Source organism: Anguilla rostrata, chromosome 19, assembly GCF_018555375.3.
Source record: "Anguilla rostrata isolate EN2019 chromosome 19, ASM1855537v3, whole genome shotgun sequence".
In the NCBI taxonomy this organism is placed as follows: Eukaryota; Metazoa; Chordata; class Actinopteri; order Anguilliformes; family Anguillidae; genus Anguilla; species Anguilla rostrata.
Window position 1 is genome coordinate 8,909,621 of NC_057951.1, and position 140,097 is coordinate 9,049,717.

The 140,097-nt window shown below is 51.4% G+C and overlaps 1 protein-coding gene across 1 annotated transcript; it reads right to left on the bottom strand.

The window, feature by feature from the left end:
• Window positions 1-5,801: 5,801 nt before the first annotated feature.
• frmd4a (FERM domain containing 4A) lies at window positions 5,802-73,378 on the bottom strand. Its single transcript, XM_064319461.1, has 23 exons — window positions 72,516-73,378; window positions 52,075-52,140; window positions 44,440-44,534; window positions 43,360-43,452; window positions 40,078-40,162; window positions 37,831-37,887; window positions 36,400-36,422; window positions 33,601-33,684; window positions 31,511-31,576; window positions 30,955-31,012; window positions 30,014-30,100; window positions 22,263-22,339; window positions 20,264-20,405; window positions 19,279-19,432; window positions 15,711-15,844; window positions 15,338-15,460; window positions 13,365-13,596; window positions 12,187-12,243; window positions 11,619-11,856; window positions 11,049-11,213; window positions 9,602-10,494; window positions 8,033-8,129; window positions 5,802-5,943 (listed from the first exon to the last, which is right to left on the bottom strand). The coding sequence occupies exons 1-23, from the start codon at window positions 72,672-72,674 to the stop codon at window positions 5,838-5,840; spliced, it is 3,291 nt and encodes a 1,096-aa protein (XP_064175531.1). The 5' UTR covers window positions 72,675-73,378; the 3' UTR covers window positions 5,802-5,837.
• Window positions 73,379-140,097: the final 66,719 nt, after the last annotated feature.

Sequence of the window (140,097 nt, forward strand, 5' to 3'; positions counted from 1 at the left end):
AACATATGGAACTCTTTATCCAGAGATGTAGAGGTCATCACACATCCATGCTGAGGCCTTTCCCAGATGTCAACACCGTCTCAAACAGGAAACAGCGGAACGGCTGTAACTGCAGCACGGAAACCGTAACCTTGACACCAGGGGTCCGTTGCCGGGGTAACACCGATAAACCGATAAGACGCAGGCGGTGCGAAGTGCGCTGTTTTTGCGTTCCCTTCGGCGACGCCTTTCGACAAGGAAGCCGGCGGTTACGCGAGCGCTGCGACTTCCACAAACGGACGAAAGCCCGTAAATCTGCGCTGCCTCTCCCGAGCAAACGAGGGTTAAGTTGTAACCTGGGTTAAGTGACAGCGGGATCACTCCAGGGAAAGGGCCGGACTGGGCTTTGACGCTGAAGCCCGCGCTGGAGATCGACGGGTACGCTCGGGTCCCCGGACGGGCAGGAGACGACCTGTTTAAAAACGTCTCCAGTGTGAAGTCCAGCGCCATAAACACGCGCTCTGGAACTTCGGTACTGAAAATAAAACCAGCACCAACTTTCTCACGCCATGTTGATCTAACGGCTTCCAGCTGTCCTGAAGACCCGGGCAAGCATCGGCCTCTGGAGCGTTGCTATAGGAACGCTGTTATGGTAACTGGGTTTCATTAGAGACGGGGAGGGGGGGAAGGTGGGGGATGTTTGCATCTGGATGTGCCAAAGTTTGTGGCTTCGCAGAGAGTTATTTAATCCTGTGGGGGGTTACGGGTTCATTTGGAGAAATATGTGATCTTGGCCTCTTTCGATTGGCTGGACATGGAGGGAGGGCGGGGCACAGAAATTTTGGAAAGGGTAAGCTATGAAGGGTGCAATCATTCACCTTTGTGGAAAAATGTTTTAGTTGGGTGGACGGGGGACATAATATGATTTGGCACCTGATTGTGCTGCCTTGGTCCTGAAGCAGACAGAGACAAAAAATGTCCTTTGATCTGTTCGAATACAATTACCATAAACCTGTCTTCAGAATAAGGCAATGTTTCATTCCCAAACGATTAAACATAGGCAGCTTCCTCAATTCCAACCTTCACTTACTGTTTGCAGGCAAGCTGAGCGGACACAATGCATTTAAATCCCGAACAATCCTAACTGAAGACCGGGTTACACTGTAAACGGAATGAGGATTAAACTGCTAAACAGCCCTTGTGGAGACTGTGCTAATGGTTTGCCCAGCAGACCCCCCTATCCTGGGTGATTTCCATTACATGGCATTTGCACTTTATCCATTTACACACAGCTGGATGGCGAGTGAAGGCACGGGTTATAAATACCTTACTCAAACGGGTAAAACTGCTGCAGGGGCCAGACCTGTGGAGTAGTCTGCAGGGGAGGGGCGACTCTGAAGCCATGTGCGAATCCCGTGCAGGGGGGGGGGGGGGATTCCCTCCTCAACCGTGTCACCTTCTGAACTGTCCTCCCTTCTCTAACTGCTACCCTCTCTGCTTTCTGCCTGTCTGAACACAGCAAAAGAGTATCAGGAGGAGGAGGAGGGTGGCCAGTCTCGGTCCCAAACCCCCCTCTTTCAGTCACAGAGTTCTCAGTCTGCTGAGGGCAGTGACTGTGGGATCACTGTCAGCCCTAAACTTCACTATAAGCTTTTTGCTTATACTAACGGTCATTGACCTGTCGTTTTATTTCAAACACATCCAGGCATAACACAGTGCTACTTTCAAAGCCCTGTCGACCAACAGTGCAAGCCGTTTTTTGTTCCAACCTTAATTGCGACCTCTGCAAACTGTTCTAGACAATGCGAATTTGTGGATTTCTCTAATTTTATTTGTCAGCTGAAGGCTTATGTAACTTCTTAAAGTCCATGTTAATTAGCTATACGTGCCATGAATAATAAATGATCCACACAGATATTACAAGACATTAAATTAGCAGGATCAACCAATACTTTCATTTTCTGTAATACGCTGTATGACAAAGAATTCACGTAGGTTAACGTTTCTTAATTGACGGAATTCGACTGTCGGGCAACATCAGTGGGATCCTGATTTCTGATCGTCTGGTCACTGAGTTCAGTGAGAGAGCAAATGGCAACAAACCACACGTATAATACAATCATGAAATACACCGCAAAACGCCCAGTGTTAAATGGTATTAATTTAACTCTTAACAGACAACATTTGGTCCCTCATTCCAGACTGGGACCAAGTGATACCTGAATTAACACTGTTAGGGTTTAATTAACCGCGAATATTTTACTGTGTAAGCATTTACAACCAGTCAACCACTTCAACTGATCAACAGTTTGGATGTAACAAAAACTAGTAAACACAGAGAGGGGCTCCAAGGCAAAGATTTGGGAACCACTGGAGAAGCATCTTCTTTAGTAATGTCTTATGCCACAGGGGCACAAGAGAAACAAAAATTAAGCGGACGTGTTTTGCCGAAGTACAAGGTTTCAACAGACGTGACGAAGGAGGCGTGTGTGCCTGTAACATAGTACTTCATTAAGTGCTTACACAGGTATCACAGTACGCAGGACCCGCTGAAATCCTTCTACAACATTTTCCAGGTGAAACTGTGAATGAGACAAGTGGACAACAATCACAGACAAGTCACACTCCCCCATTTTGAGAACATTCAGCAATAATTTATTTTCATAATCTCAAGAACCACCAAGTTTTCTCATCTGGAAAAAATTCATTATCAGTTGCCAACAACACGGTTTTTGAAAAATGCAAAGTTACTATACAAATTCTTAATAGAAAAAAAGAATAAATTAACAGTGGAACTTTGTTTTTTTTCTCTCTCTTCTTACAATTCCACTTTTTTTCTACAACATACACCTTTTTTGTCCGGTTATGGTTGAACAGAACCCAATAAAATCATTTTACATGCTCTACTGTCAAGAGGAGGGAGAGTGACCACGATAGTTTTCGTTTGAAACTAACGTCCTTCATTTTGCACGAGTGGTGTTAAAACTATTGACGACAATAAGTAAAACTCTACACCTAGGTATCGTAGCAGTAACTGGTCATCGTGTAGCACCTGAAAGGGTTGTTACTATGTCAGAACTAAAATCTAATACTGATTTATCAAAAAATAACTCTGAACATCATCAAAACAATGGTCTTTTTTAATATATAAACACGCTGCCCTCCATTGCTGCAAATTGCCATTGATAAATGGTGTTAGTTCATTATTTTTTTGTCTATAAAAATGCTTAGTTTTTACACCTAATAAAGACAGCAATGGTGCTATGGTTGCCAGATAGAGGGTAGAACACACGTACTCACATTGGTTTGGAGATTACCACAGGGTCTGAGGCAGACTCAACAGATTTAAAATCTTACGCAAAGGCGAGTTCCGTTAAGGAGTTTTTACGACTGACCACAATTTTTTAAAAATCATTTTACATTCCGGGATCCACAATTGTACCTTTGTCAACATGCTCGGTGAGGAACCGGGAAGGTGGTTTGGGGGGGCGGGCTGGGGCAAACGTCATTCTCAGGAACATGGAGCCGTTCTAATTAACCTTCGTTATTATTACAGAAGACCGCATCCTCACAACGAAGATGTCAATGTTAAGTATCAACGTGGGGAAGCGCCATGCGCGTGTCGGGGCTTAACGTGATGAGGTGCTCACCGAACAGGACGGCTCTCGCCCACGGCGCGTCCCTCATGCCAATAACGCGAGAGGCTGGCGTCGCGCCTTGTGCGCCTCGACGGAGTAGGTCACGCTACAGCCGACAAACTGAGAGAGAGAGGTCTGCAGCGCGTTTGGGGCACCTGCTGGTGATGACGTAACCATGGCGAGCCGAACGGACAGGCCTGCGTCGCTGTCAATCAAACGACAGGTGTCTCATCGCGTGGGGTTCTGTAAGGGGGAAACGGGTCCGCGGGTGCGGTTTCCTTTGTCCTCACACGCGAGAACATCCAATTAGCAAAACAGAGCAACGTAATTATCCCACTCCCACACACACAGTAAAATGTGCTTTTAAACACCTGGTTATTAATGTGTGTGTGTGTGTGTGTGTGTGTGTGTACATTTCTCTAGCATGTATGGCTTTTCCTGCTGTCTCAGACCACAGACCTTTCTCTGTTAAGAGGACGCAGAAACAGAACATGGTCCCCTTCACCAAACGCATCCAGTTCAGGTCCCCTGATCACGCAGGAGCCTGGACGTACAGCAAAACCCAAAGCTTGTACAGTGACCTCTGAGGACGGACAGAGAATTTTAAAATACGAAAGAGGAGATCTGCACTGCCAAGTCTGGAGTTTCAGAATGGAAGTGGCTCTAAACTGCTGCCTTTGCTTCCGTAAATCACACTACTATACAGGGGGTGTTTAAAAAAAGACTCTGCGATATTCTGTAAGGCATAGTGTGATCAAAGATCTATAAGTCTTGTGCTCACAGTACGACCTCTTCCCCTTGCACACTTACAAAATGTAACTGCGTGTAACTGTATGAACGTGTGTGACTGTGAGAGTGTGTGCAGTAGTATCCGTGTGCACACGCGTGTGTGTGTGCGCGTTCAGCAGCTGGCGTGTTAAGTAGCTGTGTTCAGGGCCGTTACAGTACAGGCGTCAGAGCACCAGGCTGGACAGCGTCGCCGTGGGAACGCGGTTATATGCAGGGTGGCTGGTCACCAATCGAAAGCCTGAGGATAGAGCCCTACACTCGCAAGGCCAGTGAGATCAGGTCTGTAGAGCACCGCCTGCCCCCCCAAAATCAAAATTACCCATCACTAAACTGGCATCTGGACTTTTATTTTTTTGTTTGTTGTTTTTTTGCTAGATCCTAGGTGAGACTGGCAGAGAATATCTCCTGGTTACGGTCAAAGAAAAACAGAACAAAGAAAAGTCTCTCCGGTTTTTACGCAATTGGGACCATGTGACAGGACGATGCGGGGGCGGGGGCGCGCGCGCAGAGTTTGATTGACACGGACGATGGGCGTGGCCGGAGGGGTTACAGTAGCAGCCCAGGAGAGGGATGGCGAGCGGCCGCAGTCGTGCGAGCCCTAGCAACCCGGCGGTGTGGAGCTCTCGGTGGGCAGGGGGATACTGTGCTGTAGGATGCTGGAGAAGGAAACTTCTGGAATATTCCAAGTGTATCTGACACGACGGGATCTTTGGTAGCGGACTGGGTTAGGGGCGGAAAGGGGTCCATCCTCGTCTTCACAATGTCCAGGGGGCATATACGTCCTCCAAAAAAAAATACGTCCCGAGATTTCATTCTCTTTTTTTAAAATGGCGAGAGAAGTTCAGCATCGTTCAGCATTTCTTTTTTTTCATTACAAAACAAAATAAAGCAAAAACAGAACAAGGTAACAAACAATCAAACGAACGAACAAACGAAAAATATATATACTGTATGCGTTGGTCTCGACAAGAACCCTTAACGAACGGGTTGGGCTGGGTATGACGCAGATGATGCGATATGAGAGCGGGGGGGGCAGTCCAGTGCTCACCCTTCAGTGTAGTCCTATTGCATTGTGGGAAGGGAGGGGGCGAGAGTATTGGCGTTAACATTAGCGTTGGAGAGCTCAGACCGATGACAGAGAGCTGGAGGAGAGCTCTGGATTGGACGTCCGTTGGAGCCACTGGGGCGTGCCCGAGTGCCCGGCTCACCCTGCTGTTTGGCCCCTGGAGGGGCGAGGGTGTCCCACCCCGAGAGGGTCCGGCCGGTCACGGTTCCCTGTGGCCCCCCCTGCACTGCCAAAAGAAGTGGGGAGGAAAAGAGCTTCCAGCGCAGAGCTCCGCCCCAGAGGGAGAGCTCCGCCCCCTAGTCTGGAGGACCCGGAACACTCACTGGAGGAGGAAGAGGAGGGGGAGGAGTCAACAGCAAAGAGGGTCAGACCAGCGTCCCCGGCTTGGCCTTCTCTCGCCCATACCACTGCATGTCCGCTAGTTCCGAATACAGGGGGCTGTCGTCCAGGAAACAGCAGTCGCTGAAGGAGCTGCAGGGGGGGGGGGGGAGAGAGACAGGACGCACCGCTGATCATTCCGGAACTTCCCTACTCGCAAAATTCCGCCTCGGCTGCGCGGCTGCGCTGACTCAGAGTCCGCCGGGGGGACGCGGGGCGACGCCGAGGGGGAATTTTAATTTAGGTGAAAAGTAACGGCAAGACACAGAGCTGGGGTGCACATGGAACGTGTGTCACACCGTTTCCTGTGGGAGAGGAGGGGGGCTTGGCTTATGGGAATAGGGGTATAACACGGGTCCACGTCGGCTGTGTTACTATGGAAAATGTGATTTCCCATGAGCCCTCAGGGGATGCTTAATGCTCTGAGCGACTAGTTCCAACCAGGAACTACGTTTTCCCCACAATCAGCAACATTCAGCTGGGTGTTAAGCCCACTTCCATTAGGGAAACGATCCAAACACAAACGCAGGACGGCAACATTTAGCAACGTTTTTGGCAGTTAAATTTGAAATAAAAGGGAAAAAAGAAAGTAACTCATGAAGGGCTCATGCTTCTTTTGACGCAGCCGGCAGGGTGGGTCACAGACAGAGACACAGAGTGCATGCTGGGAGATGGAGGCAGAGGTGAGGAGCCCCGTACCGTACCTCTATTCGTCAGTACTCTGGCGAGCCGGAGATCGAGGGCGATCCTCGAAAGGAGAGCTTTCGGCCGTGTCCCTAAGAGCGGACCGCAGAGCCGGGCGCGGGACGAGGGTTAGTGAGCAGCAGGAAGAGAAGCAGACAGGTTAGGAGATCAGTCCCTTCAGCAGGGCGGCTGCTCGTTCAGTAAGTCTGATAAGTGCAGTGATGGAAATGAAAGGTGGAAGCATCAGAGAAGATGAGATGATGAGATGAGGGTAATGGAGCTCCAGAAGGACTGGGTCCTAATGCAAATCTGCACTTCCTGTGAACCACATTTAGCAGGAATGCTTCCTGCAACAGAAGCGGAACCCGGTGAAGGAACACATTGTGTGTTCTGGAGTCTCACTTCACTGTTCTAGAGTCCTGAAGGGACAACGAAGAGACGGGGAACCAGGAGCCGTTCACCCTCCAGAACGTTCTTTAACCACACGAGTGGGTGGGGCCTTTACATGCTCAATGAGGTTGGCCAGTCCGGTGCTCCGATTCCCTACCTCATACACAATGGCAGAATAAACGGACCCTCACCTCAAACCCAAAAGCCATTTCCATTCAGCTGTACCTGTTGTTCAGACTGAACTTCTATGATTTTATCTCCATATTTAATATAAACATTTGCAGTTTGGTAAATATGGTAGAGTCAGATAACCTTGCGATTGTGATTATGTCATGTTTCTAAATATGAACTATGACAGAGAAGCGCTGGAAATAAGATGCTGCTTTTCCCTGTTGTGTCAGTGCTGCATAATGGGTTGATGTCACAGCACAGCAAGACAGCACCGTGGCGAAAGTAAATACAGAGTACGGTAACATATACCACACTCAACAGTTCAGGGGGCTTAGCGCCCAGTACAATCAACACGGCTTCTGCCAAAGCCCCTGGAAACAGAAACATAACAGTGGGAGATGCCTGAGGCTCGTACGTCACCGATTGGCCGCGAGCGACTCCTAGTTTTTCCACAATCGGCTGTGCCCGGTTAATACGCACCGTGCCTGATTAGACTGCATTTAAACAGCGTCTCATCCACCACCTGTTCTTCTCAGGGGAGAGTGGGAGATCTCATTTCAACTCTGGGGAGACTAAGATTTTTTTTGGGGGGGGTACCACCTATGTACCACCCAATACAACATGATGATATTGGGGGGGGGGGGGGACCATTGTATGTTTTCTCAAAGTTGGGAAATAGTCCCTGGGATCTAGGCCCGTGCCTGAGCGTCACAGAGCTTCACAAACGCACTGATCCCACTCACAGCTCACAGACAAACGCTGAGACACTCCACCCTTTACCACGGAGATGAGGGAGGAGGAGGAGAGGAGAGATAGAGCGTGAAGCTGGAGACAGAGGAGGAGAAAGGGAAAAAGAAAACGTGAGATGGATATGGGGATAGGAGAGAGAGAGAGAGAGAGAGAGAGGAAAGCGGAGGAGGTGCAGTCTGACACTCACTCGCTCTGCCAGCTGAGTATGTGCTGAGGGCTGCCGGGCGGCGTGGCGGCTGCATCACTGGAGGGAGTCATACTCCTCTGACTGTGGGGCGAGGCAGCTGTGGACACACACACACACACACACACACAGACAGACAAAAAGACACACACACACAGGTCAGACAGGTGTCACGAGGGGCTGTGGAATTCCAGCTATGTCATCTGTTTGGTGAACATCGGGGGAGAGGGGCAGCGGCGGGGGGGGGAGGGGAAGAGGAAACCATGACTAATGGATTCCATTCCACACGGGGGGTTTATTTAAACACTGTTCAGTGATCAGAGCCTGGCCCAGTACCCCTCTTATCAGGACCTCAGGTCCTCACAAACCCCGCATACGTGCAGCGCAGCGTACACACTCTCCAGGAGTAATCCTGACAAGCAGTCGCTGATGTCCTGCTCCGCGTCTCGCATTAACACGCACTCTGGCCTTAACACTAACAAGCGTGGTATCCTCCTAATAGCTTTTCCCAAACGGTGGAGGGGAGCGACCGGTATACAGTGAAACTCAGACCGCCCTCTGTTTACTAACAAAAGGCACGAGGCATTATACTGAACACACCAGACAAGCTTCACGTGGACGGACGGGCACTGAACAGCCAGCCAACCGACAGCTCAACGGTGGTGACCATGGAAACCCCCAGCAAACGGTGTGAAGTACTGGATCATACTACAAACACGCAGCATTAAATAATAAAAACACCGCCAACAGAAATCTACCTTTAAGTTACAGCACCGCCCAATGCCCCTCTCTCTCTGCAGATGAAATATTTACAGCATCTGTCTCCGATGATCTCGCAGAGATTCCCTTACACACCAGACCTCGGGGGCACGCAGCTGCGGACCCCAGAATCTCACCGGCGGCCGCTATCTCGCGCGTGAGACGGGGGAACGGAGCCCCCGTGGGCGCGGCGGGGGGGGGGGTTTGTATGAGGATTAAAGACCGGAGATAAGCAGGGACTCCAGGGGGGGGTCGCTGCTGCTGCAGAGGAGGAGGTGATGTTATCTGCGCACAATAGACCCTCGGTGTGCCTCCCAGGGGCACTGGAGAGCAGTGTTTGTCATTCCCACCGACCAGTAAACACGAGGTTATTGTGTGTGGGGGGGGTGGAGGGGTGATGGGAGGGGTGATGTGTGTGTTTGGTTGGGGGTGGAGGGCAGGCTGGTGTGTTTGTCTGTAAGGAGGATTCTTTCTCCTTGGTAGTACTGAGAAAGGAATGCGCTCACTGTCTGGGCTATAAAACTGATTATGAAACAATGGCTCAATGTGTGTATGTGTGTTGTGTGTTGTGGGGGGGGGGGGTTGTCTTACATGACGGAGACAGCCTGTCCCACCCAGCATGGCCATATCTCACCCTGTCTGCCAGACCACCCTGACAGGGCAGACAGACAGACACCCCTCAGGAATGCGCTTCAGTGGGCTGGCTCACATTTCACTGCTGAGTCTACACAGACAGACCTGCGCTTGGACTCAACCAAAGCGCACCAAACAGGGGGGGAGGGGGGGCAAGAGAAACGACTCTGCGGGGCTCACCTGAGGAGCCCTTGGAGAGGGCGCTGGCTCTGCCCGAGCGTCCCACAGGGCTCTGGAGCGTCCCGTACTGGGACCCCCCGTCCGAGGCGTTGGAGCTGGTGTGGGACAGCCTGCCGTGCTCCTTCAGCGACCCCGAGGAGCGCTGGTACCAGCACCGCAGCTCGTCCGAGACCACCACCCTCCCGCCCCCGCCGCCCCCCTCGCGCCCCAGGGAGGGGGTCCGCACGATCTGGGAGCGGGACGGGGTGAGGCGCCCTCCGCCCTCGCCCCCCTCCTCCGGCCCCCCGCCCCAGCTCTCCTTGTACAGCCCCCCCGCCGTGTAGGAGCTGGAGGTCTTGAACTGGGCCTTGACGCTGTAGTGGCCCTCCTGGTCGCTCTCCAGGCTGCGCACCACCATGGGCGCGGCGCTGCCCTCCACGTACAGCGGGTACTCCCGGATGCGGTACTGCGAGGACGGCTGGCTCTGGCTCTGCAGGTAGACCCCGCCCGCCTGGTGCCCGTTGCGCGCCGCCAGGTTGGGCATGCTGCCCGAGCCGGACGAGCCCAGCTGGCCCGCCGAGCGGTGCCGCTGCCGCTGCCGCTGCCGGGCCTTGGAGGGCGAGTCCTCGGCCAGCGTGGAGTAGCCGTGGTTGCCGGGGGCGCCGGCGGCGGACGAGGAGGAGGAGGAGGGCGCGGCGGGGTAGTAGTGCTCGGAGCTGGAGTGGCTGGCGCAGGACGAGCAGTCGTCCAGCGGGTCGGACCCGTTGCTGCTGCGCGTGCCCGGCGTGCGCAGGTCCGGGCTGCCCGTCTCGGGCTCCGAGCCCAGCGGCTTGCCCTGCGACTCCAGGCTGGAGCTGCGGTTGCGGAAGTGCTGCGCCAGGCTGTGCAGCTGCGTGGGGCTGATGTCCACCGACCTGCAGGGGGCGGCAGAGAGACGCTCACATGGGTCAGTGGGGGGGGGCTGGAGACGGGACTGACGCAGCTAATAATGGCACAGCAGCGTCATATAAACAGAGCTATTTCTGTGCTAAAGCCAACACAGGAGACCAGCTAAACAAACTGGGCTGATTTCTGGAGCAGACTTTGGACAGATGACTCATCAGAGGCTGGTAAAAACTGAAGATGCTCGTGCAGATCCCTGGAGATCTTCAATGACACATGTTCCTAATCAAATCCACATGAAATAAGAACTATTATTATTATTATTATTATTATTGAAAACTGATGAAAACATGTTTTCGGTCTTCTGTGGGAACTTGAACCTAAACAGGCATTGAAAATCCCAAGTGTTATTTCAGATAAATATTTGACCCAGGACTGCAGTTTAACAAAGTACTGATGGAAATGTTGCAGACTCCCCCATTACAGTGAATCTAAAGGCCCAGACAGTGAAAAAAACAGTGTGTTCACATCTCCCCACCCCTCTGGAGTTGGCAGAATGGTAGGACCCCGCCGGCCCGGTGCTGACCTGGTGGAGTGGATGTAGTGGGGCACGCGGGTCCTCAGGTCGGGGGTGGAGGGCATGCTGGACTGGGAGCTCCAGGGGGGGAGGCCCCGGACCGGGCTGTTCTGCAGGGAGTTGGTGCCCCCGGCCTCCGTACAGCTGCCCGTGCTGGGGAAACGCCTGTGACTGCTGCAGGGAGACAGGACGCCCCCAAATCACACGCTGACCAGCCCTTAAAACCCTCTGAAGAGCAGGCCTTTTTTGGAATGTTTTTTTCAAAATTCTGAGTGCTCTTAATCTCAAGAACCACATAGTGTCTCAACCATTGCACTGCAAATCAACATCTGACCACAAGCGTGACATCTCAAAATAGAATAAAACTAAAGGATAAATATAATTTATTGCCAGGTCTTGGAAAGGTATGCGCTGTTAAGCACCGCTAGGTTGCTATGACATCTGCACACACCTCCCACTGCACAGGCACAGGTTACAGAAGAGGAGCACATCTCCATTCCTGGCACTGTAAGTCACAGACGCATTTATCTGGCGCGTATCCCGCGCGTGTCGCGCGGTAGCGCAGAAGGCGGGGCCTACCCGGCGTGGCCGTGGGAGGAGCGCTTCTTGACGCGCTCGTACGGCTCGTCCAGCGAGGACTCGCTCCACTGCTTGGGCTTGATGGGCGACTTGTCGTAGTCGCTGCGCTGGTAGTGCAGGTGGCGGAGCCCCTCCAGGGACTGCGGGGGCGGGGGCCGGCCGTGGGACGGGGGGCGGGGCGGCAGGCCCCGGTGCGGGGAGGCAGTGGGCGAAAAGGGGCCCGTCACCTGAGGGTCGTCTGCGGGGGGGGGGGGAGAGAGAGAGGCGGCCGGGTTTAAAAGGGCGGAGGAGGGAGTCTGTGACAGAGAGAGGATGGAGGTGCAGGTGCCACTGCTCGGGTGGAGACTGTGACGCTGTGAGAATCACACTCCGTACGCAAGAGGCACTCTGACCCAGATCCACACACACCCGCCAATCACAAACTCGCACATCTCAAACACCACAAACTAAACTGCATACAGAACATTATGCTCCACACAGATAATTACACACACACTCGCAGACATACACACACACACACGCACACACAAACACTTAGACACAGACACAAGATTATCAAGATGATTACCGTCATCGAGGACAAGGGCGTCGGACAGGGAGCTGTCTTCAGAACCGATGTTCGCCTCTGTGAAGCAAAAAACCAAAAGAACTCCTTATTTATCCAGTAAAACAAAACACACGTTTGGCGGCCAGGCACCAGGCTAAAGCGTTTGGTTCTCTCTGCTGTCCTGAGCCTGAAAGCCTGGCACACTGGCCACAGAGCCGCCCAGGGAGGAAGGGACTCAGACCTCAGGGTATTCCTCTCTCTCATCACACACTGAGCACCTGCTCAGGTTGGCGCCAAACTACCTTAGGGAAGTTTAAAAAAAAAATTAAAAAAAAGGTTTTCACTAGTCTGAGCAGCTCAGACGGGCCCCTTCCGAAACCGAAAGTAATGATAAAAAATGGGATGTGAAGACTAAAAGGAACAGATCCCCCCCCCCGGCCCTTCTCAGAAACCATTACGCCTCCCAACACGCCTGACGCTGAGGCCATTAACCTTCCCGCCCCGCCTGAGCGCGCCCACCTCTGTGCAGCGGTGCGGCCGGCCTTTTAATGCCCTTCATGTTCCATTTCCCTCGCCCCCCATTAACACACGCGGGCGGGCGGGCAGGGGGACTCAACTCCGTACGCAGGGCGCCAAATGAGATCATCGCCGCCGCCATCGTGAAAATAATAGAAAAATTGTATTCAAATGCCGCGCTGCTCTCTCTCGCTCGCCCGTAATGGATGGCTCGTGTAATGCCGTTTTATAATGGTTTTTTGACTTCCTGCAGATTGGGGTTTGAAAAAAAACAAAGGCAGGATACAGCCTTCTCATTATATCAGCGCCCTTCGCCTGCATTACATCGAGCACTCCGCCATTTAAAAAAATACAACCTGGGAGGAGATAAGCACTGTTTTAAATGGACTAAGATTGCCTGCGAAATGCAATTCAATTTTCACAGAAAAATGATTCACTATGATTCACGGTTATTCACAGTTATTGACTTTCTGAAGGATGAAATTGAGAAGTGAAAGCTGCATGGAGCCAGCCGTGTGCAAGCAGTCAGGCTGAAAACCAGAGTTCAGTGAACCCACTCTCCCGCTCAAAAATGCTCTTCAGCAAACACTCAGCGAGCCAACTTCAGATTGGCTCACACAGGTCACACGGCGCGCCTCGGCCAATCGGGGCAGGCTGCGCTGAGCATTCCCGCAGACTCTCACCCTCGATGATGAGGGAGGCGCGCTGCGTGGGCTTCTTGCCCGAGCGGACGCGGTGCTCGTTGATGGCGTTCTCGATGTCCTGCAGCTTCCTGAGGGCGTTCAGGTAGGAGGTCTTCCGCTGCTTCTTCAGCTTCTTGCTGCTGACGTGGGGGTCGCTGGCCAGCCGCCGCGCCGCCTCCGTGATCTGCGACTGGATGGCGAACTCCCGCTCCAGCCTCTCCAGCTCCTCCTCCTGCCGGGAGACGCGCGCTGCTTAGACTCCGCCCTCTTTTCTGGTGACATCACCCCACTACCCCCCACACACAGGCAGGACACCCGCGAGTCAGAGCATAAAGCATGCATGCAAACACACACACGCATGCATATACAAGCACGCAGATATGTACACACACAGACATGGACACGCTCGCAAACACACACATGCATGCATATACAAACACGCAGACATGTACACACACAGACATGGACACGCTCACAAGCACACACACACACACACACATATGCAGACCCAGACACAGACATGCTTGGACAAACACACACAGACACACAAACACATGCTAAAAAAAGTCATCCAACCATCTCTAAGTGACCAACAAACATCCACAAACAAAAACACATAAACACGCACCACCCAGTACTTTCCTCTTAAGGCAATATTTCCATCACACACACACACACACACACACAGACACACATGAACACACACACACACACACGCAGTGCTGATTTTGTCAGCAGACACAGCAAACTTTTAAACCCCACATTCATCTGGAAAAGGTACCGTGTCCAGAACAACAACATGTAATTTTTTCACTGCCATCGTCTCTAACCCTAGCCTCCGTCAGCAGGAATGTATCTTTAAGAAGCAGACGTGAGCAGACCGATCGGCGCGGGGAGCGAGGGACCTGCGGGGGCCGCGATCGCTTCTCACCAACCTCCGCCTCTCCCTCGGCCTTCTGGGGCCGGACGGCTACTCCGCCCGTGACCCCAAGTCTAGAGCGGGGCCTACGAAAACAGAGAGGGGGGTCCAAACGGTCCGAGGGGACTATCCCTTGTGGGGGGGGGGCAGAAATGAAAATAGCGGTACAGCGCTGCTCCCAGCGAACCGCGCGGGGTTGGCGAGCGTGTTCAGCGAGGTCAACGCACCGAAGGAACTACCTTTGGCGATCGGAATCCCGCGAAACGAACACGCTCCTGCCCTGCGTGCGTACGGTGGGTCGTGCACTCCCCCGCGCGGAGCAGGGCTCAGATAACCCCCTTCTGGGGCTAAATCGTGGCTGACGAAGGCCAGTTTCTCACAAGGGTTTTTTGTAAATAATGCCGTCGCTTGGCAGCGCCTCAACGCACACACACACTGCTCGACTACCGCCGCTTCCTCTGACTAACGCTCAGCTATTTACGGCCTGAACGCTAACGTGCGGACAGCCCGTGTTTGGCAAACGCGATGTTCCAGGATTATGCCGGGCGAGTCTGGGCCACTGCTGACTGTATACGCTGGTCCGGTTAACCCTGCAGTGCACTGCCCCCGTCAGCCTCCTCAAAAAGACTCTCCCAGGGCCGAACTGGGCAAACCAGGACGCCTGAAAAACGTCTGACGCTCGTCTCACGCCCGTGTGGACAGGGAGAGGTACAGAGCACACATCTCTCTCTCTCTCTCTCTCTCCTTTTCCTCTGGTTACGGTCCCTTCCTCAAAGGGACAAAGACGGACCAGCGTTCTATGCTGTGCTAAAGTGCACTGGGATTCATGCTTTCTGAATATTTTTCACGACCTCACAGGATCTCACCACCTGTCCTGTGCAATATATTAAGCATTGCTGTTCCCTTTGGGAAGGAGTAGCTCATCCAGTCACTGCCGAACCAAAATTCAAAAACTGTGTTCATAAACTCTGTGTGGACACGCAGCCACGGTGGTGTGTTTTTTGGGAAAGATGTCCGCGGCTGGCCGGCCTGTGGTCCGGTAACCGGGCCTCACCTCCCCCTTGGGCAGGATCTTCTGCTCGTCCAGTTTGAAGGCCGTGCCGATCTTCCGGCGGACCGTGGGCGGCTCCTCCCCCGGGTCCAGGGGGTACTCCTTGGGCAACTTCCCGGTCAGCTCCTGGCACAGGCAGAAAGGCATGCTGGTTAGGGGGCACTTAGCCTTCATCAACTAAACTGTTTCAGTAAAGATCTAAATGTGAAAAATAACAGCTGCCAGTGAGTAACGTATAAAGACATTGCTATTGTCATGCCGACTGTCTGCTTTTAAACACTCCTAGCACAATTACAGTACAATACAATACAGAGGTATTATAATACAAAAACACGTGCAGTGTGTTCCTCCACCCTACAGGGGGCGCTGGCCTTACCGCCTCTCTTATGCAGACATTCTTCAGCTCCTCCAGTCGCTGCCGCAGCGTCTCCTCCAGGGCTTCCTGTCTGGCCTTGAGGGCAACCAGCATGTCCTTCTTAGCAGTCTGAGAGCTGTCCGACTCCTGGGAGCCTGCGCACACACACACACACACACAGTCCTGTTATCGCTTCTGCTCAAACAATGCAGTGTCTATCATCCATAATGAAGTTCAGATACAACGGCAGCCGCTGACCTCAGGAGATGACTGGAGACAGACAAAGAGACAGACAGACAGACAGACAGACAGGCAGACACTGTGCAGCTCTTACAGCCCCCAAACACAAGGTGAAGACTCAACCCCTTCCCCCTGTTTGAAGTAAGAACAAATCTGTTCCAGCCTAACAATGGGCGACCTTTCTGCCAGGGCACACCCCTACCTACCCCCCTCCCCCCTCCCCCTGCTTGTTGTTTTGCCACAGGCTGTACCAAGGCTTTGTGACTCACACTGGCGAACAGGACAGGCCTTGATGAACACACAGCTAGCGTGTGATACGCCGTGGCCTTCGCTCGATTGGGGGGGGGGGGGGTTGGCGGTTGATGGGGAGAAGGTGCTTTCGGGGGGGTCTCCCCGTGGACCGGGTCGTACCGCAGAATGCCATGAGGGCAAGAGGTGGGCGGGGCTACACCTGCTGCCACCGGTCAGGATGTTTACGGGGAAGCGGGTGGCGGTTTCGATAAGGAGGGCCGGAGGGGGAATGGGGGGGGGGCACAGCGGGACAGGGGGCCCGGGCACACCCGGGGCTGCAGACCCCAAAAGCACTGCGGTACTTCTCAGGCTCTCTTTGTGGGTTAATTCTTTCTCTTAAAATGAGTCCTAACTGGATCAGACACCACTGCGCACCAGTATAAAGTGGTATCAGCACTAACGGTCGGCAGGATCAGCACAGGTCTCACGCCCGAGGAATGTGCCTCTCGTGATTTTTTTGTTCTGGCGGAACATCAACAGGACGCGGGAGTTTAAACGCGGGGGGGGGGGCAGACGCTGGGCGAGTGCTGTGACAAACGTGGGATATCCGCCAGGCCGCCACCGGGGGCACGGGTCAGCCCCGCTTCCTGCCGGGAGGGGGGGGGGGCGGGGTTAGCGCCCGGCGGAGGCCAATGGGGGCCGCTCGCTGATTACCTTAAACGTCCGTGAGGAAAATAACACTGTTTTTCGACGGGGCACCCTGGGGCCTTAATGGCTTTATTTTTCTGAAAGGAACCTGGGACGGTAGCGCACGGGACAGTCATGTTCGCTCACCACAGAGTTGCTGACCCTCCCGCCTAGTGACATCACACCGTGACATCATTCCACATCGTTTCTCAGTGTGCACTGAAAAGAGGGAGACAATCTCTTCTTGTGTCAGAATTAATTCACCATGGCCACGTGCAAAGTAGCCAGCTTGGAGGAAGGGGGGGGGGCAAGATCATGAGTTTTTCATCTGGAAAAAAAACCAGTTTAATCTGGAAAATTTGAAATGAAAATGTACCAAAAACTTAGCCTATCCAGGACTGCACATTGCTAACTGAAAAACCTTTAAAAGACCCCAGGAAGTCCGGACAGTAAGACACAGTTAGCCCATAACATGGCACACTTACACAAATAAAGGCCCGCTGATCCCTGAGGGAGCGAGCTGCCTCCACATAAGGACGGCTGAGGTAAACGGCAGTTAAGCAGAGACCACTCTGTCTCTCCTTATAAGGAGAGTCACACTCGCTTGTCTTGGTTTCCCCGGTAACGCCACGGGGAACCGGTCCCGTTGCTGACGGGAGGCCCCTCGAATCGGGGGTGACTTCACCTGCGCCCGATTGGCTACTTTCTCTAATGACCTTCCTGCCTAACGAGCTGGCCAGCGAATTGCCCCAGGGTGCCATTACAGCAATGCCCCATTACAGTAATGCCCCAATGCCCCATTACAGTAATGTCCCAATGCCCCATTACCACAATCACAGCCACACACCCAGAAGGGTCCCATCTGTGGGGGGCATTCATTTCAGCAAGTGCTTTTTTACCCGTTTGAATAAACAAAAGAGGCAGAAACAGAAAAACTATAATTCAGTTTAACACTTCTAACGGTGCTGGAGAATTCTTCTGCTGATTGGCTGCTGGGTTTAATGGTCTGTTAAGGGGGAGGGGGGGGGGGAGGGGGTTCTACTTCAGTGGCTTTTGAAAGAACAACAGCGGGGGGCTTCGTGCCGACGGAGGGCTAAGTCCGAGTGAACAATTTTTATTTTTTGGCCTGAAAGGAAACATTAAACATAACATTACACCTGATATACACCCGAGAAAAGTCTGGGGAGCGTATGGAAGGAAAATACACGCAGCATGAAGTTAAGGTTTGCGGCACATTTTCAAAAAGGGGGAAAAAAAACGAACAAAAAAAAACAATTAAGGCTGCCCCCAGGGAGACTAATGGGCTCAAAGATTTATGCGGCACTTTTTACTCCGGTCTCTCGTTCGGAAAAAAACTGAAAGGAAATTTCTGTGGTGGCCAACCGAGTAAAATCCAGAGTGTCAGGGGAAAAAAAACAAAAAAAAGATTAACAGATGGAAGGCAACTGGGCCAAAGAAAGGGTTCAGATTGAGCGCCGTCGCAGAAAGACGACACCGAGTCAGAAACCGAAAACATTAAAAAAAACTAGAATATTCCCCTGGAATACTGCATTCGCTGGAGGCCTCCAATCCACATGCACCTCTGCATGAAGACACACCCTTTTCTCTGTAAGTGGAGCCAATGAATAAGTGTAGATCCCTGCTAATTAAATACAATCCTCATGAGGAAACGTTAACCATGGCACTTTGGCGAACGACAGGAAAACCAAAAACAACCAAACCCTCCCAACCCAGCCCTGGGTGATCTGTGAGCTGAGCTATGTGACAGGCACATAAGCCGTTGCTACATGCAAACATCCTATGAGTCCGACATTGTCGTCTCACAACATTCATGAGCATTGTCCTGTCATAGCAGGGCCCCAGCGTGTGCGATGGCTTCTCACAGCACGTAGACACACAATGTGAGAAACAGAGCGTCCTAACCGAGGCTCTCACCTACAACACACACACACACCACCACACATCTCTCACACACACTCACCCCCATCACTCCACCACACAACACACATCCACTCACCACCACACACATACTCACACATTCAAACTACCACAGCACCACACACACATGCATCACACACAACACCAATGACACACACACACAACACAGACTCACACACACACCACCCACCACACACACACCACACACACACACACACACACTCAGAGAGAGAGCGCGGATAACTGAGGTGAACCCCATGTTAAGATGACAGCCAGGACAGTGAATCTGTTCTGACGGTCCAAATGGCAGGATACGGTCCAAAATGGCAGGACTGACTGATCCAAATCTGTTACTGGTCTGACAGTAACTGATCTGACAGTTTGGACTCCACAGTGTCCCGGTTCTGACAGTAACTGATCTGACAGTTTGGACTCCACAGTGTCCCGGTTCTGACAGTAACTACACATTGCCAGTGTCCCGTCTCGATGACACAGTCGCTCGCGTGATGGCCGTGGCTGCCGCATGCTGCCGCGCTGATGATCTTGCCCTTGCTGCCCATGTTGGCCAGTTTGGACGTCTTCAGAGTTCCGGTCTCCGTCAGGTCGATGGCGATCTCGCTCAGGCTCCTCGCTGCATGGATTTTCGACTGCAGAGAAAAAAAACTGTTAGGAAAGGAACGGTTCCCCCCAGTCCTCAAACAGACGCGCCTTCCGGCCGTACGCTATTCCCAGCCCCTCGAGACAAACACCTTCCTCGCAATTGTATTTTCCAGGAACGGCGCATTCCTCTGCTCTTCCACACGAAACTGAATACAAGTGCTTTTTTTTTTTCTTTCCACGAGGCTAACCCTTTAAAAAAAAAAAGGGCCTGAATGAGAGGCCTGTCTCGATTCAGCCAATAGCGAGTGTCTGAGCCTGAGACGGAGCTGCTGATTGGTTCAGTCCCACGGTTCTTCAATGCTAGAATTGGAGGCGGACGGGAGCGGTGCTGTGCTGAATTACACACCCACACAGAGCAGCTGATGTGAACGGACAGATGTGTACAGCACAACCGCGCACTCAGAGGTAGTCGTTACGTAATACACTGCACGCATTGTAGTACTACAGCCTTATTCACAGACTGGCAGGAAAAAGCTGAGCTGCGATAAGCCCTCCTCTAAATCTCACAACAGGAATGTGAGATTAAAAACCCCCTCCCACCTGCTCTTTATCCTATTAAAAACGAACAAAAAAATCCCCCTCAGCCTATCAGCTGCTGTGAGCGGCAGCTACACCTTTCCTTGGGTTGGCGCCAGCTCCCCTGTAGCACTGTGTGGTCTGCAGTGTGGAGAACAATGGCAGCTCACAGGCGATACATCAGTGGAGTCTTCAGCACTTCAGCACTCTTTGCCTGGGTTTCAGGGAGGCTAAATGGAGACTGCAGAATATTCCGGAACAAATGATCTCCTGGTGTCTCACCTCCACTTCCAGGCGCTCACCTTGCTTTGCTTTCTGTCCAGGTAGAACTGGTGCTGGCTGATGGCCATGGCCCAGATGGACTTGATCAGGGCGGGGCAGGCATACCAGGTGTGCACCGCGATGCCACTGTGGCCAAACGTCCTTCGGGTCACCGACGCCCTGCTGTTGGAGGGAAAACAAAACAACTTTAGATGCACTGATAACAGCAGCACTGACACTCTGCAAACACCTAACACTCTATATGCAGTTTTAACGATTACTGTCTTGATTTTTAAAATGGCTATGGATACTCCTAAATTGTACCACACAGCTCACGACTTTGTCATAAATGTCAAATTAAATAAATCATTGGGCTAATTAAACAACTAAAGGCAGAAGCTGGCATGGAATCTGGTAACCCAGTTCCTCAGGTTCACTAGGCTGATGCCACAACATCTGCAAATAACTAACACTTCATATGCAACGTATACAACACACGCTCACCACGATACTCAGTGTGCCAAAGCCTAGTGGTTACTCTGCTTAATACCAATACTTTGGGCAGACTACCACTAACGTTCACATTGTTTATGTATTCTATATGGAGTTTATAATCAGCGGACGGTAAGCTAGTCGTTTCTCTGTAATTTATCATGGAATATTGCGGGCAGACTTGGGCTGCGGTGCGAGCAGCGGAGAGGGGGGCTCCCGAAAGCCAGCGCCACACACGTTCCCTCGCCGCGGTGTTTAGTCTGAGACGCGTCTGTTTGAGCTGCAGAACAGGTCCCGGCCCAACAGGCCCAAATCCGCAGCGCTCAAACTTTAAAAGAGCCCGGGGGCTTTTGGGGAAAGTATAGATACGAGATAAACCCACACGCGAGGTTCAGCAAGCAGAACGCCAGAGAGAAAGTGACCACCGTTCCCCCCCCCCGGGGCTTCTATTAAACTGCCATGAACCCCTTTCGGCTCGGCTGCCAATCAGGGCTGGGTCTGTGTCAGGGCATGCTGGGAATCTGATCTCCCGTCTCACCTCGCCCACCCGCCCACCCGCCCACCCGCCCGCTCCGTGTTGCCGCACAGGACTGAACTGACACCGCTCTCCCAGCTGCAGAGGCACACAGCAGTATCACCCCACCCACTGCTGCGGCTTCTGGCAGGGAGATCAAGGAATTAAAATACACCCCACGTGAAGCCAATACAAACGTCAAGGAGAACGGACTCAGCCCAAAGTCCCCCGCCCTCTCCCCTCCTCCTCCCCCTCCTCCTCGTACTCCTGTATTTGTATAATCTCGGGATACAGAGGAGTCCTTTCCCCCGGAATTTCGGGAGAACTGCTTGGACGCTGGATCAGCCGTTACACAACAGTCTGCTGATGGGGCACTTTGGCAGAAAGTCTGCGGGGACGGTGAGAGACATGTGCTGCGTATAAACACACCGCTGTGCCGAGCCTCAGCACGGCGACGGCAGGAGCCCAACAGGGGGAAACGCGCGCGAGAGAGACGACAGGCGTCTGTCAGTCGGAGTATAGAACACGCAGCGTGAGACGCTGGCATTCGAGAGCACGGGAGGCGATTCGTTTCATAAAACAACACCTGGCGTACGCGTGCCTGTCAGAGTTCCTCTGCGGGACTCCTCTGTTTACGCGTACCTCTGCGCGCTTCTGCTTTCCACAAATCACACTGGACAGGGGAAAGCGCTGCCTCCAGGACCAGCTGGACGTACGATGACCGTTCAGCCGCCCATCCACATTACATAAGAACTCGTGACGTTGCTAATGACACAACCGCGAGAGTAAACCGAACCCAACTGCATCATAAGGGCCATTAAAGCATGAAAACACTGAAAAGTTACTAAGACAACAGGGAAACAACGGAAGTGTATACAGTATAAATGAGCATCATGCGCTTACATTACAGACAGTCTGTTACCGTGGCAGCAGTTCCTACAGATGAGGTCACTGGTTTTTTTTACCTGTATTGTAAAAGCACGGTAAAAAAAACCCCTTTCTCCACGGAGCGCTGGGGTGTGATATGGATTTACCTGCGAGGGTCATGAACTTCCACAGAAAACTTCTTCTCTCTGAAGTACAGGTTCTCCAGCTGCCTCCATTGGAACACCTAGAGGGCGGGAGAGGGACACAGGGGCTGTGATTCGCTCCGTCCCGCAGCCGAGCCTCGTTAAATCCACAGCAGAGCGGGGACCCCGGCCTTAATCACATCCAGAGACCCCCGCAATCGCAGACCTTACACGGGACGTCTGCGCGGGACCCTCCACACGCGTGCACACACACACACACACAGGCACGCACAGGCACGCGCACACACACGCACACACATGCGCACACACACACACACACACACACACACGCTTAAACGCACAGTGAGAGTCGGTTCCTTTCCCGTTAATTCAGGTTCTTCCCACTTCTTCCCGTTCTTCTTACTCCTTTCCTCTTTAAAATAAAAAAACAAACTTTGCTGAGAAAAAGTTTCTCCACCTCTCTCTCCCTCTCTCTCTCTCTCTCTCTCTCTCTCTCTCCGTCTGTCTCTGTAGGTTAAATCCCTTCAGGCTGCTGAGGAACAGGGCGTTCTGTAGCAGTGAGTGCTCACCAGCTCTGGGAGTGTGTGGCTGTAGTAAGTGGCTGTAGTTTCCTCTCTGTGGAGCAGGAGGGATTCTAACACACCCCCCCCAAAACCCTCCTCCCCCTCCCCCTCGGCCCCTCCCACCTCCCCGTGGGACTGTACTTCCTGCTCACAGAGTAAGGGGGGGGGGGGGTGCCCCCAGATTTGGCCAGCCCTCCCTTGCCCCGCCAAACTCCAGCTCTTTGTTTTGCTTACATTTTTCCCCCTCCCCGTCAGGCTTTTGTATTTTTGTTCTGCTGAGAAAAGAAAGCACAGCCTCCACCCCAGGGAGACGCGGTTCTGACACACACACGCACGCACACACACACACATACACACACACACACACACACACACACATACACACACACACACACACATACACATACACACACACACACACACACACACACACACACACACACACACACACACACAGAATGGAAGCAGCACGGTCGGCCTTAGAGGCCTTGGTCTGAAAGAGCCCTCTGCAGGCAATGAAATCTGGGCCCACTGCACTGCTGAAGAGAGGATCTCAGAACGGTCAAGTGGTGAGAGGAATGTCTCTCTCTCTCTCTCCCCCCTTCCTCTCTCTCTCTCTCTCACACACACACACTCTCAGGGGAAACCCTCTGTTTAAATCACTTCTTCTTATAGATGCCCGTGTAAACAGAAAGGTCACTCATCTCCGTACTGAAAAAGCATGAATTAAATATGAAAGTACGGCTGGCCACCTCCTCCTCCTCCCTGCTGCATAACCACGTGCAGCTCTGGCTGTGGGATAAGGGGGGGGGGGGGACATTAGAGAGACAAAGAATTTTAACAGCCTGGGAAACGATAAGAGCGGTAGAGAAAAGACAAGAGAATGTCAAACATCCCGCCGAATGAGATTTGCACAGCAAACAAACAGACTGCAAACACGATCGCGCACACACAGGCAGAACAGCAGCTCAAACCGCCGTGGGGGGGGGCTAGTGTGCGCCTGTGGATCACTGCAGATGGGGGGGGTCGGAAAACCACAGGAAGGATGTCAAAGCCCGTCCTTGCGGGCTGCAGGGCTTTCTGGGATTGTTGCGTTGTAATACTTCACAGCTGTATTTTTTTTGTACGTCACTGATTGGCTGAGGACTCCACACACCTTGGCTCCGAGGCCCAGACCAGCTACTGAAAGAGAGGAGGAACCCATAAATCTCGCAGACACTATGACCCCCCCCCTCCCCCAGGACTGGAGTTGGAGACCCCTGCCCTTCTCAGCCCCTCAGCGCCCGCCCCAGAGCCACACCGAACTCCCCCCCCCCCGCCCCCAGCGGTCCCAGCTCACCTGCAGATTTACGGGCGTGTCACTTTGAGCCAAATTGCCGCGGACACGCAATACATCTTCCCGCGGACCCCGGCGCTGCGGCCTGACGCTCGGCTACAGGGGTTTAATTGCTGTGAAAGAGCCTCTGCAGCGGTAGCGTAATGCACCGGGGGGGGCGGGGGCTGGATTCAGAGAGCCCCGGAGGCGATCTGGCGGCCGAGCACTGGAGGGCTCACATTTTTGCGTCCCCCTGTGTTCGTTTCGCACCTCGGGGAAGCGGAGCCTGCCAGATGTTCGCTGGCTGCGTAACTGTGTCTCACTCGCAGATTTAAAAAAAACAAGGTTCCCGGGGGGCTGGGGGGAAGGACTACGACGTGACACACCATCCTGGCTTCCGCGATTTCAGAGCAGAATCAGCCAACGGCATCACACCCACCCTCTGTTCCTTACGGTATAAACCTATTTTGGGGTTTGCTGTGACCCCGAACCCTGTTGTGTCACCCTAGTTACAGCAGGCAGCGAGCCGTGGCGTCTTAAACCACGCCCGCCTCAGTCACACAGGGCTCCAGAAAGGGGCGTGGCCATCCCACACAGCGAGGGGGGGGGGGGGGGGGGGGGCAGTAAACATGAGCCTGTGAGGACAACTGAATGCTTCGCATTCTCATGGGTTCCCACAGACAACAGGCCAGATCATAAATCACTGCTAAAACAAACGAGCTAAAAAAACCTTTTTTTTAAAAACACAGGAGATTTTTTGAGGGTGTGGCCCTCCCGTATACTCCCGCGTGATTTCTTTTTTAAACTGAAGCCCTTCAGATCCACTCCGAAGTTATCCAAGCGTTTGATCTTTCCCCGCTGCTCGATCCCACGTACGTTAGAGCTTTCCCCATCACCCCTGAAAACGTGCGCGTAATAAGAACACGGCGCGGCATTGCTTCTGCGACGCTGCGCTCTGCACTTTCAGCGCTGGACACAACTGCGGTATACACACACATTCAGGTGCGTTAAATGGTACATTCTGGCTCCTTTCGGTAGCAACGAATCCACAAATAAGACCTGAACTGAAGAAATGAACTGCAGGGCTCAGGCAAAGACGAGCGCACAGATAAGAGTACGAACGAAAACAAGCCCTGAGACTGAAAGAGGTCGTGAGTAGACAGGAGTACTGGGGATTGGGAGCGTAATGTATTTATCAGTGTCAGGCATTAAAAGGGCAGCCAGCAGTGTTGATAAGTCACTGTTTTTTTTTGCTCTGGAGTGATACGGGGGGGGGGGATTGGTCCTAATGCCTGCTCCTCCCTCCTCCTCCCTCAGAGTGACCCCCCCCTACACCCTAACCCCCCCACACCCTCTCCCCCTGTACCCCTGCCCCCTCCGTATACCAGCACGCGCTCGCTGGATGTGTTCCCTCGCGGGGCAGACATGCTAATGTTTCCAGCATGTTCCCCCACGCCCCCCCCAATCTCATTTTGGGTCCTAATCCTGCTCATGGCTCCCACTGGATTTCATGTATTTCCAGAGGGGGGGGGGGGGGTGGGGGGGGGGGGGGAGGGGGGTAAGGCTGCTGCAGCGGCGGCGGCTCTGAAGGACGTTCCTCGCGCCCGCCGGTCGCGTAAATTACCGCTAAACGGCGAGTGAGTCATCGTCCCCCCCGCTAACGTGACTCAGAGGCTTTTTTATTTTTTATTTTTTTATGACCCGCGGCTGGTTCCAGACCAAACGCCAGCTCGCCCGCTCGCCGCGCCACAGTCGCCGCGGTTACCACACGGGAGACCCCGCCGAGGCCTCTGGGTAATACGCGCACCTAAAGAAACACACACGCCCGTGTGCGCCCCGCCCTGCCCAATATCAAACGAAACCTGGCCCCTCGGCACCGCAACGCGCCCACTCACACTCCACTGCCGTCGGGGTAACACCCGCCGCGTGTAAAAATAGCTCAGGCCTACCCATAATAACCCTCCAAAACCCCGCCCCCAAATCTCACCACCGCTGGAACTGTTTCACAGACTTCAGGAACCTGCCATTTTATGTGGATAATTACTCCAGATAGATTTTGAGGAGAAAGCCCCCCCCCCCCCCGGTCGGAATGGGGGGCCTGTAATTGTGACCTTCCAGACAGGCTCGCACGCACGGATCGCCTGGCACGGGCGGGGCATATAACACAAGCCTGTCGCTCTGTGAACGCTACGCTAACACTCTCGGGGGCATATCGTTGGGCCATCTGTCGATGACAAGTGAGGACGTCCGTATTCAAACCGCTCGTCTTCGGACGGGACCGGTGCGGGACTTATGAGGTTTTGGGCTGGCCCTACCCCAGTGGAAATCTGCCATTCACTGCCATTTAAGCAAACGGTGGATCGGTTTTTGATTTTGACTGTCTGTGACGTGAGTAACGATGACCTTATTTCATTAAGCCAACGCAACGTAAAAAGGAGCTGAGGGATAAAAAATGTCTCTGGGATAAACGCTCAAGGTGAACTTCCTTTTGAAGGACCATCAACTGCAGGGCTGGCACTGATCCAATCAGGCTTTAGACAGTAATGATCATGGTGATGGAGTGCTCCCATGTTTTTACGATGTTTCTCTTTCTGTTGATGAACGCTGATCGTTTTAAACGACGATGTGAACGCAAAGGACACCATTAAGTGGTTGCGGGCAAAACAATAAAGTTTCAATTGGATTCAAATTCTTATTTCCTCTCAAACAGCCACTCTACCATTTTATTTTTTTAAATATATTTTTATTTTTAACCTTCATTTAACCAGGAGAACCCCATTGAAATCAATAACTCTTAGAAGGGGGACCTGACATAAAACAAAGTTACCCGACCGGGCAGCCAACAATCGAGTTACGAACTCCAAACAGGAAATGAGACGGTAGATGGTAGTGTAACAGAAATGAAAGAGGAGAGGTTGAAAGTGGGAGCACACTGGGTCCGCACTGCGAGCGCGTGCCTCATGATCTGGCAGGTACTACATCTTCAGAATGTTAGCCGGTGTGGGGGGGGAGGGGGGGGGGTTTACACGATTTCAAAAGGACAGATACTGTGGAAATAAACATGTGACATTTCCCAGGGTGCCTGGCTATTAACCTGGGCTCTGACTGAGCGCACTGGACAGCCAGATCAAAGAGGGGCCTGGCAGTTGTAAATTTGAATGTGGAACCTCAGTGAACTCCAGAAACAAGGAACAGCAGAACTGCAGCGTAGAGAAACTCCTGCTCACCACACTGTGGGGGGTCCACTGAAGAACACCCATAAAAAACTACAACTTCCATAGGTCTCCAATAAACTGCCTCACAGCCCTCTATTACAGGATGAGTGTTCAGCCCTGTAACCGTAGTGCTAACATAAAGGCCAGCCAACAAAGTTACAGCAAAATGTTGCTGTGAGCCATAAAAACCTGGTATAAATATTTAAACCTGACCGGACAAAAACCTGAACTGGAATTACGTTCAGTGACTGAACACTTAGGTGTTCTGCGATGGGCACAGTCTGGACCTCTCCAGCCGCCCCTCATTAAATAATCATCACCGACCACTTCCCCCCCCCCCGAGGAAGCCCAATGACGCGGCAGTTACCCAAAAACATAAAACCTCCAGACTGCTGAGAAAGGCTGTGGTGTCCCACCGCAACGGCGACGGTAAAAACAGCGGGGAGAAGGGCACGGCTCCAAACGCCCCCCTAACAACCTACCCGAAAAACTGTTTACATCTGCGATGGAGACCAGCATGCGAGCTTACATCCCCCCTCCCCCTATTTTTGGGGTATTTGCTTGTTTTTTTGGCAAGGAGAGAGGCAAAGCACACCCTACTTGCCGGATCTCCTTTCTGTCCTTCAGAGCTGTCGTAAATCCACCAGTCATCGGCTAAATGATGCCACATGTCATACTCTCCGCTTCGACGCGCAGCGCGGGGACAGATCGAGCACGACACTCGTTTCCTGTGGGATCCCGGGCGTTCCCATTGGCTGCTTACGACGCTGGCTGAAAGGGTCTGCGTTATCCCCCTTGGTAAAGACCCGGTAATTCATTTTTTCTGTCCCCCTGTAGGAGAGATGTGTGCCTGGTCTCAGATCTCTGGCGTACGCTAAACTCTGCATCCATTTCACAGCACATTAGGCGCCTCACCCCCTGACCTGAGAAACAGCCCCTAATCTGGGAGGCAGATCTAAGAGCTGTTCCAACAGCAGGCTATTAAGTGGCGCTTTGTAGTGGAGCACTTTCACCGAAACAACCCCCCCCCCCCCCTACTTTCTGTTACTGCTGTCTGCGTGCTTTCATTTCACTTTGAATGCTATTTATAGAACAGTCTGTAAGATATAAAAAAAATAAAAAAAAACACAATTGCACAACTTATTTCCAGAACGCAATATCTGTGTGGAGACTGGGGGCTGGGGGAGCTGGGGGAGCTGTGGTAACAGCGTGAAATTATTCTGAGACTGAAAGCTTCAAAAGCAAATCCTTCCCAGCAAGGGATAAAACCCACACACCTCAGCCTGGCTCGTCCTCCTGCAACAGCACCACGGCTCAGAACAGCACAGCGCAGCGACTGCAGCAGCAGTGGGAGCAGGAGCAGGAGTCGCGTGCGCAGGTTTAAACTTTTACGCGCGGGTGCTGCAGCGCTCATACTCCAGAGAGAACTAAGGGTGGCCAGTCAGGTGGCCAATCAGAGATAAAGGTAGCCAGAGAGGAGGGTAGCCAATCAGAGAGAATAATAGTCAATCAGAAAGACGGATAGCCAAACAGAGAGAAAGGTAGCCTATCAGAGGGAAGGCAGGAGACGCTCAAGACCTTTAACAGAACCGTTCAGACCCCCCCCCCAGCTTTCAGCGCTCCATAAACAAAGACCGAACCGCTTAAGCTGTGGCTTCTGGCCGCTTCCGGAAAAAGGCCGCAGCGCCGTGTTCATTTCAACATCGGCCGGGGTGTTGCGCAATCCCGAGGACCAATCAGAGGCTGTTAAAGCGTGGCCAGAACGACTCCATGAGGGAAACAAACGAGCGTGGAACGCTCAAACGCTTCCGCCCCCCCTCCCCCCCCATGTTTCTGCACAGAGCGCTAAATAACTGTCAAGCTCCATTTAGATAAATGAATAGAATGTCGCCGGTAAGGTCGATTATTTGAGGCAAATGCACGACTCTTGAAGGTGAGACAGGGGTTAAAAGGGCAGCAGTGGGGAGTGAAACACGAGCACGGCGACGGGGAGGCTAAACGAGACGCAGGCCTGGATTTCACGGCTGTTAACGTAATTCATTACCGCCCCCTGGCCCGGCGGCAGGCCCTGGGGTCAGAGGTCGGGGGTCGCGGCCTGCGGCAGGCGCTGGGGCCGGCGGGCGGGTGAAGGAGAATGTCTGAGCTGGGGTGAGGAGCGGTGTCATGGCAGCCCGCCGTGGGCGTTTCCTGTGTGAACACCCCGACCACAGACCCAGCACACTTCCAGTCAGGGCTATTCTTAGTTTCCATTGGCCTCCACCCCAATGAGGGGAAACAATGAAGAGTAAATGAGGCAAAGCCATTGGGTCGGGGAAACGAGGAGGCCACGCCCACTGAAGATGATGAGCGCTGAGTCAGTGCTGTGTTGTGCATCCTCTGTCTGCGCGAGTTCCCCGAACAGTCATGCCGACGCTAACAATGCTAACAATTACAGCAAAGATTTACAGACACACACCCACACGAACACCAAGACAGACAGACACACCGTAAAACAGACACAAACATTGAACAGGAATTGTGCGGAACATGACGATTCAACGATTTTAACCTGAATTCAAACTTGCAGACTGAGCCAGAGCATGGTACTGGTGAGGAATAACATCCGACATAACAGTACAGAAAAGATTTAGCTTTAAAAGGCCCGGAGATGAGCGCTCTTACCTTTCTGGGCTTCACTTTGTCTTGGTGGTCGTACTGAAAGATGCCTTTGTAGCTCAGCCCCAGCCACCACGGAATACCCTGCTTGTCCTGTTATGACAGGGAAAAGGGATACGCTCATCAGGGAAAGCACTAAAGGATTATGGGATACGTACTAATGTACTCTCAGCTGTGCTGGAGGCATGTAAATTGAGACCTGCTGTGTGTCTTTTTTTTTTAAAGGCCAAAGCTGGAGCCGGGTTCACAGGTTGCCAGCGTTGGGATCAATTCCACTTCTCGGTTCACCCAATTTCAGGAAATTAACAGAAAATTCAATTTATTAATTACAAAATGCCTGAAGGAGCGGTATGGGCATTTTTCTGAATTGACTGAACTGAAGGCTAGTCCTGACACCAAAAACCCTGCAGGCCACAGCTGTGCCCGTACAGGTAAACTGAACAAACAGACTAAACACAGAACTGTCTTGAACCCTGAAACGGAAACCGACACTATATCTGAGCTCTACAGTCAGCAGAATGCTCCGTAGTGCTGTAATTAACTGGCACCATCCACCCAGTCTGGTCACGGTCACATTTAAGGCACACGGGTCTTCTGGGAGAATTCCAGACCGCTGACCGTAATCACGTTTGCGTGATGTCATCTTGAGTGGGTAGTGCGCCCTGCGCTTGGCCTGTTTCCTGATTGGTCAACGGCAGGCGAAGGACAAGCGACCTTTATGTCAGCTCTAAACAACAGCTCACCTCTGACTGGTCCAGACAGCAGCACGTTACGTTAGCTACAGACTGTTTGTCTCAGATTAAATATTCAAGGAGTTTAAACATAGTACACTTAGTACATTGTCTTTTATCTCAGTAGGTTTTGGGGCAGTTTCCCGGTTCGGGGGCAGTGTCCCGGTTTGGGGCAGTTTCCCGGTTCGGGGCAGCGTGGGGGGGATGAAGACGTACCTTCACAGCGTAGTAATGGACTCCGTAGGTGGGGAGGGACTCCACAATGCTCATGTAGCTGTGAAAGAGAGGGAAACAGACACTCACGGCTCCCAGAATGCACTCTCGTCTGCGTGTGACACACCCCCCGGAGGTCTTTGGCTAACCCCCCCCCACGCTTCCATGTAAAACGGCCGGGCTCTTTAGGAAGCAGCCTTCCCGCACGTACGCGTATAATCACGCGCACACACAGACGCATAAGGCCGGTAAATGATGTGTTCCACATTCTGGAATGTTAGGCGGCTTATGGTGAGGGGAGAATGAGTGGCTGTGTGGGCGAGATGCGTGGGGAGGAAGCAGACACAGATCATGAGCGCTCGTACTCTCCAGAGAGAGAGACAGAGACAGACAGACTGAGAGAGAGACAAACAGAGACAGAGAGAGAGAGAGAGGAGTGAGACAGACAGTCTGATGAGAGAGAGAAAAAGAAGACATAATGAGAAAGATGGGAGTAGAGACAGTGAGAGAAGGAGAATGAGAGGTGGGGGGGGAGAGAGAGAGAGTACTGCAGACTCACTTGACGATAGCCTGGCCTCTGGACTGGCCGCTGAGCTTCTTGTAGTGCTCGATCACGCGGTCCTCACTGCAACACAAAACGCAAAAAACAAGCCCCGCTTTACTCCCGCAGACGGGACAGGCGGAGGCGTGAGCCACCGGACCCTCCTCATACCAGAACTCACACCAACAGACGCACAGGGAGAGCAGCACAGCGCTGGCCCGGGTCACCTGTACACCTGCAGTCCCCCCGTGCAAGCTGCACGCGCTCCCTCCTCCGGCTCGATGACTGACAGCCCGCTGAGCGGACAGAAGACCATCGCGTCTTTCAGAGGAGACTGGGGGGGCAGCTGCACCCTCCCAAACCAACGGAGGAGGTTACATCGACGAGCAGGAGCTTCCAATAGAACTGAGCATTCCGCATCAGGAGAATAAAGGGGCAGTAATCTGCACTGCGGCTGCAGACAAGGGGCAAATTTAAGACACCAAGGGGGGTTGGGGAGACTAGGGTGGGGCGGGGTGGACCCCGGGACCTGAGGAGGAGCAGGGAGGAGGTGCAAGGAGGAGGGTCGAGGTGCAGCAGGGTCACAGGTTCGTTCACTTTCCCTGTCGCTTGCGCTCGTGGAGATTAACGGCTGAGGCACAACCAATCGATGCCGGGCTGAGAACCACAGGCATGACCAATCAATGGCAGGTCAGGGGATCAAGCGTAGAGAGAATCCACTTCGAGCGCAGTCCTGAGTGAGCTCAGCAGATGGAGAGGAGCACTCCACAGAGGAGGAGTCAGAGGGGCGGGGAGGGGAGGGGGTCAGCTGGTGGGGGCAGTACAGTGTGTGGGTGTGTGTGTGTGTGTGCCTATGTGTACATATGTGTCTGTCTGTCCGTGTGTGTGTGCATACGTGTATGTATGTGTCTGTGTGTGTGTGTTTGTGTGCGTGTACGTGTGTGGGACAGCAGTGCTAGAGATAAATATACACACTGTCAAGCTAATTCCCATGAGGCAACAGAACAAGGGGAAGTAGCTGCATTGTTTGTCGACCGGCGAACTTGGCGGTGCTGAGCTCCACCAAAGGCAGCAGCAGCAGCGCTGACTGACAGAAAGTTTCACAAAAAAAAAACAAAAACAAACAAACGAGACTAAAGACGAAAGACAGCCGGAGCAGAGGCGCTGGAGGAGGGGAGCGTCTCGTGTTCTAAGCTCTCTCTGAGCGCCAGGGCTCCCGCAGCGCAGGAGGAGCGGAGACGAGCGGCGAGGCGGAGGAGGGGCGGCGGTCTCTCTCGCTTGGCCTCACGCTGCGGCGCGTTAAATGCTGAGGCTGCTGGGAAGGCAGAGGAGCCGGGGTGGGACGGCTCTCACGCTCGTGGCAGGGTTTGGGGGTTTGGGTGTATTTGAGGGGTGCAGGGTTTCCGATAGCGCCTGCAGCTGCTGGGTTTCTGGGACCGCTCTGTCTGGCAGCTGCGCGGGTTTTATAGTGCGTCAGCTCCGCCCTAAGCTCCGCCCTCGACCACGCCCACACACTCTGAGCCCCGCCTCCTCCCGCCGGTCCAGGTGCACACGCAGGTGCAGCGCTCGTGCAAACAGACTTGGGCCTGCTGTGCGCCCCAATTTTCACTTCATCATTCCAGGGCAGATTTAAAAATGTTTTCCAACCCATACTGCAGCTTTAAAACCATGAAACATTAATAGAGCCACTTTATTATTTATTTATCACAGAAGGCAACTCTTGGAGACACATTAATGGATGTTAGAAAAACAGGAAGGCTTGAATCCAGCCTCACCCCAACACAGAACATCCGTCTGCACCTGCAAAGCCCCGTTTGAAGTGATGATGTCACTGGCGCACAACCCCTCCCCTCCTTATTAATGAAGTGAACTGAGGAGTCTTTTGAAAGCCAGAACACTGCTGCGGTGACAAATACATTGCTTCCTCCTCTACACTTCTGAAGTCTCAGTCACAACACTGAAGACGAAGGCCTGCACTCTCGAAAAAAGTGTTAATATCAAACACACTTTCTGCGTGACTACTTTTGTGTTCCTTCCAACACATTTTCTGTCAAAGTTCCAACTTTTGTGTGACAGATATTTGTGTGTGGAGGAGGCCGGGGACGCACCAGTAGGCCAGAGACGGGTGCTCCTTCAGGGCCTGCATGGGCAGCGCCGGCAGCTTCTTCAGGTCGGCTCTCGTCGCCTCGTTGCTGATGACGAAATAATGGAAGGAGCAAAAGAAAGAAAGAAAGAAAGGGAGAAAGAAAAAACACAACCGTGAGAACGCCATGGCAAAGTTGAACAGGGCCCAACAGTTGCTTGGCAGGACAGTGCAGCTCTGCATCTGGTCCCCGATCGTAAAATCATGCGGCCAAAGTGTTTCACAGAGAGGGTTTTTTTCTCTTTTATAAAGACGCATTATTGAGTGTTTGGGTCTGTGTTCTTTTGATGGAACAATTCAGCCGCAAGGGGTTAGACCTCTGGACCGCGTTTGGTTCCAAAGGGTGAAATGTCCCCCCTCTCTAGTAAACAGTGGGTTTGGGTGAAGTTTGGGTGCTTTATGTTAGACCTGTGAGGCTGTTTCAGTGTTACTGATGATGACAGATCTGTGAGACTCGTTCAGTGTCAGTGATGATCACAGATCTGTGAGACTCATTCAGTGTCCGTGATGATTACAGATCTGAGACTCGTTCAGTGTCAGTGATGATCACAGATCTGTGAGACTCGTTCAGTGTCAGTGATGATCACACATCTGTGAGACTCGTTCAGTGTCCGTGATGATGATGTGGGAACACTGTTGCTCTTGCGTGTAGCTGCTCTCTCCTCTGTCTCTGGTGTGAAACGTGTGAAACAGCTGTGTTTGGGTGGAGCGTCGTCCCCCCCTGACTCAAGCCCCCACCACTGACCCCCTCACCCAGGCCTCTCAGAACCACCCCCCCCCCCCCCCAAAACCACCACACCCCCCCCCTCCTGGCTGCCGGCTTTACTGAGGGTGGGTCAGCGGAAACCAGAGGCTTATGGAACATTCCAGACTGGTGTGGGACCGTTACAGTAACCCCCATATTTATTTGTTCTGCTATTTTGGGGAGGAGGAAGACGACTCCTCTTTTCCCAGCAGCCTCGGCGCTAGGCTTTGACACAGTTTTTGAGACCACCCCCTAAGCCTCCCAAGTCAGCCGCTACATCAAAAGCGAACAAGTTCGGTTTCCACCCAGGTGCACTGAAGGTAAACAGCAACGCCCCAACCGAAAGCTCACTTCCTTTCAGGATCATAACATCACTAGTAAAACAACTATCCAAGGATAAGGGAATCACGGCATCTAGTTTGAGGAGAGTGTCTTGTTTTTGCCTTGCAGAACATTATTCTAGGCTACGCCTGCGTGCTGGCTGGTCTCGTGACTTCACGTGATGACACAGTACGTTTCACACGATGCTTGCATCTTGTGATTGCATAAGAGACAAAGATTCACTCAGTGAGAGCTGGTATAATTCTCTACCGGAAAGGTCAAAGCCACACAGTCATTTTAAAGAAACGTTTTTTCTCAGTTCAGACATTTTAAAAGAGCAGGAGTTCGTTTAGCAGACCTCCTTCCTGCAAGTATTCATGAGGCAGTCCATCCTAAGATGCATTTTGGGCTGCAATAGTCTGACCGCCGTTCAATACTCCTACTTGACTTCATCAGTTGTGGCTATGGTTTGCCCTTTACTGCACTTTAAATGGCGTTTTACAGCCGTGTGTGTCTCTGCACACGGCAGCAGGCTGATTTGAGTGGAAGCTGCAGACGGAGAGCCCTGCAGGATCCCTCTGGGGGGGCGGCAGGATTTGTGGACAACAGACGAGCAAAGCAGACACAGCTCGCCGGGCGGGCGAATCTAAACATGCACTAAACGGAAGGATAGCACGGTTTTTTTTTTTTTTGGGGTACGTCTTAAATCTGATCTGCCAGGGATTTATTTGTGTGTGTTTCAGACATTCGTCATAAAGCTGGAATGCTTCCAGTCGTGGATTATACAGCCAATCGCAGCGAATGGGGGGCGGAGCTGGAGAGAACCTGGCCAATCCAATCCACACAAAAAACGTGACGCAGACAAACGTAAAAGCAACGGCTCTCCGCCATCATGTAAAATAAATCAAGGGCTCAGAGATAAGGGGTGGGGGGGTTGGGGGGGGGAGGTCAAAAAAATATTAAAAACAGGCTGATAAGAGCTGGCTTTGTAGTGCTGTCTGGCCTCAGGACTTACAGCCGCTTACAGACCCTCTCCCCCCCCAGCACCATTGTTCCCCGGGACAATGCCCGCCCTGTTCCTCCCCGTCTTATTTTTGGGGGCCTTTCACGCCGGCTTTGGGTCCCCCACGGGACACAAGCCTGCCCCCCGCGCCTCTCTCTCAGGCCAGCGCACAGCCAGAGCACTGACCCTGCAACCACTGCCTGTGCCCGGCTGGAGACTCAGCAAAGGTGGAAAAAGAGGAGGAAGAGAGAAAGAGGGATAGAAAGGGGTTAAACAGACGAAAGAGGGACAGAAGAAAAGAGAGATAGAGGTGAACGCACAGATTTTTGGCAAAGAGGAGGGGGTCGCCAGCCCGCAGGGCAAAATTCCCAGATAATCACAGTTTGGAGGCTCAGTAATGTCTCTCACTCTCCCGCTCAGCGTGTGGCGAGGGTTCTGAGTAATTATTATTATTATTGTTATCATAATTACTATCATTATTCCTGATATTAATAAAAAGAACACACTGTAACTCGGCTCAGTGACTGGCATTAGGAGGAATTAATTAACGCAGTAATAATAGTCTCTGAGGACAGAGAACAGATGTGTGCGTTTCTCACGGAGCAGATAAACACTGCGTCGGTGAGACAGGTTAAGTTCCACCCGGAGAACAACGGCCTGATTAAGAGGATCAGAGAAAGCTCAGGTGTGCTTACCTGGTGAAGTCCCCTTTCGCCTCCTGCAGAGAGAGAGAGAGGAGAGAAAGCGGTCAGTCATGCGTGTGTGCGCTTGATGAGAGGGACGGGGGGGCGATTGGGGGGGGCTTCCTGCGGGCTGAAAGGCTGGGATTAATCAAGGTGAAATGAGGTGCGAGCAGCGTGAGACCCTGCAGCGGGGGCCTGGGAAACACGATCTCCCCCAGCTGGGGAGAACTCCCCCCCTCCCCCGCAGCTCTTTAACAGGGACACCTGATCCCCCCCGCACCTGGCTGCCCTGGCGTGCGCCCGCGCCCTGAAATCTGGGGTCTGATGAGCTCTGTCACAGTGCCCCCCCCGCCCCCCCAATCAGCTCCGCCCCCTCCCTCCTCTGCCGCGCTGGGGTGACCCCTAACGTAGAGAGCTCCCAAAAACACTAAATCACCGGCTTTATGAGAACGCTGGGCGGAGCTGGGGGCGGGGCTGGGGACAGGGGAGGCGGGGCTGGGGATCGGTCTGACAGTCTCACTTCAGTCTTTTAAGAGCCGTGGTGAAACTCACAGTACTGTTGCACTAGGATAGCACACAGCTCTGGGTCAGCAACGTTTTACAGGAACAAACGGTTTCACTTCCACAAAATGCTTAAAAAAAATTTAAAAAAAAAAAAGCCTTCACACTACTTTATTATTTGAGATGACACTAAGCACGAGCAGCAGAGCTGACCGAACGCAGCGGTTTATGAGGGACGCGGCTCCCAGCTCCGGGCCGCCCGGTAAAGACAGACGGAAAGGGCGGAGCGATGGAGTAAAGACGAGGCCGCGTTTCCTCGGCGGACAGATTTTGGGCTGCGGCTCGGCGTCGCCCCCCCTCCCTCAGAGACGAGAGCCGGGGCACCGTAATGGGACGTCCCAAACTCAGACCTGAGCGGCTTTAAATTACCCCGAGCCACGGGGGGGGGCAAAATCAAAGGCCGGCGTGGGCCAACTTCCCTTTTAAGCGAAATATGCAAGGATTTGTGAGATCATGGCAACCCCCCTGTAAGGCTCTGTAAAGCCCGTTTTACAGCCCATTACTCTAAAGCTCCTTTAACGTTATTGGTGAGATTTATGCCTGTTAGTGTTGAGCATTTTTGGTGGCTTAACCAAGCATCACCCATTGAAATATATGATGGGAAAATAATGAAACTTCTGAGCTGCGCATCGTGGGAAACCGGCAATTAAGCTCGCTAATCAGAAACAGACGCGGGAAAAGGAAAACTAAAAGTAAGACAAAAGCGTTACGCCATTTTCAGAAAGCAGCCAAATTGTGCGTTTTAACTAAATTCAAAGCCTTTGCATTACGAGGTTTTTACACCCTTACAAGTTTCCTGATTCTAAAGCGATGCTTTGTCTTTGGCGCCTGTGTGGAGCGCTGAGTGTTTCTGTTTATCCGTTCAGTTACCCGTGGGCTTACCTGCAGAATGTAGGAGGCCAGCTCAAAGACCACCTCGCTGTCCACCTCGATGAGCTCCTGAGGGGGAAGAAGAGGAAGGAGAAGAGTGAGCAAGTGCTGCAAAGACCAAAAAAATAAGTCCATCTCTACAGGTATTTTACGGTATATATGGGCTTAAAATCTTATTTCTATTACTTTTTGGCATGGAAGGTCAAAGTGAGCTGAAACAGGGTCAGGGGTTCAGCGTGCCGGGCGGGCAGGTACACCTGTATGTGGTTAGGGGAAATGTGCCATGAAATGACCACGTGTCAGTAACTAAGAGTGACACTTTAACACAGACGCGGGTAATAAAATCGGCCACAGCAGGTTAGTCCTCGGTGTTGTTGAGTTCCAGCCAATGAGAGCAGGAGGTGGGTGGAGCCCGGGAGCGGCTCGGGAGAGAGGATGAGCCGGCCGGTTCCCATGCCGACCAGACCAGCCGCTTCAATGGCTCCTCTTTTGTACTCTGCCAGCATGCGGCCTGGGACCCCGGAGACAAGGAGGACCCTGTCCTTTCAGCCCCCCGGTTTAATTAGGAGCCTTCAAGAGGAATCCAGGCAGGCCAGCTTAAGCTAGAGTTACCGCCCTTCCCTGAACTGAGGCAGCACTCCCCGGATATTTAGAGAAGGACCCAGAAACACGCTTAAGGACTGGGAACATCGCGCCGTTTGCCTGTTTGGCTAGGCAGATGTAAAGGAGAAAGGGGGTGTGACTGCTCAAGCGGCACTGACCGAGCGGTAGCAGGAAGGGCGGTGGCCTCGCGTGCGAGACAGAGAGGTTCCAGCGGCCCAGTGACCCACTTTAACCACAAATTCAAACAACACGTGAGGAACGCGAGACGCGCCACACAAGAGCACCGAACAGCTAGGCTACGAAGAGAACAAGCGCTTATGGCTGGGGCCACACAGCGAGCGTGTGTGTGTGTGTGTGTGTGTGTGAGAGTGTGAGAGTGTGAGTGTGTGTGTGTTAAGTGTGTGTTAAATGTGTGTGTACATGTGTGTAAGGCAGACAGTATGTGGGATAACATTAGTGTTGGGCTAACTGCAGCTCAGATATGAAGCAGCCAGAACAGACAGTGTTAACAGCTCCTCAAGCACCCAGTTCAGCCCCCTGAATTACAGGGCAGAATGACATCCTGCATTTTCACAGACACCCAACATTAACCGCCCCAGCCTCAGCCAGCAGAGTGTTCCCACTCCAGCGGCCTGTCCGTTCAAACGCGACCAATCAGCAGCCGGATCCTCTGACAGAGACGCACTCTCAGCTCGCACCCCGCACAGAAGTACCAAACTCCCCGTGGGGCCGGACGGCCCCTCCATCTCAAACGAGGGGGAGAAGCCGCAACCCCCTCTGAGGAACAGCGCTGATTTTAACAGACGCCCGCGTTTCTTTTTTACCGGATGCCACGCTCTCCAGGCTCATGCCAGGGAGGACAAATGGGAGGAGATGAGATAAACAGCACAATGCATCATCCCAGCCGAGCGTGCTCTTATCGCCGTGCGGTGCCACGGAACTTTCCGGCACTAAGTTTCCGACCATCTAACCGCATGAATATTAAACGGTGCGGCTCTCATCCCGCGAAAAGGGGTCTGAGAGGTTATCTGGCGTGAAGGCCTGCTTTTTTTATCTCCACGGGGTTTTATATGCAGATAGCCTTGGTTATCTCTGCGGTGTTATAAAGGACTGGGGAACAGGAGAAGAGAGATACTGAAATGGGAGTGAAGTTGATCCTTCAGTGCAGATAGCCGCTAACTAACATGCAAACCGCACTGAACTAATGCGGATAGATTACTTCCTCCCTCTCCACTCGCCACAGGGAGTCAATATGATTCAAGTGGCTTCAATATCTTCATCAAAGTCCTCTGCCTTCTTGCAAATGGCCTGAACTTAAAAGTAATCTAAGCTACTTCCCACAGTAGATCACAGATGTTTTAACATGTACTAACAGAGGAACACTCGGTGGTTTTGGGAACAAATAAGTTCTGACTGAATCACAAGTAACATTTCTGAAATCAGGCATTTCTATTGTCCCTCCACTCTTCACCACAGCATCTTTCGCCCCCTAGTGATGGACAATAGAACTGCAATATTCATAAAACAGTCGGTGAACTTCCACTATGGATTTCGAAAGATCTTTCAATGAAACCATTTGTATATTCTTAAAAAATAAACAGCGGTAAGTATTATTTTTAACGGTAAGAAAGCATTAAATAATGAGCATGTGCTTACCTTGTAGATGCAAGACTTTGCATTGAGGAAAAACAGCTCGATCGTGGCATTGTCCTTCAGGTAGGATATACTTTCAATGTAAAACCTGAAAGACAAAAGAATAAAGAAACACTTTAAAAATGAAGAAACGTAGCAAAAAGCATGTCACGCTTACAAAATGAAAAACAACTTTAAACTACCTGAGGAGAAATCCACAAGTGAAGGACTGCTTTAAAAATAGATCTCTGCAATCACTGTGATGTGGACTCGTGTGATGCCGAGAGGCACCACTAGGGGTCATCAGACGCAAGAGCATAACCTTGGGATGTGACGTGAGGTGATGTGATTTGGCCTACATTCCTCATTACTGTGCTCAACGCATGACGGGGTTTCCATTTAACTGGAGTGTATTTATTTGCACGGCCGAAGACGAGGAAGGCATTCCGCTCCCTAATTAAATCCTTGTCTCCATCCGGCCGGGAGGAGACACAGAGAGGAACTTCGGAGACGAGGGAGAACACAAAGAGAACACAGAAACTGCACTCTCTTACGAGAAGCAACAGGGACGGAGTCTTGCTAGCGGAGTGGATATTCATCGACGGCACACCAGCCAGCGCGTGCAAAAAACGGTGACCATTCTGATGAGTGGCAGGGCGGTAGGCCAGGGAGACACACTGATCCAGCTGACCACCCGCACCACCCACAGACAGAGAAAAGACAGCTGTGACATCACAGTACCGGTAGAACACAGCGAAGAGCAATGAAGTATCCACCAATCACCATCGCCGTTGTTCCAGTGCCCGTTATCAACCTGCTCAGTGATTGGTGGCGCTCCTCTCGGTTCTCGGTGTGCAAGGCAAATTCTACGACCGTTTGATCCCAAATTCATTATCCCTGGCCTTGAACCATAAAATGGGGAAAAACACACTCCGCAAAGTGACACAAATGTCTATTCCAGCGTGACATTTTCCAGACGCCGGGGCACAGAATAAGGGTTTTGTCAATGTGGGTTTCCCAGTCCCCTGCACAAATCAAGCGACCCACAATCATTAGGTCCTTCCGCCCGCAAGTCACACGGAACCCACGACACGCTCGAGGTTAGCCAGGCTCTTAACTGTTTTATTGAATGACTGCGATGAGGTTTTTGGGGGGGGGGGGGTTATAAATATCGGCAATCCATTCAAGTTGTAGTTCGAGTGACAGACCTAACAGCAGAAGGAAAGATTTTATATTCATCAGAGCAATTCGGGCATTCCCGCAATCGATACACAATCAAGGGGCGCACAAAAGATCACGCGCGCGTGTTAAGACCGGCGCATTCGCCAGCCCTGCTACTGAGGACCGCCAAAGCCCAAAATAAAGCCTGATTATCAATTCAGCACTGACATTTCACATAACTGTGGTTTGATCAGAGCTCTTTGTGGTTTGCGGGGGGAGCGGGGGGGAGGGGGGGCGCATATGTCCACATCACATAAAGAGGAGAATAAAAGCAAAGCTGTCGCAGGAGGTCAGACCGCACAACGGGAACGCCGTGGGCCACGTCTCGCCCAATCAGCATTCAGCACCCACCGGCGCTACAGCACAGCAGCCAGAGGGGACCCAGCTGGGCACAGCGAGGTCAGGGGCCGTCATGTTCCACACCGATACGGCTTTAAATATAGAGCCCTCAACACCACAGCACGCCTGCAGCCAGCAGGGTCACCAATCAGAGCCTGCGGTGCCTTATTCTCCACTCTGCTGCAGATAACAGTGTGTGTGTGTGCACGTGTTTGTGTGTGTGTGTGTGTGTGTGCGTGCACATGTTTGCATGTGTGTGTGTGTATCTGTGTGTGCGTGCACGTGTTTGTGTGTGCGTGTGCGCACACGTGTCTGTGTGTGTGTGTGTGTGTGTGCATGTGCACATGTTTGTGTGTGCGTGTGTGCATGCGCACGTGTTTGTGTGTGTGTGTGTGTGCGTGTTCATGTGTGTGCCTACGCATGTGTAAATGCATATGTGTATGCGTGTATGAAGGTGTGCCAAGTCTCAATACTACATGAACAATAATACAGGAGCAACACACACGTGTGTCTCTGCTGCTGCCCGACTCCCCTGCACCTGAGGCCGCGCTTCAGCCTCACGCAGGGTTTTTCCCCCGACCTGGCAACCCGGGGCACTCCGCAGTCCAAACCCATCCGTCTCTCTTTAAGCTCCGCGGGTCGGCCGCTGCCTCCCAGTCCCCACCGCAGCGCTGTCCACCATAACTACAGAGAGCCAATCTGAGCGCGCCCGAGCCCGACAGGCCCGCGCAAAAACCACCGGCGGCGTCGTCTCGACGTGCCTCGGCCGCCAAACGAGGGCAGCGGCCTCGCTTTTATGTCAGCGACGCGACCGCGCGTCAAAATGGACGCCAGTAAACACGGCGCTGGCGACAGGCCATTTTCGCTTCGGCGTTCGTGTCAGGGTAATATAGGCCCGGTCAACAATGACAAACTGCGAAGAGCTGATCCAGAGAGAGAGGGGGAGAGGCTGAAGCTCCTGGGGCTTCAACAGGTGCTGTATCTTATATAAGAGACGGCTCGTATGATTGGTCAGCTTTAAACGCACGCCCCAGTGGTCAGCCTCTCGTTCCTTCACATCCGCCGCGGCGCTGGAGCGTGAGGATTGGGGGGGGTGTTCAGTCGGCTCCGTAATCCACAGAGGGCCGAGGGCAAACAGCCGTAATCGGGCGCTAAAGGACGCTAACTCTGCCCCCCGCGGCGCCGGCGTCTCTGCGCGGGGCGATTACCGCCATCGGCGGCGGGGCGGATTAACGGGAGAAACGCCGCTGACTGAGCGCTGGGCCCACGGCCGCGATGGGAGGGGGGGGAGAGGGGCTGGGGGGGCAATTTTACAGCCTTCTCTCACTGACCCCTTAATTTGCTTCCATTAGAGCACCGCTCTCCTGCGGGACCAATTAATTATCAGAGCAGCGTCCCCCCCCCCCACCTCCACATCGCCGTAGTAACCGCTCCGTTATCAGCGCGCCTGCCGGTGCGGATCAGAGGCGCTCAGAGAATCACAAGCAGAGAAGAAGAGACGGGCTCTCGCTCACCGCCGCACGGCTCCGTCAGGAGCGCATGGAAGCTTTCAAATCACGCTTTTTGGAATGTTTTCTTAAAAATTCTAAAATGGTGTTCAAGAACTCCAATGCTTTCAATTAGTAGTGATTGTGACATCAGCAGTAGAATGCTCCGGTAAGAACATTCTGATCACATGTTTGTGACCTCACACCTTAAAGGGCTTAAGTGCAGCGCATGATGAACAAACACCATCCCAACACTGACCTGACGCAGAAGAACAGAACCACCGGCCCGGACTTCTTGGGGAACTCGTGCTCCAGGACCCTGCGGTCCAGCTGCAGCCAGCTGAAATGGCCCCTGGAAGAGGAACCCAAAACCAAGCAAAGTTACTCATACAGCACACATACCCAACTACAATCACCACCCATACAACACACATCACCAACTACAATCACCACCCATACAACACACATACCCAACTACAATCACCACCCATACAACACACATACCCAACTACGGTCACCGCCCACATTACGTAATATCATGTCAGCTCTATTGGAGAAAGCAGGCTGGATGTCACATGATCAGACTGTCACATAATCGCACTGCAGTGCGTTCCCCTGGTGAGCTAATGAACCCTGGGGTGCGTGACCCACGTTTGAGGCGGTGTTTGAGAAGCAGGCGCGGGCCGCTGCGCTCCTATCTGCATGGAGCCCTGGCAGCTCAGGCCAAGCCTCTTTATGCATCAGGTCCTCAGTGCACAGGACTGCCTCTCAAAGGCTTTCATACACACAACTCCCATCTGCCGGTTTGAAGTAGACTCCTGCTCTCTCCTGCTCATCCCCCTCTCTCTCTCTCTCTCTCCCCCCCCCCCTCTCTCTCTCCCTCCCCGTGGTCGCCGGGCGCACAGGAGAGCGGGCTGCCTGTGTGTATTTCTGTCTTTCAAGTGCCTCTTTCGAACTGTGGAGAAGCCGCCAGATACCGCCAGTTCCAGCTGCCTCCCGGACAACCGCAGCCCTCTGGCAGATGCCTCTGACATCCCAAGGCCCAGACCAGGGAGGAAAGGCGGTCTGAATTTCAAATTCATTTCATCTTCAACCGCTCAGTTTTCTAGTCTTTATAATTGAAAACCTCAATAGCATTTACAGGAGAAGAAAAAAAAAAACCCTGTGTTATTAACGGTTACCAGGCGACTCGGGTCCTGTTTTGGCCAATTCTGCGCATCATTTGCTGATATGAACGATGTGTATGAAGGCAATGAATGAATAACCAGGCTATTCGGGCATCTGATGAGACTACTAAACACAGCACAAGGCCCCCGAAGAATCTGACGGGCATACTCACGTTTCATCAGTGTAGGATATCCCAAAGTACTCCTTCTCTTTCAGATTGAAGTGGGAGGCAACCAGGTCCAGCAGGTCTTTAGCCATCAGTTTGGGCTGCAGGGAGAGAGGGAGAGGGAGAGAGAGAGAGGGATAGGGAGAGAGAGACAGAGAGGGTGGAGAGGGAGAGAGATGGACAGAGAGAGGGAGAGAGAGGGAGAGAGAGATGGTGGAAGAGAGGGACAGGAAGAGAGAGAGGGTAGAAGAGAGGGACAGGGAGAGAGAGAGGGTAGAAGGGAGGGATAGGGAATGAGAGAGGGTGGGAGAGAGAGAGAGGGACAGAGGGTGGGAGAGAGAGGGAGAGAGAGAAAGGGGGCGTTACTCTTTGCAGGGTGCCCACGTGCTCCCCACAGGGTGTAGTGTGTACTGCTGTGCAGTGCTGAGGGAGGTAAACAGTGTTAGCGTAGTGTAGCGGGGCTGGGGGGGGGGCTCCCCGGTGAGCACGTGTCTGTGCTCTAATGGCTATCGATTTCCTGCAGTGACTCAGCTCCCGGCCCCTCGCCACGGCAACGCTCCCGCCTCGTAACGGGACGTAACCTTGGAGAGTCGCCGCGGTCGCCTCCCCCCCACCTGCCCCCCCCCCGTCCCGCCCTGCGCTGGAGGCCAGGTCCCGTTCATCGCTCAGCGTCAGCGGAAAAGCCGCTGGGAAAAAAAAAACCCGGCTGCAGCCGACCGGAGCAGCACCAGCCTTCACACCCTCTCTTCTGTAGTGCTCCCAAAAAAACGACCAGGCAACCATCTGGTCAAACCGAATACGTCGCAGCAAATTTCACAGTAAGCATCCAAATATTTTCCACAACAACACAATAGAAAATCTACATTTATTTCCTTGCAAAACTGTACCATTCAAAGTAATTAATAGATCAAAATATCTACAAATCAGGAGATCACACTGTTATGGTGATTTGTGCTTATCTTTTGAGCAAAGTACTTAAGCGCCAAAAGTTACTTATAAACATACATACATTTTTTTTTATTTTAGTGACTACTGAACATGATTAGCCTATGTGTTAACACAAAAAAAAAAGAAGACTAGCTGCTCGAGGTGCAGCACCACGGGTGGATTTAATGCCGTACTCTGGACTGAAGATAAGAATCGGCTCTTCAAAATTTTCAAGGAGGAGAACAATGTCACGCATTCAGTGCAGTAAGTGCTGCTAACCGGGCTGTAATCAGGGGCATGAGCTGGATGCTGACGGATTTGCATCGCCCCCTTTTAACGTGCATTCCAGCAGGACAAGTGTGCGTCACACAGCTTTTAACAAGCCTGTCACATACCAGGGGGGTTTTCAACCCGTCCATAAATTAAAAAGGGTTCATAAAAAAAAAGGCTTTACATTTCGAAATATTTTCCCAAATACTATAAATAGTCACTGCATAAGAAGTCTGGCCAGGGACCCCCAACAGTACCTTCAATAACCCCCCTGTTGAAAACCCAGGTTATATACTACACTCCCCCTGCACACAACCCAAATCCCCCCCCGCTTCCCCCCTCGCCCCTCCCCTCCCCCCCGCCCCATGAAAGACACAGACGCCGAGCCGCTCTAATTACTGTTTTCGCTCCGGCCGAGGCCGCTTCCAATTAAGCGCGCGGGAAAGGCGACAACAGCGATCATTAGAGAGGCTCGGCACGCCCACCTCCTCCTGTAAATAGAGCAGGGGAGAGCAGGGGAGCGCAGGGGAGCGCAGGGAGAGCAGCGGAGAGCAGCGGAGAGCAGCGGAGAGCAGCGGAGAGCAGGGAGCAGGAGGGAGCAGAGCGGAGAGCGGAGGGAGAGCAGGGGAGAGCAGAGAGCAGGAGGGGAAGCAGGAAGCAGGGAGAGCAGGGAGCAGAGCACAGAGAGCAGGAGAGCAGGGAAGCAGGAGAGCAGGAGAGGGAGCACGAGCGTACACGCGGGGAAAGACACGCTCGCTCTCACTCAGTACGGGACTCTGCGCCCTTTCCCTGCTGTTCTGCATTTTGTGCTGAAACAAAGCTCAACAAGCTTTTTTCTTTTCTTTTTTTACAGCCCTCCACACAGCTTCTGCAAGAAGCTAACATTTATTTTGAGTAAATAGGAGCTTTGACTTGCATGTTTATCACAAGGGGGGGAAAAAAGAAGAAATAATTTTTCAGTGCTCTCAAGATACACAGAAATCGGCTAGCCCGCCACCAACGCACCGTGCACGCGTAAAACTCAATATCAACACGTATCGTCGCGTTATTTACGTTTTATGAGGTTTAAAGCGCAAACACAGTAAATTAGATGGTTCTAAAGCAGGGGGTGCCACAAACAAGGTGATCGCTGTTAACTGTCATTTCCCAAAAGTGCAGTGTGTGGGGTAAATTATTCACGCAGTGGCTCTCCTCCCCTCTTCCTGTCCCCAGGGCTGTCGGGATCCCTCCCCCACTCTCTAAATGTATTAATTTCGATAAACACGCCGTTTTAATATTTCATTCTCTCCCCATGCCACTGGGGAAACATTCCATGCTCTCCCGCCTGAGCAGCAGCCCGCCTGCCGACATGAGCGCTACAGAAACGCCCAGATAGCACGGGCAGCACGCGGCCACACCGGGCAGCCCGAGAGAAACACTCACATAACAGTGCCCAGGGGAGCTGGAAACAATGGATCAGCCAGAGATCGACCGAGAGAAAAATTAATATCACAGCGTGGTTGCCCCGGCGATTCCCAGTTAATCAAGAACGTGAAGCCCAAGTACAAGCGCACACACACACACACACACACACACCCACCCACGAGCGCACGCACACACACACACACACGAGCGCACACGAGCGCACACACACACACACACACACACCCACGAGCGCACACACACACGCATACTCTACAGACCCTGTAAAGCTGCAGCCTTGTTACTGGATTTGCAGAGGAAAGCTCTCATTGGCTGATTCATGAATGGGGACTCAAAACTGCAGAGCCGGCTGCTTCTCACAGTTTATTTTTCCTGGAGAGCCGAATAATCCACACGGAGGCCTCCGGAATTACCCACGCGGACTCCGCGGGGAGGGACGGACGAGCCCCACGGGGATCTGAGATCCCACTAATACATTAAAGGAACATGTTTACCCAAAACCCTTCTTTCCATGTATGCATATTTTCCCCCATCAGACCATCACATAACCAGTAACCGAACATGCAAGAAAAAATACACCATACAACATTGAGATACAGTTACTGTATCAGTTGAGTTCTTGGTGTTGAAAAGAGACACTACCCAACTCTACCCAACTCTGCAGCACAGAGATAGGGATTTGAATGGGTGTTCTCCTTTTAACGTCTCTGCAGTACTGCCTTTCACACAGCACAGCAGCATCAACCCTTTGAAGAGTAGGTTTTTCTGGAATGTTTTTTCAAACTTTCAAGTCAGTGTTCTAGAACTCCACTGCTTCCAATCGCCAGCAGTGATTGTGACATCAGCATTAGAATGTTCAGTTAAGAACATTCTTATCAAGTTTTGTGATCTCACACCTTGCAGGGTCAAAGCCCGGGTAATCCAATTAAAATTCTACTTTACTGGTGTAATGAAAATACTGCAATGCTACACATGACTGATGGCGTGCTCTATTATTGGGGATTGCTGCATGTTCTATGTTCTAGGGACTGCGACGTGCACTTGCATTTCTGCCAAAGCTGTCCTCTCAACTTCAGCGTTCACAGAGAGGAACGGCTGGTTAACTGCGCTGTTTTGGAGCAGCTGAAGTCTCCTGATAAGACAGAGTGGGAAAAGCACCCTGAATCGTTGGGAAGCGAGCCAGCCTGGTTCCAGCTGTTTGGCAGAGAAACGGGCCGTGGAATGCGTTTCGGGGATAGAGACACACTTGTTCCCTCCGCATTAATACATTAGCGAAGCGTTGCGTGCGGATGATGCACCTCGCCAGCTCCAGGCTAATGCACGCTTGACGTGTTTGTGCATGGCGTGCGAGGATGAACTTAAACAGGGGGGCACGACGGAGGTGTGGGTGGACGGGAGGTAATGCACTGCACCAAGGAGAGCGAAATCAAGTCTATTAATCTTCAGGGGCGAAGTGAACGCGAAATAAAAAAACTCTAACAGCACATCCCGGCTAATTACAGCTGTGTTCGGGGCTCGCTTTCCATTAGGAAGCGCAATGAAATGAGCATTAGCGCCAAAAAACAGGCGCCTTGCTCTGCGGGCGGGTTCATAAATCACACAGCGGCTACTCCGTAAAGCAGTTCAGTCCAACGTCGGCTCCACCGAGGTCTCGGGAAAACGTCCAGCCGGTCCACTGAGTGCAGTGTCCTGTAGGTCGGCCATTTTGCTCTAAGGTCTCGAATGAGCAGTGGAAAAAATAAACCTACCAAGCTACTTCAGAGCCAGGTTAATACTCCCTGATGTGTCTCTTAGCACTTGATTGCTAATCAGTTTGCCAATAACACGCTGCCTCTTCACACACAGACCAATCATCAGGTGCCCGGTGCACAGAGCGCGGTGATTAGGTGCAATGAATTTACCCTGACAGGGCAACGCTGGACCTGCATCCTGAAACAGGTGTGCGCCGAATCGCATCGCCCCTTAATTTGGCCCAGAGTGCCGTTGGCTGGACGTCCGAGCCGCTCGTTAACGCGGAGTTCATTCCAAGCCAGGGTTCCCTGTCAGGAGTGATTCACTGGACCTCACTGGCCCAAGCCTCTCCACGCATACAGGTTAACAGGACATCAATGACCAACAGCAGGAGACTGCCAGCCACTGCAGTTCAGCGAGAACTCTACTCTGGCTACCGCAGTGGCGTGTAGTACTGCTAAATACCCCCATAAACCACTGCAAGGCTGCACAAATTTGTCAGGGGGTGCAGGGCGTGGAGATACTTCTGAGGGTTTCACCCAAACGCAGCATCCACGTTAATCTTGCCCTCTTGTCTATTCCACATCTCTCCTTGATCCAGCTACTCCACACCACGCGCAATGGAGTCCATTAACAGGTCCCTGGAGGGAACCACTAATCACCGCTGTCCCATTCATCCCGGGCACAGCCCAGCCCCCTGGGGCCAATCACCCTGCCCTGTGTGTCACCACATCAACAGGGACACAACTGACTGGGGAGACCTCAAACAGGTGGCCCGCAGGCCGGGGGGCAGCCGTTAGCAGCCTTTGTCAATGTAACCTGAGCCCCGAGACCCATCACAGGCCTTCATAAACAAAGGGGAGGGCGTGCGACATTTGACCACGTGACGCCATGCCTGCTTGGTTTCATTCCCTCCAGGAAACCCTATTTGCCTCCCAAGGACAACTCAGAGAAAAAATAAATAAATAAATAAGCAGCCTATTTCTCCAAGGAGCTCCATCAACAGGACGGCAGATGTACACACCACCTAAAGCAGGGGATAATAAGTCTGTTACTACTACTACCAGCGACCTACAGCTGAAAACAGACACACGAAAACAACACCTCTCAGCTGTGGTGCTACAGGAACCACGATTTCAAATCACAGCCGGTTTAATTATACCTAAAACAGAGTCAGCATCCCCCTGCAAGAAATTCTTTCTTAGCAGCAAAACCTAAGACCAATTTAATGTGAAATCTACATTAAATCTTCATTTTCTAACAGAAACTTGTGAGTGAGACGGAATCCTAACCTTCTCAAACACCGACTGCCATTTTGAGTCCAACCGACCCAAACACTGGCTTTCAAGCAGCCAAAATTGCAGCTAGCAGACCCTTTAGACAGGAATCCACCAGCCAGGTGCTCAGGAACACACTCTCCGTAATTAAAACCTTACCACAAACACCACACTTGAAGGGGTGTTTAAAGTCGGTCCTGGGGACCCACTGTGTATTCTTGGTTTTCTTCCTACCGTAATTGCAACCTCTGAACAGTAACAAGCTCTTAATTGCTGTTAATTAGACATTTAATGTCTACTGAAGGATGATTTACCCCTCTTATAAGGTCGCATTATGTCAGAAATAGCAACGTACGCGGAATAAAGGTTCCACGTTTACAGCGCTGGGTCTGTGGGAAAAAAATAGAAAAATAAAACTCAGTCAAAAGTCCCTGAGAGAGGCCCTGTGTGAAGGCAGCAAGGCGCTAGCGATAGTGTCAGCAGCAGCATTAGCATTAGCCTTAGCGTTAGCGCAGCTCAACCCGCCGCGGAGCTGAGGGCGGCTCAGAGCTTCGCTTCCTTGCTGAGCGCACATCCTGCTGAGCATGGCCTCAAACGCGCACTAAAATGGAGGGGAAAGGGCTCCGGAGCGTGAGGGTGTGTCTCGCACACGACCCGACCCGATCCGGCGTCCGAGTGGCGGCTCGGACTATCGGGGTGAAAAGCTCCCCACGTCGGGCCAGGTGACGCTCCACATCCACATCCACGCAGGACGAAAGTGTCACGCTAGGACGAAATGCTGCCATCTCCCCTCCTGGCTTCGGCGGAATATTCCGGAAAGCGCCGCGGGGCGGAGGGCTTTAGGCGGATCTGGACCAGGGGGCCCCGGGGGTGTCCGGCGGGCGTGTTTACTTCACAGGAAGCAGCTTGTCCTGAGTGTTTAGACTGCACTTTCTACAGACCAGCAGGTTAGGGGGGGCAGGAGGGGCGGGGGTGAGGGGGGATCTGCCAAACACACAGCCTGCTAAAGCGCTCCCTCTCCACACGACAACAGCAGCAGCAGCACTGACAGCCATGCAGAGAGGTCTTAATCGCTCACTCAGCGACACAACGACACTCCACGATTGGCTGGCTGGAGTGTGACATCATGTCACATGTCATGGAGGGTTGCGTGCGGTGTTCCATTTGCATACTTCACACATTTACATTCGGTAAACAACCGATCGGACACAGGGCTGTGTTTGTTGGAAGTACAGTACAGCCTGTTACAATAATATATGCTCATGCGTGGAAAACTAAACAAGAGATCACATGTTCTGCAGCAGGATTCAAAGACCGGCTCATTATTTCCACATATTCCAGTAAAGAATACCTGGTTTGGTTTTCCAATGGCTTACGAAAGGCATTCCACAAGCATTCCACAAGCCACTGTGCTCTGCGGCTAAATGCTTTCACAAATATAGTCTTGTGGGAATTCTTAAGAGCCCCATTCTGTCAAAGAAAAAACTGAGTTCAAAGAGAGCCGAATTCAGCCTCCTCTTGTCTAAAGGACTCGTCACGGTTTAGAGTGCAGACCCTAAATTAAAAGTACTGTGCTAATATTGCATCGTTGTATTATTAAAGATGTAAATAACTAGCAAAAACGTACGTCAATAGTTCAAAGTTTGTTACGTTTTCTCTTGCTGTGCTGGGACAGAATGTGAAGACGGGGGTTTGAAAAGGTGGCCACTGCCTCTACAAGCACAACAATTTAATCACCTTCAGGCGCCCTGTGCTCACTGGCTTTCTAGTCCGCTTGTGTTCAAAAATATGCAAGTGATGCTCAGTCATGTTTTATTATCAGCAGGGGCTGGGCAGGGGGTGGGGGTGGGGGCGGGGGCGGGGGTGCTGAAGCTGCAGGAATGGACCTGGGGGTCAGACACACCTACTCCAAGCCTTGCAGGTAATCCAACAAAAACATAACATGTATGTAAATAGCCCTGGTTTCCCACAGCGACGCCCCGCCCACGGCCAATAAGAGAGTGAGACTGGATACCTGCACCAGGAGCTCCAGCTTCCGGTCGTCGAGGAGATGGACCTGACATCGCCGCCCCTCCGTCATCTGGAAGAGAGAGAGAGAGAGGGATGTGGCACGTTAGAGTCAGGCCTCAGGGGGAGGTCATGTGTCAGCATGAGGTCAGGGTGATGTCACACACACACGGAAACCCATCCCAAACCCAGTACTGAGTCCCAAACAGGAAGCTAAAACACATCCACGTGCTCACCGGAGTTAGAAAATCTCGTGGGTCAGAAAGTAAAAAGTCTTGCCGTGTGTTTCTTCCACCCGTGAGCTCAGCCCAGCTGATTTCATTAACTAGTTCCACCACCTGGCTGATGAATGTGTGCTCGATGAATACTGGGGAGGACTTTCACTGTACTCTCTGTACCTGGATTTTCCACCTCTGGATGTTCACACACGCTGCGCATCGCCCAAGCCCCCGTCTGGTGCATGTCCAACCCCCAAAGGCTGCGGACCAGGAAACCGTACAGCAGTAACCATGACCGCCATGACCCCGAAACGCCACTTCCACGAGACATTCCACAACCAAGAGCTGGCAAACGTACATGTAAATGTAAATAACACATTCACTGCAAGTGCCCGTTAAACTAACCAGTAAAATGACTGCAAAATGCTTCCTCACAAGACAATATTCAAGGGTAAAGGAGTCAAAGCCAGTGTCCTTGACCCATTTTGGGACAGAGTGTATGAGAGGTGGAATAAGCACAGTTGGCGCGAAGCGGTTTTTTAGGCGCTCGAGGATTTACGAGACGCAGGTGAATACGCAGAGCGGAGCGCTGCTTCCTGTAAGGCCCGGGACTTCCTGTAGGGCCTGGAACGCCTCAGAACCGTTACGCCTTCTGTTAATGTCGCGCAAATCCTCATATCTCCAAAAAACAGAATTCCCAAAAAGCAGCAAAAGACTTTCCTTTTTTTTCCCCCCCTGTTTACCAACATATCATTATGAGCCTGGTACCATGGGGGTTTTGAGCCAACTTTATTTGTTACCCATGTGTTGACATAAAACACTAACGGCGCACATAGCTTGATGAGAGCAGTCAACGTTTTTTTTCACGATATTGCAGATTTATAAGGCTATTTCTCTCCCTCCTGCGACAGCAAGGGCCAATTAAAGTTCAGCAGGCCCACACATCTGCAGAAATACCTCAGACAAACGAAGGCTTGCATTTGGCACTTCTGTTAACCTCGGCGAAAGCAATAACTTCCAACAAGCATTAAACAAAAGAAACATTTTTTTATATTGCTTAGAAACCTCAGGTCCCATTGGGTTAATCCCTCTGCAGCATTGCTGCTGCTGTAGAGATACAGTTTCATTACAATACGCTCGGAAGGAGATCGGCTCAGACACCGTTGCGCTGTTTTCTGCTGTTGAAGTGTTTATTTGGACAAAGCTGCACCTCTTATTGTTGATGTGCCTCTACGTCCCCCCCCCCCTTCCCCCCGAACGGCAGTCCTTTCCTTCATTTGTTCTTCTATTACGTTTCGTGGTGAAACTCTTTGAACCCGAGTCCTGAAAAACATTCCAAAAATAAAACTATGATTAAGATGATGATGGTGATTATTATTATTATTATTATGGCACTGAACCTGCCGTCACTCCACCCAGCATTCATCCCTCTGTGTTCAACTGGTTCTGCCTGAATAGTCCTGAGGAGGTTCACCACGTGTAGAGTACACATGCATACAGTACACACACATTTAGGACACACAGATAGCACACGCGCATACAGTGCACATCCATACAGTACACACACAGACAGCACACACACACAGTACACACACTCATACAGTAAACACACACGTTTACGGTCTCCTGCAGCTGGCCGCACTGCACAGAGCAAAGACAATAGCTCAGATTGAGGGCAGTTTCCTGTGCAGGGCCAGGGCCTTTCATTCATCGTGAGGGGTCTGGCGTTCATCTGCGAGGAAACCGCTCACGCAACAGCACCCCCGGTAAACAAACGCGCCTGCTCTGCGTCCGGACTGGTCGCTAATAAATTCAGTTAAAAAAGGCTTTCGGAGGGGCTGCTTACCACCAGTTCAGGCAGGAGCATGTTTCATGCTTAAAACACAGCGAAGGCAGTTTTCGACACGCGGTACTGAAACAAATGCGCTGTCAAGCAACACCCCCCGGCTCGAGGGGTCCCCGTGAAAACAGGGTCCGATTGTCACACATTGAATCAGAAGCCATGTTGTTTTTTGTAAGCCTCTGCGTTTCTCTGCGATATACACAACTGCTATTTTTTTTACCTATATCGTAAAACCGTATTTACCCATCAGAGTGAATATCTACCCAGTCAGTTATGAGGCCAGAATCCAACACTCAAACAGGTGGCGGAGGAGCACCAATCCTGGCAAATGTACTGAAATGACTGGACTGCCAATGGGCCAAAAAAATACAGTAAAATAACTGTAAATCGGTTTTACAGCAGGCACCATCGTGCATGACATCAGCGGCACGGCAACTGCGGAGAGCGCCGCGGATCGCTCCGCTCGGACTCCAGCACAGACCCGGAGCCCCACGGAGCAGAATGGGTCCTTTCTCTGCAGGGCTGGCCAGCCAGCGCCCGAGGAGAAAAAAAAAAATGACCCTCGCGACCGGCCCGGAAGGTTCCAGCACGCGTTGCGGCAGCGGTTGAGGACGCTGTGCTCAGAATGCAGCGATGGTGCGCGGAGCGATTCCACCCTGGTGGAAAACGTCACAGAAGAGACGTGCGGAGAGGGTATGTAAAGGCGGGGGGGGAGCTCTCACTCTCCAAATAGACAGCCCCACCCCAACTCTTTCTACCCTCATCAGAGGTGCCAAATGTCCCTCTTGCTGTTCCCATCCAGCACTGTGGGGAGGGTGATGTTTGATGCAGCAGACTGGGCCCTAATCTCATTGGATGAGTGTTCCCCGTTACCACGTCCGCTGACTGTGTGGCTGACACATGCCCCTAAAGCTCGGCTTAGTCATCAGCTGGGACAGATATTTCCTAAATGAGCCACCGACAAGTTCTTATTTTTCGCAGAAAGCCTTGGGCACACGCAGCGCCGTCACATGACCTGCGCTGAGGAAGCGGGGTCCCAGCAGAGCACAGGAAAGGGGCGGGGCTAAAAACGCAGAGTAATGATACACTTCCTCAACATCTGGGGGAAGGAACCGTTCCAGGACTCGGTGGAGGGGGGAAAAAAAAAAAAAAAAAAAAAAAAAGCTGCAGCGTTCTCCATCCGATCGATCCCATTCACAAAACCATTTGGTGTCCAGAGATGATAAGGGGAAAAAAACAGAAAACAAAACAAGGCATTACGTAACCCCAGGACCACGGTGCTGTGTCCACCTGAGAAACAGCAGAGCTGGACTTCTGTGAAATGTGCTGCTGACCTGTGAAGTGGTGTTTTTTAAAAAGAGCAGAGACTTGGTGAATTTCTCTCGGGAGTGTCAACACTACTCCCCTTTGTCCCGCACAGCACAGTGGGGGTAATGGGCAACAGAGAGGTCAACCCGGGGTGGGACGGGGGAGTGGGACCCCTAAAAACTCCTCACCTGCCTGACAGGCCATCGCAGCACACTGACATGTCTGCGGAGGGAGATGGCGGTGAGGTGAGGAGTTTAAACAAGGACTTGTTTGAGCAGCCGGCCAAATCCAAACTACTGATGGCGCCATAAAAAATAAAAAAAACCCTGCGCGCGTTAGCATGGGCACAGCGTGCTGCCGCAGAGCTCGACGTCGCCGTTGGCCACGCCCCGTGAGCCGAAGGGTTGTCTCCATCCCTCAGCGCAAATGGGCCATCTTTACAGGCTGCAGGTTCAAATCCTAGGTAACCCGACTTCCCCTTGGGCTCCACTTAACCCGAACTTCTGCAAACAGCCAGCAAACTACCCAAAAACCTGCACTAAATTGTAAACTGTGTATACCATCTGAGATGGGGTATATGCAAAGATGATCAATCCTGAAAATACATAAAACCACAAGTGAAATACCTTGCACAGTCATTATACTGTGACCCTCTGTTGGCAGGGGTTAGGTTTTGCCAGGAGTCTGGGAAAAGCCAGCGCGTCTGTACTGTATGTGATTTCTGTTTGCTCTGTCACTCACAGCTTGTCAGGTCTGTATGCCTAACATCTGGCGCAATCTGGGACGACCAAGCAAAAGAAACATGACATATCGCGAAGGCGTTTCCGAGTTCAGCAAGGAAAACCAAATGTAAAGTAATTCGAGAATAAAATAAACAAATAATTCTGGTGAACTACCTTAAGAACCGAATCAAATGAAGTTCAGGTCGATAAGTGCATTTCAACGGCTTATGTCTGCCAAAAATAGCAAGACTTTGAAACTCAATTAATTGCAGCCTAACTCTTCTGCTTCTCTCACTCGTAGAAAGTTATAAAACATTTCACTGTTACGCACTGTTATCTTTACGCACGGCTACATTACGCGTCGCCGAATTCAAAATGTTTTGATAACACAAAGCAGATATTTATAACCATATAATCTTACAGCATTACTGAGCACGTTATTGCCACACGCAAGCCGTTCGCCAATAAACACAGTGTGTAGTAAGCGGGCAACAACAGAACAATAAATTGCAAACAAAGACATGCATGAAACCCAAATGCCTGTCAAAAGTACTATCCTAGCATTAGTACTCCGTGCAATCAAGAACATAAATTATTTTACTGAACATTCTCCTTTTTGCAGTACATGCCAAGTTTGAATGCCATAACAGTTACTACAGGAGCCGTCGGCTGCCTCTGTTGGTCCAATGGTGGCTCAGACGAACAAATATAATTCAGATTCCGCTGTCTCGATTTTAGCACGGAATGAAATCGTGTTCTGTTGCAGCGGTGAAACAACAGGAGCGTTTCATGTTATGTAAATGCAGTTTTAACCACAACGGGACAGATTTCCACCGCGTGTTTACACAGTAGCACTGAATGACAGAACCGGGGGCGATTACCTTTTATATCTCAGGCGCTCTCCAACATTAAATTCCACAGAACGAAATAGATCTGGACGACCTCGAATAAATACAAACATGTGATGAATCAGAAACTGAAATCCAGTTCCAGAGGCTCTGATTCCGGCCTAGACGTTCAGCAGCATCCATTCCATTGTAGCCGGCGCGGGTAGCTGGAGTGAGAAGCCGCCTTCAGCTCTCGTGTTGTCGCTTACAGCGACTGAGCAGGGTGACCACGGTGCCAAGACATACCACCTCCCACGCTAAACGCGCTCTCAGAGCGACACTGGCCGGCTTCCAAAGGACCAGCGCCGTGCTGTTCATCCACCTCAAACCAAACGGCTCCGCGTCTTCATCCGAGTCCTGTCTTTACCTCGCGGACGCCGGCGAGAAGCAACGCTGCTAGCGAGCAGGGCACGAGAACACGCTACCATAAGAATAACGGAGGGGATCGGCCGCCGCGGCGAAGGGACTGTCACGCGCGCTCCTGGTTTGTTTCCCTTTCGACCCCCCCGAAACGGTTAAGGCGCAGACGAAAGCTTGTCCTGGAAGTGGAACGAGGCTGTACATGGGGGATGGGAGGAAGAGGAGGTGGGGGAGAATCCTGCAGCCCCCGACGCTGGGTCATGTGAAGCTCCTTGCTGCAAACATACACGCAGCGGACGGGTGTGTGTGTGTGTGCATGCGTGCGTGAGTGAGACCGTGTGCGTGCGGGCGAGCGCTAGCTGTGCAGAGCGGTCGAGAAACAGCCCACTCACAGACATCTGGATTTGCAGAACAGAAGAGACAAAAATATTCCGAGTTGCTTCGTGCACAATTCCCAGTCCGTTTGGAAGGCAGAGTTACCCGCCGGCATTGCAGGCTGGTGTTTGCTAACCATTGATACATTTGTTTACAAATTCAATGTTATTCAGTTCCGTTCCTTTGCAGAAATAAATAAAAAGCCCATCTAGGGACGGGTATTTGAAATTAGCAGAAGCTGCAAAGCGTGCGATGCATAACATCGGATAAATGTTTTGCAATTATCTATGTAAACTGTATCTGTCCCCATCAAATAAACATTTAACAATAAATTAAAAATATATGCCTGCCTGTGTTGTAAATGTCTATAGATTTCCATGTCTTGTTCTCAAACCCTTTATAAGCAAGCAATATACCTGCAGTGCTTGTTCAAGCCTTAATGAAATCAAGACCAGATTCTGAACTTCGTAATATGACACCAGCAAATTCGACCACTGAACACTGTAGTGTTTGAACACAGAGCTGGGTGCAGTACCTGGCACACAGCACATTCTCTGCAATGGAAACGCCGGACAAATGTAGGGCATATTAATGTACATCAAAAGGAAGTAAAAAAAGAATAGTGGGTTTAGAAAATAAAAGGAGTGATTTGCAAGCGGTAAGGTGATAACGGTATTTAGGGGGGGTAACAAGGAAGGAAAGGGAGGATGCTCGGGTCATAATTTTGTCCAAAAAGGTGCCAGAAGTGGCTTAGAGAAAGACAGTTGGAAGTCACATGATTGTGGAGCTCTCCAACCAACAAAGCTGCCAGCCACCCCCCCCCCCCAAATCATACCTGAAGCCCCACACGCTTCCGTCCACCTGTGCGTTGTAATGCCTCCTTGTGTAAGTGCTGCAGCAGGTTCAGCTCCAGGCAGGCGCGGCTACGCGCTCGCAGCTCGAAACGCAAGGACGAGGCTCTGCCATGCACTACAGCATTTATTTACCCAGGCCCAGCCACAGAGAGAGAGAGAGAGAGAGAGAGAGAGAGAGAGAGGGAGAGAGGGAGAGAGGGAGAGAGAGAGAGAGAGAGAGGAGGAGAGAGAGAGAGAGAGAGGGAGAGAGGGAGAGAGGAGGAGAGAGAGGAGAGAGAGAGAGGGAGGTGGGAAGTGTTTCAGTCCTGCTGGACTGCAGCCAGCCTGCCCCTTCTTCAGGGACGATTTAAATGATGCTGAACGGAACCTGCGCCGTCCAAGTTAAACGCCTCCAGATGATCCTGCCACTTCTTTTTTTGGGGGGGTGGGGGGTAGGATATACTGTTTTTAATTTGTTGGCAGCTTCCTAAGGTAAGTGGTTCGTGGGACCTCATCACAAGGCCCCCGTTGTTGGCTGAGGAGGGGAAAAAAAAAAAACATGAGTAGGGGAGTCTCAAAATTTGAACCGAAAGAAACCCAGCATGCAACAGCGGTGTCTGAGGAAACCCAGCATGCAACGGGGCTGCCAGGAATGAGCTGGAACATCCCGGATCACACAAACCTGCCCAGCAGTAGGGGGCTTTAAAAATAAATGTCAGAAAGGACCCTGCAGAAAGAGCTCCCCAACGTGCATTCAAAAGCACTTCAGGGCGTGTGGACTCACAGAAAGGGCACAACCCTGTGGGTGTGTCTAATAGCAGATCCGTCTGTTGCCGTGACACCCCGTATAACCAAGGAGATGCACGGCTGCAGACAATGTCAGGAGTGCGTGTATGTGGTCCGTTTCTCCAGCACCAAGCAATGGCAGCACATGTCACGCGTGTGTGTGTGTGGGGGCAGTGTAGATGAGTTCATGCTCTTTGTTTAAATTTCACAGGGGTGCGACAGGGGGAGGGGAATGGGCGGGGCTAACATTTACTGGGTGAACACATGCATAAACACAGCCGTCCGTGTAGCCGTGTAATTGATACAAGCAGGGAAGGGGCTTCACCTCTGACCCCTCACATCCGCGGTCAATAACATTTCACCACAAGCATCGCACAAACTCCGGACGTGTCAGCTGCTGTAATTACAGCAGTGGTGAAAACGTTTTAGAGCAGACATTACAGTAGCCCCAAACCAACACCGTATGCTACATGGGGAATTCACAGTTTTACCCCCAGCTTATAAACTGCTAATGTGAACGACCTAATGGCTCTTATAAGACTCCTCATCACTGTTCCGACAGGACCCCTTTCCCTTGACTCCACCCATCTTCGTCATGTGATATTAAGCCACTCCCCCTTCCGATCCCTTCCTGGAGACAGGGGTAGCTGCTCTCTGTAACTCTGCAGGTGCTAGGTATGGCCACCGAGCTGCAGGTCAGCAGGGGTTTGGGGTCAATTTCATTCCAACTCAGTCGGTTCCTGAAAAATGGCCATAATCTTCTCTGAGGATTTGTCAGATAATGAATTTGCATTTGAATGAATTTCCCAAATTGAAATGGATTTGACCCCGACTCAGCAGGTCAGAATCCATAGCGCACGCACGTGCAGGTCCACTCCAACACCCGACACACCTCATGGCGAAAGACCAGGACCTGGAGCATGAGAACAATAAGCTCCCACAGGCATCTCCAGGAATTTATACATCCAGCTCGATATTTCTTGGTCGAGGCACACTGGGCCTATACACGCACCGTTTATTTTTATAGCGAGTGTCTTGTAAAAACGGGCTTGCACATGGTGACAAGATGCTTCGATAAGCAGGGACTGCACCAGCAAGTGTGGACCGGGCTGCGGTGTGTGTGCGTGTGTGTGTGAGTGTGTGTGTGCGTGTGTGTGAATGTGCGTGCATGCATGCGTGGGTAAGTGTGTGCGTGCATGGCTGTGTGTGTGTGTGTGTGTGAGCACAAGTGAAATGTGCTTTCAGTTAAGCCTTCTAAAAGCCAGAGCACTTCAAACGCAGGCTTGCCTCTCAGATGTTTTTGGAACAGACTCGCCCTTTTTTGTCTGATTTTACTGCTCAGATCTATTCCGAGCCCAGTAGTACAGCACAGCATTTCCAAAATGAATCCCCCCCTGCGTGGCACTGTGTCAAGGTAATAAAAGCGCGGGTAGAAATATAAATGCCGCGTGTATATTTATATGCAAACACACACGCTGGCTGTAAAAACTGCTGTAAAAAGTAGCTTGAGATTAAGCGACACACTATCTCTCTCTCACTATCTCCTGTGCCAGATGTAAGTGTTCATTTCTAAGATATAGAATTATACTGCGCGTACCCCCGAGCTCCATGCAGCAGCGCAGAGCCTCCGTAACCAATGAAAATCTGTCAGGGGATAATGTTCCCTTTCTCTCTCCCCCCTGCTCTTTCTTTTTCACTTTTCCTCACACTGTCTCCCTTCTCTCTCTCTCTCATTCTCCTCTCTCTCTCTTTCTCTCTAATGCCCAAACGGTGTAACAGGCAGAAGTGGGTCACCCAGCCCCCTGGTTGCGTTTAACGCAGCGCGCTGTTCGACACGGCCCGAGCAAATGTCTCCCCGCATCGCGTCTGCAGAAGAAACGGCAGCGCTCGCGTCCGCGCGTTATGATAGCGCCCCACGCCCCCCCCCGGCGCGGCCGGCCAATCACACGGCAGCGAGGAAATGGCAGTGGACCTCGCGGCGTCCCGCCCGTCTCAGAGGGACGTGAAGCCTCCGGGGGGGTTTATTTATAGCCGGCCCTATCCCGTGGCCGTCAGGACGCGTTCGTCCCGCGCTCAGTCACACTGTCCCTCCTCCCACCTGTCAGCAGGTCTTCCTGCTCTTCAGCAAGAGCCACTTTGTGCATCACTGTGATAGTCATATTACAGCTTCCATCATGAGCAATATTAATCATAACAAACACAGACACTCACACACAGGCACACACATACACACATACACACACGCACACTCATTCACGCACAAACTAATTTGTGAAATGGTCAAGGCGTGTTGAGCTGCATGTCCGCACCATGGCACCTCAACAGCCAGCCAACCGCATTCCCTCCACCTGGTTCCCCACACGGTTATACCATGTGACCTCAGGGAGCCAATCACATCAACCAGATAATTGTCTCATATCCCTGAGTGGATGAATTTCCAGGGAAAAACAGACGCATTGCTCTAGAACACGGGCCTCATTTATTTATGAACTTTACGCCGTCCCGTATTCACAAGGCCTATTTTTATCCAGCCTTCCTTGCGTATGTAGGCCACACATCAGAAAATTCTGGGTTACAAATGTGAGTCACTGGAATAGCATGCTGTTGTGGGAAGAGCGCTCTTTCCCAGGGGACACACCGGGGCAAAACCAACATGAGTTTGCTTTACTATTATTAGCAAACATGCAAACATCTGACTGCAGCTGAAGAATGATTTGAAGCTTGCAGGCGGGAAAACACCGTTTGAAAGTCAACTGAATCAAATAAATTAATTTACATGAAGACTGATAATTTTTTATATTCTACACACCAGGCACACGTAAATTCGAGGGCTTACACAAGGAAAAGTAGTAACTACTTTGTACGTATATATAAATGTAAATATAAATCTTCATGTAATTCCACCACTTTTATGGCGCACTCCCGGCTGATAATGGCTTTCTTATAGTCCTCCTGAAGAGCTGAGGAACACAGGGGCTGCTCCTGTGCCGAGCCACTCCCCTGTAAGTGGAGGGTTAGGAGCGCTTTCCTCCAAACCGGAGAGGAACAGTTTGTTTTTGGAGATTCCCGGGCCCCTGTGAGATTGACAGATGGGCGGGGGGGGTGAGGATGCGGGGGGGGGGTTTGTTGATAAAGCCGACGGCCTCGGGTCCGGCCGCACACGCATACTCAGCGCTTCCCGAAATCCATCTGTTAGCAGAGCCCTTAAAGCACCTCAGGTGCTTCTGAGGAGGAGGAAGACAAAGACAACAAAAAAAAAAAAGCAAAAACAGAGAAAAGGTACGGTGTGTTTTGGCTTCGGCTGCAACCCGATCCTGCTGCCACCGCCTTCGGCCACCGGCGCGGCACAAAAAACAGCCTGGGAACAGAAGTTAGGGGGGGCGTCTCCTCATCTGTTCTGGGGTTTGCTTGAGGACATTTTGTGTTCCGGGCTGAGAGAACGCAGACGACGTCCCAGCGCTGCTGTAGCACAGGGGCCTAGTTTCTGGCTGAGGGCGCAGACGCGTCAGAATAACGGTGTTTCAGAACCACTCGGGTTCAGGCTGCGGCCAGACACCCCCCCCATCCCGCCTCAGGCCCACCTTTTAAAGTACGTGTACAATTACAGGTCCACCTCTTCATCAGCGCAGACAAGTCAAGAGCGTTCTCAGTCCAAAAAACACCCAAGGGACGGAAATAAACTCTTCTAAACTGGTATTTCTTTGATTGCCCTCCTAATCAAGGTGCTGCAAGATCACAGAATACATGCTGCGGAATACTGGTAAATTGTTAAAAAAACATTCAGCTATTCTAACAAACATTCAGGACAAAGTTCTTCTTTCTGAAGACTGTATTTCAACAGGAATGAGATGATCATTACCACCCTGTTACTCAAATTACTCAGAATGGTTTTACACCCTCCCTTTACCTGGGAGTCAGGTGTGAAGACTGTCTGGCCAATCAGCAGCATTAATTGCTCAGTTAATTGCCTGGCAGAAAAGAAAACCAGGGCCGGATTTGGATTAGAGGGACTGATAAGAGTATCCGTGCGCTACATGAGGACAGGGGGGTGCTGGATGAGCTGTGAGCTCAGCTGGGCGGTGCACACGCGCGGTCAGAGAGTCAGGTGTAAGCGATGCGCGTGTAGAGAGAATGGAGCTCTCTGTTGCGTCACAGTAAAATGGCAGCCTTCCGGAGCGCGGACTCACTCAGCTGATTCCGAGGAACAATCGGCGGATTAACCAACAGTGCAGAGGGACAGCAGAGCCACTGGGCCAGAACAACAGCCCCCAGTGAGCATCACTGCCTCCTCTATACTGTATACCATTCCCACTGTCCTCAGCACACTGCGCTTTTATACGGACACACACACACACACACACACACACACACACACACACACATGCACACGCACGCACGCACGCACGCACACAAACACACACACGCACACACACACACAGGTACACGTGCACACAGATGCACACACACACGCACACACACACAAGTACACATGTGCACACATACATGCACACGCACGCACGCACACACACACACACACACACACAGGTGAGCCGCTAACAGTCTCCTGCGCAGTGCACACAGCCAGCAGAAGGAGCAGGCTCCTGATTTAGCTCGCTGCTGAATTCTGGGATTTCCTGAAGGCCCTGACGCACGGGGAGACAGAGCAGCACGCAGGCCGGCAGGTGGGACCCAGTGATTCAGCCTGACGAGCTTCAGAGACCCACTGAGTCATACAGGAAGACAAAATGGAACCAAAATGGGAACGCTGCTTACACATTCAATACATTACTGCAACACCGCAGCAACGACATCACAATCATGGATAGCCATGGATAATCTTTAACAGAACATTAGAACAGACAAAATGCAATATTGTGTTTCTCTACAGTAGATAAGCAGCTGGAGTATACAAGGGACACAGACCCCCCCACCCCCCAGCCCCACCCGCAACAATCAAACACATGCTCTGGGTGCTGCAGTCACCGGTGTGTCTGTGTGTTGCATCTTGGGGAAATGCAGTTGCAGTCATCGCGTTTGTACGTGTGCATGTGTGCGTGTGTGCATGTGACTGTGCATGTGTGTGCGTGTGTGCATGTGACTGTGCATGTGTGTGCGTGTGCAGTCTCCTGCTCTCTCCAACAGCAGGGCTCTTCACAGTATTCAGGTCAAGGGCTCTGCTTTTAAATCCAGGCAAAGTTTAACTGGGACTGAGGCAGTGATGTAATTAGAGATATTCAGTAGAGTCCACAGAAGCTCATTACTCCAGTAGGAGAGGATTTCTAAGCCAGGGGGATGGATCCAGATGTGTGTGTGTGTGTGTGTGTGTTTCTGTGTGTATGGGTGTGTGTGTGTGTGTGTGTGTGTGTGTGTGTGTGTGGACTGGGGCCTCTGGGCTTCAGTTGGAAGCAGCCGTGTGGTCTGATCACTTCCTCCTCATTACCAGGGACACAAAACCCCTTCATCTAATGTGTTACTGACAGCTCAAATTAAATCACACTTCCTGATCAACAAGACCTGTTCTGTTTTCCATTAAGCAGACAATTAAGACATGCCTTTAGAAAATAATTTAATTCAATTAAATATCAATTTAATCACAGGACCTTTTCCAGATTAGTTATTCCACTTAACAGCCATTTGCAAATTGATTTATTTACCAGACAACAGAAAAGGATGCTTGCTCTTATTTAACGACATAAATCACTGTGTGCTGAGCGCTGTATGGCAGGATAAGCCGGGTTCACTCAGTCTCAGTCATCTTGCTCTTTGTTTTGCCGCCGCACAAGTGAGTGACACTAATGTCTTCACTCAGTGTTTATCGGCGGGGTGCTCGATCCTGCGGACGCTGAAACGCTTCAGACAGGTGATTGGGTAGAGCGCACGTGGGTCACGGGCTCCGCGAAAACCGTGATTATCGGCCTTTTATCAGAGCGAACGCGGCCAATCAAAACGCCATTATCGTTTTGATGGGCTCCTCCGTCCTCACGCCAGGGCCATAATGGCATCTATCATCGCCCCGGAGTCCGTCGAGATTGTTTACATAACAGCGCGTCGCTTGAAAATTCGCCGCCGATCGACCACGTCGCGCGTCAGCGAGGCACCGAGGGAGACGCCATGAGAGGCTCGCGTGGCGGCGACGGCTCAATCTAGCGCCCGGTCGCACTTTCTGCTCCTGGGAAATATACTCACCCGCCAGCACGGAGTCTGCCGTTACCCACAATGCACCTGGAGTAAGTGCAGTCCTGAGAGCCGCCGCGCACATGGCACAAGGCTGTTGTCCTTCTGCCGTAGCCCACGGCAACCGAGGGGAACGGACGGATGGATGGGGGGGGGGGGTTGTTATTTTAAGAAGCCTGGCTCTGTTAATGGCTTGGAGGAAGAGGCTGCTTTTGATGGAATATGCACAAAAAAAAAAGAAAAAAAAAATCTAAAGTGGCAGGAAGTGAAATTCTCCAGGAGGAACTGGCCGCGGTCGGTGAGGGCGGGTGGCTGGTCCCTGGGCGTTCGCCCGTCTCCGCGGTAACCACCCCGGGCGACTCCCAGGCAAATGGAGAGCCGCTGGAGCGTAAACAATAATTTGTCCGAAGACTGTGACCTTATTCCAAAAAATGCGCGCTTGCGCCCGAGGCCCTCTTTTGTCGTGTGCTTTCTCTCGCAGAGGAGGAACGCTTCCCGTTAACTTCACACTCACGGGGATGAGAGGATATCTAAATGCAGCATGCCCTTTGGCCCGCGCATAGGCAATGCTCTTTTTGCACTGCTGCTCAGAATACTGCTGTCTGATGAGCTTTGTGTGTGCGTGTGTGTGTGTGTGTGTGTGCCTGTGTGTGTGTGTGTGTGCCTGTGTGCGGTGTTGTGTTGTGTGTGGTGCTTGGTATGTGTGTGCTGTGCGTGTGTGTGTGTGTGTGTGTGTGGCCTGTGTGCGTGTGTGTGCGTGTGCGTGTGCTTTGTGTGTGTGCCTGTGTGTGCGTGTGTGTGTGTGTGTGTGTGCCTGTGCGTGTGGGGCGGGGATAACCTTTGTAATCCCCATGATTGTTTTTGCATAGGGCAGATTGCTTTACATACAGGCTCCCGTGTGCGTTGTCATGGTGGGTATTACAGTATTGCAGTATTGCAGCGTTACACCACTGCATTGTGTTCAGCCCGTTTACTCTCTCCGTGGGGAACGGTAAACAGGCACAGACGCAGCGGGAGATCGCAGCGCACGTGCCCAGTGGAGGAGCGTGAGCCCGGGTCACTGAGTCCTCTGTTATTATTATTACTCAAAGACAGCGTGACTGACAGTGTGGTTTCGCTTGTTCCGTCACGGGAGGAAAAGTACACGGATGTGGAAAATGGATTTGCGTGCTTGTTGCATGTAACGTGGGCTGCTTGGTTACGTCCGCGGTACCTGCAAAAGCAAGTCACGCCTCCGCCATTTTGATTGGAGTTCATCATTTTTTTTTTTGTTTCGTTTGGCAGGTTATTTCGCAAAAAAAAAAAATTAATTTCAGTGCATTTTCGCCCGCGCTCGTCTGCAGCCGGTTTTGGGATAGACGCGTTTCTGAGAACGGCGGCTCCTCCAGAACCTTTGCCCGGGGGCGGGCAGTAAGAAATTTCGCGGGAGAAGCTCTGGCACACAAACGGCTGTGCTCCTGACGCGACGAATCACAGAGACGCAGAAGACAGAGAGGATGCGAGCAGAATATATTCCCTGAGTGGTGTGCCGAGAAACATACTGCTCTCCATTTATCATGGGCCCTGCAAAACGCACCGCCCATGACATCCAGGAAGACAGGAGGGGGAGGCAGGGGTATTTAACATCATTTCAATTAATCTCATTATGGGAGGATATGATACCATGTGTATAGTTCTGCATGCATGTCCTGTGTGTGTGTGTGTGTGTGTGTGTGTGTGAGTGTTAATCAGAACTGAAGCCAAACAGTGGAGCTGAATAATTCAATTTGATACAATCTACACAAGGGGAAAGAAATAAAAAAAGAAAAGTGCCCCCCCCCCCCAAAGGGAATACCGTTAGAGAAGTGACACGATATCAATTTTCTGTTCCAGCGGTGAATATTTTCAATGAGAACTCTCGCCAGCAACAGGAAGCGGCAGGAGAGAGAGAGAGAGAGAGAGAGAGAAATGTTTTCATTTCCACAGCGCCTGTTTCTGAGTTAACCGGGCCCTTCGGCTGTCGGCGCGCCCCGAATAGAACCCATCTGGCCCCGCCGCGCCGGGGAGGACCCGGGGATTGAGAGCGTCCTCGAAATCAAAGGTTCAATCCCGCCACGCGCCCCGTCCCTAATCACTACACCGGCCCACCGCCATCCTTTTCATTTTTTATTATATCCTCTGCTCTGATATTCATTCATAGCGTTTCCCTGTCCAGCCAATGCATTCTATTTCCCCCGAGGAGGAATACAGAGGGCTGTTCCAGGGGCCTGCTTTTTCCATCTGAGGCCGAGTATATTTAGAAACGCAAACACAAACACGCACAGACACACACGCTCGCTCGTGCGCGCACACACACACGCACACACACACCCACACACGCACACACGCACAAAGCCATGCATCTCATGTATGAATTTACTGGCATAAAAAGAAAAATATTTCAAGAGTTCCCGTAAAGCTAAAACGCAGTTTCTTTTTTTCCCATATAAAAGTGTTCACTTATTTATATATTCAACTTAAATCAATTCCAGCTGCTTTAATAAAGGGCACGCCCAATTTGTGAATCTGGGGACTGCCTCCAGCTCCTGTCAGCAGCACTGTCCCAGTCTGTGCCCTTGCATACCCCCCCCCCCTTAAACCAGGTCCCTGCTCCTTCAGTGCCCTGGGAAATCAGTGCCCCCCCCCCCCCGGTCCCAGCCTGCCATAATATCGCCCCCTCCAGGATTCCCCCTGATCACAGCACAGCAAAGGGGTCAATCTCCTGTATCTTGAGTCACACACATGATGTGACACTAGGGAAAGGCTTGGCCCACAACTGTGCGCGGGCATATGCCTCTGATGTCACACACAGACTGTGACACGCAGGGACATACGGGCCTCTGATGTCACACACAGACTGTGACACGCAGGGACATACGGGCCTCTGATGTCACACACAGACTGTGACACGCAGGGACATACGGGCCTCTGATGTCACACACAGACTGTGACACGCAGGGACATACGGGCCGCTTACCATCACCGAGGCTCCCACACGCACCCATCTATCCATCCTCCGCCTCGTAGAACAGTAAAATTACACGACGTTCAAAAGCTTGTACCCACCCGACCAAACAGTGCCATGTAGACTGTATCTTAAAAAAACAGAGAGAGAGAGAGAGAGAACCACTAATGTGGGAACCAGCCAGAGCCCCCCTTACATGTCGAGACCACATTTTTTTATGCGCAGTCGTGGCATTTTCTCACTTTACCGGAGAAATGAGATCTGCGCCGCGGCTGAGCAGCTCACGGCTGACAGTGAGTTAACGACATGGCGCGGCGAGACTGAGAGAAGGGGGCGCCCCTAGTGGCCACCTCAGAGCACTGCGCTCACGCGGGAATCCCTCCGTAGTCTCAGAAACCCCCGACGGTCGGGGCTCCAGGGATGTGGAGAAAAAACGTTCCCGCCAGAACGTCTGGGAACAGCAGTCGCCGCGGCAACGACAGGCTCCGCCCAGGGACGCGTCGGCCCAGACGCTGGGCGGATACCAGTAGTCAGATTTGCAAGAGCGTGATGTGTTATGTATTTAAACCCACACCTCCTCTCGTTGTTCAACCGCTTCCCCGTGCCTCGTACTCCGTGTCTGAACCACCCCCCCCGCGCCGGAGCCGATGAGGTCGGTTATAACTGATCGCCTGCGTTCATCAGTCCTTCGCCTCTGTTGTTTCAGACGTGGAGTTTAACCCCGGGGCCCAATAGGTGTGCGTTTTCCCATCATTAGGAAAGAAAGAAAGAGTGCGTGTGAAAATTAGAAAATGATCACCCGCAGCTGCCTTGGGGTCAGCAGGGGGGGGAGGGGAAGCGGCGTGAGAGAACGGCCGGCTCACGGGAGAGCGCCTGATAAATCCGCGAACCGGAGCGAACCGGACCGAACCGGCCCTGAAGAGTAATCCCCGCCGCGCGCCAGCCGGCTAACACAAACAACGATTAATCAACACGGAGGAAGAGGGGGCCAAACTGGCCATTTAACAAGCGCAGCACTTCCTGTGATCGCCCTCGCCTCACAGCGGAGCAGCAGCAGAACAGAGAAATGCCAAGGGGGGGTGGGGGGGGGGTGGGGGACACGGGGAACAAATTTGGAAAAAAACAAAAACGACGAAGGGACCCGATTCTCACGTTCTCGTCAGGCCGCCCACTTCGTAGGAACAACAGAAAAGTCTCACGTCCTGTTCTGGGAAAATATTCCCCCCCCCCCACCCCACCACCATTCCTTCCCCCTTGTCCCCCAAAAAAAGGAAAACCCAACAGTGCCAGCGCTCTGGCTGAGCTTGGGGGACAGCTACAGCTGCAAAGCATCATGGGAGCCAGAAAAAGCCATCAGATTCTTATTCCCTGGCTCCGGAGATGAGAGCGGAGGGATTGAAAAAGACAGGTGAACAGGTACCGGGGGGGATGCTGTCAATCAATCCGGCGGGAGCCTGGAAGTCTGTGCGCATTCAGATTCCAGGGTGGCAAAAAAGCCGTTAAACACAATCAGTTTTTTTCCTTCATTCGAGGCACGCCACTGTAGCTGCATGTCCTAAAACTGAACCCTCTGCTCCAACGGCAGCTACACATGCCACACTGGCACCACGGTCATATCTGCTTCTGCTCTCTCCGTACTCTAACCATATAAAGGAAGGCTCACAAAATGAACCCTTGACCTGATTATGACTGTTGCAAAAAAACTGACTTCTCACAAAAGAATGTGGACCGTTTCCGTTGACCGTTATGAGCTGTCTGATATTGGCCAATGACACGCGAGACTGCCAGAAAAGTAACGGAGAGGAAGCCGGCGAGGAGGAGGAGGAAGTAAATCCTTCAGGTCCTTCATCCCACTAACAGTGCAAGCTGGATTCATTCAGTCAGCCCAGCTGTTTCCACAGGGACGTCGACCGAAAGGCCGTTTCGCGTTGAGCTAAGTCTTAAGGAATTTCTTCATTTAAAAAAATAAATAAATAATAATACGGCCCTTCAGAAAGGGGAGACTTATGGAAAAAAATGGGGGTGAGGGAAAGTAAGTTAACTGGTTCAGCTGGCGAAAAACAAAAGAGATAATTCCAGGGATTATGCGAGGATTACAGCGGATTATCTGCGATCGTGCGCTGTACACACCGCATTACGCGTAATCCCACGCCGCGCGCGGGCCAGAGCGCGCGGGCCGCCGAGGGGACGGGGTGCCCTGCCTGCGCTGGGTATGGGGGGGGCAGTGCTACAGCCACACAGGGGTTAAATGCTAATGCTAATGTGCTGATGCTAATGGTAATGCTAACGCTAACGCTAGGGCTGCCCCGGCAGAGATTTCTCCCCTGCCCAACCATTCTCAGGAAATCCTGACTTCAGGAGCTTAGAGGAGGAAGATGATGAGGAAGAGGAGGAGGGTTCTGCTCTGTATTCAGCTCCATTCCTTTTTCGAAAGGCATTTAAATCATCACTTCCTGTTTTGAGCCATCACTTCCTGTGTTGTGAGAAAACCGACCGCATCCTGCGGAGGTTCGTCCCGGGGCCCCTCTGCTCTCTCTCTCCTGAATCGTTTCATCGGGCCTGGTCTGCTGTGAGCAAGCGACGCTCCATGCATACTGTCTGAACCCATCTCAACCAGCCCCCCCTCCCCCATTGGGCAAAGACTGCAGCTACAAACAAGGATCCAGGAGGAGGAGAACTGATCTACGATCACAGTTTCCACTGCGCAGGAAAACGAGTGGGAGCACCTGCCCTCTCCTCCACCTCAGTAACCCAACGCACGCCCCTGCTGGGTCACAGGGCATTGTTGTATTATTCAGCGGGCGGATCGCTTCCAAACCTCGCCACCCTCTGCAGCAAAGCTGGCGAAAAGCTCTGCGGGCTCGTCTCCTATCTGAGGGGATGGAAACCGTTTTTAAAAACCCAGGGAACGGTTTAAAAAAAGGGTGCACTCTGATTACCCTGAGAAGCTGCCTCACTGTGTTTTGTACGCGTTCTTTGACTGAGTATCGCTGTGAGAGTCTGGCCTTTGGCCAGGAGACTTTCTGTCCTTAACTCTAGACTGACCTGCTCTGTCACCCAGAACAGTGCGCGAGACCGAGGTGCACTGAATGGAAAAAGCCGAAAGAAAATGTAAATGAACACAAAATCCCACAGAGCTGATACGCAGTGTTAATTCAACTCTAACAGTGTTAATTCAAATCTTAACAGATAACATTTGGTCCGACTCCGGAACGTGGCACCAAATGTTCTCTATTAAATGTTGAATCAACACTGGACATTTCACTGTGCACATTCACGCAATTAATTTAACTGAACGGATAATTTATTGGTAAATATGTAAAACAAAAAGCTAATACATTAAAGAGGAGGAGAGAAGACTGAGCGTTTAATGCTGGACGGGCAGCCAACCCACTGAGACGCAGAGCTCACAGACACCTTCCTACAGGGGTTTGCCTTTGGGCTCCGGATATAAACACAGACTCCCGGAGAACGCCCCACACACACAGAGGCCCGGAGACAAGGAAAACAAGCCCTTTAAAGTCACTTCAGCACAGACGCAGCTTTCCTGAGAACCGGACCTTTCAATGGCCCATGGCAACCCCAAAGCCAGGATCAAACATGCAGGGGAAACCCCCCCCCCCCGAATTTTAACTTCAGAATTTTTAAACTCTACCTGGAGCAGAGTTTTCCTCCAACTGAAAAACTCATAATTCCATTAACGATGAAAGGAGGAAGCCATTTCTCAGCCTGATGGACTGACGCCAGGTGCCGAGGAACAAATAATTCAGGCAGCGCTATCGAACCCCAGATTAGAAACGTGCACCGAGCGCCAGACGCACAGCAAGCGGCTGAAGCTAAAGCCCAGCGAGCCCGTTCTGCACCGCTAACAAAGACCAACCGAGTAACGAATCCAACCCCGCAGAGTTCGTCTCTAACGAGGCCTGCACGGGGGCGAGGGCCGGCGCGGGGGCCCGTACCTGGTACACGGCCCGGGGGATGCACCTGTGCCGGAGGACCAGGTGGACGACTCGCAGGTTCATGACGTGCCACCTCCTCAGGGCCGTGGCCGTCAGGTTCCACAGCAGCCCGCGGCCGGCGAAGAGCGCGTCCTGAACGCCCATCAGCGTCGACGCCATCGCCGGGCAACTGCCGCTGCCAGGCAACAGTCGCCGCCGCCGCTCCACCCGCTGACCTAACGCCTCTGCCGCGCCGCGCTCTTTCTCGTCCGTTGTTGTTGTTGTTGTTGTTGTTGTTGTTGGTGGTGGCGGTGCTCTTGTTTTTCTTTCTCCTGAGCGTCTTGTGACATTCCACCGAAAAGGGAGCGGGGTTGGTGTACTCCAGGGACGGCAAAGTTCGCGGGATCCCCGTTTCCCAAAAAAAGAAACGCCCACTCCTCCGCTTACCCGGTTCCTCTGTCAGCTGTGAGGGTGGCGAATTCTGAAGGAGAGACCCGCACACTGTACAGTGTAAACATACACTGTTCCCCACAGAGGAATAACGTGGGAGGAGGGAGGGGGGGGGGGGGTTTCCTAGAGCGAATGTTTGCTCTGAGCAGCGCTAAGTCCCTCAGCGTTAAGTCTCTCCCGAGGCGATTGGACGCAGCGGCAGCGGCGGCGTCGTTTGACGAGCCGGCCAGGTGACTTCTCCCCTCTGCGGAGGCGGGGCGGTGATGGTCACATGACACTCCGTGTCCCGGCTAGGGTTCCCACGAGCCGCGGAGGAGCCGTCTCACAGCGTCTCCGGAGGGTTCCGCCAGCTCTCTCCCTCGGCTCTCCCTCTCCAGACTCCCTAAAAAGGGCTTCAGTCCCAGCGTTCCCAGAACAGCCTGCCGGTCGCCTTAACCCCTCCTGTCCCAGAGGCGCGCGTGTGACTCTCCCCCCCTCCCCTCCTCCCCCCTCCCTGAGCAGTGACAGGCTACTGAGCCAACGACATCACAAAGGGCTGACCCGCCTTCACTAACAGCTGTTAAACCCCAACTGTAAAACTTTACGACTGAAACCAACAACCCCCCCCCTCCTCCTCCTCCTCCTTCTCCTCCCTCCCTCCTTCACTCCCTCTCTCTCTCTCCCCATCCCTCCCACAGCTGCGTGTGAAAAGGGTCACTCTCCCAAAAAGGCCTTCAGGAGTGTCCGAGCCGAGCCTCCGATGCGTGTCCCAGCATTCCTCGGGCCCGAGCGGCCGTGAACACGGGGTCGCGGCCGTGGCGACGGCGCTGACGCGGCGAGGTCGCCCGACGAGGCGCGCGTGCGAGCGAGCGGGCGAGGGGGGCGGGCTCTGCGCCCCGGTTGCTGCGATCATTGTGACAAACGACCATCCCTGACTCCGCTCCCCCGCGATAAAAACGGCGAGTCAGCGATGCTGTCAGCTCAGCGGCTGAGCGAGCAGGAGTGGGAATACCTCGCTCTACTGGACGCTCTCGAGCGCGTGCGGCAGGTACTGGCCAGGTATGCCAGGTACTGGCCAGTCACGACAGGCGGTACGATGGCGGCCTCGTGTTTGTCCGAAAGCCCAGAGCCACTAACGATAGCCGCATTTCGACACAACACACGACGGCTGCTTTCGCCGATGGCATCTTCATTATCCAGTCCCGCGAGGCTGCTTCAGACCGTGGATAAATCTAGCAGAAATAATTGCTCTCCATCCTTAATTGGTCCTGTTGGCACGCAACCCATTCCAGCACTCCGCGTCTGTGTGTTGTGTGTGTGTGTGTGTGGGTGCATGTGATAGTCATTATTTTGCTGAACTAATTGTAGGCTAATTTCCCAGCCCAATTTAATGCAAAGGCCTTTACAAACCACAAAAAAAACAAAAAAACTTTACATTGAATGGCTAGGATTGACTGCAAGCAAACAGCTTTGACTGCAGGTTAATGCTTCCCACTGCAATATCTCAGAATTCCCTGCCGTTTTGAGGTTTTGAACCCAAATCCGAAAGACCGAACTCTCTGCGCAGGCCTGCCCGCCCATCACCACGGCTGTTAACCGTATTTGACAGTTTTTTTTCCTGCAATTCGGCAAAAAAACGGCTGGAATCGATACGCGGCGAACTCAATGCACTTTAAAGCACACAAAGCTGATGAAGTGTGCCTCTTTGGCCGGCTGATTTACTGGGGGGGGGGCGGGGGGTATTGGGGGGAGGGGGAGGGTATCGATGTGGGGCCGCCCCTTAATGACTTTCAGACATATAACGCTGAGCTTTAACCGTGCCTTTCATATAAAAATCGCTACGGAGATGCGCAGGAACAACGGTGCCCCGGTCTACTGTTTGCACTGTAAGCACCTGGTCAAATAAAGCCTCTTCCCCCTGTGCTGGAACGCCGTTCGAAATGAAAGACAGCAGGCTGCGCTTTCCAGACGCATTACACAATACGCAATATCATTTCCTTAATATTGCCAACTGCAAATCAATCTATAATCTGCAAGATTGCAACATGATTTGTTTCGGGGATTTGTTTCCTCCCCCCCCCCCCACCCACCCACCTCCACAGCAGAGCAATTCATCAAACACTTGCCACTCATAACCTTACAAATTAAAGTGCTTTCTCTCCGGTCATATTTTCTCTTTTTGCTGTGCTTGTATTTCCGTGTGTGTATATGGAAATGAAAGTTTAAATGGCAGAAAATAAATAAAGTGCTACGGAGCCCGTAAGACTACCCGATATAGCATGCGGACGCAGCAGCGTTTCTCAGGGCTGTAGCTCTTGTGGCAGATTGTTTAATCAGCTAGAGAGTCAGAGGACTCTTAATAAAGAGCTCCGCAGATGTGCGATGGGCCTGTGGACCCACTGACAGGCGAGGCCGTGGTGCGTATTACTCAATGTGTGCAAGTGCAAGGGCTCTCGCCAAACCGCCGTTTCAGAAGCTCGCAAATATTTACGAGGGGGAGACGTTCCCAGGACAGTGTGTCCGTGGTCCACGGAGCCCTGGGAGAGGTCACGGATTTCCCTGAACTGCTGGGAAGACGTTCCCGCGGCGCTCCAAAATTTTATTGCCGTGACACCCCCCCGGAGAAGCCGAAGCTTCCAGCGACGCAGACCGGAATGTTCCATTGCAAACACAGTCAATCGGCCCTGCTTTAACTGTGATGCTACAACACTGCAATGAGAAATCAAGAACGATAAATATCTAAGTGTCTCGTGCTTGAGAGAAGGAGAAAGCTGACTGCAATGTAGACTTGCAAAAGACCAGTGACACTGAGGCAAATGGGGGTAACAACAGGAGAGAAGGGGTCCCACTGCAAGGTTCCCATGTTCCCTGTCCATCAATCCGTGAAGGTGTGAGGTCACAAATGTGTGATTAGAATGCTCTGAACTGAACATTGTAATGCTGATGTCACAGTCACTGCTGGTAACTGGAGGCAGTGGAGTTCTAGAACACTGTCTAGAACATTCCAACAACCTGCTCTTCAAAGGGTAAAAACTCATAATTCCAGAGATGAGGATGAAGTCACATTGAGGGAGGGAGTCACGTTTCAGAGCGCAGCCTTCTCTGGCACACATACATCTCCCGGCTCTTTGACCGAGGCGAGCTTTATTCCAAACTGCAATGGATGACCAGGAGGCAGAGCCCGTGTTGAGCATTGTCAGGTTCTGGAGAGCCAGCTCAGCGCCAATGAGAGTCTTTTAAAGCAGGCCGCTGCGTTTGTATGGAGGGCTTTGTGTGAGCGGGGCAGCTGCGCTTTAGAGAGGACGGCCGGCCGGCCCGCTTCTACAGAGATATTAATCCTGCGGCCGAGGCCCGTGGAAATGCTCCCACAATGCACTGCTCTCCTACCCTCGTGCGTAGCTTGTTACGGATCAACTGGCTACGAAACGCAATGGAGGAAAATGGGTCACACACAGACACATGCACGCTTACACGTGTGCACACACATATATACCCCCTCCACACACACACACATACACGCACACACACGTACGCATGCACACACTGGCACATACACACACACATACACCTGTACGCACACAGACACACACTCACACACATATGCATGCACATACACAAACACGCACCCACATACAAACACACAGACACAGGTACACACACACGTACGCATGTACACACACACACGCTGCATCAGTATGAAAACACACTTAAAAACGAATGTGCTTTCCTGCCTCTAATTCACATTGTGCGGTTGATAATGTCCTGGGGGGGGATAAGTGTTAATGTTACCCTACAGATTGATGTCTAAATCAGGTAAAGTTTACATGACAGCAACAGGATCTGTTTAATTATGAACAAGGCCAGCTGATCCTCTCCCCTTGGCAAAGGAGACCAGAGACGCCATGCTGAATTCACCATCGGCGTGGCAGTCATTCTCGATCTGCCCTCTCTGCGTCTTCACAAGCACAAGTGGCAGAACAGTGGATCGATGCAGATTGCGTACAATGCTCAATAGCACACTTGACTCAAACCTCTGCGTTCAATGTGTACATTACCAGCGTTTTCCAGTGATGGAAACATATTTCTCATTAAAAACACTGTTTCATGCTGATGTTGACCTACTTCATGCAGTACATGGGCTGATCATATGCTCCACTTTCTCTTAAACAGCGATAAATATTAATGAGGATTACATTATGAAAGCCGAGCCCACACAAGTGCTGAGGTGGGAGAAACAATGAGAACACACACACACACACACACGCACACGCACGAGCTCGCACACGCATACGCACGCACGCACGCACACACTCACCCACCCAACACACCAACCCACCCATGCACACCCACCCAACACGCCAACCCACACACATACACACAGACACATACACACACACACACACATCAGGGGATCTCTCCAGCAGTAGCAGTAGCTGAATAAGGCCTTGAGGCTGCTCTGTACGGATGGATGACTCACTGTGGCTCAGGCTGCTCCAGCCCCCCAGTTCCGGCAGCCTCTCAAACATGCCACTCAAGCCTCTTATCACGACACACAGAGGACTGCAAAGCTCCGGCTAATTCAGGGGTTTCCGTTGCTGTTTTCAGGGGAGGAACCCACACCCCCCAAAAGCTGACACGCCACCCAGTAGACAGCGTCATCCTGTCATTTCCGACAAGCAAACGTCAAACCCGTCCTAACACTTTGGTTTGAATTTACTTTGTCGCTAGAGAGGCAAATGAAGTGTTTTCACCAATAATTTGCAGTTTCCATCAAAAACCTTTGGCAACACTTGCACAGCTATTCCACTGATGTCTGAAAGTCCCACATTAGTCCAAAATAATTACAGCAGGGAGAACAGGATGAGAACCCCGCTTTAGGGAAAACCATGTTTTCGCCATCTAGTGACGTAAGGAAGGTACTGCCGCATCCTTGGGGGGAACTGCTGAGCTCTCTAACTCAGAGTGAGCAAACACAGCTCAGTGGAGCTGAAAAGGCCTGAAAGAGCTCCATCCATCACCCCATCGCCCCGCCCGTCCCCCGCAGACACAGGGACCTCTCAGACCGCACCTGGGGGGGGACGAGCCGTACAATAACAGCATCGTTGCCCCAAAGCCCGGAGGGGGGGCAGCAGGGCTCATATCATCCCAGACTGGGGCTGAGGACCTGGAGCGGCAGAGCCAAAGGTGATCCACGACCCCCCCACTTCACTGCGCTCCCATTTCAAAGGACACCCCCCCAGGGCCAGTCAGGGGGAGTGAAGGGGGTCCTCTGAAGTAAAAAAAAAAAAAAAAACACAAACTGTAAGATAAAACTGCAGCCCCAACTCGGCTGTCACCTAAAGACACGATGCCACACACACACACACACACACACACACACACACACACACACGCACGCACGCACGCACACAGCGGAAAATTAAAATGTTTAGATTACCCTGGAGGGGACAGAAAAAACACCATGGAGAGTGCAGCGCTTTTGTGTTTGCGTGTGTGTGGCAGGAGGAGGGGAACGAGTTCCAGCAGTCACCGAGCATCGCCTCTTACTCATCACAACTGCAATGCAGAACAGCAGGGAGATTCCCAACACTTTAGGAAAGAAGCCATGGGAATGCTCTCACAGTGCTGCTCATTGTGCCTATTTAGATGCACTATGGCCCCTGGCCACAGCCTAAACACTTCAGTACTGATGCTTCACAGACATGGGAGCTGTCACAACACAATGAGCCCATGGAATTCTGGGAAATGTAGTGCTTTCTCACAGCACATGCCTGACATGTGGTCTGGGACACAGCCTCACTGACTCATCACAATCAGCTGATCGTCATGACTACCTGAAAACATGCAGATTTTTTTTTATATCACATGCTTCACATACTGTATTTGTCATACAAATGCCAACAATGACACCATAATTTAGAGAGAACTAATAAATCCCTGATGGACAGTAAGTAAGCTCTACATATGTTTATGAAAGCATAAAATCAATGGCACAAACTTTACAGCCAACGAAGCAGAAAGCCTTGAGTTTGAGAAGCACTGCGGTGCGTTTTCCCAACCTGAAAAGGAGCAGGAAACGTCCTCTTTGGCCTTTCAGAAGATGGTAATGACTCATTTTTATCGAGCCAGTGGAGGAAGGCTAAGGTTTTGCCAGGAGCAAGCGGCGCCGAGGTCCGTCCTGCACTTTAATTGGAGATGACGTGATGCTTAAATTCAATGAGGCTCAATTAGCCCTTCCGCCTTAGAACACCAAGCTCGCAGTTAGCATTAGGCTAATGTAAGCATTTTTATTTATTTCTTTTTTTACAGACGCTCCACTATGATTTCATTGTCTGTCCTGCGCACACAAGGAGAACCCAATTATAGTCTTTCAGGCCACTTGATTTAATTTCACCCCCCGAGGATTTCCCAGAGCTCACCAATAACGCGTTTCCAAGGAAATCTCCGCTCCCATTCTTAAAACGGAATTATTTTTCCCCCCCTCTCCCTCCCTCCATCAGCGCTTTCTTTTCACCGTCATTATCGCCGCTGATTGGTTTGGAGAGAAGCGACAGATTAGCAGAGCGGATTCTGCTCTTCATCATCCCCCCGTTACTATGCCAGAAAGTGTGTCCAAGTGCTGTAAGCATTAACCGTTTACCTGGCAGGCATTCAAAGTCAACGCACGTCAGCCGTGCTTTTGTCAGACAAGTGAAAAGGGGCCGCTGCTGTGGCAGTGAAGACGTTAACATGCGTACATGCACAGCCACAGAGACCTGTGACTGCAGGCAGTAACAGCGGCTGAATGAGGCCTTCAGTGGACTTGCCGGTCCCTGCGGGCGATCGGCCCCATGTGAGCAGGCGTATGATCACAGGACCGGGGCAGTTTGGGGTGGGGTCACCCCGGGACGCTGCCCAAGCAGAGGCACACTGATCTCTTCGGGAGGGACTGTCCCGTACGGCCAGGTTTGGGAGGTGCTTATGGAAGAGCGGAGGGAAACGCAGGAGGAAGATGGAGGAATCCAGAGTGGAGACTGTTTGGCGAAATGTGAATCGTTGCATTGCTGCTGTTATGAGGTCCGTCATGCATTATAGGTGTAAACAGAAAAGGAGGCAATCACTGAAAACCCTGCAGACATTTCAGTACCCCACACACACACACACACACACACACACACACACCTGTGACACCACAGACTGTGCCTCTCCAAGCACCAAGCACGAAGGTCACCCTTCAGTCTCACACCTCTGCTTCCCACAAGCCTGACTCACACATGCCCCGAGAGCAAAGGCGACACTTTCATGGCGCAGACAGAAATACCAAAGCGCGTTTCTCCCAAGAGCAGAAGAAGATGACGACGAGAGAACGGGAAGCAGGGCCATGTTCACGCGAGACCACAGCGAACCGGACCCTAACTGCACCCACGCAAAATCACCCACCCAACAACTCGGTTTGCGTGTGAAAAATGAGAAGTGGAGAGAGAGAGAGAGAAGACAGATAGAGAAAGGGAGAGAGAGAGAGAGAGAGAGAGAGAGAGAGAGAGACTGAAATCCGACATGCAGCCAGAAGGCAACCTCTGTGCTCATTTGAATAATTCTCCCTCTCTTGGTTAATAACGGGCGTAATGGCTGATCCGCCTGCCAGGCGGGGGGCAGGAGGACCCCCCATGCTGAGGAGAGCAGATTAAAAGCCGTCACTTCACAACACTCAATCACCCTCTAACAGCGGGAGTGTCACCGGCGCATCCTATTGGCTCATCCCTCCACCAAGACAGGAAGTCTTTACTCAGTGTCCAATCACAGCACAGCGCTGAGCTCAAAAGTGTCACGCTGGGTACAGCCTCTGTTGTACTCTAAGACAATAGACTGGGTTATTTCCCTGTTTAGTGATGTTGAGTCTCAGCTAGTATATATTGGTTAGCTGAGCCCTGGTAAAGCAGAAACAGAGCTTGAAAGATCCTTAGATCATCCATAGATACCTTCCCCGGGACAGCTGATATCTTCTTCACAAGAAAAATGTGCACAGCACAGTTGTTAATAGGCTATGGTTAATTTGTAATTCAGATTCATTGACGCGCAAAGCAAAAAAAAAAAAAAGAAACTTGCATAAAGCACAAGGAAATTACCTGCTTATCCTGCTTATCTAAGAACAAGGGCAGTAAGAACAAGACTAGTAGTATAAATATATGTATATTTAACTGGAGCTTGAAACTAGTTTGACATTTACCTAGGGAACAAAAAGTATTGAAAAATGTACCCCAAAGAGGACCTCCCAACTGGCTCAACGCACTGAAGCACTTGTCCTTTGCCAGTCATGGGCAGAATTTCAAATTCCTCTATTTTAAATATGTATTTGCATGTGTCTATTTTATATGTAATACTGGTTCCCTGTTTTTTTACAGTTTATAGCTCTGTGCCACATGCAAAGCAGCCTATGCCTCCATCATTTTGACTGTAGGTTATTCATATACTCATGTGTGAAGTATTTCATACTTTGTATTTCACTGAGGTCTGGTAGTGACTGGGTATCTTACACTGAGAAGAAACACAGAGCAAAACAATAACCCCAAGCACTGTACCCTAATATACCCCAAGCACTGTACCCTAAATAGACCCCAAGCACTGTACCCTAAATATACTCCAAGCACTGTACCCTAAATATATTCCAAGCACTGTACCCTAAATATACTCAAAGCACTGTACCCTAAATATGCTAAATTCTCCAGACAGAAACAATATTTTGCAAAAGTAATTACATATTTGGAACATCATCTGTATAATATTTCTGTCTGCTTTTTTAATAAAGCCATGCCTATGCTCTCAGGACATGTGTCACAAACATGACAATACTGCACAAGCCTGACCCCATTCAATGACAGCGTCCCCACAAGTTAGTCCCTCAGCCTGTGTGCATGAGGCACCGCGGGCCACAGGGCTGACGGAGTGAAGCCGTCCGTGAACCAGCACACCTGCTGCAGCCGAGCAGGAGCAGAGGCTCGGCACCCGCCAACACTGCAGGTCAACAGGGCGAACAGCAGCACCGCTACCCACGAAACCGCTAACAGCAGCACCGCTAACCACGAAACCGCTAACAGCAGCACCGCTAACCACAAAACCGCTAACAGCAGCACCGATAGACTGCTAACAGCAGCAGCACCACTAAACTGCTAGACTGCTAACGGCAGCACCGCTAACTGCTAAACTACCAAACCGCTAATGGCAGCACCGCTAACCGCTAACTTCCAACAACTTCCTGCAAATGGTGCTATGGCGATGGCAAATCGCTCCACAGCGCAAGTAGCCTGTCCTCATAGCTCGCGGCATGCGCTCACACCAACCCCGTTAAACCAGAAACACGGTTTCATTAAACGTCTGATGGGACCAGCGCTCTCTCAGTCAATAAACCATGAGGCCAACAAAGTGCCCCTCTGCTTGGTGGACACTGGCAAACTACAGCCTGCCTGAGAAACAGAGAGAGACTTAATCCTGTACAAATCAAATTAGGGATGGGGGGGGGGGGGGTGAGTCACTTCCATTGCTACACATGAGAACGTTCAATGCCGCTGCCTCGTTGGTCCCAGATTAAAAGATTGAAAACTCCCCCCCTCCCTGCCTTATATTAAATTCTGCACTGTCCAAAGGATTAGACAGAAGAAAAACCTTCCCTGTTAATCTAGAGCCCCTCAAAACAGCACAACGAGACGCAGCAGAGGAGAGGAGGGAAGGAGAGAGAGTGAGAGTGATAGACAGGGATAAGGAGGGAGAGAGAGAGGAGGGGAGGAAAGATGAAAGAGTGCCCTTACCCTCTCCCCGCTGTTGCGTCTCAGGGTCCCGACCGGCAGTTTGAGCAGCAGCCTGCGGGTCCTGCCCGGCGTCCCGGCTGCCTGCACCACCATCACGGGCGCGCGTGTGTGTGTGTGTGTGTGTGTGTGTGTGAGCTTGTCCCTGTCCCGGCACGGCAGCTCTCTCCACTTCTACTTGTACGACTCTCGCTGAGCGTCTGCCAGCCCCAGCGTAGAGCGCTCGCTCTCTCACCCCCCCCCCCCAAACCCCCAATCCCTCCCCTCTCTAATCGTCACTGCCCGTGAATCACTAGACAGCCCATCCTGAGCAACCAGCACTCCACACGGTGACTCCACTGTGTGTGTGTGTGTGTGTGTATGAGGGTGAAGTAGGGAGCCTGCTTTCCTTCTGTTCTTTCTCTTTCTCTCCCTCCCTCCCTACCTCCCTCCCTCCCTCCCTCTCTCTCTCCGTCTCCTGCTGATGTGGCTGCAGTACAGGACAGTTGTGCTTCTGGGCAGAGCGCTCCAAAAATGTCAGCCTCTGCTCTCCCCCTGCCAAGACTTAAACCAGGTCAGCGGTCTAATCCGACAGCATGAGAGTCACTGTAGGCGTGGTCACATGACCAGAGTGAAGCTTTGGGGGGGGGGGGGCTGTCTCTCCCTACTTTCCCCACACAAGCGAGTCACATGGGCCACCTCAAAAAGAATATCTGATTTTTCGGCCATCTGGTGTGCAGCTAAGCTCCAGATTCCGCTTCGCTGAGGACCGTCTGGGGCGGGGAGGTGAAGCCGCCCCCCTGCTGGAGAACACCTGGACACCGCTGGCCACCTCCAGCCCCCTTTCACCCGCCACAGCGATCACCCGCCACACTCCCTTTAATGAGGACACGATTAACCGCTTCACACCGCCAACGCCAGAGTGACCCCCACAGCTGAACCATACCAGAATTTAATCAATTTGGACTAAAATGTTTCATTAGTGCACAACCTGTCTGTTGCCACAACACAGAGCAGCTCATGAAACTTACTGGCAATTAATAATACACTCAGAGCTCTGGTACACAATAGGAGAGCGGTAATATTCTGAAAGTTGCTCAATATACACAGAGGGACAACAGCCCTGCAGAGGCAGTCAACCAATTAGAAAACTTCCACCATTTTGCTGTTCCTTCAGAGAAGAGAGAAAAAATATCTGAACACTTAACCCTTCGAAGTGAATGTTCTTTTTTTTTTCAAATTTCTAAGTCAGTGTTCTAGAACTCCTTTGCTTTCACTTGGCAGTAGTGATTGTTACATCAGCATTAGAATGTTCAGCTAAGAACATTCTAATCGCATATTTGTGACATCACACCTTAAAGGGTTAAGAGGGCTGGGAGGTGGAGCGGAATGATTTCCAGATGCAGTCGGGGCTGTGAGGATGAGACCGGGAACAGGCAGAGCACTCGGCATACCAGAGGGATCACACGTGTTACCCAGGCATGTGAGCGACTGTGAATAAACACTCCGACTCACGCATTTGCCTCCATCTCCCCCCCCACCGTCCCGCCAGCGATTTTGAGGCAAACGGAATCAAACGGCACAGATTCAGGCGCATGCTGTTCTCAGACAGAGCCCCGTCTCTGAGCTGCTCCAGCAGGGAGACCCGGCAGGTCTGTGAGACTCAGCAGGAAGTGTAAGGGGTCTGACGGGGTCTTTGAGGGACGTCCAGTAACACTCGTGTGTGTGCCACTCAGAGTTCCCTGCGCTCAGGACTCTGCTCTTTGCCCCAGTGAGTGTTTTTGAGTGTTTTTCAATTCCCAAAAGTCCACATCTGGGGGAACAGGGAGTGAGATAATCTCCTCAAAGCATCATGTGTTTACTAGTACGCCCTAGATTAGTGATATTGCTGTATATTCTGTGTGTGTGTGTGTGTGTGCTGAAACGTTTTTATGATTTTTAAATGATTACACTTCCCAAAATATGACCCATATCTATGCCAAAATAACAAATATGCCATCCAGCAAATAACGTGCCTGGTATCAAGCTTGTGCCCTGATTTAGTACAGAAAGAAACTCTGCATAAACACATTTCCCAGGCATAGGCTGAAACAGTCCAGCCCGATAAAGCAAGACACACATAAACAGTCAGCCGCTCCAGACACAAAGGAAGTGGACAAGCACAGCAGTTTCTTTTTTTTTGGGGAGGGGGTGGGGATGTGAGGGTGAGTAAAGAGCCTGAGCAGATTTATCATCACGAGTGCTGGTTTCTCCGTCACAAAAACAGCGCATGTGGTGTGCAGGCTGACAGTGTGACCGCCCCTTTTACAGCACGCGGGACTGGGCCGTTCTTCTCTGTAATGTCTGTTGCCGGTTCCAGCCCGCATCTCAGAGGCGGTGGAAGCAGCACACCTGTAAGACCCCCACCCCTTTAACTGACACACAACACGCCCTGCGCTGTCAGTCCCGCAGGACCGCCCCTTTAATTTTACACTTTACACACTCTGCATTCTCCTGCTCACTTGGACGCCAGACTCAACTGCTGCTGCAGATGATGTGATTTTTGTAGATATTTGTACTTACGAACCATTATCTGCATGGGCCTTAATGGACACGGGGCACAGGGCCTCTGGTCACATTCAAACCCGAATTCACTGATTTCACAGGTGCAGCGGGACACTAAAAGCAGCCCTAAAAATGGAGAGCGTGCTGAAGGCATTAAAATACCCCCAACGCAGAGCCTGGCCGTCTTTAATGGCTTCTCCACAGGGGAGGGCACTGCAGCCTTTATCATCTTCAGACCAGCAGAGAAAACGCCATCCCAATCCTCACAGGCATCAGTCACACCATCGGCCTCCATCACAGCCCGGCAAGAGAGAGGAGAGGAAGCATGCACACACAAACACACATACAATCACAATCTCACACACATACACACACACACACGCACACACACAATCACAATCACACACACACACACCAACACACGCATACATGCACACATACACACATAGAATCTCACACACACACACACATACACGCATACAATCACAATCTCACACACACACACACACATACACGCATACACGCACACATAGAATCACACACACACACACATACAATCACACATACACAGATAAAACACACGCACACAAACCAACACACGCATACACGCACACATACACACACAGAATCACACACACACGCACACATACACACATAGAATCACACACACACACACACACGCTCATGTGTACACACACATGTACACGCACACATACACAAGCACTGTGATACAGTCCCATACATAGACAGAGAATATCCAGTTTCGTGCGGCGGTGTCATGATGAATTCTCTCACGCTGTGTGGGCACAGAACAGCGGCGCTTGGCATATGAGCACACGGCTAAACTCAGAGGGCACACAAAAGCAGATCGCTCACTCCACTTCCTGCTTATACCTCCAAAGACAACTGGCTGCGGAGCCCGGGACAGGATTAGCCAATGGCCCGGGCCGATGGCTCTACCTCCAGCTGATCCAGGCGCATTTGCATCGGCAGAATGAAGAGCGCCAAGCAGCGGGCCTGCAGCCGCCAAAGCCCGCCGTGCCCGAATCCGAACAATAACAGCGGTTATCCTGCGTGTGCCGATTTGAATATGAAAAAGCAAACTGCCGCCGAGTCCTATTCTGAGCGCTGAGCCGAGCCGAGCAGAGCCGCGCGCGGGAGAGAGAGGCAGCGGTGATGTTTAATGCAAGCGCGGCCCAGTTTGTGTGAAGGAAATTTTAAAAAACTTCTGGGGACAGGAGGCAGCGAAATCCCGATCGCTCATTCCTGATTGAGAACTTGCGCCGTCTCCAACCCGAAAACTCCCGGAATATTACACTTTTTATTCCTCCGACAGATTTCAATGGCAGCCCACAGTAATAATCCATTGTGCCTGAAAAGAAAAGTTTTAATATTTAATTTTTAACCGAATCAAGAAGTATTTTGATGGCTTTCATGGGGAAATAATGAGTGTGTGTGTGATGGTGTGTCTATGCGTCACTGCTTTATTATTAAGGATGATTCTCTTTGTAACAGGAAGATTCCAGCAGGGCTTTAGCGAGTCAGGTGGAGATGTGGGGGGTTGTGGCTCATCTCTGACGTGATTCACCCATGTGGCCCTCAGTGACGCCCATGACAGAGCCAAAACCTCACAAAGTCCAACCCCTGGGGGTGACAGTTGGCATTTTTAATTATTGCGTCATAGCCATATGGGGGGTGGGCATTTTGGGACGTACACAAACAAGCACACACACAAACACACATATACGCACACACACACACACACTACACAAACATGCACACATTCACACATACAAACATGCGCACACACATACATACATACACACACACACTCACACACGTACACACACACACCACACAAACACACACAAACACACACATGGCAAGGCGCAGCAGCACTGAACAAACAAACCGCATCCATAAACTATTCTTAAAGCTGAAACGTTTCCCAGCTGGCTTTGGGTGTGTCTCCGTCAGCAGATCTGTTTCTGAGCAAACTCTATGGTGAGGCGAGTAGGCCTGGCCGTAGCTCTGATGTGGTCTGACCCGAGAAACCTGAGGTTTACCAAGAAAAACAAAGTCTGTTCTTGGACAGCAGCGGTTCCTGCGCTCTTGGCAACTGAGTTTACTGCCCATTGACGTGATCCCCTGCCTCTCCCCTAACCTCAAATCACACCCTGTGAATCGCCGCTGTCCACTGACCCAGTTTGCACTGAACTGCAGCACGATGCAACGCTCTCAGAGCCACCATTAGAAACGCTCCCTGTTCCAATGAAAGCAGACCCCGGTTCACAACTGAATTACTTTGCATTCAGGCACAAAACAAAAAATGTAATTGCAGTAAAGATGTGAAAATGCAGCAGTTTGCCTTGTAGGCTATCGCAGCAGGCGAATTGCATGATCCAACATTAAGTAAAACAAGTCAGAATAATACCGAAAATAGGTCAGAAATCATAATGGTTATTCCCCCTAGTTTTTAGTTCTAGAAGGTTCCAGAAGGGATAAAAACTGCCAGCGACTCCTGCAATGGCACATCTGGAGCTCTAATCAGGTATTTGATTTTCCTGATTAATAGTGAAAGAGAGCAGAAGCTCTTGATATGCGTGTGTTCATCGGGATTCTGAAAACCAGTATTTCCCAATTAATGGAGAAATCAGGAGGGGAAAAAAATCCCCCTGGTGAGGGATAGAATGCTTAACAGGTGGAGCCCTGAGGTAGAGACCATATGGAAAAAAACAAAGAGACAAAGAGAACCGGTATTTATGTGTGACCTACACACGCTCGGAAAAGCACATATTTAAGCTGCGCGCATTTGAAGCGCTGCCAATCTCCCCAGCGCGGTGCGGAGCTGGAGCAGAGCCAGGCGATCGCCTCCCCGTCCAAACACAGCCCAGACTGGGGGAGCCGGCCAGACCAGACGAGAGACTCTCCCTCTCAGGCCTCCGTCAGCGGGGGGGGGGGGGGGTGTTTAAATAAGCTGCCATGGGCTGTGGAGCGTCTGCATTAACACTGAGGGAGAAGGACCGGCCCAGCACAGCGCTGGTGGAGCTGAGACGGACGCAGTGCTGATGGGACAAACAAAGGAGTGTAACCCTGGACTCTGAACGTGTCTAATCCTCTAATCGCTACCTCTGCTCATGGGGCAACGACAGAGAGCAAACCGGCTCGGTGCACTTCTGACAGGCGCAATGGCAGTTCCTGGTAACAGCTTATGGGCTAAAACAGGACCGATTACTATTTGTTTTTTTTTGTTTTTTCCTGGAAAGGGTTGTACAGTTTGCCAAAGGCAGAATCACATGGCAAGGTGCAAATGGGTTCACAAGCAGCAAAAACAAACAGAAACCCACAAACAGGTGCAGAGAGATATGCGAAAGGTGTGTTGCTGAAGTGCGTAATACCAGCTGTGAGACATGCCATGTCGTCTCTGAGCCAATCCCTGTCTCTGTCAACTCTCAGCCAATCCCTGGCCGCATAACTGTCATCTCTCAGCCAATCCCTGCCCCTGTCCCCTGAGTCCCAGCAAGCTTGCCATCAGTCCCAATATTTCATCAATGCCACAAAGTCAGAAAAAAGGGGGTGTTAAATACAGGGGAGGGGGGGGGGAGCAGGGACCTGGAGCGCTGACAGCCAGATGCATTATGGGATGGCAGTGACTGATGGCTCACTACAAAAACGGGGGGAAAAAAGAGGACATCAAACAGAGAGCATCCGTCATCATCCCAAGCCCTTCATCAGAACACAGAGAACACGCACGTTCTGGGTCCCATCAAGGCTGCAGCCGACAGGCCGCTCAGGCATCACGAGATTTATAATTAACGCAGAGCATGATGGGAAGATCCCCTGACGCCGTCGGGATCCTTCCTGACGACCCGTTTTGAGCTGTCAGGCGGGATTCGGGAGCGGGTCGGGCCCCGGAGTGCTTTTCCCGCTCCGCAGCGACGGAGCGACAGAGAAATAATGAAGGATAATAAAACAACGTCTCAGACGCCTCAAAGACACTTCAGAGTTCATTACTGTAAGCCGCCTAAAGCAAGTCATCATGTCATTCTGAAAAATATATACACCAGGTCGACTGGTCCTTCTCACTGCAGGTGTGACAGTGACCCAAATACTGGCTCAGCTCAGATCTGAAGAGGCCCCTTCTGCCCAAAATCTGTTTTTTTTTGTGTGTGTGTGTGTGAAAAAATGGCCTTTGTGACAAAAATAGATTCTGCTGACAGGGAAGACGAACAGTAAGCACTGAAAGAACACGGTTAGCGCGGCGCCACTGAACTGGGATCAGTTCTGCGCGCTTCCCGCTCTCTCATAGCGCGTCTGCGGACTGGCTGGAGATCAGTCGAGCCCCACAGGTGCCTGCAGCAGCGGTCTGCGGCGCTGAGGTCGCGGCTCGCCCGTGTGAAACAGGAAGTGAGCGCCATCGGGCTAATGCTAAGGTCAATGACTCACAAACGTCTGTGGGAACAAAATTCTTCCCAAACACTTATCCGACGACGGGGTAACAGAACTCCGACCCAACGTCTGTTTGCCTGTCAGCACCACACACCACTCCTGTTCTGCTCAGTCCTGCACTTCTAAAGTCCAGCATTACAACTGCATTACGCAGCCTTTTCAACAGCAATATGAACACGGGAAAATAAATGGAAACCACCGTCTAGACCCCTTATGACCCCCGCATTACTCCCAGTGATGAATTCCAGAGAGCAGGCTCCAGCCAGTTTGAGCACATTTGCTGTAAAACATGTGCTTTTCCAAAGAAATATTAGGGAACTGCTGTCTAATGACTGAAACCATTAGGGCTTCTGATGAGAATAAGTTATTCTTAAAATTACATTTCAAGCCTCAGCTGGGAAAAACAGCGAACGGAAATGGAGTGTGATGATGCAGTTTGGGGGGTACAGACACAGCGGTTTGGGGGGTACAGACACAGCGGTGTGGAGCACCTCGCTCTCAGCGCCGGGGTTAAATGAGTGATTAATGCCGTGTTTTCTCCCTCCGCTTCATAAAGGTGCTGCAGCTCACAAAGCTCCTCGGCTCGATGACAACCCGCTTACTGTGTTTTAAACTCCTGGATGATGAACTGCGGGCCCGTAAGCCTGCCCGACAATTTAATCCAGACCTGCTTTTATGTGCGGGAAAGTAGTTTTTATTAAGGGCAGGCAGCCCTGGTCTTGGAGTGAACTATCTCCAAGGCACTCACTGGGTTGGCCTTCTCCCTTATGAACAGTATATCACATTCAGTACCTCAGAATCCCAATGCTCATTTACACACCTGTACAAAAAAGCACTGCAGAAAAGCATGATGGGATTATCTTATCTTTACCACTTCCTCTCCACAGATCCAGGCCAGTGTACATGAGCAACACAGATTGGTTGTGATTATGTTGTGTGTGTGTGTGTTACTGTAGGTTGAAGTGTGTGTGTGTGCGTTTGTGAGTGCATTAGGCTGAGGAGTGAGTGTGTTAGGCTGAACAGTGTGTATTAGGCTAAAGAGCATGTGTGTGTGTGTTGGCGTGTGTGTGTTAGGCTGAAGATGAGAGGAGAGGCTCTCTCACTCGCACTCACAAACACGTCCATCAGTAGGTGCTCCAGGGTCACCTCCATGTCCTGCAGTCTGGCGGCCAGAGTCATCGCCTCCCCCCGAGAGTGAGCGGGGAGCTCCCTGGCCCCCCAACGCCACCCGCCAAACCCCCTCTCTCTTCAGCTACCCGTCCCTAACCAGCGTCCCGCGAAAATGCGCCAGAGCGGGGAGACCGACGGCTCAGCTCCTTTAGCATCCGCTGCCGCTCTCGATCCGCGAAATCAACGCACGATGAAAGACGACGCCGTTCCGGTGTAGCCCAAGTTTACAGAAACGGGACGAACGCGAGCAGGACAGCCTGGCACTGCAAGGCTCACCGAAAAACAACCGTAAGGAAGGGGAAGAGACCATACAGAGGGGGAGGAGGCGCCCAGCGGGGCCTTATCAGCGCTGATGTTTGCACGGGCGCTTGATTCGCCGTTGCGAGCCCCCTCTCAGCGTGGCGCGGCCCACAGTGGAGGGCTTTGTGTAGCGGGACGGCCGGGGCAGTCGGGGCAGTCGGGGCGCTCCGGGGCCCTTTTCGGCAGCACGGCCCTGCTCACGGGGCCTCTGCCGTCAAACAGCCCCTTTGTGGCGGCCGCTCGGAGCCCCGTCCCGAAAAACAGGCCAGAGACTCCAGACGAAAAGGCCCGCGGGTGGGAAATAAAAAACAAGGAAACGCCCCGGCCAACTGACGCGCCGCAGAGGAAGGGGGGGAGAAAAAAGAAAAGATGAAAGGGTGGAGATAGATAGCGATCGGAGGGATGATTCAGAGAGCTGTTTGGGTTTAAGCGTGAGATTTATCAGCTCTGGATTCCAAACAGGATTCTTTCTGTCTGTAAATAAACCGAATGTAAATAAATCGTTTGAATGGATAACCCGTTTTTACAGCACAGGAAATATAAAACATCGTGTTTTGATCCAAAAAAATGATCCCCAACCTACATGGTAACACAAACCACCCAGAAAGAAACAGGCCACACAGTATTTTTCGGATACACAAATTGTTTAAAAAGTCTGCTTCTCAAAATATGTGTGGAATAAACAGCAATCATTTCCCCCCATAAAGGACCCGGAAATGACTCCTTCATGGTCTGAGTCATGGTCACACAGCTACTGAAACATGGGATAAGGGCTTTGTCTAGGCCGAGACATCTCTCAGTGACTAACGGTAAAGGTAAGCTGTTCAAAGCCGTGTAGAGATTCCCAAATGTTTATATAAAAATCTCCTGCTGACACCTTGGTAATTTGAGAGGGTTCTTCGGTCCCCGTCATTTAAAAGTTGTCGTTTCTATGGAGATTATAGAGTGTTCGCGGATGACAGCGGCCGGTCGGGCTGGGTCGGGTCTTGCTGCCCAGCACAGTCTCCCAGCGGAACCTTCCATCAGCGAGAGAACAGAAAACGCTGCCTCATCCGCAGCAACCCGGCCTCTCTCTGCAGCTCTCTATAATCTCTCCTCAGTGGCCCTGTTGTTCTGCGTCTCCGATGTGACAGAAGCGCACTGCATAAACAGTGATATCGCATTAGTTATTGCGCTCACATCTGGCGTGAGTTAATGCCCATCAGCGGCTCTGCGCAGACATCTGCGCTCCATCAATCTTTATTTCGCACGGCGCCGTTTACGATCGGAGGTGTCACGCCGCGCTTCCAAACAAACGCTTTCCAGAAGGGACTTTGATTAAAAAAGAGAGAAAAGCTTCTTTGAGCCCACGTGTGTGTGTGTGCGGGGAGGTGGGGGGGTGGGGGGTGGTAGGAGATTATTTTGGGCGATACGGGGTGTGATTGGTGGGAGCGTAGCACGTTCACGCGCTGCGCTCTGAGGAGACGACGAGGGGCTGATGTCACCTGACCTGTGTTATCTCCCGCCGGCGTGGGGGGGGAGTTACAGAGCGCGTCGGACAGCCGGCGGTAAATCCCGCCACTGGACAAAGCTTGTTACGGGGGGATGTTTAAGGAGGTGTTTATCAGAGTGGTTTTTACTGCAGTCTGCACCTCCTCCCCCTTCCCCCGTCCCAAATCCAGATGGTCACGCGTCTGAATCGATGCATGCGCAGGCTCTTTGAAGAGGCTTTGACAGGGTTTAAAACACATCCATGTTCCCCTTCCGTGTAGATATTTTACAACCGCAGAGGACCGGTTCAGAAGAGCGGGTAACATTTAACGGAGGAAGCTACGATGACATCATTCTGCACTGTGAGGTCATGTTGTTTCCATGGCGCTAAGGGTGTTCAGTGCCTGTGTGAAGGCCTGGGGAGGGGTTTAGCTGAGTGAAAACAGTGAAAAGCCCGGGGCCTCTTGTTCCATACTCCGCCCTTGAGACCTGACCTATGACCTCCACGCACAAACCCCCTGACCTCCCACTGGACGGCTAGCTCGGCGACGGTCAGGGGCAAGCAGCAACAACGGCAGCCAGGGACCAATCCTCCCCCGCTCTGGGGTCAAAGTTATGCCGACCTTTGACCCTCCCTCTGCTGGGGTGATGAGTTACCACAGCCTGGGTCCGCCTGGGGGCCTGGCTGAGCATCATCAATACGACAGATATAAATCACCTGGCAGAACCGCTGGGTGCATACTTTCACACTCTCTGTGGCTTTTTATGTCCGGTGAATTATGCATTGGTAGTGCACATGTGTGTGTGTGTGTACCGGTTTAATAATAATCAATGCATTGATCGTGCATATTGCTGGGTATATTGATACTGTGCCCCAGTGTGCAAGTGAATGAGAAAGTGAAGACAGAGGGGATGCAAATCCTCTCCCCACAGAGTCCCAGCCCTGCCACGCACGCACACACACACACACACACACACACACCTGCCCTACATCACACAGATCACAGCGCAGGCCTCTCTGTACCTCACCGAGCATCACACACCAGCACCAAGCAGCGGTTCAAACGCAAGGCTCTAAAACATGCATTCAATGTGCATGAATTTCAAAGGGTCTCCTGCGGACCTCTGTGCCACCTGCGCAAAGCAACCTGACCCTTTTGATTCAAGACGGCCTGTAGAAACATTTATGAGGACCTCTGCTGTATGCGTGCAAGCAAATCAGACGGGTTTGCTGCGTGGCCATTTTAAAGAGGAATGCAAAAATTATCAGGTGACAACAACACCTGTGACAGAGCACCATGCTCTCATTGTCCATTGCAAAATTGACTTTCTTTTTTTTGGTTTTTGCAGTGCATCACTATATTGCTTGGAAAAAAATGTGCTGGGAATCAGCGTAGTATAACAGCGGCAGCAGTTCGGTACAAGGTCAGTGTTGTAGTAGCACAGTGGGCGTGTAACTCAAGAGGTTGCAGGCTCAATTCCCAGCTGGGGCAGTGGCTGCTGTGCCCCTCCAGCGAGCGTGGATGCGGGAAGTGAAGGAGAGCAAAGCGAACAGGCGGAATGTAAGCAGGGAGAGGGGAAGCGCCGCGGGGCGCTAGAAGCGTTCGGGACGGCAGTTCAGCCGCGGCGGCTGCGTTCCAGTTCTGAAGAAGGAGAGCCGTGCTGAATGGTGGCTTCTCTCCGCGAAGCCGAGGAACACGCAGAGGACAGCGCCGGATTAAAACGGAAAAAAGAGAGAAAAGAAAAAGGGAGACGGACCCCCAGCCACCACTGAAATGTTCACTGCATTCCTGCACTGAAAGGAACCAGGAAAAAGGCTGGATTTTGTGTCGCTGAAAAAGGATTTTAATTAAGGGTTGGCACGGAGATTTAGACTGAGGCTCAGAAACGCAAGGAAAAAGTTTTTGTTCCTCCCTTATTGGGTTCACTATTCACTTCTTTGTGAGAGACGGCAGCCTCTTCTTTGCAGCAGCAGCGCAGGGCGTATGGCAGGGACGGTTGCCGGGGGCGACAGAGGACCAGCAGGAAACGCAGTCTCATGGCCGTTCCTGCTGACTCATCACCTTGCAGCACCTGTCACCACCTGGAGCATTTTCAGTCAGTCAGTGCGTGAGTGTGTGTGTGTGTGTGTGTGTGTGTGTGCGCCTGCGCTTGTGTGTGTGTGTGTGATCGCCCAAAGCCCCGGCTCTCAGAGTTGCAGAGCAAGGTGACCTGGACTGCAGCTGAGCTGACAGGTGGGCGGAGTCACCCTGCTCTCCCCGCCTCCCTCCCTGCTACACTATTGCTCAGCACATTCCGCCCTTTGAGCCCACGCAGCACAGACCCCATCTGCAACACTGCGGCAGGGCCCCGCCCCAAACCTCCCGGAACAACTTGGCCCTCTGTGATGTCACAATACAAAATTCCGAATTAAAATGTATCAGACCAAAAACAGAAATGCAATGACTTTGAATAATACATTGGAACACATGGACATGAAACTCCAGCTGTATTTAATATATCAATGTGCTCTTATGTTTGCTGAATGGCATCCTGCTGGTGGTACTCAAATATATCCCACTGAGACCACAGAGGCAATAATAGGTATGCTTTCAATACATTTCTATATATTATTCAACACATTTCTCCGTGTAGATGACAACATATTGTACATTTCAAGTTACGAGTCCTTATTTCACAAATAAATCAGCGTCATGCCTGGGTACCATGGTGTGGCACGTGGAGATGAAAATTGAAAATAATGTCAGAGCAGTCTTCCATTTTCACGAGAAAATACAAATCAAGAACACCAAAATGTTGGCTCTCCATATAAAGCGAAAAGGATATTTTCAGTGCGTTGTCTGAGGGAAATTCTGCCTCCGAGTTTCACCACTCAGCCTGAGAAAAGCCTCCTGTGAATTAGACGCCCACAAGGACGGGCAACTCCTGCCCGAGTTAATTCTTCCTTTTCTCTCTTTTCCTTTTTGTGTTGTCTTTGTCCCCCCGCAGCGCTGAGCGGATTCTCACACTTGCTCTGCGTGTTCAAAACCGGCAGTTTGAATACTGCGTGGCATGGGGCACGGAATCGACCGTCGGCTTCAGCCGACCCTGTTAAAGCGCGGACGCGTGTGAGCTCTCCTCCGACGCCCGGGCCGCCAGACGCGCGTTCATTTTCACCGCGCTGAGCTGCCAGATGTTGGGACAAACCTGGGGACCGAAGCCCCTCGCTCCCTTCCTCCCTCTGACCAATCACGCGCCACCCTGCAGGGGTTGGCTGTCACACGGCACGGGCAGGACTGGATTTACAAGCCATGCGGCACGTCCATTACACTTCATTGCGCTACATTACATCCACTTTGTGCTGTTACCCAGAGCCACTTGCAATATGAGAACACGTGTACTTCCACCTGAGCTTAGTGAACAGCAATGATAACAGACCTGGCTAATACCTGCCACTGGGCCAGATGCAGTACACCTGTGAAACAGCACAAGAGCACACGTAGCTAACCGTGCTAACCTAGAATGCTGTAAATACACGCGGTAGCACGAGGAACAGCACCGAAAATCCACACAACGGGAGCCCAGTGCTTAGCGGGGAGAGTGTGACCGGACGGCCCGGCGCTTAATGCTTTCTTATTGGCCGATGGCCGTGGGGCGTGAGGCCGGAATGGCTTTGATCGTTGTGCGGTCCCGTTTAAAAGCGTCCCGTCTGCGTTGGACAAGCCGAGCCGATGTGACAGTTTAAAAGAGAAAATCGCTCCCTTTCCCCGATTGGGCCGGGCAGACATTAGCGCTGTAACTCTTCCCGCGTGTCGGGGGTGATCAGCTCTGCCCCGGGGTAAAAAGGGGCTCAGATAAATAGACTGCACTTTACAGGAGTGGCACTTCCCCTGTGAAGCGCTGCAGCGTGAATCCGATGGAAGGGAAGTGGGCACGCACGCAGGGGGACCCGAGCCCGGCGGTAAGCAGTGGTCACCGAGCCGTCCCGAGCCCCGGTCCCGCCGGAAACCCAGCGCGGCCAATTACACGCTGGGGGAAGCGGCGCGTTTACACGCAGAGGGAGAGAATCCCCCTCTACTGCACCAAGCAGAGCGTGAGCTAGGCTGGATTAACCCTGTAAGGCGTGAGGTCACAAACGTGTGATCAGAATGTTCTTAACAGCAGCATTCTAGTGCTGATGTCACAATTGCTGCCGGTAGCAGTTCTAGAACACTGGCTTAGAAGTTTGAAGAAAACATTCCAAAAACAACCTGCTCTTCAAAGGGATTTAAAGGACCTGCTTCCTGGGTGTTGGTCTACTTACAGCGCAGCACGTGACACAGAGGGGGGCTTTGGGGAACCGACTGTGCCGCTTCTCATCCAAACCGTAACTGGTACGCTTTTGATGTTGAAGGATCTGCCCTCTTAAGGACAAGTTAGGCCACATTATGCATGCCACGATGATTAAATGTCCCACATTCACATCCCAAGACTTTCAATCAGTCAGATAAACTTTCTGCTTCCATATCTGTAACGTGCTCTATAGGAAATGGATCCTTCAGCTTACTTTTAAAAACCGATTAAGTTTCAGACCGATGCATTAAATCAGTGGGAAGTCCTGAAATTATGGACCCCTGGTCATTGGCACTAAGCCAGCAAGACAAACCTGCATTTGTGTTAGGCTAAAAAAAGGTTGGCAAGAATGCACGCTTTCAACGACCTCCACTGAATTCCCAGGTGAGCGCTCACACTCACGAGCAAAGAGCGTAACCTGAGCTCCAGCAAACACGCGCCGCCACAGCTGATGATGTAGCGATGCAGACTCCGCACTAATTGCCCGGGATCCGGGCACCGCCAGGCCCAATAAATAATGCAAAGTGTGATTAATTTCCCATGATTCAGCGGGGCTTGGCCCCCCGGCCCCATTACGCCGAGCCCACGCGGGACGGGGGCCGCATTATTGCTGTATTTCTTTACCTGTAACAAGACCAAGGAATCGTGGGTAATTTGCAGGCTGTGATCAGCACTTTCCACCTTCCAGTCCCGGGACGGTACCCTCATGTTTGGGGTCAATGGGGCTCCCCACAGAGTCCAAGAGAAGCGTCTTCAGCTCTTGCCCATTTCGGCCGCTAAATCTCACTAAAGCAGCCAAGATGGAGATGGAGACGGAAGCATCTAGAAACGGGGCGGGGCTTAAGACCAGACAGGCCGGGAACAAAGAACGCAGGACGCAGCGCGCCGCGTGATCTGAATGCGGATGCCGTCGCCCTCGTGGGAACACTAATCGCATTCGCAACGACGAGGGGCGGGGTTAATCCGGCGCCGTGGAGATGCTGAGTCATGCTGAGGTGGCGCAATACCGCCGCAACCTCACGCCACCCTCCCCCCCCCCCCCAAACCCCCCGAGGACAGAGGAAGGGCGCAGGGCTGGCACTCAGGGTTTGGGGGCATAAAAACAATCAAATGCATCTTGTTACAAAATACAAACACAGGAATGAGGTTTATGACGGCGTACTTTGCGATGCACATCATGTGTTAAACTGTGGTTGTCAAGGAAGCTCTATACATGAAGGTTAAAGCTGTGGCTAAACTGAGAGTGATTCCCTATTCATAAAGTGTTAAACAGAGTGATTCCCTATTCATAAAGTGTTAAACAGAGTGATTCCCTATTCATAAAGTGTTAAACAGAGTGATTCCCTATTCATAAAGTGTTAAACTGAGAGTGCGATTCCCTGTTCATAAAATGTTAAACTGAGAGTGTGATTCCCTATTCATAAAGTGTGGTCAAGACCCTGTTATGGAGGCACATCCCCCAGGCCACTGGACTGGAGTTGCTGGTGCAAACTCGCTTCATTGGCTGTCCCAACATGCATCACAGGGCTGGCCATTCCCGCTGGATCAGCGCAGCAGCGCTGCAGCACCAGGGTGGGGGAGATCTCTCTGTGACCCGCAGCTCCCAAACCCCTCCCTCTCACCACCAAGCCATCACTGCCCCACTGTCCCCGAGGGGAAATCAGGCACGACCGGGTGAAAGGTGACATCATCATAACAAACTCAGCCGCTTGTGTTTAACGCCAAGGAAGTGCACTAATGTATAAGGAAGTGCTGTATTAGCGACGGGGGGGAGAGAACCCGACAAACGCAGACACCGCCAGCGTCTGCAGCCTCTTTCTCTCTCATGTACCGCTTTCCGCTTTAGCCTACATCAGAAAGCAACCGGCTGTCACTTCCCATCAGCCTCAGCGAACACCGCTGCAGCCTCGAGCGCCGCATCTCAAATCAGAAAAAAAAAACAAACACAACAAAAAAACAAACACAACAAATCGGTCGCTCGATGAGTAACGTTCAGTCGGAACGACGCACGGCGCTGTCCGCACGTAAGGGCGTGGTCGGTGTTCACAGCCGTCTAACAAGTCCCTGAGAACGGCGGAAATTCTCATGAAATTCCATTTCAGAATCTCAACTGCTGCCGTTATGGCTGCTGTGGCCGGCGTGGAACGTCTGCTAGAACCTGGCGTTCTAATGGCGCTGTAAAACAGCGCGGACCCGCCAACACACTGTCCGCAAAGTGCAGTGAACGCACTGCTGTGGGCTCCACGGCTGCGTCGAGGCTGTTCACAGAGTACACGCTCTTCTTGGAGGGAGGACGGATAGGAATGCTGTTTACATCAGAGATTCCTCCATTTGGTTTCTATCATGTGTCTGGATGTGTTTGGGGGGGGAGCTTTAGCGGAGTGAACTGCAGCTGCAGAGGAACGATGGTCCCTTTAATTCTGCTCTCCAGCATTTCCCACAGAGCGCCTTCATTCAGCTGGACAGCAGATCCACACTCGCTGGAGATGCCTGCACAAATACACACACACACACACACGCACACGCACACACACACACACACACACACACACACACACACACACACACACACACCACACGCACGCACACACACACACACACACACACACACACACACACACACACACACGCGCACGCGCACACACACACACACACACCAACACACACACTTTCACACGGCCCAGTCCAACACAAACAGACCAATTACAGCTGGCCTGGCACCTTTCAGGGATCCAGCCCAGTTAACAGCGGGAGACATGGGGGGGGGGGGGGCCCTTGGGGACGAGGGGAGGAAAATCCACAGGGCATCCGCCCACTTTTCACTATCCAGATTACCCAGACTCCCCTGGGATAACGGTCCAGCCCGAAACCTAGCCTGAGACTAGAAAACATTTACATACGCGAGCGCTCAAATGAAGAAATGAGCTCGGTGGCAGGGGTACATGTACAGTTAGTACACTGTGGAAAATACGCACCTTCGCTCAGTAACAGAATGCCTAACAGTATAACTGGGATGTTCAGGTCTGAGCTCACAGGCTCTTGAATGGCGTATCTCAGATTCAACACTGCTCAGGCAGCTACATATTCAATTTGCAAAACAGGCCTTTAACTGCACAAAACCTTCTATTTATAATATCTTCATTTCTTGTTCATTTAATGGTCCTTCTAAGGCCTGCGTTTCACTGTTATTTAGTTTACTGTCCTTTAAAACAATTTTTACGTATTTATAGACTCTATTCTAATTGTGCTTCTTGTTACAGGCGTTTGTGGAAGGCACTTTAACGCAATATAAACAAAACGTAGCCCATGAATAATAAAATAATCCTTCTAAGTTGGTCACAGTGTCCTTGTGGAGCGTTTATTTGCATTCAGTGACAGTTTAATTTATGCAGCGCCTCGCGCTTTTTCGCAGGAGCCGCACAGAGCGGGACGGCGTTTAGGGAGGTCGAGGTGCTCGAGCCCCCCTTCCCTGTTCGCGTTCATTTATTCCTGCGGAGTTTCGCATTCTGTTTAGAATTATCGATCCGCCGGCCAGCGCAGCGGCAGAGAAGGAAATTAATGGCGCCCGTAACCCGGGGGGCGGACCCAGTGCCCCCCCCCCGCGGGCCGACCGGACGGCTGATTAACATGCGATATTATCGGCGGGGGGGAGGGGGGTGGGGTGTGATTGACATCCGGTGTAATCTCATTAAACGTGAGGCCTGGCTTGCAGAGAGCAGCCGCTCTTCCCCAAGGGCAGGGAGGTGGGCAAACAGACGGGGGGTATGGGGGGGAGGGGGGGGCAGGGGGAGACGCGGAGCAGAGCGTGGGACTGGTTAACGAACGAGGCCGCGATGAAGAGGACGGGTTCAGACAGGAAGCCTGAGGAAGAGCGGCGGTGTAAATATTTGCCGGCCGTGCTTAAGATGATGATGATGGACCTCTTCCTGAGATATTACAGAGAATGCAAGCTGAATTATCAGAGCGAGCGGCGAATAGCAGCCCACTAGAGCGAGGCGGGGCGGGGCGGGCCTTTCTCTTCTGGAGCCTCATTGGTGAAAAAGCAGAGGAGAGTTTAAAAAAAGTTCTCTCTTTTTTTTCTCAGCCGATGAGCTCTGCGGTACGTTTGTTTAACGCTGCAAATACGCGCCCAGAACTGGAGGGGAAAAAAAGGGATGTGTTTCTGTACTAATATTTGCCTTAAAGGCTTAATATCCGCTAAAGGAGACGAAAACAAACTGCGAAATCTTGGACGATGTGCAAAAAAAAAAAAAAAAGTTCAACCCTTCCAGTAGGGGACGGCCCAGTAGAAAATGCTGGCTGTCGACCATTTTTTTTTCACAAGGCAGTGATAGTGAATCAGCCTGTGCCGCAGGTGTGGGGGGTAAATAGAGTTTGGGTGTGGTGGGCTGGCGCTGCTGGGTGGCTCCTCCTGTAAAGGCCTTGTTCTAACGCATGAATGGGCCCCATGGTCAGAAACTCTACACAACGTCTGCTAATCTCAGCATCCTCTACAGACTAAGCACTGAGAGTCTGAGTCTGGCCACGCTGGGCCTGCACTAGAAACACAGGTTTCCACGGCAATCAGCCCATGAAAAATGAATTCAATTGATTAGTTTATGTACAGCAATCGTATAGCATGACACGCTCAACATTATACTGTTGTTTTGGGGCAATTGGACGACCGCTGTGAAAAGAAAAAACACTGACAGTGTTCACTCACACGGAAAATTAGCATCACTTTAGTTCTGAAATAATGGTGCAGTTTGTCACGCAATTTCCAAAGCGTCACGCTTCAAAAACGGCTAAAATTAATACCGCAGTATTTTTCCTTTTGTATTATGGATCATTCCAGAAGGACATACTCTTACAACAAAACAACAAAAAAAACCCCAGAAAAAAGAGCAGCAATAATTTTGCAATTTTCACAAACAGGCAAATAAATAAATAAATATAAAGATGTAAAAACCACAAGTGCGTTTTCTCCCCACTGAGAAGATGATGATGTTTCTCAAATATCCTGACAAGGAAACATGAATGTGTTGAGTGTTGCTTCCTTTATCTCACATTAGCATTAAAAAGACAGCTTTGCAGTCGCTTTTCTCCGTGCATCACCCTCAAGACAGCAGCAGCTTCATCATATGCGCAATTCCGCCAACTTATCACAATACCAGTAAACATGCAACAAACGCACAAGGTCTTTCCATCTCTTTCCCCTGATAGTGAGAGAGGGCGGCAGGGTAGTATAGCGGGTATGGAACTGGTCCTGTAACCTAAAGGTCACAGGTTCGATACCCTTGAGCAGGGTACCTAACCTGCACTGCTTCAGTACAAGGTATTTGCATTGCTTCAGTATATATCCAGCTGTATAGATTGATGCAATGTAAAAGCAAATGCTCTGTAAAAGTTGTGTAATGTAACGTAATGTAATGGGAGAATGTTCAGCCATAAAGCCAAATGCTGGTCTCTCCAGAGCCGTTAAGGTGTGAAACTCAACGCTTCCCGTTTAATGTGGGATAAATGATGACCACCGTACGGTTCTCTGGGGGACTGCGCGCAGACCTCTGGTCTGTGGCGGGACGGTTCCGATGGTGGGGCGGCCCGTACCCAGGGGGGGCGGATAAAGACGTCTCATCCACCAAACGTTCAATGCCTCGTGCTAGCGAAGCCCTTAATAATTCATGAGCAGGGGGGTCGGCTGAATCATTAAAGGTCAAACAAGCGAGATGTAGCACAGCTCAGCTTGGACCACAACCAGCTGTGTGAGACGCTTTAAATAACCGGCAGAGACATTTCCGTTATTTGCGCTCACTGTGAATCTTCACCTCCCTGGTGTACAGTACGTATGTAAATATGTACGTATGCGTTTTCTGCCTGCCTCCATGTGTGTGTGTGCGTGTGCGAATGTGTGTGTGCATGTGTGATTGTTTGTGGGTGTGTGTGTGTGTGTGTGTGTGTGTGCGCGCACGCACATCCAGAGTACATACTAATTACTGTGAGACACTGGGGTACTGGAGTGGCTTGGATGGTAAAGGTGTTCTCCACCATGTCTAGACCCCGTTATTAGCTGACAGGAATCCCCAGCTCTGAACATGGGAAACCATTAGCGCCGTACCTGCTCCACGTCACGTCCAATAAAGCCCATTACAGCAAGAGCCGACGCTAATGAGGCCGTGCTGAGGACAGCGCCGCAGTCACCGCGGTTACAGCGGCGGCCGCCGCCCGTCCCCCTCATGCGCACGGACACGTTTAAAACGAGCCCCCGGCTCAGAGGGGTTAATGCTGACTGAGGCGCACGGGCCTTATCCAGGAGTTAAATGTCACTCTGCTGCTGATTAAGTTCTGGGAGCCCTTATTAGTTTAGCACTGACACGCCTCGCACGGCTAACCCTCCTGAACCGGGACCCCCGTTCCCCTGGTAACGGTGTAGCTTCGGCACACACACGGCACGGCTCAGGAATGTTTCGGCGAGCCGGTAAAAACACCTCGAGCTGCTGACGGCCCCGCGACTCGCACCCCCGCCCAAACTGACCCCCGAAGTGACGCCTTCGCCGGTTCACGTGTGTTTGTGAGGCCGGCTAGACCAACAGGGGCGGGGCACGGCGTGGCGTGGGAGGAGGAGGCGGAGAGGCGCTGCCAATCACAGCACTGGCCCCCAGTGTGCCAGCCTCAAAGGCCCTGGAGATCCCCGGCTCTGCCGCTGAGGGCCGGTGCTGAGCAGACAGCTTCCCCCGGCCTCTCAGCCCAGCACAGCGCTCAGCCGTGTGGCCCGTGCTACAGCGCTCTCTGTTGGCCAGAGATATTATGCAGGCGGGCCACTCGGGTTTAACACTCTGAGAGCGCTTGCATCGCCCTCCTCTCTGTGTACAAGTGGACCCAAAATTTTGCTGATAAGGATCTATATGCAAACAGCTGCAAATTATGTAACTTCACGCCAACAAAAAATCACATACACACACACACACACACACACACACACAAAACACACGCTCACATACATCACACACACACACGCACACACAGAGGAGAGATTTGTCTTTCACAAGAGCTACAGGTAGGTGAACAAGTCATCCTATCAGACACACATTTGCTAATGCCATGCATTTAAGCCTCTCTCCCCATCTCAGATATCAGACACACAACACTATAATACAACCGAAAACTACTATACATTCATATGCACAAGTAGAAGAACGAAGACTTAATGGAAATACGTGCATAATGGGAATATGATTTAGGTTATTAAATGGTTTTCACTAATGCACTTGTGCTACCATCAGTGTACTGTACAACTGAAGGAGCAGCCTGTGCAGGAGTTCTTCAGTACACCTGCCTGTACCGTATCTGAGAGAAACGTATTATCATAACGTATATATTCAGAATTTGAAAACAGCTTGAAAGGACCAGGGGGGGTGGCTGAGACTGCCGTCTTACATGCAGTCTGCTCTGATCCACTATTAATCTGGAGTCATGTACTGGAAATCCAAAAACCTGTCTCCCTGCTCCAACCGGGGAAAAAAACAAAAAAACAAAAAACAAAAAAAACATCCATCGTTACACCTCAGGAGTTAAAACACTCCCCAAATCACGGCTACACACTGTAACCATAACAACCACCACCCACCCACACGCCCCGAGCAACAGGAGCAGATTTGTAGCAGCTATGTGCACACAGGCTTGCAGTAAACCAGCCACTGAAAATGCACTGCGTTCTCTTTCATGGCGATGATGGGGTCGGCTTCAACACTTGTTCAGGGGGTCAAGGTCAAGAGTAAATTTAATGGCTGAATGGCATTGTCAGGCGGGTGGGTCTAATTAATTTGCGTGATTGTTTGAGGTAGTGCTGGAAGAGCCCAGGACATTAAACGGGACATGAATCTGCTGCATTGTTAATGGCGGTTGAAGCCGGTGGTGGTCGGCCTTGATAAGGTTATCAGTGCATTCGCAGATTGGTTGCACACGAGGCCCCATCCATGTCAGATAAGAGAGACTGAGCCTGCCGTGACGCAACCCTACCTGCCCTGGGGGTCACGCAAGAGGAATGGAGCTGGGGCACTCCCTTACCAGGGGCAACTGGCAGGTAAGGTACTGTTACAAATTACAACACACACACACACACACACACAAATTTACACACGCACGCAAGCACGTGTACACAGACACAGACACACACATAAGGACACACACACACACACACACACACACACACACAAACACAAAGTCATGAGTGCACGGGCGCGCACACACACAAACAAACATCACACACACACACACACACACACACAACTTCAGTCACTGTTACAATACAGTAGCTAATGGGGATCTAAACAAACAAACTGTGCTTTTAGTGAACAGAACTGCGTGTATGAGGCACGTCATAGTGAACCCTAACATCGCAGTGCTCATGATGTCACACGCAGACTGTGGGAACGCCACTGTGGGAAACGGCAGCGTTACATAATATCCATTAATCTGCCATCCCTTTAATTCAACTCACATTCCGACGGGCCTCTCTAGACACGTTTAAAATACATTATTGATATTCCGGAATTCTGGCCAAATGCACGTCAGTCTGTTCTTAACGCACTTGTACCTGCCACCCCCGTTGATGTCTGGATAGGGTGATGAACTGGGTACAATGCACCCCCTCAGGTAAACGTATAGCCTTTTAGGCACAGGGCCTCTTGCCATGGTTGGCACCGTGGCGCAGTCTGGTTGCTTCACCACCGCATGTGAGAGAGGCAGCCCGTGAAGCGCGTGACCCCAAACCGAACCCCGGCTGCGCCCGCATGCGCCCGCCATCCACGCCAACCGTCTAATGGAGGACGCTCCCTCCCCTCCAGCAGCACGCGGCCCTGATTCATACCGCTGCTGCAGTACTTTCATCAGCTGCAGAAGCCGCCATTTACGGCTCTTCACAAAATGTTTTCTATTTCTGTGTATTGTTTTATTTTTTTTTAGAAAACCTCATATTTCCCCTTTCATTGCAATCCCCGGTTTGTAAAACCGCTGGCGATTGCTGGAATGATTTTGAAGCCGCGCGTGTTCCCTTGATGCAAAGCGTTCGCGCCACCAAAGGCAGCACGCGTCAGAGCGGCTGGAGTTTTGCTAATATTTATCTGGCGGCTCTAAAAACCCTCCCGCTTGGCCCTCTGCTCGGGGCGAGCGTACATCCCCTGTTTCAGCATTCCGGCGGAAGAGAGAGGAAATTGAATTACCCGTCCCCGCGGCGACGTGTCAACGGATGTACATCACGGTCCGCTGCGCTTCGAAATTTGAGGAAACGGGCGAGAGACGGCGCGCGCCGCGGCGGAGAGCGAGCGCGAAGTCAGAGAGACCCGTTACAGCCGCGCGTTAGCCTCTCCGCTCAGAGACGCTGTTCACGGGCCATTCTTCTGTTTAAAAAATAAATAAATAAAAATAAAAAACTACCATCGCAGTGTTCGATTGCGGTCTCCATGTGCGAGCCACTGATACCGCTCGCGCCGTGATTAAAAAGAAGGGTCTTCCGCTCATTAGCATGCACGCGAAGGCGTATCTGGAGAAGAACAGGAGATCCAATTTCACAGCTGTCTCCGGCCGGCATGTACATTCCGAATAGCCATTAGTGCACTTCGGCGTGAAGGCGGGGAGCGTATGCGCGCGTGCGTACGCTACACGGAGTAATTAAGAACACGCGACGCGCCAGGAAAGGCAGCGGAACAAAAGGAAAACCGTGTTGTTTTAGGCCCAACGTGTTCAATACAAGACACAAATCTAATTGCTACATTTATACAGAGAGAGTCGAGCACGCGTGCATGACTAGCAGAGAAGGCTTTGAATCCTTGGAACATTTTGTGCCTATATTTAGAGTATTTTTTATTTGAAATTAGCGGCCTAAAATATCTTCATTTCAAACAGATAGTTCAAACAGTGTCCATGGACTGACTGTAAAAGCCTTTTCATTTCTCTGGAGAAAATGGGCGCCAAAACATTCAGAGCAGCACGTTCTGAATCTTCTTAATTTTCTCCCTCTTGAACCGAATGTGATTCTCTTTTGTAACTCTCTATATATACTTCTATGGTAATTTTCAGTGGCTTGCCAATCCGAGAGCGAGGCTGCGTTATAAGGACGTGTAGCAGCTGATGGAAGGGCTTGTTCAGGCTTAAGCACGGTGAGGTTAGACCTGCAGTGCATCTGAACTGAACACCTGGGCCTACCACTGGATCTGGCCCTCAGATAGAAAAGCACTTGGGCTCGGGTCAACAGATCAGCTCTTTGCAGTCTTTCCAACGCTCTTTAAGTAATAAAATCGTCCTCTTCAAACTCTGCTCTGTGAGAGGCTCCCTGGGGAAGAGGCCTAGCAGAATGATGAAATCCTGGATCAACAGAACTGCTCACTACTGCAGACAAGCCCACGTAAACCTGAGTATGTTATTTTTTTTTTTACACAAAAAACGTAATACGTCCATCCATCCATTATCGATATCCGCTTGTTCCTGTCTGCTTGCACGCTGCTGACTACAGGCCAGGGTGATCAGGCTCATATAATTGGCATTGGAAGCTTGTCAGTGGAAGCTGCGGCGGCTTGTTTTGGCACCGCTGACAGGCCGAAGCGAGGGAGTCTGATTGGCTCACGGGTCTCTTTACTCTTCACAACCGCAACTGGATGCCCACAGCAGAATATGCACAGCGGGCCAAGGGTAACAGTGTAGCACAACTGATGTGCCCTTAAGTTTAATTAGTGTTAATTTGGGGGGAGGGGGGGCGGAAGTGTTATTGGTTCGTTCCCCAGCTGTAAAAAGGCCAGGTGGTCACGCTAGGTAAAGCAGCTTCGCGCAGGAACAACCCGAACCCTGCAGAGACGCCCAAGCCAAAGGCGTTCCTCCTCTAACGAATCAATAAAGATGTTTTTGTCACACGCACACACGGAGTTACGGCTCGGGAAACGATCGCTCCGCTTGCGCAAGGCCTGCGCGCACCTCCCCCAAAAAAACAGAATCCCGTCCAAGGTACGCGCTGAGGCGGCGTGATGGCACACGCTAATTACCGCTCGCGACGTGCCGGGGCGGGGGGGGGGGGGGGGGACGCGGATGAAAGGAACGCTGCCGAGGTGTTTATCTCCCAAACCCGTTCGCCCGCGGGGCTCGAGGAGGGGGGGGGGTGACATGGTTGTTGATTAATGGCGCGTCTCTCAAAAAGGCGCTCGAGCGCAGGAATCGTTTCGGAAAAACCCCACAGCAACACTACGCCACCTTTCAAAACACCCTTTTCTGGGAAGCAGTAATTGCAGAAAGGAATTATAGCAGTCCTTATAGCACTGACTGTGTAGTGCCATGCCAATCCTATAGCACTGACTGTGACGTCACATGCCAGTCCTATAGCAGAAAGCAGGACTCCTCCACCAACCTGTGGGCCACTAAGCTTTAGAGGGGACTCTATTTCAGTGATGCATAAAAGCCTGTCACTCTGACTGATAAGGTGACTGATGCCCTCTTATACTAAATCCCAGCCTGAGCTTTGTTGCATGATAGGAGCTGCCCATCCATGACTGTCCTGCGCGTTTATTCAAACAGGCGAGCTCGTCTCATACTGTACACCAAGATATACGACCGTCTCCATAGTCAATTCTGCATCCCTAATCTCGGTTGATCTACGCAGCGGCGAGACAACAAAAACAGGCCCTTAAATCAAACGCGTGGCGAGCGCAGAGAGGCGCAGCGCTGCTGTCAGGACGCCGAGCTTTACCGGCAGGTAACCGTGCGGCTTTGGCCGGGACGTTACCATGACGACAACGCGAAACACCAATACCTCTTCCCGACGGAGATTCGATCGTGCTCCTCCTGACGACTGGCACTGCGCACCCAGTTCCCCCATACGAAAAAGGGGGGGGGGATGATAGCGTTAGCCTACATCGCGCGGCGCACGCGACGCGGCCGCTGACCTTCAGCAAAGGCACAGGAGGGGCTTTTTCATTTCGTATCGCTCACAAATTTTTTGTCCCCCGGATCAATTGAGCGCCGGTTCTCTTTTCGCAGTGGCCCGTAAAGGGTCCTGTCCACATTTAATCTTTACGGGCTTTTAAAGCGGGGAACGGGACGGCCTTCAGGAGCCCGAGGCCCAGCGGCCGGACTCCTGGTAAACGACAGAATGACTGTGATGCAGCACTTTGGCTGCAGACGCCACAGGAGCGACGCGTCGGGTGATTTACGGAGCTGAAAGACTCCCGCGCGCATTCCGTGTGATGAACGCTCCCGGGGGACGGGGGGGAGAGGCGCACATTCGGAACGGAGAAGGATCTGCTCAATATTCCTCCCTCATCTCACCTCCGCGGTGTGCACAAACGGCTGACTGACAAAAGACAAATTACACATCGAGTAAGTGAGGAAGTAAATGAGCGAACGCACAAGTGGGTAACTGAATGAGTAACTGAGTGAGCGAGTGAGTGAGTAATGGATTTAGCGAATTAATGAGTGAGTGAATCCCTGAGAAGACAACTGAGCTAATGAGTGAGAGTGCAATTTGAGTGATGGATTAAATGAGTGAGTGAATCAGTGGGAAAGTAATAAAGTATGTGAGAGAGTAACAAATTGAGCAAATGAATGAGTGAAGGTGTGAGTAACAGATTGCATGAGTGAATGAATGAGTGAATCCCTGAGAAAGTAACTGAGTGAGCGAATGAGAGAGTGAGGGGTGATGCTGGAATTGGAATGTTGAGTAGTAAATGGCGCGTATAAAATGTTTGGCTGTGAGAGGGAGTGGAGAGAGGCGGAGCTTAGCTCTCTCTTCACCTCTCCCGCTCTTCCGTCTCTACCGTGCTTCTCACTGAAAGCTCTGCCTCACAATCTTCCCACAGAGGCAATTTCCTCTGACAAATCAAATCACAACCCCGCGCAGAAGCCCCGAATCTCTCCGGAACTCCAAGCGCACCTGATCACTATTCCGATATTCCTGAGGGTCGTCGCGGGAACGGCAGCATCGGGGAATAATCCCGTTACCGAGAGCATAACCGAGGCCGAGCGCAGGAAAATAAGCTCTCATCATTCTCACACGTCCCTGCGGAAAATCCAGTCCCGCAGATCGCCGGCGTCCTTTGTCTGCGGTGGCCTCTGTCGTGACGCACAGCTTCTGAACTTAGCATTTAGACAGAATCAGGGGCTTCGCCGCAGGCCGTGGTACCGTATTATGCCGTATAGGAAATGAGGGTAAAGCGCTCAACTGTCACAGCGCCGCCGAACTGGAAAGTCTAACTTGCTGGAGGCTTTTATGATTTTAAAAAAAACTGGAAAAATTCAGATTACTGCTCTGATATTATTGAGTGTGTGAGGCACGTCTCATTAGGTTTTAACATTCCAGGAGAGAAGTGCTCAGATAAGCGAATGGAGCAATAATTCAGCATTTCTAAGCTGGTTCCTGAGTTTGGCACTGCTGCAATTCAGTCCTGCCTGTTAGAATGGCGAAGCTATGCTACAGGCCATCGCACTGCCATTCTATCGCCGTCTGCATTATGATTAATAACAGAATGAAAGCCACTATTTCTGTGAAGTGCACCTTTGTCAGGCTATAATTACTTCTTAGTTATTAAACAGATGCCAAGAACCTGAAGCTGAACCCGCCCCAGTAGGGAAGTGAAGAGTCTGCCCAGCACTCCACAGACCTGCCATCTATTTCACTGGTGTTTTATTAAGAGTGAGGGGAGGTCTTAAAAACTGCACATGCTGCTACAGGAACTGACATCTTCATCTCCTCAGGGATTGTGTGGTAGTGCGTGTGTGTGTGTGAGGGTGTGTGTGCATGCATGTGCAGGAGTGTGTGTGTGTGCAGGTGTACGTGTATGAGTGTGTGTGTGTGTGTGTTTGTATGTGTGCATGTATGTGTATGAGTGTGTGTGTGTTTGTGTGTGTGTGCACTATGTTCTTGACTGTGTGCCTCCAGGGCACATGAGCTCTTTGTGGAGTGAGAGGCAGCCCTGTCTACAGCGCACTCTGTGTCTCGCTGTGTGAGCCGCCGCCGCCGCCGTCTCCTCCGTAACCCAGAGGGTCGCGCTGGATGTGTTTACGCCCGACGCGCTCGGCAAACCGCCGGCGTGACGTAGCGGAAACAAAGCCCCCATCAGAGAGACTTAGCACAGCGCCGCGCCATAAAGCAGCCAGGCGAGGTTATGCTTCACCCGCCACCTGCGCGCGGGCACCTGCCCTCGCCTCACATTAATCTGCTCCAGAGCTGAGGCACTCTGCGCTGCTCGAGCCTCAACTGCCACCACGCCTATGGTGGCTCGAGTCACAGAAGCCAATGTGGCCACCACACAACTGCATGGTGGCCATCTACAGTATGTGTCCAAAGCTGGGCCTACATAACACCCCCAAATGGAACACTGCCTTTATGACATCATAAATAACTCACTTAAGTCTCTTTAGACTTCAAGGGCTTTCTGGGGCCAAGTCTGCACAATCGCCCACATACCCCGCCCCCCTCCCCCAGAATGCACACTTCTATGACATCACAAACACACTCAGGGCAGGGTGCCTCCACTATTGCCCTCATCAGAGAGGTGGGGTGGAACGCATCGATGGGTGACGAGAGCTTGATTCCCACTTGGGATCGTGTCAAAGGCCGCAATGCACGCCTTCTGCCCTCGACACGGGTCACGGCTTCCTCGCCACAATCTGTGAGACTGAGCTCCTGCTTCTGCAGTTTCAGTCCAGCGGCTTCCCCTGCCTACAGCAGACAGGCATGCTTCTGAAACGTATACATCCACACTCATGTATTTCAAATCTAATCTCTTCTGTTTGTTTGGTCTAGTCCCGCAAAGCGAACCACGCCAAGTTGACTTCAGACCGCAGACTCATTTCTCCGGGAGGCAGTTGGCATTTTGGAACGCGATGCATATTGGCGCGAGTGCATATCTCCGTGGCAACTGACAAAGACGGAAGCTGCGGTTGCCGGGACACCACGTGGCCTGGCGGATGCCGTGCTGGGCTGGGCTGGTGGCCGGCCGATTTGGGCTTCCCCCGTGCGCCGCTCTCCCGCTGCCCCCCAGCCGTAGCGGCTCCATCTGCTCCCATTAGCTGCGGCAGATGTCAGCGCCGGCTACGCCGGGGACGGATAAACCGCCCATTTTCACACTGATGACATCACTCTTATTGTGCCAGCTTGAAGCACCTCTCTGTCTGTCTCACACACACACATGCGCATGCACGCATGCACACACGCACACACACAGACCTTCATTAATATGAAGGACAAACAGCGTGTCACGCTGCAGTTAGAGTGCTCCAACCCTCTGCTGTCCCATGTATGAGACACAAACCTCTGCGTAAAAGACGCATTAAAAACATGCATGTGGTATTAGTAAAAACAGGCATGCTGTATTAGTAAAAACAGGGGCATGCAGCAGTGCAGTCTGCAGGGTGGAATGGCGCATCTCCAGTTTGGGGCGGAGCTCAGGCGCGGCTTTGCCGTGGAAACGAGCTGCCCGCCCGCTACGCCCACGCGACAGAGATGCCGGGGAGATCGCTCGCCGGGGTCCAGCACCGACGCCTCCCACGAGTCCCAACTGCCAGACGGCGCTAATTTGCATTTGGAATCTAAATCAGGGTGTGTGTGTGAGAGAGTGTGTGTGTGTGTCTGTGTGTGTGTGTGTGTGTGTGTGAGAGAGAGTGTGGGTGTGTTTGTGTGTGTCTTCAGAATACATTATTCAGCAGCATATTGGCTTATTAAATGTTGGTTTCTCTAGACTATGTTGGCGGCGAAGACATTACCATTAATGTTGGAGGTCATACAGTACACGGCTAATGGAAAATCAAAAATGAGTTTTTAACCGAATTAATGCTGAGAAAAAGACAGGGAGCTGCTAGGACTACTAGCAAGCAATGGAGCAACACATTTTGAAGATTATAATAGCATCCACCACACTTCTATTACCAGCCACAACGGAGGTATATGAAACAGTCTGGGGGAAAAAAACCCATATATGCTCAGATTGATACCGGCACAGTGACAGGTTTTAGTCCCTTAGCATCTTCAAATGATCGATTCCCAAAGTCAGTCGCCTCCGATTCCCTGAACCTGTCAGCATTCTCCTCGCGTTTGATTGACACATCAGAGCAGCCAATCTTCTTCCTCGCTGGACGAGCCGAACTGTAGGCCGTGCTTGGGCTTCTCCTCATTTGAATAGCAGGCCACCCCCTTAAACGCCCCCGAGAAGCCACTGAGCAGTGTCGAAAGGGCGCCCCTACGAAAACAGACCTTTGTGCCACTGATGTTCCGTCAACACTTTTTACAACGTGTCTGCGCTGGTAGACCACTGCTGGGGCTCCACTGCCCTACATACATACATTACACACCGTGGTGAGGAAGAGCAAGCGCTCCCACGACACTACACTGTGTGCGTGTGTGTGTGTGTGTGCGTGTTGCTTGTAAAGCCAATCTCAGTCATGTTCGTACCTCCTACTCGGACAAGTGACACCGTTCGTTTTGAATGCCAGAGCACGGCCGGCCAATGGGACGTCGGCTCGTTCGTACTGCTGACACGGCGTTTGTCACGGTCGCCTCTTTTTTCTTCTTTTCCCGGCGAGAGGGAGAGGTCAAAGCAGCGCCGCGGGGAGGCCCGCGCTGCGTTTCCGCGTAAGCGTCAGAGAGACAGAGAGGGAAACACGTGGAGGCTTTCGCTCCCGCTAACTCTTCAACAGCGGGACCAGCCACGCAGCCCACAAGGTCAGGAGAAGCAGCTCCACAAGAGCTGTGAGGTCTCCAGTGGAGCAGGACGATCCCCCGCTTCTTAAGAGTGAATATGCCAGGACGGTAAACGGCGCTCCCTCTGAACATCCCCGTTCGCCCGGCACTTTCCCCTGAACCGGATAAAACCGGAATGGCTCCGCCGCTCTGCACAGGGAGCGCTGCGTCCAGCCCTGCGTGCGTGGATCGCCAATGACGAAAACCAGCGATCCCAAACTCCGGTCAAGAAGGTCATCGGTGCTTTTCAGCACGTACGGTAGCTGCCTAAACGCACGTCACTGATTGGCTAGAGAGACCACTCGCCTAGTTTCCGAGGCCTGAATTAGCTGCTGATTGAAAGGAAACCATGGAAACCTGCAGAGTTTAAAAATCCCTGCTGTAGACCCCCAGGTAAGAGTACTGGAGATTATGACGCACGAGGAGGACTTTCACACGCACAGAAGAGTCAATAATGCTCTTTCATCTGCACTATAACCTGGAGCACCCCATGCACTCCGCTCAAGAGAGATGATCATGGGAACTGTGTAGGAGAGATGCACGCCACAGGTCATAAGGTTTATTACAACTTACTGTACTATACTACTGGGGTCATACTAGCTGATTAGCACCAGACGCAAGTGATTATAATTACAAAGCAAGGCCATATAATTCTGAGGCTTATCTGGTTGATGCTCCCTCCAAATGTGGACACCCTAAGCAGGTTAAAATGATCCGAGATGAATTTACTTTGTCTCTCTTCCAGTCAACAACTCAGTGTACTGAGTTCTGTCATATGCGTCAAGACAAAGCGATGCTTACAACTAGCCTGACTCGCTAATTTTTTTCTTTCTCTCCATTTGAAGCATGGCTGCCCGCTGTTAACAGGATGCATTCTGGGTGAAGCGCAGAACGGAGGAAGTCTGTCACACCGGCTCCAGCTGGCTCAGCGTTATCAGAGACGGGGAAAGGGGGTCTTCCGCGCCCCCGTCTCCACAGTGGGTTTTCAGGACAAAGAGCCCCCGCTCTCTCTGCAGCGCCCGCAGGAGGAGGAGCCCCCGAATTCCGTTCACGGGAAAACGCGCACGTTTCCACAGGCTCCCGACATCCGTTTGCACTCACAGAACACTTAATTAAATATTTTAATCAAAGGTGTTATTAAAGATAATCACCTGAGGGGGAGAAAAAAAAATAAAAATGAGCTTTGCACTTCGTTGCTTGGACGGGTTCCCAGAGGGGGCGGGGGGGGGTTAATGCTGCGTTTTTTTCTGCCTCCTTAAAATAAACGGCGGAGTCAATTACAGGCGGCGGATCGCGGCGGCGGCGGCGGGTGGATTTGGCGCGGCGCGGCGCGGCGTGGCGGATCAGGTGCTCTCCGCGCGAGGGTTTGGCAAACATCAGCCCGGCCGCACATTAGATTGGGCGGACGGCCTTTTTGGGGAAAAAGCCAATTACTGGGTTTTCGGATGAACTGCCGGAGGGGAGGAGAGGAGGAGGGGAGGAGGAGGGGGAGGGAGGAGGAGGAGGGGGGAGGAGGAGGAGGAGGGGGGGGGGGGAGGAGGAGGAGCGCGTGTGAGGCCGAGCGTGACCGCGCCGCTCGAGCGGCGGCTGATGGAAGCGCTCGGGAGCCGCGGCCGCTGGCGGGAGGGGAGCGGAGACGCAGCTGCGTTGACGGCACCCTGGCCCCCGGACCGCGGCGCACACCTGTGTCCCGCCGGGAGGGGGGTCACCGAGGTCAAATTCGCCAATCTAGCTGGATCAGAGCGGGCCCCGCGCACGACACGATTCATGAGAAGGCTCCATCAGCTTCAGCACGGGCTGTGGGTCCCTCAGCCACCACAGCTCTGCACCACAGCTGTGCCCTCCCAAATTTGTGCCAAACAACAGCCCCTCCTATTCAAGCATGGGACCAGTTCTATTTCAGTTAAGTCAGTTGAGATCCACTGCATGAACTGAAATTCAATTAATGAGAATTGGGGAAAAGGCAATTATACATTGTGATGTTTTTCCAGAAATTAATTGAATATCGGTTCATTTCCTGAAATGACAAGAATAGAAATGGAAAGGACCCTGAGCGGGACAGGGAGCCAGAGCAGCGCTCCCTGTGTACAGAGAGAGGGCTCAGCTTCAGCAGGAGTCCTGAGGCAGCCCCTGAGTGGCAAGAGGCCAGAGGCACCCTGAGCCTCACTGCCCCTCACTACTCCTCTCTGCCCCTGTCTGCCCCTCACTACTCCTCTCTGCCCCTGTCTGCCCCTCACTACTCCTCTCTGCCCCTGTCTGCCCCTCACTACTCCTCACCACTTCTCTTTGCACCTCATTGCTCCTCACTGCTCCCCTCTGCTCCTCTCTGCCCCTCACTGCTCCTCTCTGCTCCTGTCTGCTCCTCTCTGCTCCTCACTACTCCTCTCTGCTCCTCACTACTCCTCTCTACTCCTCTCTACTCCTCTCTGCTCCCCTCTGCTCCCCTCTGCTCCGTGCCGCGCGCGGTTAAATCACCGAAGCGCCAGCGCGTCTCCCGGCGGAGCTGCAGCGGTGCGGTCGCGGGGCCCCGGCGCGGGACGGCGGTGCATACTGCACGGCGCGGAACCCATTAATCATCCGCCAAAAGAAAAAAAAACCACTGAAAAACACACATCGCTGCCCCCCTCACTCTCGCCACTCTCAGGACAGCAGCGTGAAAAATCCTGTTTTATCTGGTCAGCGGAGCGGCAGCAGAAGCCTCTGATCTGCGCGGGCGCATATTTATGAGGGCCCCGACCCTGCCGCACCACTCCACTCCCCACACCAGCGCTGGAATAAATTAGTGCGCTTATTCAGGCTCGCTTTTCCGCGTGTGCCCACTTTACACAGACAGGAGTAAGAGAGAGAGAGAGAAGGAGAATTTAAATGCACTGCAGCTGAGATAGAGGATCATAATGTTATGTGCACAGAACATAATTACATCAAAATGCCTTTCGTTTCCAGAGAGAGCGTCACACGGAATTTAAAGCCGACAAAAATGCAAATGAGGACAAGCCCGAGCCAGAAAAACTGCATACTGGCCATTACATTCAATTTGTTTTCCAGCTTTTTTTACAACCATCAATTGTTACCAATCACCAATAAATCACAGCCTGATAAAAACACATCTGGGCCATTTGGTAGTGAAGCCGACCTATATTTGGTCAGCTGTCTCCATGGCACCGTGCTCCAGAAATACGCACACAGCCTTATAATGCAATACAACATCAAAGAGGGGGTTTCTCCATCACATACAGTAAGCGCTGCCGGAGTTTCCTGAAGCCGTTCCCATGTAAGGGCAGCGTTAAAAAATTTAACCTCACAACAGAGCTTCTATCCCTGCTCTTCCTTTCCAAAAGGGGCAAACGGATGCTAAAACTGGCTAAAAGGCACAGAGGGTCGCAGGGGGACTGTGTCCAGTTTCCCAGGGTTAAACCGTGGCCATCTGAGTCCATCAGAGCACTGGACAGAGAGAGAGAGCAGCTATTACCCCAGCCTATGGGCACAGGCACAGGGGAAAGATAAATAAGGACTGAGACAACCCCAATTTCACTTAATCTGCAGGGACCTGCAGCTATTCTCCGTAAAAAAAAAGAGCTCCAGCTGCTTTTCTAACCTGAAGTGCTCTATCTGAGCCCACACAAAAACTGACTGAGACTCTTCCCCTTTCATTTTGACAGTCGTTCCCCAGCATGGGGTGAGCAGAGCATCCCCCCCCCCCCCCCGTCACCCCTAGCAACGGTGCCGGACCCAACTTTCCCCCCCGGCTCTGGCGGCCGCGTTCACCCCGTCACCTACCCGAGTCCTGATTGGAGAGAGAAGCGTTTCCATCTCCGCTCGCTGAGCTCATTCCAGCAGGGCAGTATCCTTTCAGAAGGAGACCAGCAGCCTGAGCATCTCCACAGAGCGCGCACAGCCACGGCCACGGGGAAGGGACAGGAGAGACAGCACTGAGTCTGTGTGTGCGTGTGTGTGTGTGTGAGAGAGAGAAAGAGTGTGTGTGTGTGTGTGAGAGAGAGAGAGAGAGTGTGTGTGTGTGTGTGTGTGTGTGTGTGAAAGAGTGTGAGACAGAGTGTGTGTGTGTATGAGAGAAAGCGTGTGTGTGTGTGTGTGTTGTGTCTCTCTCCTTGCGGCTCAGTGCTCTGTGGCTGTGATCTCTCCCCCGGCTGCGTTTGCTCCCTGTTCCCTCACAAACGATCCGGCGGTTTCTCTCCTCCTTTTATTCTCCTTCCTTTCTGTGCTTCTCAGTCAGCGGCAGCTGAGCGATAGGGCTCCCTCTCTCCGTACTCCCACTCTATAAACCTCGCCCCCTCTCTTTCTCTCTCTATTGCTCTCCCTCTCTCTCTATCGCCCTCTCTTTATCTCTCTTTCTCTCTCTCCCTATCGCTCTCTCTCAGTGCAGTACAACACAAAATCTCTCCCTCTGTCTCTGTAGCGCTTACTTCCTTGCTGTCACTCATGCATTTCTCTTTCCTCTATAATACTCCCAGTCACTTTTCCCTCCCTCCCTCTCTCTCTCTCGCTCGCTCACTCTCTCTTCCTCGTTCCCTCTCTCTCTCTCTCTCTCTCTCTCTCTCTCTGTGTGACAGTCCCTCCCTCTCTCCCTCCCATGCCTCTAAGAGCTTGGTGGTCAGGTCACAAGGGACGTGCTGAAAGGTGTTCGATGGGGTTCAATTGTTTCCTCACACAAAAAAGGGTGACTTCAATGCCTAGCAACATGATCTCTCTCACTCTCTCTCTTTCTCCTTAAACAGAACCTGACTCACTGTTACCCCCCACATACACACACACACACACACACACACACACACATGCATGCAAGCATACACACACCTGCACGCAGACACGCACACAAACACAGAAGACATAGACACACACACACACCCACGCAGACAGACACACACAGACACACACACAGAAGACATGCACACACTCACACCCACACACACACCCACGCAGACAGACACACACACAGACTATCTGCTCCCACAAGCCTCCAAACTCCTGTCTTGTCTTATACTCGGCTGCAGAGCGATGCACATATTCATGTCGTTCCCCCCGTCATGAATCCATTACACACCCAGGCGCTTAATCAAAGGCCCCCCAGAGGAGAAACGGACACACTTCACCCTTTACAGCCTGTTTTTTCCAGCAGCGGGGCGGGGGAGCGCCGTTCAGCCACAAAGGCTGACCTCTGCACCGCGGCTCCGCGGCTCTGCGCGCGCTTTCACGCCTTTACAGCCCAGGGAGGGCATCAGAGAGAGACGCCGTTAAGTGTCCGCCTTCATCCGCCACTGTGTGAGGCGCTAGCTCTGTTAGCGGCGGGGCGGCTCGCTGTATCAGAGCGGGAGACTTAGCCCCGTTTTTTAACCTGGCAGGCTTCTGAGGAGCTCGTCGGAGATGTCAGAAACTGTGTGTGTGTGAGTGTGTGTGCGCGTGTGTGTGTGTATGGGGGGGGGGGAACCTGGCAAACCTGCTAAGCCAAAGCCACTGATCCTCCTGAAGGGCTTTAAGCATGAAGAGAAAGTGACAAAGAAAAACAGAGGGAGCGAGAGAGAGAGAGAAAAGAGTGAGAGATGGGGTTGACAGACAGAGGAAGAGAGAGAAAGTGAGAGGAGAGTGGAGGCTTCTCTCACCAGCCCCAATTTTAGCAGGTGAGGCAGAACAGTCCGGAAGGGGTCAGAAGCGACTTCAAATAAAACGAGGAACCCCTGTGCTATGTCCCCGGGGGGTGGGGGCGAAGCGGCCGGGGGGTGCCAAAGCGTTTGGGGGCTCGCTGCGGGGCAGGGCAGGCATACGTCAGGCTCAGACGGGGGCTCATGAATATTTTTATTTTCACCTCTGAGCCAGTTGGCTGGTCGGCGGGAGAGAACACAAGAGCCTCCCTCCCCCTTTTGGAGCTTACCATTACTGCCCTTTACACCCCCCCCATTTCCCCTTCCACAGGTCACCATAATGTCAGCCGCCCCCCCTCCCCACCCTCCCCACCCTCCCAAACCTCACTTTAGTCCCAGTATTGCTCCCAGGCTCATTACCCTGGCGAGCAGCGGGGGGGGGGCGGGGGGGTCCAGGCGCGCGCTGTCGCTCAGCTGTCACACGTCTGCGTCCCTTTGCACCCCCGCCGGGGGCCGCGCCCTGTCGCCTGTCAGCGGGACCCCAGCGCCTCGCCCGCCTCCCCGGATAATTTGCAGAGGGGAGGCGACCGCGCGAGGAGCCTGGTGGCGGAGATAGTGCACCCCCCACCACCTCCTCCTCCTCCTCCTCCTCCTCCCTCCCACCCTGACTGCCAGCGCTACGACGCTAACGCTGACACGCGGGGGAATCCAGAGCAGGACGCAGAGATGTCCGCAGAAAAATGTATTCCCTGCGCAGCGGGGTTTTCCGTGAGCTGTCTGGAGGAATCTGTGCACACCGACCCCCCCCCCCCCGTGCGGGTGGTAATGTGGCAGCTGCTGGCTCGCTCTATGAGGTGATGGACATACGGCTGCAGAAGGACGCAGAACTCCCGTAGTGTTCCATTTTAAGAAGTTTGCTGCTCCAGTAGCAGTGCAATTACAAATTCTTTCAAAGCATGTTTTTTTTTTTTTTTTTAATCCAGCAAATAAATTTGCGAGAAGAGAGTATCCGCTGGGATTATCTTTCTGAAAAAACCTCAAACTCCAGATTTTGGCTGAAAGAAAATCAGCCGACCTATTTTTTAATTTCTTCAAGGGGTGGGTGCGCTGGGACTACATGACTGTACGCACATTCCCCCCACTCCCTCCCCCCTCCAACTCTCTCCAGCGAGAGGTAGCATCCTGCTGTTCCCATGGCAACCTCAGTACAAAGCGAAAAGGCTCAGGCCGTCATAGAAACCTTTGAACTCCTCCGTCGCCTTAGCAACAGCGCTGCAAACACGCCTCGTAAAAGTTCTATTTCGACACAGCTCATATATAATGTAATTCCCTTTGTTTTACCCCCCTACAGGAATGCTGCCCCCTTCACACGTTAAGCTAACGCGTGGTCAAAACACGGTTCACACTGACATCACACCCGAGACCATAACAGGAGCTGGCCCATGATCCGTCCAACAGGCGACCGATACAGACACAAAACAGACACAGTTTTCAAAATTATTTAATCTTATTTCAGGGGCCGATAACAGTTTTTACGGTCTGAACGCATGAGCGGTTTTTGAAACACCGAGGAGCCGTGTAATTTGAAATCACACCACGGGCGCTCAGTCATTTCCCTGCAGTCTGGAGGCTGACCTACTTAAAGACTGAATTAGTTATTCAATTAGGCAATTTTGCTTTTGTGGAGGATCCAAAGGAGGCTGATTGCATGTTCCTCACTGTGGTCCAACAGGAATTAACAAAGACATTCACCACGATAGTCACAATACGGGCTCAACACAAGGCATTGATTAAAAAAAAAAAATCACCACCTTAAACCATCTTAATTGTGATTGATTAAATGCATTGCCACTTTGTCATTCACAAGATTAAAGGTAACAAGTGGTCAACAAGCAGCACAGATTGCTTTAAGTTTCCCTACTGTGAAAAAATGTGAAAACATAATTTGCAGTTGCAGCATAAAAATATGACAGGCTAAATGTACATATGTATAGAAAATGAATCATGGTTCATATAAAACCAGAGCAAGGATGCCACCTATGCGTAATGTTGTGTCTTAGCACAGGTATTTATTTGAAGCCAGTTAAAAGGGAGTGGGTTTGGGTATACGCTGTGAGATAAAGCGTGTGTGATGGCACAGTGCCCATGCAGCACAGGGAGAGGTGGCAGTAGATCACGGGCATGATTAGTGTTCAGGTAAATCGCCTGTGCAGCAGCGTCTGTGTCCACAATCTGTGACTCTCACCCCACAGTGCATCTGAGGAGCAGCTGTCAGTAACACAACACTGCTTACCACACATACAACACACACACACGCGCATGTACACACACACACAGATACACACACAGATTTACACGCCCCCAACACACACACACACACACACACACACAGACACACATATACACATCCACACACACACACACATGCACACATACATACAAACACACAGATGTACACGTCCACACACACACACACACACACACACACACACACAGACACACACACACACACACACACACACAGACACACACACACACAACACACACACACACACACACACACACACACACACACACACACACACGTCCACACACACACACACACACACACACACACACACACACACGTCCACACACACACACACACACACACACACACAGGAAAGCGCTGCGTCCCAGTGAGCGGCTCCTAACACCCGGAGCAGCAGCAGCCACAGCTCTGGCGTAATTACCGCCCGGTGCCAATTAATTCAGCGGCTGACTCAGGCTGACACCCGAGCGACGCGCCGCAGCACGGCCACACAATCAATCTCTCAGCGGGCTTACCCGCCGTCGCCGGCCAATCAGAGAGAGAGCGCGACGAGCGGATCGATATCCCTCTCTGGGACTGCCCACTACGGGCATAGCAGTGCTTTTCCCTGCTCTCCAAACCTAGTTAGCCAACTCATTCTGCAAAAGAAACCAAATACAGTGTGTACAGCGGTGGCATCAAATGCGCTGCAGCTCTATAGTGTATCGCTGCACGATCTCCCGGTGATAAGAGCAGAGTTCCTTTCCCATGTTAGATATTTATCTAGAGCGAGGCAGCCAGCGTTGCAGGACGGTAATGGGCGACCCTTAATTGAGTCTGCCGATTTGGGGACCGCCCCTCCCAGATGGAACGGGCAGATGGGTAAACACACTCACCGGAATGAAGCGGGGCCGTTCCCACCCCGCTCCCCTGTACCCTCATTAAGGTAATGTGGATCACCCCCCCAAAACCCCCCAGCACCATCTCCCCCCGTCATAAGGGGGATTGGGGGGGCGGGGGGTATGTGCGTATGCCGCCCACGCCGCCCTGTAGCCAGCTGCTCAGCTACGCTAGCGCCCCGCTAACTCCTCTTCACCAGCGCAAGCGTGACCTCACTGCTCACGCACGCGCGGCTGCGGAGGCAAATACGCGGGAGCCAATTAAACACTGCGGTTGCTTTTATTGTCGTAGGAAATGATTTGGGTTCAGGGGGTTAAATCCACACTCTGGCGATTAAGGAGAAACTCCCCCAGACAGAGGGGGAGGGGAGGGGGGGGGGGTGCCCGGAGTAAGCTGGCAAACCCCCATCAGCCTGCGTGGGTTTTCCCACACGGCTAATTGCTAAAAATTTGCGTTACGGTCAAGCACAGTGTTTGCTTGTGCGATGGCGTCGGCTATTAAAATATGACTCCCTTTAGTTCTTGACATCAGAGGTGAGTCAAGGGTTTCCACCAATCTCAATTATCCTTAACCATGAACATTAATTGTGGTGGGAAACTACCGTTAAAAATAAATTTAAGTTGAGTTCTTGAAATCATGAGAATTTGTTACGATAAAAAAAAAAACATTAATTCCCATGCGACAATCTGATTTCAGAGAACTAGAACGTAACATAACAAAACATAACGTCGAGAACAGGCCATTCAGCCCAACAATGCCCGCCATTTTCCTAACTAAATTAGTGCTCTGATTACCCACTGACTAGATAGTATCTAACACTGTATCAATACACTGTACTCCTGCCTCCACTACGCAACCTGGCAGGCCATTCCACACATCGACTACTCTCTGTGTGAAACAAACTATACTGCATACCCACGCGTAGCTATGAGACCTGGGTCTGTTGGCTCACTGGAGGGCACGGCGTCTGCAGTAAGCACAGCAACGGAAAGCCATAAAGTTCTCCTGAAGACTCGCGTTTCTCTGGCCGCTGTCTCCAGCTGACGCTCAGATCCCAAACGGGACGTTAGCAACGGCACACAAAAGCCGCCGGCCCTCTCAGGCGCTCCCCGTTTTCCCACAGGAGAGCCCCCGCCCGCTTCGCCATGGCTACGACCTTGAGGATGAGTCGGGGGAGCCGGAGCCCCAAGGCCTGGACACACAGCCGAGCGAAGAGTCGGCAAAATGCTCACCTGGGGAGACGAGGCCCTTCATTTCTCTGAGTTTTACTTGTTACAGGTGAACATTAAGTCCCACTAGCCATAGCAATTCAGGCTAAATTTATGCCCACCCACAATTCAGGCAAACCTTATGCCCCGCCCACAATTCAGGACAGAAGCCCTGTCCTTACAAACCCAGCTCCTGCCTCCAGCGCTGCTGCTGCCGTTCATTTCACACACAGCAGGAAAGAGGCAGCCATCCAGAGCCTGGCAGAACCTCCCCTCCGGTTCTATTTTCTTTATTACTGCATTATGTTTCAGTCCTGCCACACACAGACAGCCAACTGTGCCCTGCACTGGTCTATTTCTGATTTATTTATTTATTTATTTAGCTTCTGGCTATCAGCGCTGATAAGATGCTAAGCCTGAGAGAAATATTTCAATCACCACCAGCATCAGAACACCCTGCTTTTTCAAGTTCATACAGCAAGAAATCCTTTAGTAAAATAAGAACACAGACTGAAACTGTGCAACTTGACCTTTTCATCACCACTCGGGTAAGGGCAGGGCAGGGCTATATCCCCATGAAGGACATCATCCAAAGAGACACCCCATGAACAGCAGGCACTACAATTAATAGGGGTGTCCGTGTGTGAAATATTAGGAAGACAGCAGATGCGGTAACAGTGACATCATTCCCCATCAGCTGATTGCACACCTCCCTTTGGTGTTACTGATGTAACTCATGAGGTAATTCGCACCATTTTTTTTTTGTTGCCATAAATCTGATTCTGCAAAATGCAAATTCCTATGGGAAATGCAAGTTCATAAGATAAATATTTCTCACTGTTTCTCACTGTGACTGTCTCACACTCATTAGGCATACAGGCTTACTCACACACACATGCACATATACACACACACACACACACACGAGCAGATGAACAAGCATACGGAAGCACACAGAAACACAGCGGTTATAATTTTTTTTTTTTAACTGAGAACTCCATGGCGCGTTGTGATTGGAGGAAAGATCAGTGTCCCCTGCAGGGGAGCGGCGACGCTCCTCCCCACACCTCCACCCTGCAGGTCGGGCGCGAGAGCGAGAGACGCAGCGGCTCAGCGAGACCCACGGGAGCCCGACCTCAGCCGCCTGCCTCTAAACGACCCGGACATACGGCGGCGCAGCCAGCCGCCGCACTTTAAAACAAACGGCAGAGGTCAAATGGCAGAGGTCGAGCGGCAGGGGTCAAGCACCCGCTGTGCTAAGGCGGGAACACCGGGCCTCCCCCAGCACCGTGGCCCCCATCTAACATCACGTCCCGAAAACCGAACTCCGTCCGCTTTATTTAACCGCCGATAAACTCGATGCAGCCCCCCGCCCCCCCTCCCGTTCTGCCACAGCCGCCATGACGCTTCCCCGTCTCGTAAAGCGGCACTACTGTACGCTGGAGCCCCGATAAAGCCCCGAGCGTTGCTCAGAGACCTCTGAGGCCCCCCCCCCCCCCAGATAATGGAGCGACGGCAGCGGCACTAACTCTGCCTTTAGAGCAGAGACAGGAGGAGGAGCGCAGCGAGAAGTGCTCGGGTTGCCGTTGGAGACAACGGGGGGGGGGGGGTCTGAGAAAGCGTTTAAAAATGACAGCGGGCGCCTCGGCGGATTTGGCGGGGCAGGAGCGGGCTGGAATCCGGGCGTGTCCCACGGGAACGTCACGCCGGGCCACGGCGGGGGGCTCAGCACAGACGGGCCCATCCATCCCATCCACCTGCACCCATCCACATCGTGTTTCCCGCCGTTCGTACCTCGCGTCTCCAAGGTAACGCGTTCCCCAACCCGTGCCGTCTTTTCTCCCCGTTTACACGCGCGCGTTAAACCCGCCGTTGTTTTAGGGGCCGCTGTCGGACAGAATCGCCTCCGTTGATTTCCTCCGCACCGGTCTGCTGCTCCTCCACAATTAAAAGTGAGTGCTTTCACAAGCGGCCGCCACGGCCGTCGACATTCCCATCGAGCACCTTTCACTGAAACAATAAAGCATATTCCACATCGTTCACCGAGCCGACGAGTCTACGGAAGGCGCCCTATAAACATGACAACATGATGGAATATATGGAGGAAGGAGCTGCAGATCACGCTTCCTGTTTGCTAATGACAAAGGCCTACCAGGACAAGCCGACCATCAGTAAATCATCATTTTGTAGAAATCAGCACAGAACTTCAAATATAAACTGTAAACTAATTTTTTTTTAAATACAAATAATAATAATAATAATAATGTTCTGTTTTATAAATTAAAAAAATAAAAAGTGTAAACTGGGTGTGAGCGGTCATTTGTGGAGATGCTTTCAGACAGCGCTCATAATGATCATAAATAAAAGAAATGATGATTTACATTGTTATGAAGACGTACTATGTATGACAGAACCAGATATGAAATGCAGCCATATTGTGAAGCCTAACAACAGACAGTGAGCATAAAAACGTCAGTAATTTATGTCGTCATAAAGCAACTATGACTTTGTCCTGGTTTGCTAGGAGGAAGACAACCAATCAGGGCGCACGGAGTGAACCTGTGCATGCCTGTGTGCTCCTGGTTTATGGACACCTATGGGAAAATGTATAATTTAAACGACTGCAACAGTGTCCTCGGAAACCACAGGAAGCAGGAAGGTTCAGTAAACAGAAATTTGCACACAAAGGAACTCAGGTTTCATCTGTATTTCAATTCGACAACATATGGAAAAGGCAACTATTTTTTCATTATGCTTTGCCTTAAACCTAAATAAAGGATCATGTCTGGTTAAATTATTATTAATAATGGATACACACACACACACACACACACACACACACACATATATATATATACACACACACAGAGTATATACATACACAGTGGCCCAGAATGACGGAAGACTGCGTGCAGCGCTGGGATGGGTCTCCACCCTCATCCCCCCTGGTCTTTATTCCTTTAACGGCGCATCTATCTACAGCAAAAACCGGAGTTTATCGCATCTGTGACTACAGGCATTTTAAGATACGCCATTAAAATGTTATCGCTGTGGCGCAGTTTACCGCTAATGAAGGTGCTGGGAAGAGCGTCAGGCTAAAGCTCGGCGTTACAAACACGACTTCAAAATGAGTAACTATTTGATAAAAAGCTAAGAGTGCATCTGCGAACAGTCCCCCTGGTCACCATAGAGCGTAGACTGCAGCACACTGCCATCTTTTAATGTGCACATTACAGTGCCCCTGCTGATTCACATTACCACGAGTACTCAGCTTATCAGCCTCCGGCTGCTCTTACCCTTTGAAGAGCAGGATTTTTGGGAATGTTTTTTTTTTTTTTTTTCTTTTTCAAAATTCTAAGCCAGTGTTCTAGAACTCCACTGCTGTCAGCTACCAGTAGCGATTGTGACATCAGCATTATAAGTAGAACGTTCTAATCGCATATTTGTGATCTCCCACACCTTATAAAGGGTTAATGCCCGTGACTGCAAAACCAAGAACACAGTCAATAGGGTCTAATAGTCTCGGGGCATTATTAGGAGTTAAGGCTTCCTGGAGTGCCAGATGTGCCAGCTTTGAAGCAGAGGCAGTGGCTGCCAAGTCTGTGTATTTTTTAAAAATTATAAATGGAAGTAAAACTACAGACTTACTAAAAGTAAAACTCAAGCTGATAAGGTGTGGGTGGGTTGGCTACACAAGCCTCCCAGAATATTTAAACAAGCAAAAGTAGTCCATAACCCTCTCGCACGTCTACAAGAAAATCTATTTCATATCAGTGGGAGAGCAGCTTGCTTCTTTCAAGGGTTTTAGAGGATATTGAAACGCTGTTTTAACCGGAGCCGGTGGAATTGATTTTTTTAAACTGTTTTGACAGAACCTTCCTGATTGAGTTAACAAGGGTGTTCCAATGAACAGCCAGCCTGGCTGAAAATCACTCTCCTGATAAGTAAAACGACACTAGAAATCTTTTTCTCCAATATTGATTTCGAAGTGTTTAAAAAAAAAATTTAAAAAAGATCTGAATGATACTTCATATATTACCACCATTTTCTTGTCCTGGTAGATACACTCTTAACTGTGGCTCTTGTGGTTAATTTTTTTTCTTTCTTCAAATGACAGCAGAAGGAGACCTCTATGGCTAACCTTCAAATCCACTGCAGATTTCACACAAGCAATTTCATTGCCATGTTCACTGTTTAGAGCACCTGTGGAATTTAATATGCAGAGGGAACATATTGCCAGGCTACGCACAGGAATAGCCCCCCGAGGGCTTCCATTCCAAACACACTCAACATTCTAGAATATTCTACATTCTATTACAGGCCTGCACGTTTTCTAATCAAATAAATTGGCAGATGAATGAATCGGCCTCGTATATCATCTACCTGCGTTCGCTCATAACGATGTGCGCAATGTGATAGAACAGAATCAATTACAGCAGCAAGCCCGCAGTCAGCAGATTATTAGGTTATGACAGTAAATTTGAAATGAAGGAAATAAGACTAGTTCAGCGGGGTAGACACTAAAATAATAATCCTGTTCTGTGCAATTAGTTCATGGAACACCATGCACAACGAATTCAAAAGACTACGCACATGAAACAGACCCAGACACATCTTTTGTGTCCAACTGAATTTGTAGTGAGATGATGTCATCGGATTTATTTATTTATTTATTTATTTTCCCGTGCTGGTGTTCTCGGTCCACATGGAAACGCTGGCGGGCAGATTTACCGCGCTCCGCGCCAGACTTGTCGGCAATAATTGGCTTTTCCCGATCGCAGCCGGTCCAGACGCCGTTTGTTCCGGCGGTGTCGGTGGCGAGAGAACCGAAGAAATTACACCCCCCCCCCTCTCCCCCCCTCCCACAGCCGGAGTTTATTACCCAGCATCCCCTCAGGAGCGCGCACCGGGGAGCGACTTTGGGGACCCCCCCCCCCACCACCGTCAGCCCCGTGGCTATTACCGCACGAAGGGGAGCGGAACACATTTCACTCCCTCACCCCGCGGGATGAGCAGCCCGGCGCTGGGCTCGGCTTTATCTCTCCTCACCAGAAAGCGGGACGTGCCGCACAAATCCAATTAGAACACCCCAAAAACACGGCACTTCTCTCTCCCCCAGTCATTCACATTACTTTCATCCACATTGGAGGCGTCTTTAAAAAAAAAAATTCTTATTTTTTTTAAAGTTTAATTAAAATTTAACATCGAACATAAAGGGGGGGGGAAGAAACGTTCATGGAATTCTCAGAACCTGCCCCCGCGTGTAAAGCAGCGGTTTCTGGTGACGTATCGCTGTAATAATCGGCCGGGTCTTTATTCTCTCAGTCTGAGGAGAGACGCTTAATTGCGGCGGCTGGGTGTCTCTCTTTGTGCCGCCGCCCCGACCCGGCGAGGCTCCGCTCGGCACGGCTTTGATCAATGAAGTCATAATCTGCCGCCGCGCCAAGTCCCGCCTCCTGCACCCCGGGACGGTTTCCTAGCAACCGTCGTCAGCGGCAACCCCCCTGCACCTTTTGTGCACGATGCACGCGGCGTGCGGCAGCATCTGCGGCGTGGAGCCCGGCTGGAGGCAGGAGGCGGGGTGCGGGAGAGACGCGCTACACCCCTCAGACTCGCAGCTTCCAGGATCAACTATATCTCACAAACACGCGCACACACACACACACACACACACACACACACACAACACACACCTTCACACACACACACACTCACACACACACACAAGCACACACAAACACACTTACACTCACATTTTCACACACACACACCAACATCTCCACACATGCACACACAATGTCAATACACCCCAAGCCAGCACATCACACACACACACACACAGGCCATAAGGAAGCAGATGAGCGGTGGAAGTCACAGCGCTCTGATCAGGGCTCTCTGCAGACCCGTGATCTCCTCCAGCCTAAAACAGCGCGGTTCCCTCGGGGCAGAGTCAGCCGCGCGCTCATGGGCCTCTCCTGCGGGCGGCGGCCCGGCTCTGAGATTAGGAGCACGGAAGAGGCCCCCCTGACTCTCAGCCTGGTGCTCCTTCGGCCACGGAGCCGCAGGGACAGGCTCAGCCTGGCGCCACACCACCCCCTGCTGACGGCTTCCTCTCAGTCCCGCTCTCTGCTGCTCTTATAATGAGGAACGGAAGTGAGCAGCTGCTTGGGTTGGGGTGGGGGTGGGGGGGCAGGTAATGGGGAGGGGTGTGGGGGGCAGGTGACATTGTCACAGGTCCCTCACCCTGCTCTCTTCCCCTCCTCTCCTCTGTAGTGTCAATCTGATGTCCATTTTTAATGTGGAACCGCTGGACGGGGTGAGAGTGGAAAGGAGGAGGGGGGTGTAAATAATAAAGGCAGCCATTTCATCACTTCTGTTCCCCAGGGCTTGTCCTGGCCGCAGTGGTCCTGTAAGACCCCCATTAAAAACGTTAGACGGGCTCTACTGATTGACTGTGCGCTGGTGTGCCGTGAAACAGAATGCATCATTAAAAGGAAACGCAACAGAAATTTAATGCAACTTCATGCTCCACGCTTATTACCTCACCAGCACACTGCGGCTTGCATAAACCATCTGTGTGGCTAACATTATTTTCCACACACACACACACACACACACACACACACACACACCCTCATTGCAGAGAGTGAGAGCTGAGAAATACAGCAGTTACACATGATAACATATCGCTAAAATTCTAAGGACGAAAAACCAAAAACGCAAATATCAGATGGTGCAGGTTGCCAGTTCATATCTCAGAGAGAGGCATCCCATACAATTTCAGGAAAGAAGAGTGGGAGGGGCCTAGCCAACTCAACAGCAATGGCGCTGTGAGACAGAAACGTGTAATAACCACACGCGCCCTTCACACGGCTATTAGGGCTCACAACCTCACAACTGTTTAATCCGAGAGCTTTTCCCCGCATTTTTATCGACTGCTCCGAACATGTAAGGTACGAGAGAAAACGATTACAAAGATTGTGTTGCGCCACGTTCCGGGGGCAAAGCGTTGCCTTATCACAAATTCATTACGGCTGTAGGGTTTTTGGAAAATAATGAATACCTCAGAGTGTCTATAATCAGAGTGGAGGCGCTTGTGGCGGGCGTTCGCATCACATCTGTCAATCACTAAATTCTCCTTATCCCCAGAATCGCTCAAATATTCATTAACGTTACGCAGAGCAGTGCCATCTTTCATTGATGAGCGACGCGGTGCGTACAATTTGTCTGAAAAAAAACAACGGGGAACGCGGCTACAGGAGACCAGACTCCAGGGATCTCGGAGATCGGCGGATCCCGCCGTGAGCACATCGCGTGAAATCAAAACTCAATCTCCGTTCGCATCGACGGGCGCGATGGAGAAATCAACGGACGCCGCTCTGGCAACTCAAAACCCAGACGGAGACCGGCCGAGGCTTTTCGATTGGCTCGCCATGGCCCCCCTGCTCTAATACCAGCCAATCGGGGCTTCTGAAAGGGCTGTGCTGGCTGGTGGGAGCAGCAAATATCAGTGTGTTTAAGCGTTGCTTCAGGCAAAGGGAAGAACGCCGCCGTTTACCCAGCGCTGTAATGAGCAGAGCAGCCCAGGTTCCAGAAGCAAGGCAACGATCGGGGGGTTTATAAATCAAGCCGGTACGACCTTTACAGGTCGATAGGAATGCTATTACTAGCGCTAGCGCCGCCGCTGACCATTCATCAGGGGCCCGCGGCGCACGTGGCCACACGCAGGGCACCAATCACAGGGCAGATTTACTGACCCCCAACTTCCACTACAGCCTCTTTTAAAATATATATATTTTCACAGCAAAGCGACGAGGCAGTGGAACGCCAGGCCGCAATCTGTTTTACCGTTTACAAGGAACCAAGATGCGTCGCCTTTGTGAGAGAGCCGGTCTTAAAATGGCCGCAGGGCACGTCGGTCTGCCAGGCTACTAAAATAACATAAATACAGGGGCCACAAAACAAAGGGCAATATAGGCAAACGTATGCCAAAACAACCATTACAATCCCCCGATAATACAACCTGTGAACCCTAAACCCCTTTGGAAAAACTGCACCGGCTGCATAAAAATTCCCACATGCATTTATATGGAGCAATTTTCTTGCCATTTTCTGCCCATAATTCTGGAGGCGGTGTTTTGTAATTCCACTGTAATTCAGGCAATGGCCGTAACTCGGATTTGCACTTTCAAACCGTTTCACAGCGTGGAAAAGGGAATTTTATTTTAAAAACCTGGGGTTAATGGCTATTCGCTATTGAAATGCATCGGCTGTCTGAGACCTGTTTGTCTCCAGTGTTTTCACATTTCACGCATACAGCAGTAAATACATAGGCCATCAGAGAAGGATTTATAATGCCGAGTGGACTGCAATGCATGTAACCTGCGCGCTTGATATTAATCAGCTGGAACACGCACCATTCTGTCTGTCGGCTTTTTCGCACCCAATGTAAACGAATGACTGCCACAGCGGGGGCAAAATGGTATTTACGCAGCATCAGCAACAAAAAAAGACCCGGTGCGTTTCATTCTTTCCTTGGGGGAGTGCTTAGGGAAAAAAATGACCTTTAAAAAAAAAACAAAAAAGAAAAGTAATCCCATTTGTCACGACGACCCTTGACCTGCTCAAATCAACAAGGTTTCATCTGAGATGAAAAAGGAGCAGGCGCCCACAATAAGGAAATGCAATAAAGCCAAAAGAGGGAAAAAAAGCCCTTTGAAGAGCCAGACTGATGCTCTGCCGCGGTAATGACACGGGGGGACAGACGGAGGCATCTTGATTACATCTGATGCACGGTTGCCAGGTGATGCAGGATGCTGTTGCCAGGCGATGGTCAGTTTTGGGGGGGGTCATTCTCTGAGATTGGCAGTTCGCCAGGTTGGGAATAGAGTCGCCTCTATTGTGTCTGGTTTCTCCCAAGATTAATTCCCCTCTGACATCCAGGGACTTTTTCGTTGCCACCGTCGCCTGTAGCTTGCTTTGTGTTACAGCTATACTGTATCGTGGCGCACACATTGCAAAATGCGCTATATAAATAAAATGTGGTTCGCCGATGGTTCGCCCTCTGCGTGGCGGCCCAGGCCACGCTGGCTGGAACCGGTAGGTATGATTCGGCGTACCCTGCGCTACGCCCCGTCCTCTAAGCCCCCCGGGGAGCCTGCACGGGCAAGCGGTTAGCAGCTGCTGGGGATTATTCGGGAGGGGGGCAGCTGGTGCCTCTGCACGTTTGTTAAAAACCATCGGGGCGGCCCGGCGGAGCGCGGAGCTCCGTGTGTCCAAATGAGAAAGCGCCCCAATTCCTCAGCACGCCGCCCCGGCGCGAGGCACGCAGAGGGAGGGAATTACAGGGGGATTTATTGGGCTGGAGGAGAAAATGACATGTAAACAGCGCCCCATGAAGGAGGAAGGGGGGGGGTGTTTAAGACCATTAGGAGCACCTGGCTTAAGGTGCTGTTTATACGGGACGGTGAATGAGGGTGTCACTGACAAACAGGATCACAGGCCCAGAATAAGAATCATCTGTGAAGGAAGCATTTCATTTTTGGTCTATGTGCAATCTATGCTGCCCTCTAGAGGCAAGAAATGAAAGTATTCTTTGGTAATTTTTTTTTTGCAAGGACTCCGGTACTTTTCCCCATATGCTGAATATATGGTTTTAAACTTAGTCATTGAACAGTTCACCTTGGTCTAAATTAACTCTTGTAAATTACTACATAATATCTCAATACTTATGTCATTTTACTTATGGAGAGAGGCATTAATTACTGCTTGGAATGTTGGTGATTAATGAATCCTTTCTCTGTGCACTAATTGCAAGTAAGTAATTGTACTGCAAGTCCTCTCTTCGCGCACTAATTGCAGCATACCCTGGAACGTCAGTAATACGCCTTAAATGCAAATGTACAATTTTCAGTCGTCAAGCAACCAAAATTCCAGGTAAGCATTTGGGAGGAGCACAGCATCTCTCTAACGCTGTTCACACAACGCTAAACAGCTCACACCAGGCCCTTCCAGCTGAGCTCTATAGCTGCTGGACCCGAGGCTTGTAACTATTGGACGGATGCTCTCAGGGGGCCTCCACTAAACGCACCTGGTTTAATTGCTCTGTCAGCAGGCCCGAGCCGTGGCCGCAGCGGAGGGGCCTGACGGGCCCTGGGCTGGAAGAGCGATAAACAAAATCAGCAAAGGCGTCCGCGCTCGCAGGAGCCTGACCCCCCATCCCTTTCACTGCAATGCATGGATAAACATGCAAATCAGAGGGGGCGGGGGGGGGAGGCAAGGTGCTGGAGGCTGAGTGTGTGTTTGTGTGTGTGTGCACTGTTGTGTATGTGTGTGCATGCTCTGTTTTTACTGTTGTTTGTTTGAATCCTACTGTCACACAGGAAAGAGGTGCGCTCCGCCACTTCAAAAGCAATAAGAGGGTGCATTCTGACACTCTTGTGCTCCTTCTGTCTTAGTGTTCAGCGTGAAGGGAAGGTACTGTGTGTGACTGTGCTTTCATGTGTTTCTCATACTCATTTTAAGGGTGGAAAAAGCCAAAAACCTCTCAGGCTTCTGATGGCCAGAACACCGCCTCAGCTCACTCACTGCTGTGTGTAATCGGTGCTGAAAAGGTTCTCACAGTAACAGGCTGATTCTGAAATTATCTCCTACTCCCCCGCCTGTCCCAGATCAGATCTAGACCCACAAACCGTTCCAGAGAAACTCCTTAATAAGCCCGAGCCCGGCTGGCTAACCCCACCGGCTTTCAGCTTTCACCTTCAATTCAGAAAGCAGGTGAGCCGAGTTAACTGCTGTGTAATGAACTCCTCTAACAGTGAAAATCAGCAGACCCCGCCACCCTCCAGGACCGGGGGGGGGGGTTGGGGGGGTTGTCCGCCCCAGAGCAAACCTGTAAAGGCTGAGGATGAGAGCAGGAGCATGGCTCTGCTTCCTAACGCAGTTTCCCCTTTGATCCTCCTCCATTTTCCCCTCACTCCAGTGTCACCACACAGACATGAAGGCAAATGTGAGCCATTTCATCGTAATGAATTTCAGCTGCTTCTGATGAAAGTCTGCAGGTCTCCTGAGAGCAGGGTTACATAAGCCATTACGGTTAAGAGGGTTCTGTTACCATGGAGACGGCTGCAAAGCGCCTGTCAGTCTCTCCCGTGTGGCTTAAACGGTGTTTAACTTTGTGGGAGGGAGAGAAAAGTGCGGGATTAAGTGCGGGAAGAGTTTGCTTCTTTTTCGAAATATTTTTTGTTCTCGGTTATAAATGGTATGCATAAATGGTAAATATGCCCAATGTATGTCATCTTGGTCTTCCTTGGAGTAAGATGTTTTGTGAACAAGAATAACACAAGAAAGAAGGAAAGGACCTGTATGAACTATAGAGGTGTTCAAATACTTTTCAATTTACATTTAATACTAAATACTTTGAAAATAATGTATTTCCCCAATACGTTTTTGAACATTTAAACAGCTTCTCTGAGAGCATATACAGCTACATATACTTTTGAAATGAGCATAATCGGTAGTGTAATTGAATGCCCTCAGTGCTGTGCTGCAGGGCTACCAGCGCTCTGCTTTTCAAAGAGAGAGATCGCAGACACACTGAACGCTGCAGACTGTCTGCACCGCCAACGTTTTTGATTAGCGCTGTAGTTTCACCGGCCTTTTCCCCGCGGCCCGATGCGGAATCTACAGCGTCTGACACGCGGTCGGCCCCTGACGACACTAAAACACTTCCTCAAAATTTTAATTCTAGGCAAACTTTTTTTTCTCCGTTTCTGCAGAATACCAATTTGAGGAAACATTATTAATCCTCTAGACTGACATTGGCAGCACTTGAAAGCACTTTTCCGCACTTTCTTTCAACACGGTCTGGTGTGAACAAATAAAGAAAAAGTCTATGCCCTATATTGCCATCCTGGGTGGTGCTCAGTGGAGTTTCATTTGGGGCCGGCCCAAAGACTCCAATTTTGCTGAGGCCAGCCCTCATTGAGCTGACAGAATGCAGATTAAAACGGGCACAGAAAACAAGGCCAGGGGTTTAGGCCAGGGTCCACTCACTGTCAAGCATACTGCAACAAAGGTAAAATGCGCTATACAAAATAAACTTGATTTGATTCACCAGCCCTGTGAGCCCCATCACTGCAAAGGGTCAGTCGCACTGATTTCAGATCAGTCTGTAAATCTGAGAACCTATTCAGTCGCAATGATTTCACACAGCAGTGAGCTGAGGTGGTGTTCTGGAAATCAGCTCAGAAGCCTGACAGGCTTTTGGCTTTTTCCACCCTTAAAATGAGCATGAGAAACACATGAAAGCACAGTCACACAAGGTACCTTCCCTTCATGCTGAACACTAAGACAGTAAGGGGCACAAGAGTGTCAGATTCAAGTGCAATCAGAAAGCATGCGCTCATACAAACAAGAGCGCGTTTAGCTAGCGCTGATGCATCGTGGGAAGTCTCATTAAACCAAGCCGTAACTGAGCATACAGTACGCGTGCAGCAGGGTCCCGATTATAACAGTGCGTTCCCTTTTTCAAACGGCACAGAAACGGTGTGCTCACGCTCTCTTTGAAGGCTCTCTAATTAACTGCAGGGGAAATTCGTTTCGGGGGGGGGGGGACTGGAAGTTTTAATTGCTTGGAGGACAACGGCAACCGACCTCAATTAAAAGGTAAACGTTTACCCTTTTCAGCCAGCGCTCGTACTGAACCGCTATGGCGCCTCACTTCTTAGCGCCAATTGATTATTATTTTTTTTCCAAGGTGTTTTTTCAGCAGCTGTTTATATAGTTTGCTCTATATTTCTGTGCTCATAAGATGGAGGGAAGCACAGAGAATCCCACCGGCGTCTGAGGGTTTACTGCACGCGCTTCCTTAATACGGCTACTCATCACAATCATGAGCCATCGACTCTCTCTGTTAACGAGCACCATATGGCAGGTAGAGGAGACCCACTGAGGTATTCCTGCTTCCTACTGCACACACGCACACACACACACACACACACACGAGCACACACACACACACACACACACACACACACACACCCCACACTGGTGCGCACACACCCTCCCCCACACACACACACACACACCCATCTCCATGCATCTGCTGTGTCTCTGTCTCAGAGACAGATGGCCTGAAATAGGTGCGCTGGCATTCTCTGCCTCTTTGTGTTTCCCTGCAGACTGAATGTTGCTCTGGTCCAGCACACAAACAAACAGCGGAGCCGCCACTTCACCACGGAAACCGGATCTCCAGAATGCTGGGATTTTCCACCAGAGATAATAATCCAAATGACAGCGACAAAAAACTGGACCTTTTCAAACTGGGGACACCTCTGGTCTCCTTTAAGGCTTTCTGCTGCATAAATTCCTGTTGCAAGCAGAGCTGGATCATGTGCCCACCATTTTTTTTTTTTTTTCCAATCAGACAAAAGGTCAAGCAATATTTCCAAGGCTTTAGCATTCAGGGAAGGCTCTGCTCTGTATACAATGGGAGAACATATAAAACAGTGCTAACCTGTCTGCCATAGGAATAAAAAATGGCTCAGTTTACAGCAGTCAAACACAAACTAAAATGACTAAACAAAGCCATTTAGAATCACTTAAACTAATCGCTCCTACTCAATATGGCCAATCCCGATGCATAATCTGTTTTTAAAAGGCTGACTGAAATACTGGTTCTTGGGAGGTGTTGCGCAGAGTATGCTAATATATAAAATGCTAGCGTATCACCAGTGCGTTCCTGTTGTGATGCATTGAAAGAGCTGTTAATTTTATGCCGGTTCTATAGAAATGATTTGTAAACGCCGCGTTCCCCAGAGTTACATAAAGCACGCCGTGCCGTGATCAGGGCCACACAGTACGAGACCGCACAGCTGACTTTGCTGGCCCAGCAGCCCCTTCCTGGGGTGCGGGTCAGACCTGGACTCGTCACCGTGCGTCTCAATTAGTGTCCTCTCTGCCAGTGGCCACCGCCGAACTGGCAGCCTCCCAGTGCAAGCCCAGCCACACTCACTGCCATACTGAGGACCAGACTCTATGTATCCAAATGCTATTGTATTATATTTTATTATATTATATTCTATGAGCAAGCAATTCATTTTTGTCCCCTGTAAGGGACATGAGTTCTGCTGTTCATTTCAAGAACTGTATATTCTACTGTGCTAAAACGTACACTACAAGGGACATTCACTAAAATAATATCTTTGATAAAAATGCCACTGCAACATGTTTTCATTATCCAAGACACTTATATCCAAAGAAATTATGAAAAATGAAATTAATAAATAAACGTGAACTTTTTGTTTCTGCTGGGGATACGAGGCCACTGTGGGGGAAAAGATTGGGCGTGAACTGAGCATTTCCGTTTGGAAGGCTGTAACGCAGGGAAATTAGCATTCAAAGAGCTTATCTATCTTGGCCCTTAAACCCAGAGCTGGAGGAGCATGTCGCAGCTGAGGTTCGCCTCTCAGACTGTCGCATAACAAATCTTCATTAATCTAATGCCGCCGTTCTGCCAGAGTCACAAGCCGGGCTTGTGTTTATTCATCTCTAGCTGTGACTGCGGGGAAATGCTTCGGCTGAAGTTAAGCAGCTTAGCATGGGAATGAGTTCGTATCCGCGTAAACCTGCAGCCCCTGGCCGAAAGCCTGTGTGACATCACTGATGTCTGTGACATCACTGAGGAGCGGTTCCGTGCATGGCACCCCTTTGGCCAGGAGCCGCTGTGACATCACAGAGATCCTGGAGGAGCTGAGTTGTGCTGTGCAGCTACAGCACACAAACTCATGAACGGACGGCTGTGTCGGTTCAGTGCTGCCTTTGCACGCCCACCGCAGTGTGCCAGACTTTCCCCACAAACGCGTCGCTATGCAGCTTAACGCAAAGCACCGCTGCACTTCCCTCCACGAGAGTTTTAAGACTTCTCTAAACTTTCCTGGATTACTGCATCATAAGTTAAGAAGCTTTGAGACTTTATATCAAGAAATAGAGAGACTGAACGAAGAGACAGTGTACAACGATGCACAGATGATTTTTTCCCTTGCATGTAGCAGACAAAGAACAGTGTCTCAGAACAATCTTTGCCTTAAGCCAATTATTTCTGTCTCAGTAATTGCAGAGAGGCCATCTAATATAATTAGTATTCAGAAAGCGGAGGGAAACATAAGGAATGTGATATATGAAGAGAGGGGATATTTTTTCCTTCTGTGCTGTGAGTGATGGTCTACTGACTGTGGAGCGGGGTGGGGGGTGAAATCCATAATAATACATAAATAAATGTATTGTAGATGAATAGGCGGCCAATTACTCTCCTCGTTATGCTGCAGTGTTCACCAGAGGGAGGTCTGTGGTCAGCCTCAGCGTAGACATGGCCGAATCAGTGAGCAGGTATTCAGTGTATTTTTCCTATTTAAAAAAAACATGTGTTTGTGGTTTCTCAGCATTGTGCCATGGGGGGCCACAACACAGCAGTAAGCGTCAGTTTAATTTAAGGCTGAAAAGTGGCAAACTGCGAAGTGGAGTCTCCATTAAACTCCTGTCTCTCACACATTAGAGAGAGAGAGAGAGAGACACAGAGAGGGAGAGGGAGAGAGATGAGGAGAGATACTGTAACTACGGTTTGGAGGTTTGTTCTTCAGATCATACCGGTATCTAAGAAGAAAGAGTATTTATGATCAGTATTTGACCAGTCTGGTTGGAGGTCGTGTTAGAACAGACGGAAGTGGCTGGAGCGGGGGGGAGCGGAGGGGTAGCCGGAGAGCGCAGGGCTGTGTGATCATTGTTGCCGGGGACAGAGCGGACTGCAGCAATGAATCAAAGTGCTCTGCCGGCTTTTATCTGATCAGTGTCCCCCCCTCCCCCCATCCCAGAGCTGCGATGTAATCAAGCGCTGATGTCATGTCTGGGGAATATCAGGGACCTGCCACCTGGAGAACTGCCTCCTCCACCTTCCTCTACCCACAGGCAATAAAGATGGAGGCCCTGGACTGGCCAGTTGCTATGGAGAGATGTGCTGGAGGAACAAAAAAAAAAGAATACAAATTCTCCATCGCCAGCAGCACAGCTCAAGTGTATCACCGTGACGACACATTGACAGAGAGGCTCAGGCATGTCACCGTGACGACACATTGACAGAGAGGCTCAGGCATGTCACCGTGACGACACATTGACAGAGCGGCTGAGGTGTATCACCGTGACAGCACAGTGAAGGAAGCTCAAGTGTATCACCGTGACGACAGAGTGACAAAGAGGCTCTGGTGTATCACCGTGACGACACAGTTACAGTGGGTGGAAAGCCACACACACACACCAGTAACACTGCAGGGTTTGCTGGGAAACGAACATTCACTGTGGAGAGTACGAGCAGTGCCACAAACCCAAAGTAATGGGAGGTAATAAAGTCCAAAGGTTCATGAACTCTGATCATCCGTTTTTCATCATTGATAGAGAAGTAACTGAATTTTCTCCACCCTAAATATAAAGGAAAT

Coding starts and splice junctions, on each gene's coding strand:
- frmd4a (XM_064319461.1), bottom strand. CDS start 72,674: ATGGCGTCGACGCTGATGGGCGTTCAGGACGCGCTCTTCGCCGGCCGC. Junction 20,406..22,262: donor GAAGTTCATGACCCTCGCAG/GTAAATCCATAT, acceptor TCCCTCCAACAG/CAGGGCGTCGGTGACCCGAA. Junction 19,433..20,263: donor TGGACAGAAAGCAAAGCAAG/GTGAGCGCCTGG, acceptor TTTTCTCTGCAG/TCGAAAATCCATGCAGCGAG.